The following is a 115,892-nucleotide window of genomic DNA, read 5'->3' as shown; positions in this document are numbered from 1 at the left end:
TGTCGTTGGAAGAGCGAAACAAGTCACTGGGTATCTCAAAAACCTGCACCATTTAATCTTCCTACACTTCATGTGTGACACACTGGATCATCTCGCTCTTTTGAGCAAAGAGTTCCAGAAAGACAACAACACGGCGTGTCAAGCGGTTGAAAGCCTGGAGACATGTTACTGGAACCTGACAGCACTCAAGACAGAAATGGGTCCACAGATGGCCAAAGTCTACGAGGCAGTGAAGACTAATGGAGAACACAGAGGAGTGCAGTTCCAGGTTCGAAATACAGTTCCAAGCTTGGAAGCAGAACGAGCTGCAGTGATTGGTAAGGAGAAATGTAGTGTTAGTTACATTATAGATTGGTGCTGTGTAATTTACTGTATTGGCAAAATAATGTAACTCAAATTATTATGTTTTGATCAAAATAGATGCCATCATTGTTCACTTAGAGGAGAAGCTGAGGGACCTACAAAGGGGCAGTCCAGTCAGTAAATTGAAGGCCTCTGATCCCCCTTGCTGGCCCAAATGGGATAGGTCAGACGGCAGTGCTCAATTCAGCGAGAGTGGTCAGGAGGATCTGAGGGCACTGACTAGGCACTTCAGTGTCCTCCTGTGTAGGGAGGGCATAAGCACAGAAGATGTCATGTCCAACTTTCAAGACTACAAGGTCTTTGCCCAGGGGAGAACAGCTGTTCCAATGAGGGACACATTCTTAAATATTCTGAAATCAGGTGTGTGTACTTCTGTAAGAATTTGACACAAAAACTGTAGGGGTTCATTCTCAATAGCCTTTTCCATATCTAACACGTCCTGGTGTCAGGGCAGTGTCAACAGTAAGTAAGACAAGGAAAACGTAGTGCCATTCAGTATGGTTGCTGTCATCAGAATGAGAGACCGATAAAATATAACCTTATATTTTCCTATCTTTTCACATGAGACATGTGAACGGTTCAGGAGCTTGGTGACACTCCTGAAAATGTACTTGGTCCTGCCAGTCAGCACAGCTGTGTGTGAGAGAGGGTTCTCAACCATGAAACGGATCAAGTCCAACTGGAGGACTAGCCTCAGCTCAGTCCAGTTTCATAGGCTGCTATTTCTGTCAGTAGAGGGCCCAAAGTTGCAAGACTTTGGCTGCAGGTCCACCACCAATCCAGCATCAAAGGCAGCGGCGCCCAGGATTTAACCCCTGGGAATCAAGGCGTCTGTCCAAAGATACAGAGGATGAATAGTGTTCCAGTTATGTTGCCGTTGTTCTTTTCTACTTCTACTTATACGTTCCTTTCTACTGTTTCAGCTGAATTGTATTAATATTGATAGTGTTTGGATGCTTTCAATGGTTTGTTCGAATTCTGCATTAGCAAAACACACAAAAATAAATGATATTATAAATCTTTACCCGGACAAGTGACTTTTGTGCATGGACAAGTGAAACATAAATTTCCTCAAAAAGTTAATGTCAAGCCCTGCATTATATATATGCTTATATATTTATAGAATAGCAAAGTAGGCCTACTCAATATACACGACTGAACCACATAGATGTGAAATATAAAGGCTATCATGATCATTTTGCCAACAATGAACCATGGATTTGTTTAGTTTATAATACGTTTTATTTTTAACTTAAACAAATACAACATATAACATTCAAAACTCATCGGCTTAGACTACATTTGAAGAAAAATAAACACAACAGTTTTCTGTAGCCTTGTGTGAACTTCTTCAATAGAATTAGACTTCTAGAATGTACTTTCCAGTGCAAAAAAATATTTTTATTTAATTAGACAACATTTTAAGGAAGTGTAGTGCAAATAGCTTTATATAAGTATACTTCTTTCTAGTGCAAAACAGTAATACATTAAAAAAAACAGCTAATAAAGAAAATATAAAATATTGCACTCAAATACTGCATTCAAGCAATATGTATGTATGCACATGCAAACCTGTATGTATGCACATGGAAAATCTCAAAGAAACAAATAAACCTCCAGACTAAGCACATTGTGTAGCTATTTTTTCCATGTGTACTTTTTTTTTTTTCTTGCAGCAGCCGAGTAGTTGTTTATCCTGTAGAACTGCACTGTAAAACTCTGTACAAGACGTCTCATATTTCAGAGTGATGATCAGCTCACTTTTTATTAGTCCAACGGAACATTTGTTTCTTACATCTGACCATTTATTTTTCATTGCCGAGAACACCCTCTCCACATACCCAGTGGAAGATGGGATGCTGAGGACAAAAGACACCACAGCAAGGATGATTGGGTGATCAGCTGCCTGTAGAACTGCCATCCACTTCTCTGCTGTTCCCTTGGACACCCAGTGTAAGGGTTCTTCCATAAAATTCTCAGGAGACATTCATGGAGTCAACAAAGTGTCATTTTATTGACTGCGACACTCAAGTACTGACCACACATTGTGCAGAAAAAGATAAATAAAGGGGGGAAAAAACCCACTGACTAATAAATGGGACATCAGCACATTACTGAGATCTGAATCTCAGATGTTTCTCAGGAATCTCTCACCAGAACTAACTCAACCACAGAAAATTAAGCCCTTTCAACAAAACTAGACCAAACCATTTTTATAATTAAAGGGGTCTCACAAAATTATCCTCAAACTTAAAAAGAAAAACATATATATATATACACACATCTCAAATGAACATAGAAATCACATTTACCCTACAGCAATAATGAAAATACACGTAAACATGCGCACACATAACAATAAACATCCTTTAAACACATTCGAATTAACACACAACCCCAACACATATTCTCCCAAAACTACATTTCCCATAATTCCCAAAAGGCGATATAAAGGACATCAGGAAAGGCCGCACCCCTTTAATTCCAAACCTTTGGTCCATCCTGCAGTCATGGATCCCGGCAGAACAACGGGTAAGATGTACATATTCAAACAAACTTAAATACAATGTTAAACCCATATATGAAGAAAAAAAAACAGGCCAAATAATTTTTATGTGGTAGTGAGTTTTTATTTAAGTCGCCTAATCATTTTCCTTTCACAAACTCACTTAACCATAAATGTAATGGCGACATCCATCATTATCCAATTATTTCCTGTCTCCATCTGAGAAAGGTGAGGACTTCCCAAAAGTCTGTGGCTGCATTCCAAACCGCATACTTCCCTACTATATAGTATGGAAAAAGAGTAGGCGAGCGAAAAAGTATGTATGAATCCAAAAGAGTAGGCGAGAATTACCTGGGTGACGTACTAATTATCGCGAGATTCGGACTTAAGTGCGTTCCAATATGCCTACTTTCCTACTATATAGTAGGCGAAAACATTACGTGAAGGAAGCAGTACGTTCGAAACATCAGTATTCATAAAAGAGTAGGCGAGAAGTTCCCGGATGGCTTACTGCTTCCAGACAGATTTTTGAGTGCTCAACCGGTGGATACTCTTCTAGCCCAGGAGGCCACGCGAGGGGATACGTCATTATCAAACATCACGGAGATCAGCGACGTGGGGGGTTTCAACTGTGAGTAAACACGGTTCCTTGTGTTAAAACTGCATGTGTTAAACTACTATAGAGTAAACGTTTTAACTGTTGAAGGTGTAAAGGAGTTAGACAGTATAGTATGATTGTGATTTTGCTGTAAAAACACGTTTTATTATGTATAACGTTAGCTCTAGCTGACAGGAGCTCCAGTAAGGACACGTAAGTTACGTCTCTAACGTGGATTTACATAAACCATAAACATCTTAAAGACGCTTATTTTAAACTTCTATTTACATCTGACAGGAAAATCTTTTATAAGTATTGCAGAAGAGCACATCACAACATGAAATATACATCTGAGTGATATGTGTGCTATTATGTAGAACATATCTATAAAGTAACTAAACATAAGTTATCTATTTTATTTGTCCATTAGTACTGTTGATAAATTGAGGAACATCTATGTTGGATAAAAAGTTAAAACAACCTCAACATGTAAATGTAGTGTTGAGCTCATAAATCACAGAGGTTATGGGAGTCTTGTCTGGATGTTACAGGGACAGATGAACAGATGTGGGTTTAGAGAGGCTCATGAAGCTGATGCTGTCATCAAAGGCTTTGAGTGAGTATACTACAGAAATGAATAATAATTTAAATATTAAGTATGTTAAGTTTAGTTTTCAGTTTGATTATTTTAATTATTGTAATTTCAAGGAAAAGATGCAAGGAAAGATGATGGCGGCATTTGTGGAAAAAAGCGTTCTTGTCTTCTAAATAATACAGAAATCAAATGACATTGTGCTGTTAAAACTACTGCTTTTGTGTTATGTTTGTGCATTTTTGTAGGATCTGAAATGTCAGCAGACTGGTGTGAGCACTGAGGATGAAGAGCACAGAGCTGAATCCTGGAGATCGTGCCATGGACGAGACCCTCCATCACTCCACCGGCCCTTATGAGACCCTCCATCACTCCACCGGCCCTTATGAGTCCCTCCATCACTCCACCGGCCCTTATGAGTCCATCACTCCACCGGCCCTTATGAGTCCCTCCATCACTCCACCGGCCCTTATGAGTCCCTCCATCACTCCACCGGCCCTTATGAGTCCCTCCATCACTCCACCGGCCCTTATGAGTCCCTCCATCACTCCACCGGCCCTTATTGCCTCAGATTGTGAAGCACAACACATCATGCAACAACCTCCGGCATGGCTCACCTCTGGCGGTCCGCTGGTTCATCAGAATAAAGCCGCAGAATGGGAACCGCTGTGTTGAGATGGCAGTAGATGTGGTTCAGTGCCTGTAGTCTACATACATGATTGTAGTTTGAATAAAGCTTTCTTTCATGTGTTGTCTTGTACCGGTATATGCATTTGTTTATTGTGTGATGGTGACTTTCATTCATTAATTTACTCATTTATTAATATTTATCATTGTTGTCAGTAAATAAAATATCATTAATATCATTAATTGTTCGAATGAAAATGTAGATATGTTCACAATATACACATCTAGAGTGTATTCATGCATAGCTATGTCATATGACATACATTACATTTTGTTTGTTTTATTGATTTTTTTCAGTAAAAAGTAATATAATTAAGTATTGGTCAGTATTTGTCGTTGTTATTATTGTATGGTTTGGGGTGGGATAGCAATGCAATTCATTCTGGGGTAATATTGATTTTTAATATTAATGATACGTATAAAATCAACAGTTTTCTCCAAAGGCTAATCTTCACACAGCTGCCCAACGTCTCCTTTGCAACCCGTTACAGACGCTGAGGAAAACCGTTCTGTAGGGCTGTCGAGTTATGAGGTGTATATATATATATATCATGGGTTTGCATACATAATATGAGATTTTATACACAGGAAAAAGGTTGAATATCTTAATATATATTTTCTTAAATAATGAATTATAATACATTCAAAAAAATGCATTTTTTGTTATTTATAGGTCTGTCTGAGGGATGAAACGACAGAAAAAGAGGAAAACAGCAGTAAGCCACTTTTGCTTGTGGATGAAAATGTTTGGATATAAAATAAAGAAATTAACAACATATTCAAGAGATGAAAAATTTTGGGATTTCGTAATAAAAATAAATAATATTGTTAAGGATAAAACGGTGGGTCACATAAGTAGGGTTAAATATAAAAACTTAAATCAACCCTAAATGTATTCTCAAAATAAATGGGCAGCAGTTTCTTCAAAAAGACCATAAAATGAGCAAGTTTAATCAATATCAAGATATTTACAGATAGATGAATTAAACGTGTCATTCAAATCTTTTAAGTTGTTGCACAATTGTGATAACGCGTCGTAGGTCACATGATAACGTCAACATGGCAGATGTCCGGTTCGCATTCATACTTAACGAGATTTGGCTATAAAGTACCTACTCTTTTAGCGCTCGTTAAGTAAAATTAAGTACCTACTCATTGAGTATGCGGTTTGGAATGCAGCCAAAGTTCTTCTCCGAGCTTGATGTTCACTCTGCAAACCTGATGAAGGCTTCAGAGTTCAAGGGAGAAAAATCAAGGCCATCATGGCACCCAGGTATGATACCAATGTAAAAGTGACAAAAAAATCACTTAACCCTCTGGGGTCTGAGGTGTTTTCTGGGTCCTGGAGGTGTTCTGACATGCTCTAACATTTGTGCTTATTTCTGTTACTTGTGATATTTTCATGGCTAAAATCTTATTACACTGCATTCAGCACAAACTCTGCTACAATAATATGTCAGCAGCATGTATGTAAAAGTTTGTCATTTTGAGATAATAACATTTATGCGTGGTTTGTGAAAATGACAAAAAAAAAGTCACTGAAATGAGGTCATGAAACCCAAACTGATTATTTCTACACAAGACTTTTGAAAATTGTATCACGTAGCCTAAAATATTTGCTCCAAAACTATGTGAAAATCACCCTGACTACTCATTCAGATCAGACAATATATTGATTTAAAATTTGTAAGACATGTCTTGTGTAAGAAAGCTTTATGCGAGTAGGCGTTAACCACCATGCATATTGAGTGTTTCACACCTGAGAGAGACAAAGAGCCTCCCATAATGGCCCTATTAGGAGCTCTCAGGGCCTATGAGGAACTTTGAACAAAGAATGAGGAGATTTTAAAAAGAACGGCTTTTTGATTGTTTGGATTTATTTACAACACAACAATCCAAAGATACACAACAAATGGCAAAAAAGCACATTATTTAACACACTGAGCTAAAGACAGAGACTTAACCAGTCACACAAATTTGTGCCATTCCTGAAACATAGTGCATACCTGTCATTTCCCAGGTGTTTGATTTTCACTTTACCATGTTCTGCTCATGTTGAAGTCAGCAGGACTATACCTAAAAAAAAAAAAAAAAAAAGCTGTGAACATGCTGATATCTAGAGAAACTAGGGCTGCACGATTTTGGGAATAGATTTTAGATTTGTTCTGGTTAGAATTGCTTTAAAAAATGTATAAAATACACACACACATATTATATATATATATAATATATATATATATGCCTATATATAAAATTAACACCAGGTTTGTTGTGCCTTGTAGGCATACGTGCAGGGCTGCATAAAATAATAACAATAGTAGGCTATAGCAGGCATCGTTAAAAAGGAACACTTCAGTAACACTACACTAGAGAAAAATATATTTATTATCATATGTTACTTCAAATGTTTACATCGATATGATGCGTTTCGTTGTCACGGCTACATAAACAAATTTCCGCACACAGGAAGACAGATGTTATGGTAATATTTTACATGTATTTTAATCACAAAAACGAACGTTTGCATCAAGTGAAAGCATCAGGCACATTGGCTACCTACATAATAAGCTGTTTTAAAAGTAAAATGTTCAATGCCGCGCTGATGTGGGCTCGGGTATATCCATCTTCTATTTCAAACACAGCGCGACTGAACATTCACTGAAGCATCGAGCAACAGTTCGACTGCAATGTGAAGTGTAGGCCTATGCAATAACACTAACTAATATAATTCAGAATTATTTCTTACCTTAAAATCTTTCTTGTCTTCAAATCGCGTTCTTCTTCTTATGATGTAAATCCATCTCACAGCGTGTCTTCCAAACTCGACGAACAGCAGAGGACTGATGAAGTTTGGCGGCGCTTTGTTGTTGAAGTAATGAGCGCATGGACGATTTGCATCTCTATATGTTTTGCGTGTGTGGGTGTGGTCACATTAAAACTAATGAGCAAGGGTTTGAGAACCTGGATATCTTGTTGGTTTTATACAAATTACTTAAACAGAGAATATTTGTTTTCGTTTTCAATCAGATAATTTAAAACTACACACTTAAATGATTATAAATATATAGAGCTCATAAATGTGTGACAAGTATTCGCTGAGTTTTGTTTATGTTTAGAGACGTGCTCAAGAAAAAAAAAGTTCACAAGACGGAGAGGCAGAAAGCACACCCTGTTTAATTTCTTTATTTTACAAAAGCACAACGTTTTGTTTTGATTGTAAGTGGACACATACAAAAGTAGACATCAAAAAATTGCGCAAATCACGCCGGCGTGATTGCCGACCCCAGAGGGTTAAACATGGATGTGTAGTTACCAGAGCTTCTGCTACCTCATCAAACTCCCTGTCAGAGAGGTACACCAGGTTGCCACCAGGCTGGGCAGGTGCAACCGAGTTAAAGATTACCTTGATGGAGCTTTTGTCCTGGATGTCTGACATTGAGATCAAGTTGGTGAATTAATTTCCAAACTCAACATCCATGAATTGAAGCCTGAAGTCCCCATCTACTCCACATTGTCTCTTAATTTCCTGTATGAGTTCGATGAGAGTCTCTGGCATACCATCTGGAAGGATCAATCACTAGGAATCGTTTTCTCCAAGAATGATTCTGAGTTTCACTGGAGCAGCCATTTCATGATTGCCTGAATGAGGATAGAGAAAATTAAGTTTAAACAAGGGTAATCTGATTTTAAAACACCAATGAGCCTACATTGGAACCAACTATAATAACATCTTAGTTGATGACTTTATTTTTGACAAAACATAATATATATATTTAACATATATATATATTTTTTTATATTTAACATATATATATATATTGCTTTTAGATGGATGAAAACAGATTTTATCTTACCTTTTCCAAATGAACTCCAGGCACGCCAAGCAAGTTCTTCATGTGATAATCTCGTTATTTTCCTGGGCACACGGTTTGTCATCTCGCGTGATCTCGCTAGTCCATCTTCGGTGCAAGATCAGCCTGACTATATTAAATCACGTTATCTCAACATGACTGAATTTAACAAATGTTAATTTGTTGAATTTCATGCTTATCCTACATGATTTTATCACGTTCACCTTTGAAACATGAAATTATTTAGTAAAATTGCTTATTTTTTATGTAATAACCAGCTGATTTCCTTTTAATGAGTGCAAAAGTAAGCCAAGTCTCAGGGAAAGATGCAGAGGTTGTTTGATCGCAAAGTCAAGTCCAGACATTTTCAAGCAGGTGATCAAGTCCTGGCGTTGTTACCTGTTTTGACTTCTCCTTTCCAGGCTAGGTTTGCTGGACCTTATACGATTGTGAAGTGTTTCCCGAATAACAACTATTTATTAAATACACCCGATCGTCGAAAGAAAATACAGCTGTGTCATGTTAATTTACTAAAATCTTATGTGACTTCCTTCTCTGTTGATGTTGTGACAGCTACTGAAACTGCAAATCCAAGTGTTTCGGAAACATCTGTAGAGATGGATGATAATCCAGAAGAGATGAAAGGTCCTTCTCGAGGAGAAGTAGAAGGGCGGTTGAATAATTCCGAAGTTCTTGTTAACTTGGCTCACCATTTGTCTCACCTGTCTGAGTCAGAGAAGGCTGATATAATTGAGTTGGTAAGCTCATTTCACTCTCTCTTTTCTGATGTTCCTACTCGAACTTCCGTCGTTGAGCATGATATTGATGTTGGTACAGCTCAGCCAATGAAACAACATGCATATCGTGTCAACCCTATAAAAAGGAAGTTACTTCAGAGAGAGGTGGATTATTTACTTGATCATAACTTGGTGGAAACCAGTTTTAGTTCTTGGAGCTCCCCGTGTATTTTAGTGAGTAAACCTGATAATTCGTATCGTTTTTGCACCGATTACAGGAAGCTCAATTCTCTGACAAAACCCAATTGTTACCCTCTACCAAGAATCGACGACTGTGTGGACCGTGTTGGCTCTGCACAGTTTGTTAGCAAATTTGACCTCTTGAAAGCTTATTGGCAAGTGCCATTGACATCCCGTGCTAAAGAACTATCTATTTTTGTTACACCTGATAGGTTTCTGCAGTACACAGTTATCCCTTTTGGCGTCCGAAATGCTCCCGCTACTTTCCAGCGGCTGATAAATCACGTGTTGTCTGGGATGACCGGTTGTGAGGCTTACCTGGACGATGTTGTTCTGTATAGTTCTTCTTGGTCTGAACATCTTGATCAAATTAGAGAGCTCTTTGTGCGTCTAGCCAAAGCCAACTTAACTGCGAATTTGGAGAGGCCACTGTGACATACTTAGGAAAGGTGGTTGGCAGGGGTTGTGTGAAGCCGATTCACGCTGAAGTGAATGCAATCTGTAGTTATCCCAAACCAGCTACCCGTCGACGATTTCTTGGGATAGTGGGTTACTACAGAGGTTTTAGTCATAATTTTGCAAGTGTAGTTGCCCCTCTGACCGATTTGTTAAGCCCTAAGAGACCCTTTCAATGGTCAGAGCAATGTCAGTGTTCCTTTGAGAATGGCAAATATTTATTGGCAAATGCTCCGGTGTTGGCTACTCCAAATTTTGAGCGCTTATGGTGCTGGCGCTGTTCTTTTACAAGAGGATTCTAAGGGAATCGAACACCCAGTCAGTTACTTTTCACAAAAAATTAAATCGTCACCAGCAAGTGTATTCTACAATGGAAAAAGAGGCCTTAGCCCTTATTTTAGCCGTTCAACATTTCGAGGTCTATTTGAGCTCGATATGTGGTCCTATTACGGTATATATATATTACGGGTATATATACACAAGTGCTAAACGAGGTGACGAGAAACAGCTGAACACAATGAACAATCAGTGACAGACAGGATGATGGGAATTGTAGTGAGAATGCCTAGACACCGTGAAAACTGAGGACCTCTAATGTTTAACCCAGGGAACCACCAGACACTGTGACATAACCCCCCCCTCCATGGAGCGGCTACCAGACGCTCCACGACAGAAAACAAAACTCGATAAAAGTCCAGGAGGGAGGTGGATCCAGGAAAAGTCCAGGAACTGTGGAGGATCAGGGGGAGGGATGGTGGGCCAGGTCCATGAAGGGGAACAGGAACAAGGGGTGATGGTTTAGCCGGCGGCCAGGGCGGAGACGACCCCTCGGGCGGCCAGGGCGGAGACGACCCCTCGGGCAGCCACGGCGGAGAGTCTCTCTCGGGCGGCCATGGAACAGGAACAGACACCGGCTCAGGAACCGGAACAGGAACAGACACCGGCTCAGGAACCGGAACAGGAACAGACACCGGCTCGGGCACCGGAACAGGAACAGACACCGGCTCGGGCACCGGCTCAGGAACAGACACGGGCACCGGCTCAGGAATCGCAGGCGTGGCGTGAAGCTCGGGCTCGGCAGGCGTGACGTGAAGCTCAGGCTCGGCAGGCGTGACATGAAGCTTAGGCTCGGCAGGCGTGACATGAAGCTTAGGCTCGGCAGGCGTGACGTGAAGCTCAGGCTCGGCAGGGGTGACGTGAAGCTCAGGCTCGGCAGGGGTGACGTGAAGCTCAGGCTCGGCAGGCGTGACGTGAATGGTCTCTGGATCGGCAGTACTCGCGTGTCTCCTCCATGCATGCAGTACAACCACTGCATAAAAAAGGAAGACAATCCTATTGGCCGTGGCAGGACTGATGGTGGACAGCCCCGGGGCAACCTCCAGGACGACAGCGGGCTGTTTGAGGATGGCCTCCGGGACAATAGCGGGCTGTTCGGGGACGACCTCTGGTACTGGAACGGTCTCTGGATCGGCAGTGCTCACATGTCTCCTCCATGCCTGCAGTACAACCACCACATAAAAAAGGAAGACAGCCCTCTTGGCTGTGGCAGGACTGATGGTGGATGACAACAGCGGGCTGCACAGGGACGACCTCCGGGACGACAGAGGGCTGCACGGGGAGGACGGCCTCCGGAATGACAGCGGGCTGCTCGGAGGGGATGGCCTCCGGGCCATTGGGGAGGCAGGAAGTCTTCCTCCTCCACCGTTTTCGATGGTGAGATGCAGGCTCTTGGCTGGACACCACTTGTCCAGAGTCGAAGAGTGGCCGAAGCGGTGAATGGTGTCGGGGTCCATCTCGACCACCTCCTCCCCTGCGGCCTCCACGGGTTCCACGAAACCTGGCCAGACGGGTTCCCTCAAAAGAACCTCTCTGGGAAAAGGTGTTGGCTGACCAGGCCTCTGTGGAACCAGCGTAAAAGGACTCAGTGGAAGCGACCGCCATGGTCTCCTCAGTCCTCCCAGCCCACAGCGCAAAGCATTCGAACAGCGTCATCTGAAGTTCTGACTCCCCAGATGACGGTTCTCGCCTATGCTGTCTCTTCTCCCTCTTCATAGCGGGGGGAAGGATACGGGAACCCATACTGCTGGATCTTTCGGGACGGAGTCCTTCTGTCACGACACACACACACACAAGACACGTAGATCCAAGTGCAGTATACTTTAATGGGTAATCCGTACTCACAATCAGTCCAGGCAAAGGTCAAAATCCATACAAAGGCAATCCGAGGAACAAGATACAGAAACCAACATCCAAAGTGTGGGACATAAAACAAGGACTCCGTGACAAACACTGAAACTGACAGGGTATATATACACAAGTGCTAAACGAGGTGACGAGAAACAGCTGAACACAATGAACAATCAGTGACAGACAGGATGATGGGAATTGTAGTGAGAATGCCTAGACACCGTGAAAACTGAGTTTTAAGGGATAAAATGGTTAACTACAGGGGGACTTTTAGATTTCTGTCTGTGAACCTCTTTCCACACTGATGACTCCATAAACGCTACTGTAAATCTGAAACTATCCACACAGAACACATACAAACGGAGGCTTCTCTCCAGTGAATTCTCATGTGTCTCTCATATGTTTTAGGAGCGTAGGGGTGTCCTGCCATTTATTTTGACTGTTTGTGATTTGTTTATTTATAGGGATTTAGGGAAGTGTCTTTGTAATTTAGTTTTTTTCCTGATTTCCCTAGGTAATTCAATACATGTTTTATTTATAAGTCTATTTTGTTTATTATTTTGGCGTTGGGGCATCCTGAATCCTGCATCCTGATCCTTTTTCACCTTAATAAATAATATTTTTTTGTGGAACTTATGTTTTGTGTCTTTGGTGATCTGTCGACTGGGGCTGGATTTCTTTTTACCAACTGGAAAAGTTCACGTCAAGCCCTTTCTTTATTGAACGGGTCGTAACAAATGAGGTCTCGTCCTATCGTAATGGATTGTGACACCTTATGGTAATAAGTCCTATTGTATGTATACGTCTTTTTTTCTCTTTTTGCTGGTGCAGACGTTTTATTGGCAGTTTTTTCTTGAGTATTGGGGAAAGGGATATAGACTACCATTTTGACAAAAGCCTTCGTATAAAGCATTAGAATTGTGTCGTAAAGCGGCTTTTACTTTGTCCTAATCGATACTGTCGTTAAGCACTGAGAGCAGCGGGACGATCAAATGACAGATATAGAAAACGCTGACATTATTCCCCACAACAATCTTACATGACACTACATGATGAATTCAGAGCATGGTATTACCACAGTTCATGTAGAAAGATGGTTTTATCATGTCAGGAAGGATACATTCTAGATGTATCCTTCAGCGCGAACACTGCATGTTCAGTCTGTGTTCACAGCGGTGTTTAAAATCTCCTGCATTCACAGTCAGAGAATGTGTCAGTGGTTAAGTGTGTCCAGCATTAGTCTGCTATCAGCTACAGTTTACCTGTATTATCTGGAAGTTGAAATATAAGGCTTTGGCTTATTGTGGTAATTAACAAATTAAGTAACACTATTAGTTAATAAAATAAGTGATTATGGAATTAATACACACTTACATATTTAATTAATAACAATTCATATATGAACTAATATATTAACCAGACAGACTCTTCATTAGTTGCTAATGAGGCAATCATTAATGAATAGCTTAGATAATCATTAGTAATACATTAATTCAGTATTATCTGTGCATTAGTTAAGCATGAATTAATGCTTATTAGTGCACCCTTATTGTAAAGTGTTACCGGATTTTTTTTTTTTTTTTTAAGTAAACCTATTATTGTGACGCCCTTGTTGTGGCAAACAATTTTACATCACTGAATAAGAGACAAACATGTACCAACTGTCTCACATGTACACGTACATGGGACTCCACATGCAATCCTTGTGCATTTATCTACCTTAACCATCATTACAGAAAATTAAAACATATCAAACATATTAAATTGCTTCCACACCCTTTTAACAGGAGTTTCTAAATCGACACCAAATAAGATCCAATATGTACAGAATTCGGCCGTAAGGATCTTAACTGTGTTCAGGATATGCAGTTGTAAAGGATTTTTTCCCTAAACCTAACATTCTAGCGTCTACAAATCGACACTTAATAAACATCTAGCGTCTACAAATCGACACTCATAGCGTCTTCCAATCGACACTTAATAACCTTTATACTCTAGCTCTTCACGTCTCCTGTCGACAACTGGCAGAGTCTCTTACTCTAACTTACTTGCTTCCCTAAACTGACCTGCTGCGCAGCAGAAATATTAGACAGACTTTCAACAAATGTCCCTTCATTAACGGCCGGGAGAGTCTTCGAGCAGTTCTCAGAGAAACTCTCCCAAGAAGAATCAAGGCCGGAGGATCTCAGACAAATTCCATTGAGAATCCCACCAGTAAAACACAAATACAACAGTTTTATAGAATAAGGAGGTATGGCAAAATGACATGAAACATTACTTAATTTGATTGGTTCTTCATAGACGAGCCCTCTTTTTACCAGGTAACCAAACTCTGTTTTTGGTTTCAAATTTAGACATCTTTCTAGTTTCATTTCCCATAGTCGTTATTTATACACACACACACTCAGTCACAAGTTTTCCATTGGTTTTGTACCTCCTGTTCATATGCTAGAGGTTAAATAAGGTTAGATGTTAGAAACATGGTTAGTTTAATATACAGTTTAAAATGTATACGACAGTCATATATTACTCCAGTTTAGGAATCCTTGCATTGGCTCCCAGTCAGATCCCGAGTTGATTTTAAGATTATGATGCTCACATATAAAGCATTGCACGGCCTGGTACCACATTATTTACCAGAACTGTTACACCCCTATACTCATTATCGCAGGGCTTTCTCTTCCTATGCTTCTACCTGTTGAACTTCAAGACCTATGACATTTTTTTTTTAACTTTGCATTTGCTTGTTGATGTTAATTTATTTATTTATAAATTGTATTGCTTGTTTTATTTAATTCTAATTTTAATTCTTAACTTCTGGATAATTACTTTTTGTAATTTAAGTACTTAACTCCATTAATGATAGTGGAATATTTAATCTAAATGTGTATATTAAAATGAAAAGCTGCTTTTAAAGGTGCTTAATAAAATAAAGCATATTATTCTGAAAGTAAACTGGATTAGATTAGAATAATTGTGCTCATACTTTTACTGATGAAGGGTTTACAGTATGAACAGATTATTTGGGTCCATATGTTTTACATCTATTAATAACCTGACATTCATCAATTTTACATGGCAATTTCTTTTATTGAATAACACATTTTTAATGAATCCTGTCTGTGATAATTTCAGTTAAAACGTATGTCACAGGTGGGGGGTAGGTGCTAGCGAGCCGCCACCCCTAGCTTGCGTACCACCCTGAGGAGCAGGACCGTATTCCCATAAAGTCAGAACGAGACAGAATAACTTCAAAAGGTTTTGTGTTTATTATATTATTTTAAAAGTCTTTAAAGTGAGCAATTGCTCCCAGGAGGATTCGACCAGCAGAGCTTCACAGTGGAGCAACAAGGGCTAGGTAGATGGCAGGTAGCGTATAACGATTCCTCTTCGGTGGACGCTGGACTCTGGACAGAGAAGAGGTTACGTATCTCACCAGCGCAGCTGTACACTCACAGGGCTCAGGCAGAGAAGCGGTGACGTATCTCACTCACCAGTGCAGCTGTACACTCACAGGGCTCAGGCAGAGAAGCAGTGACGTATCTCACTCACCAGTGCAGCTGTACACTCACAGGGCTCAGGCAGAGAAGCAGTGACGTATCTCACTCACCAGTGCAGCTGTACACTCACAGGGCTCAGGCAGAGAAGCAGTGACGTATCTCACTCACCAGTGCAGCTGTACACTCACAGGGCTTAGGCAGAGAAGCGGTGACATATCTTACCAGCGCAGCTGTACACTCGCAGGACTCAGGAAGAGAGGATGACAGGTATCTCACCGATGCAGCTGTACACTCACAGGGCTCAGGCAGAGAAGAGGTTACGTAGTCACCAGCGTAGTCTCTAGACGGTGTCAGTCTCTTTATAACGCCTCTTCGATAGACATGGAGTCATTTAAACAACATAGCTCAGCAGTGCTTATAATACTCAGGATTAGCTCAAGTTATCAGCATAACACACCCGGGTCACAGGAGGCTGTTTATCTGGAACTGTAGATGCAGACCAAACAATCTGAAAACCGTCAAAGCACTCGTGCACACACTTCAAACAGCAAAAGGTTTCCCCATGTGAACACTTTAAGAACAGGACACTTCAAAACAGTAAACTCACTGTGACCAAGGCAAATGAACAGTGTCCAGGCAAACGTCTCCTTGAAGTTGGGCTGGGCTGGGTAGCTGGGCTGGTTAGCTGTGGTGTTGAGAGCCGAAGAGCAGTAAAACAGTAGAGCGGTAAAGCAGTCAGGCCGAGTCAGGGAATCCCTTAGAAAGTATTTTTCAACTGGCAGAGGAAACAGGATATGAGCAATGCTCACCATACCGTACAGATCAAAGGAGTCACTGGCAGTCACACATCCCATCGCATTGAACCACGAAGCAGGCACACACGCCTCTCAACCCGACAATCGGGGCAGTGTCCACGCGACGGCGGCAGCCGTAGTGATCGCGAATTCCAGTTCCGTCAGAATGCCGGTTTCGTTTCAGATCCTCGTCTGCCTCGCGCTCGATCAAATCGTCGGCCGAGCACCCCTTCCTGGGCGCCGGCTTCTCCCCCGCGTTCTCCCCCACGTCTGCTGCCCCCCGAACTGTCGGCAACACTGAACATATAAAGCACTCCCGCCCAACATATGTGCCAATTGCCAGCCTAGATTCTTCCCGCCGAACACCTGAAGCTGATTTATCTAACAGATCGCTAGGTTGTCACTTGTCACTGTTTACATGGGCACAGGAAGCAGACATTTTGCTGGGTGTCACATTAAAAACATTCCCCAAGAGAAACCCATTCCCTGGCGTGTGCGTTCCTCCCCCACAGAATATAGTCGCCCCGTGACACGTACGTTTGATAGTAATGATAAAAATGATTTGTGACACTACAATAAGAACTGAATGACTGATTTCCATCAACAGAAATATAGTTTGAGAAAAGCACAGACACACACTATCACTCATCGTGACTCACAAACACACACTGATCTTATTGTCTATATGAGGATTTATTACACACATTTATTCTGACATGTTAATTCACTCACAGAAGTTCAGCTGTAGTATTAATGTAATGAAGAGAAAATAAGAGACTTTAAAACATCTCACTGTTACTTATTTACCATGCAGCTCAAAGCATTATGGGTAGAATCTCTCTACAGTCTGTTCTCATTCATCAACACAGTTTCACTGATGATGTATTAAAAAGAGATCCAGGCCAATAAACCCAAAACCCAGGATAGATCGGTTGAGTGAATGTGGTCTGGACTGTGTGGATGAGGCTCATTGTGTCAGAGACGCTGTAGAAGGACAGAGTTCCTGCTCTGTGATCCACATACACTCCGATTCTCCTGTGATCCACACACACTCCTGTTCTACTGTGATCCACACACACTCCTGTTCTACTGCTGATGGGGTTTACAGGGAGAACAGTCTCTATGTTATTGTGTCTGAATGAGGAACTGGAGGAAGAGCAGTACAAACACCAGGACTGATCATTACGTCCAAACACACACTCATCACCCGATCCCTTCCTGCCGATGCTCTTATATGACACTGATATAGACACATACCCACACCACTCAATCTCCCAGTAACAGCGTCCACACACACTCTCTCTACACAACACCTGACGCACATATTCAAATCTCTCTGGACGATCAGGATACGACTGGACTGTGTTAGTGTCAGTAATCACTCTGTTCTCCTCTGACAGACGGAGGTTTTTATTCACAGTGTTCGGATCCAGAGTGAACTGATGAGAATCTGATGAAGATAAAACACATCAGAATCAGGAATTATGATTCTTTTATACCCCCTAATCTTGGATGAATGTTTTTAATTGGCTTTCAGTGAAAAATAATCACATTTATCCCTTTAGTTTTAGAAGATATCCTGTTTTTGAAGAATATATTGAATCCTCCGTTTAATTCAGTCCTTATTTACATCCATGTACATGTTTAAAAAAGCCAGTAAAGACATTATGTTGATAAACATTTCTATTTTAACTGACAAAAGGCAAATAGATGAAACGTTTGTACCTTTTTGCATTTTCATATTTTAAATAATTTAAAATAACCCACAGAATGACTTCCGGCTGACATGTGTGGGGAGTAGCAGCATTTCGCCCGTGCTCCCACAGTTTTCATTTTAAAGTTTATTTTTTGGCCCATCAACGACTATATTATCCAATTAATCAGTCAGCTTACTACTTTGAAACTTTCTGGGCGAAAATGGCTTCGAAATCTAGACAAACCGCCAAGAAAGACGAAGCTAAGAAAGACGAAACACAGGCTAGCGGGAACTTGGCAGATATTGCTACTCTGACGGCGCTGCTGGAAGAACACAGGGCGGCATTGTCTTCGGAATTTAAATCAGCATTCTCCACCTTGGAATCGAGACTGGACATTTTACATACAACTGTAAACGACCACGAGCAGAGACTTTGTTCACTTGAAGCAAATGCGGACACGAGCGGCCTGAGCGTCGGAACCCTAGAGTCGAAGTTTGCGGCTTTAACTGACGAACACGCTAAACTCAAAGCCAAGGTTATGGATCTAGAAGGGAGGAGCCGCAGAAATAACATACGAATCTTTGGCTTATCTGAGACGATTGAGGGCCCTCGTCCGACCACTTTCTTTTCGGAGCTTTTAGTGGAAATTTTTGGTGTGAGCCTGTTTACCTCTCCTCCTGATTTGGATCGTGCCCATCGCGCCCTCACAGCGAAACCAAAGTCGGGGGAGAGACCTAGGTCTGTGATAATTCGTTTCCACAAATTCCAGACCAAGGATTTGGTGGTACGCGAAGCCCGCAAACTAAGAGGAAAGCTTCAATATCGCGGTAATCCGGTCTTCATTAATGAGGACTACAGTCCCGAAGTTTTGGAGATGCGTGCCGAATACCGAGCGGTGATGAAGGAGCTGTACCAGCTTGGTCTGAGACCATCTCTTCATTACCCATCTAAACTTTTCATCACGACATCGGATGGTAAGAAGAGGCGGTTGTCGTCAGCTCATGAGGCTGGTGAGTTTATCAAAACCCACCGGCGCGAGTCGACAGAAGCTACGTGAGCAGTTGACTTTTTTCTTTTTCTTCTCTTTTTCGGACTAATGCTACTCGCGTCTATTCACACGATGCTGTGTTTCGGATTTCAGTTTAATTTTTTCATTTATATTTTCCAGTATACAATATCTGGACACCGGAGCTCGTAGCTATTTATTATATACAAGATACGTAGTTTTCGCTCTTTTCACTCATCTTGCTCCTGGATGGACATCATAACGCTGACAAGACCGTAATTTTTGTACATCTGTACAACTTTTGTACAACTTTTATGCAGACTGTTAAGGCTCATATACAGCGTTGCTGTGTGTTACTGGTAGTCTGATTTTGATCAGTTTTTGTTCTTTATTCATGGGCTAAAATACATATTTTGTGGAGCCGGGGTCCTTTGTGCAATTTGATAGTCAATTTTGTAATTTTGAGAAATTGAATTGAGAGGTTGGTGTTTAGCAGGTTCTCTGCGTGGTTCTGGGTTGATATGTTAGGAGTGGGAGTTAGGATCTTGGAATGGGTTTTTGTTTCCTTTTCCTTTTTGAAAGCTATGGTTTTCCAATTTGCTTTATTGTGTTTTATTTTATTTTTCTTGAAGTGTTTCTTTTCTTTTCTTTTTTTTTGCGTTTTGCTCAGATTTGAAGCTGTCATGTGGCCGATTAATAATGGCTAAGACTAAAGAGAGTTCCAGTATTCGTTTCTTATCATGGAATGTTAAAGGGGTGAAAAATAATATTAAAATTAGCCGCATTATGTCTCATCTCCAACATCTTAGGGGGGATGTGTTCTTTCTTCAAGAAACACATCTTAAGACAAGTGATATTCAACGGCTTAAAAGAGCATGGGTGGGCCATTTATATCACTCAAATTTTAGTGCTCGGGCAAGAAGTGCTGCTATTCTTATCCACAGAAATATCCCTTTCGAGTTGGCTAATGTTCTGTCCGATCCTAATGGGCGTTATATCCTAATTACTGGCAAACTCAGAGATGTGCCTATCGTTATGGCAAGTATTTATGCCCCTAACTGGGATGATGACAAGTTTATATCCAATTTCTTTTCATCCATTCCTGATATTGACAGAAGACATGTTATAATAGGGGGTGATTTTAACTTTGTTCAAGACACTGTTTTAGATCGATCCTCGAGCAGACCTTGTGTATCAACTAACTCAGCCAAAACTTTGAATACCTTTGCTGGGCGACTGGGCCTGTCCGATCCCTGGAGATCAAAATTTCCCACGAATAGTGCCTACTCCTTTTTCTCCCATGTTCATCAGTCATATTCACGAATAGATTTTTTCCTATTAGACAATAGACTACTTTCAAACCTATCGAGCTGTGAATATCACAGCATTGTCATTTCGGATCACGCACCCATCTCTGTTGACGTTAATCTTTCCCAGTTCACACATTCTCCCAGACAGTGGCGCTTCCCCTCTCACTTTTTGGCTAGAGATGATTTCAAAAAAAATTTAGCTGAGCAAATAGCCCTATTTTTTGGGATCAACGATATGCCAATTATTAGTAGAGGGACTCTTTGGGAAACGTCTAAGGCATATTTAAGAGGTATGATAATTTCTTATTTTTCTGGTAACAACAAGGCTGACAAGCTTAAATTAGATACAATCCTTAAGGACCTACAAAGTTTAGATCATCAGTATGCTGTTGATCCAAATAAAGATCTGTATAAAGAACGCCTTCGTTTACAAACGGAATTTGATCTTTTGACCACGAATAAGGCTGAAGTGCAGTTGCTTAAATCTAAGCAATGTTTTTTTGAACTAGGTGATAAGGCAGGTAAATTATTAGCTCATCAAGCCATGGTCATCGAGCATCAGCAGCATCAAGGCTGATTAATGGAATAAGGTCACCACAAGGAGAAGTGTTTCATGATCCACATAAAATTAATAACATTTTCCTAGAGTTTTACTCAAGCCTTTATACTTCTGAGCTTTCCTTAGGCTCTGAATGTGGGGAATGGCCCTTGGATAAGATCACTTTTCCCAACATTGATATTAACATGGCTAAGACCCTTGGTGACCCAATATCAGTTTCTGAGGTAGTGGAAGCTATCAAGCTTTTGCAGAACGGCAAGTCACCAGGCCCTGATGGGTTTACTACGGAGTTTTATAAAGCATTTTCTACATCCCTAGCACCTGCATTACAGAATATGTTTAACGAGTCTTTTTCTAAGGGCTATCTGCCTCCCACCCTGTCGTTAGCGTCAATCACTTTGATTGTCAAAAAAGACAAAGACCCTTTACTGTGTAGCAGCTATAGACCCATTTCACTTTTGAATGTGGACTATAAAATCTTAACTAAGATTTTAGCATTGCGTTTACAACAAGTCTTGCCCCAAATAATTTCGGATGACCAAACAGGTTTTATGGTTGGAAGACATTCTTTCTTTAATACAAGGAAACTTTTCAATATCCTCAATATGCCTGGGCCAGAAGTGGTTCTGGCACTAGATGCGGAAAAGGCGTTTGATAGAGTCGAGTGGGGATATCTATTTCGTATATTGGAAAGCTTTGGCTTTGATGATCGTTTTATTTCCTGGATCAAACTATTGTATGTCTCCCCACAGGCATCTATTTTAACTAATGGTGTGGTTTCATCACCTTTTTTGCTTCAGAGGGGCACTAGGCAGGGCTGCCCTTTGTCGCCTTTGCTTTTTGCCATTGCCATTGAACCCTTAGCTATCTGGCTTCGTGAGGATGTAAATTTTAAAGGTATAAACCGGCTAGGTAGAGAGTATAAATTATCCCTATATGCAGACGATCTTCTACTTTTTATTTCTGATCCAGAGACTTCTGTTCCCGTTATTCTGAACATTTTAGGCCATTTCGGTAAAATTTCAGGGTACAAGATAAATTTTCATAAGAGTGAGTTGTTCCCTGTAAATGCTTTGGCGAATAACCTCGCACATTCACTTTTACCATTTAGATGGGCGACTGATGAATTTAAGTATCTGGGTATTACCGCGACCAAATCTTTAACTGGAATGTATATTTCTAATTTTGTCCCCTTACTTAAAAAGGTTGAGTCTGACATGGATCGTTGGGCTAAACTCCCCCTTTCTCTTGCTGGGCGTATAAACCTAATAAAGATGACTGTTCTCCCCAAGTTTTTGTATTTATTTCAGCATATTCCAATTTTTCTTAAGAAAAAGTTTTTTATGGATTTGGACAAACAAATAATTTCCTTTTTATGGGGAAATGGACCAGCTCGACTTAAGAAGTCAGTTTTAGAGCTCCCTAAAAACAAGGGAGGTTTTGCACTCCCAAACTTTTTGCACTATTATTGGGCCTGTAATATCCAGAAAATTGTATACTGGAGGAACAATCTGAATTCTGAACCCCCTTGCTGGGCCTACCTGGAACAGTCCTCAGCACGCCTCTCTCTGCACTCAGTTATATGCTCTCAACTACCCTTGCCTACTAACATTAGTTCAAATTTAGTGGTATCTCACTCAGTTAAGATATGGACTCAATTTAGAAAACAGACTGGGTTGCACAGATCTTCCACATTTTCTCTGATAATTAAAAACCACAGTTTTGCACCCTCTAATATGGATGAGGCGTTTCGAATATGGTTTGATAAAGGCATAAGGACCATCGATGATCTCTATGAGTGTGGAGTTTTCTCATCCTTTAATAACCTTTCCAAAAGATTTGACTTACCTAATTCCCACTTATTTCGTTTCTTTCAAGTTAGACATTTTGTGCAAAAACTATTCCCTCACTTTCCGAATCGACCCCCTGAATCGCCATTGGATGACTTCTTAAAGCTTGAACCACATTCAAAACACTGTATTTCTGTCATTTATAATCTGATTCACAATAATAATCCAGCCTCTACAAGTAGGGTCAGAGAGGCATGGGAGGGAGACTTGGAACTTGAAATCTCTGATGAACATTGGGAGCGTATTCTTGCTCTCGTACACACATCATCTATAAGTGCAAGACATGGCCTGATACAGTGTAAGATTCTACATAGGGTTTACTATACGAATGCTAAACTTGCTAAAATATACCCCTCTGTCAGTGATGCATGTAAAAGGTGCAAGCAATCACCAGCAGATCTCATTCATATGTTTTGGGGATGCCCTAAATTATATGATTACTGGACTAAAATATTCAAAATTCTGAGGGAAGCCTTTGCCATAGATATTGAAATAAATCCACTTCTGGCCATCTTTGGGATGACCGTTGAAGCAAACCTTTCAGTAACGGTTCAAAAGGCTCTAGCCTTTACTACTTTGCTAGCGAGACGTCTCATACTTCTGAAATGGAAACATGCCTCACCTCCTTCCGTTGATGCATGGCTGAAGGAAGTGTTCACTTGCATTAAACTGGAAAAAATCAGACTGTCACAGACTGGATCTTTAAGGACCTTTGATAAATTGTGGCCCCCCTTTTTAGACTATCTGCTAGCTAACTTTCAAGACACTTAAGCTGAGTATCTTTTTATTTATTTTATTTTGAAAATATCTTAGGATATTAACATTGTATGTTTTTTTTTTCTTTTTTTTTTCTTTCTCTTCTTATTGGGGACTGTAGGTTGTTTGTTGGAGGGAGGGTTTTATTGGGGAATTAACAGTGTGGAACGATTATTTCATAAAACCATTGTTATTATATGTTGACTTGATGTTTCTAGCAGAAAAACCAATAAAGAAACTTTGAAAAAAAATAAAAAAATAACCCACATTTCTATTTTAACTGACAAAAGGCAAATAGCTGAAACGTTTGTACCTTTTTGCATTTTCATATTTTAAATAATTTAAAATAACCCACATTTCATTTCATATTTCAATGCTCATCAAAATTCCAAATAAAAAACACCTCCACACATTCCACATATTTATTTTACATATTAAAATATATTAAAATAGAAAATGTTTCTTTAAAATCATAGGGATATTTCACAATATTCCTGTTTTTACTGTATTCTTTGGATAAATGCCAGCCTGTCATTCAAGGTACGTTACAGTGGGCTTTGGTTCGTCTTTAAACTTCTGTCTGGATGCCTGTTTTGCTGTCTGCTTCACTTTATTTTCGCCATACGTCATCGGATCGTGTTACTGGTAAGATAGTATGATTCGCTGCGGGATTAGACCGGCAGACAAGAGATATTAACTCGTTTGTTTGCGCTTGTGTGTAGGCGTACGGTGCCTGTTCCCTTCCTAACTGTGTTTGCAGTGTTTAACATGCAGGATCATGTTAGATTCGTCGCGAGTGAGCGCTGTGTTTGTGTTTGAAGCTCCGTCGACTTGATTCATAAATCGTTGATTTTGTTCTTTACACTCATTTAGAAACGAGCATTTTCTATTTTTCCAGCGTGTGAACATATCTCCGATACTACTCTCTATAAAAAACAATCGGATTGCTTTGATATCGCTAGTTATATCCAACTTTCCGAACTTCCGTTACTATCTCTAACGATAGCCCGCTAGCATTGCTCGCGTGGCCTCGCCTATCGACCGTCTTATTTACACTCGAATCACTGAAATCGCTCTGTTTGTGTTGGAGTTTGTGTTTGTGCTTGTGCTTCGAATCGCTTGTTTGTGTTTGAAGTTTGTGTTGTGCTTGTGCTTCGAATCGCTTGTTTGTGTTTGAAGTTTGTGTCTGTGGTCGAACCGCTTTGGTTGTGTTTGGAGTTTGTGTTTCAAATCGCTTGTTTGTGTTTGTGTTTCGAATCGCTTAACTGTTAACGTTAGTTTGTGAGCGTGTGAACATATCTCCGATACTACTCTCTATAAAAAACAATCGGATTGCTTTGATATCGCTAGTTATATCCAACTTTCCGAACTTCCGTTACTATCTCTAACGATAGCCCGCTAGCATTGCTCGCGTGGCCTCGCCTATCGACCGTCTTATTTACACTCGAATCACTGAAATCGCTCTGTTTGTGTTGGAGTTTGTGTTTGTGCTTGTGCTTCGAATCGCTTGTTTGTGTTTGAAGTTTGTGTCTGTGTTCGAACCGCTTTGGTTGTGTTTGGAGTTTGTGTTTCGAATCGCTTAACTGTTAGTGTGTGAACATATCTCCGATACTGACGTTACTCTCTATAAAAAACAATCGGATTGCTTTGATATCGCTGGTTATATCCAACTTTCCGAACATCCGTTACTATCTCTAACGTTAAGTTAGCCCGCTAGCATTTGCACGCGTGGTCTCGCCTATCGACCGTCTTATTTACACTCGAATCACTGGAAGGATACGGGTTCTATCCATGATTTCAGTCCTAAATTAGTAGTGATATTGGTAGCATCACTGCTAATTTATTGTTCATCTGTCATAATGGCGAATATATCGGATGTGTGTCTAACGTTACCTCTGAGTGCAGGTGAGGACACGTTTGAGCTGCATTCGGTGCGGTTGGAGCTGGAGTCCGTGGAGAAGCAGATCCGTGATCTGCTGGGGAGGCAGGCCGAGCTGCGAGACCGACGATCAGCGCTTGAAGCATCACGCGTTGATGCTCACAAGTCAGTGGTTAGTAACTTTTCGACTCCGGCCTCCTCTACTCCGTGTATTTCTCTGCACAGGACCCGAGCACCCCTGGTTTCGTTTACCCCGACACCGACACAGCACCATGGACCCTGGGTGATGCCACAGCGGAAGACACGAGCCAGGACCAGAGCAAGGACCTCTCCGCCCCTCCCGGTCTTCGAGATCTCCACCCGGAACCGCTTCTCCCCTCTTCGCGAGACGGAACGCGACGACGCTGTGATCATCGGCAGTTCCATGGTCCGGCATGTCCGCGCTACCTCAGGTAAAGGTATGGTGCGCACTTACTGCTTCCTGGTGCTCGTGTTCTCGATGTCGCTGCGCAGGTCCCCGAGATCCTGAACGGTGACGAGCGTGTCGTAGCTGTCGTGCTGCACGGCACGCGGGGGTGAACGACATCAGGCTGCGGCAGACGGAGGTTCTGAAGAGGGACTACAGGAGCCTGATCGAGACGGTACGCAGAACATCGCCTGAAGCAAAGATCGTCGTGTCTGGACCGCTTCCCACGTACCGACAAGGACAAGAAAGGTTCAGTAGATTGTTTGCACTAAATTAATGGTTGATGTCATGGTGTAATGAACAGAGACTGCTCTTTGTAAATAATTGGAATCTGTTTTGGGAGCGACCTAGGCTCTACCGTGCTGATGGCCTGCACCCCAGCAGAATCGGAGCGGCTGTTCTGTCGGACAACATCTCCAAGACGTTACACACCATATGACTAGTAAGTCAAAGTCCAAATCACATTCTTTGCTGTCCCAAAATAATTGATATAAGTACCAGTGTAGAACACTATATAGAAACTGTGTCTATTCCTCGTTTAGTGAGGCCAAACAATAAATCTACTGTAGGATCTAAGAAAAATCTAATTGTGATTAAACCAGAAAATCTCAATATTAGTGAACAAAAACAATTTCTAAAGCTAGGTCTTCTAAACATTAGATCGCTTACACCTAAGGCGGTTATTGTAAATGAAATGGTCACTGATAATAGCTTCGATGTACTCTGCCTTACTGAAACCTGGCTTAAACCAAATGATTATTTCGGTCTTAATGAGTCCACTCCACCAGAATACGGTTATAAGCATGAGCCCCGTCTGATTGGTCGTGGCGGCGGTGTTGCAACAATCTATAGAGATATTCTTAATGTTACTCAGAAAACAGGCCACAGGTTTAATTCGTTTGAAGTACTTGTTCTAATTGTTACGCTCCTAGATGTAAGAAAGAAATCCCTATTATCTCTAGCCTTGGCTACCGTATATAGACCGCCAGGGCCTTACGCTGATTTCCTAAAAGAGTTTGCAGATTTTCTCTCAGATCTATTGGTCAATGTCGATAAGGCAATAATTGTTGGAGATTTCAACATACACGTTGATAACACAAATGATGCGTTAGGAGCTGCGTTTACAGATTTATTAAACTCCTTTGGGGTCAAGCAAAACGTCACCGGACCAACTCATCGTCTTAATCATACTCTAGATTTAATTATATCATATGGAACCGATCCAACCGATATAGATATTATACCGCAAAGTGATGATGTCACTGATCATTACATGGTAACTTGCATACTACGTACGGCTGAAATGTGCCATGTTGCGCCACGTTATCGACCAGGCAGAACAATCCTTCCAACCACTATAGATAGATTCTTGAATAGCTTACCTGATCTATCTCCGCTCCTCAGTGAACCCAAACAAACAGATGAGCTAGAGGAAATGACTAGCAGTATGAGCAACATTTTCTCTAGTACATTAGAAACTGTTGCACCAATTAGATTAAAAAAGGTTAGAGAGAAAACTAAAGCACCATGGTACAACAGTGCTACGCATGTTATCAAAAGAGAAACTCGTAACTTAGAGCGCAAATGGAAACAAACTAATTTAGAGGTCTTTAGAATCGCGTGGAAAGACAGTATGTCACGTTATAAAAAGGCTCTAAAAGCAGCCAGGGCTGAGCATCTCCGCAAACTAATAGAAAATAACCAAAACAATCCAAGGTTTTTATTTAACACCGTGGCTAGATTAACAAATAAACAGACATCACCTGAACAAAATATTCCGTTACATTTTAATAGTAATGATTTCATGAATTTCTTCACTGAGAAAATAGAAAGCATCAGAAACACAATTGTAAATGTACAATCTTTGACAGCGTCTTATGATTCAGCCTCAATTATCGCCCCTCAAGAACAACTACAGCGCTTTACAACTATAGGACAGGAAGAGCTAAATAAACTTATCACTGCATCTAAACCAACAACATGTTTATTAGATCCAATACCCACTAAACTACTGAAAGAAGTGTTACCTGTAGTGGAAGAGCCTCTTCTCAATATTATTAACTCGTCTCTATCTTTAGGACATGTTCCAAAAACATTCAAGCTGGCAGTTATAAAACCTCTTATTAAGAAACCACAATTAGATCCAAATAACCTAGCAAATTACAGACCCATTTCAAATCTTCCATTTATGTCTAAAATACTAGAAAAAGTTGTGTCCGCTCAATTGTGCTCTTTCTTGCAAGAAAACGATATCTATGAAAAGTTTCAGTCAGGATTCAGGCCACATCATAGCACAGAAACTGCGCTGGTTAAAATTACAAATGATTTACTTTTAGCTTCTGACCAAGGCTGTATCTCAATACTAGTTTTACTCGATCTTAGTGCTGCGTTTGACACTATAGATCATAAAATACTCTTAGATCGACTTCAAAATTACACTGGTGTTCAGGGACAGGCATTAAGCTGGTTTAGATCGTACCTATCAGACCGTTACCATTTTGTCCATTTAAATGGGGAAAAATCAAAGATAACGTCAGTAAATTATGGAGTGCCGCAGGGATCTGTATTAGGCCCCCTGCTATTCTCAATTTATATGCTGCCACTTGGTAATATTATAAGAAAACATGGAATAAGTTTCCACTGTTATGCTGATGACACTCAATTATATATTTCATCTAGACCAGATGATAACACTAAATTATCTAAAATGACAGAGTGTGTTAAAGATATAAAATATTGGATGACGTGTAATTTTCTTATATTAAATTCAGATAAAACGGAGGTATTACTGATTGGTCCAAAAAACTGCCCACAAAACCTCTTACAATACAACCTTAATCTAAAAGGATGTCCTGTTACTTTATCCTCTACAGTAAAAGATCTGGGTGTTATACTAGACCGCAACTTGTCTTTTGAAAATCATATTTCAAATGTCACAAGAACAGCCTTTTTCCACCTTAGAAACATTGCTAAGCTACGTAATATGCTATCAGTTTCTGATGCAGAAAAGTTAGTTCATGCATTCATGACCTCGAGACTAGATTACTGTAATGCTTTATTAGCTGGTTGTCCTGCATCCTCCGTAAACAAGCTACAGTTAGTCCAAAATGCAGCCGCTAGAGTTCTTACTAGGTCAAGAAAATATGATCATATAACACCAATTTTATCATCTCTACACTGGTTACCTATTAAGTTCCATATCAATTACAAAGTATTGTTACTGACCTATAAAGCTCTAAATGGTTTAGCTCCTGTGTATTTAAGAGATCTTCTATCGCCATATATTCCATCGCGCTCTTTAAGATCGCTAAATTCAAGGCTTCTGGTCGTACCTAGGATATCTAAGTCCACTAAAGGAGGAAGGGCGTTTTCACATCTAGCTCCTAAACTCTGGAATAGCCTTCCTGATACTGTCCGAGGCTCAGACTCGCTCTCCCAGTTTAAAACTAGATTAAAGACGCATCTCTTTAGCCAAGCATTCACATGATGCATCTCATACCTTTTATACTACAGTTAAATCAGATCAAAAGCATTCATATTATGAACAGCAGCTACGCTAATTATTTCCCATCTGCCTTTTTTGTTGTTATCTCGGGACGCCTGTCCCGAGATAACTCAAATAGAGTTCGTCAGCTCCAGTTATGTATCCAGCCTCTCATGGAGACTTCAGATGCCCCAACGCCTGTGATGAGATGACTCGACGCCTGTGAAGAGACGACCCAACGCCGGCGATATGTTATGCCCTAAATTTCATGATTAACTAACTGTATTTTTGTATGTACATTTTTGAAATGCATTTTCTGTAAAGCTGCTTTGAAACAATGTGTATTGTGAAAAGCGCTATACAAATAAACTTGAATTGAATTGAATTGAATCAGCTGGACCGTTGATTTGGGGCCTGTGGCGTGGTGCCTTCACCATCGAGTATAAATGTGTCGTGAGTAACAAACTTGAATCAAGCCTTAAGCAGCGTCCAACAGAAGATCAGCCACTTAGCTGTCACCAGTAGGTTTGCAGGCTTTTGTTGTCTTTTGTGTATTTTGTTTTTAGGTGAATTGATTTAGTTTGTTTCATATATATTTCTCGTTATTGATCTGAGTCTGTGTATTCTATTTTTGTATATATTTATTTTCTGTGATTTATAGTGATTATATTCTTTTATGGGTTTCTTTTTTGTAAACTTTTTTTTTTTTTCTACCTGTCCATCAGTCAAGAAATTTGTCGTTGCCTGACGCGGCACCTCGATCAGATGGGCTGAACTGACATTGTGAACTCATTTAATACTGTTGTAAGACGCATGTAGCCCTGGTTACTGTGTTTTAATTGGTTAAGCGTGTGTTTTTTATTTTTTTATTCTATATTTTCCTTCAGAATTGGGGGCGGCCAGCTGCAGAGGATAAGCAGTGTTGGCAGATTGGGCGGGTTCCCTCCCAATTGGGGTGGGGTTTGGGCGGGTGGACAAAATTTGGGCTGGTTTGGGGTTAGTTCGGCGGTTTTCAAACATATACATTTTAAAGTCTAATTGGTTAAAAAACTAAACTAAAGTGCATGGGAGTGTGTTGTAATGTCATGGTGACTGATTTTATGGACTACATGCACAGAGTCAGCTGGCGTTGGTGTTGACGTCACCAAGCACGCACTTTTAGCCAATCAACGAGCAATCAGCAGGAAGACGCGATTTAGCGCGATAACTTGTAGCTGTATATTCAAGTGATCGCTAATGCTGAAGTAACATTTTATCTACAGTAAGTTGTATCTACAGTAAAGAGTGAGATAGTGAGCAACTCTAAAAACGTACACATGACTCTCCTTTCCATGGTCATGTGCACACTATAGCCTAACCAGGCATCTGCAACTTTTACACCATCCAGACTGCATGCACTCTACTTGTCCCTGACAGCTGCTGAAAAAGGTTTGAATCAACGATGAATCAGTTTTGACTGCTAAATTCTGCGTTATGTTCTGCAATGTGTACTTCCGAGGGTTAAAGTCATCGGTTAATTTCTTGATTGCCATTTTGACAGTGTCCACCTGGACATTTAAAGTCATATTTGCTAATTCTCCTTAATTATTGCCCTGTTTTGATCCGTTTTCCTTGTATTTTTATTTTATTTATTTTATCATCGTTATTTTGTTTTAAGGAGATACAAATGGTGCTTATCAACTTTGAATGACATGGCCACAAAATTATATCACATTATTTTGGTAGTAAAATTTTGGGCGTTTTTTTCTTGGAGTGGGTGGGTTTTGGTGAGCTTTTGGGCTGGAAATCACCATCCCAATCTGGCAACACTGAGGATAAGTGATCTCTGTGTTGTGGTGGTGGGTTCTTTGCCTGAATGCTGTGCTCACAGTGAGGTGTGCACGTATGATTGCTGTGTCCTGTACCCAATTCTGAAGTGGTAACGTCAGTGTGTCCTATGTGTGAATCAATAATTCTGTCTACACTGGACGCGCTAATGCACTACGTTCTATTTATGACATACTGAATTGCGCTACGGACAAATGCATTTGGAATGTTCATGTTGTGTGGAATGTTGTTGGAATGTTGCAGACAGAACACCCCCTTTTGAAAACATTGCCCCCCCGATGTTCTCTGTTAAGAAACGCTAATTTACATGATCAACTCTAAATCTCTTCTGTCATGTTTTCCTTCACCTTCTACAGGAAGAACATGAACACACTCAGTGAGTTTTCTGCTTGTTTTCTTAGTGACTTACATTGTAGGAAGTCGTTCCTGGTTCTGGGAACAATGTTGGTGAAAGTGACTGTGGAAATCAACAGACATGAAGAGTGTGATTATCATGTCAAGAGAAAATTATCCCTGCATCCGTTCCTAAGACATTTGTAATATGATCTTCTACATGAGATGAGATGATGGAGGATCATTTCTGAGAGCAGAATCTCCAGGACTTTACCTCTGTCAGAGATCTTCTTCAGCTCCTCTTTGCAGAAATCCTCCAGTTTGTCTCTCAGCTGATGGACAGATTCTCTCACGCCATCAAAAGAGGAGAGAGAACTGAATGGATTGTCATTTACGTCTGTAGATTCAGGAGGAGCTGAGAGAGACTGGAAACTCTGCAGAAAACAGAAATCAGAGCTCATCACCTCCACACTTCATCAATAACCTGCACCACTGTCAGATTTGTGCGGCTCTTGTTGATCTTTAGTAAATCTCAATCCAGCACTTTCACAGCACCAGCTTCATTCTTCTCATATTCATTATATCATGCTTGTGCTATAAGTTCTAGCGTTTGATACTTACACTATATGTGAACTTTCTAGGAAAACACTTGGATGATCAAACATCTGGCAATAACATAAATGTAACAGATCAAGTGCATCAATGGCGTCACATGGCCAGAGGTGTCAAATAACGAAGAACAAATACTTCGTTACTGTACTTAAGTAGAGTTTTTAGGTATCTTTACTTTACTCTACTGTTTATTTTTTTGCCAACTTTTTACTTCTACTCCTTACATTTAAACGTAATTATCTGTACTTTCTACTCTTTACATTTTAAAAATAAGCTCGTTACTCTAGTTTCGGATTTTTTATTTTTTTCAACACCAGATAGACTGATTTCGAGCGTCATCATTGGATGAGGCACAGAAACCCATAACATTCAGAGATGTCATTGGTGTGTGGGCTGTCCCATCTTTTCTGCGCAAACGAAGTGCATCAAACCGCGGGCGCGGCAAATGTGTCAGAAAGAGATTCAGTTGGCAAGAAATGTCCGAAGCGTCTGAAAGCACAGGCGAGAACATTGGTTGTAGTTCTAGTAATGATGGCGACCAGCAAAACCTTCCACATACTTGGCCTTACCTCAAAGAATTGTTTGAAATCGTCGGGAGCAAAAACGACTCGTGGAGAATGCACTGCAAACTTTGTGAACCAAAGAACCATGTACTTTTGGCTTTCAAGAACTCTTCTTCCAATTTGAAGAAACATGTAGAGGTAAGCTGTTTTCTTTGTTATTATATTAATTCATTTTAGAGTAATGTTAGGCCTAGGCTAATATTGGTCGATTTACAATGTTTGCTTTGGCTTGGCTAGGCCATCAGTTGCCTGCTGAATAGCAGCTAGTCCCAAGTTAGCAGTTAGCCTGTATTAGTTCAGTCATGTTTGAAAATATGATGGCGTGTGTTGCTGCAAAGAGCTGCGGGAAACCCTGTAACACTAAGCTATTAATATTCAGTGTATTAGGGGTAGAACGGTACATGTATTCGTTTTGAACTGAAACGGTACGGACGCCACGGTTCGGTGCATGAATATACACGGAGAATACACGGTATAAAAATAAATAAAATGTGCGTGCAAATTAATTTATCTAATGCGAACCTACTGTTAGATATGGGGGTTTTTTAGGTACACCTAATCTGTAAGTTAGCTCAGAGAGAGTGAGAGAGGCGCGATCGAAAAGTCACAAAGTGTTTACGTGTGTGTGAGAGAGAGAGGCGCGGCCGGGATCGAACAGTGGAAACATAAGGGCCTGTACACATATCGTGTCTTTTGCGCGCTCAAGTTCGTTATTTCAAATGTAGGCGCGCGGAATGCCCGCTCATATTGGAAGCGACGCCCTCGTTTTTTCCAAGCGCGTCCGCGCCGCATCGAGATAAAAACATCTCAACTTTTCAGAATGCCGCAAGCGCACCGTAGGTCACGTGACAAGAACCATTGCTTAGCAACGACAGACGCCTCCGGAGCGCAACCGCCCTAGTGCTTTGGAAAAAGGAGAACGCGGCGCGCCTAGTGTTTTCTACGCGTTTTTAGGCGCGATATGTGAACAGGCCCTTAGAACATACTCCGTCATTTTGTTTATACAGGGCATCATTCAAACTGCAAAGTGTATGTTTGTTACTGTTAATTAATTTTAAGGAAAACAATATTAATCTGAAATGTAGCAAATTAATTTTCAATTCATCCAGGTACAAAATTACATATCTCATGTTTTTATTTTACGGACAAAATTAACTAATTATATAAAACGTCAGTGCACTACAAATAAACTCATATACAAAAAAGCCAGATATACAAAAAAGTATATCAGGTTGATGATGTGTGTGTTTATAAATGATTCAATGATGCATATTTTTCCACAGAGAAAACACCCTAATCATCTGGAGAGATACAAAACTTTCACTTCAAACGCCCTAAGAAGAAAGCCAGAAGGAACACCAGATGAAAGCCCCCCACTCAAGCAAGCTAAGTTATGGGAAACCAGAAGAGTGTCCCAGGATAGTTTGGATAAATCCGTCCTCCATTTTATTATACGAGGCCTTCACCCACCTAATGTAGTTGAGCAGCAGGGCTTCATAGATCTTGTACATCTTCTCCAGCCCAATATTAAAGTGATTTCACGCAACACTGTTGTGAACAAAGTAGAGAAGGCTTCCCTGGAAATGAAAAACAATCTGAAAACCGCTCTAAGTGAACTTCAGTTCATTGCCACTACAACTGACTGCTGGACAGCTTACAGGCGTGGATTCATAGGTGTCACAGCACATTGGATAGACCCCCAGACTATGACAAGATGTTGCGCTGCCCTAGCCTGCAGACAGCTTAAAGGTTCACATACTTTTGCTGTACTTGCCAGTGCTCTGAATGATATCCACAGTGAATTTAATATCCGTGAAAAGATTACCCGCACCACAACTGACAATGGCTCAAATTTCGTGAAAGCTTTTAGGGTTTATGGTCAGACTGATAAAAATAACAATTTAGCAGCAGAGAGTGGTAAAGGAGATGGTGGTGGTAGTGGTCTCTCTCTCTCTCTCTCTCTCTCTCTCTCTCTGTGCGCATGTGCGGAGTGAGTGTGGAAGGAGCCGGTTGTTGGGAGTGAAAGTGTCTCGTTTGTTTGAGTGAGATTTCTTAACTTTTTTTTTGTTTTTTTCTTATTTATTGCTAATAGGATTAGCTTAGTTTTCCCCTGACTTCGGTCAGAGAGGGAGGATAATGGGGACGGAAATGCCGGATCTCTCACGGTTAACCATTAAACATGGTTGTAAGTGTATGCCTGAGGCCGCGGTGTCAGTGGAGGATTGCCTGATAGCCGTGAGTGCGGCGATCGGGGGTGCAAATATCAAATCTGCCTCCTGTATGAACAAAGCAATAGTGTTCTTTCTCAGTGAAAGTCAAATGGTGGACGATTTAGTTGAAACCGGGTTGATAATCAAAGACATTTTTGTGCCCGTTTTGCCTTTATCAAGCCCAGCAAAGAAAATCATTTTATCAAACATACCCCCGTTTGTTAAAAATGAACAACTAGAGCAAATACTCCAGAGGTATGGTAAAATAGTAAGTCCAATTAAAATGATTCCTCTTGGTTGCAAAAATCCTGAGATTAGACACGTAATGTCTTTTCGGCGTCAGGCTTTAATGATTCTGAACTCGAGTGATCCATTAAATCTATCAGTGAAGTTGAGTATTGAGGGAAAGGATTATACTGTTTTTATAAGTTCAGAGTCAATGAAATGTTTTGTGTGCGGTGAATTTGGACACGTCAGACAGGCTTGTCCGAGGCGAGACAGGCCAGCTCCGGCTGCAGGTGCGGTGAACAGCGAGAGGGCGGCCGGCGCGGATGTTGCTCCGACCGCTGTGGCGTCAGAACCGCAGCCGGACGGAGCGATCTCTGCGGCCGGTGATTTGCCCGAGGGGAGACCGGTGTTAGAGGCCTCTGGAGACGGCCTGGCGGAGGCTGTTGAGGAGGAAGCCGGCCCGAGTCAGGCCCCCGCTGTAACGCAGCCGGTGTCGAGCCCGGGACAAGTGTGTTTGCAGTCTAGGCATGAGACTGATTTGGTTTGCGATGGAGGACAGGCGCAGCCTGATAAAATTGAGAGTGATAATACTACTGAGGATAAACAGAGTAAAGATGATATTTCATCTCAAGACCCTGTGGATTTAATGGGTGACTCTGAAAATGAGCATGATGATACGGAGTTTTTGAGAAATTACGCGGCGGATTCGGAGCTCATCTCTGGAGGTAAGACCAAACTGTACTCGCTTCAGCAGATTAATCACTTTTTGGATACTACTAAAGGACATCGTAAACCGAGAATTGAATCATATTTTCCGGATGTAAAATTGTTTTTATTGTCCGGCGCCACGGTGATGAGAAAATCTTCCTTTGAAGAGCTTGATAAACCAAAACGGTTTCGTCTCAAGAAACTTCTTAGTAACGTTAGAAGTTCGTTGAATTTGCAAAGTAAAAAATGAGATTAGCTTGGTTGTCAATTAACCCTTGTGGAGTAATTTTATTGTGTGGTTATCTTTTACTTTTTTTCATGGCACCTTTGAGATTTAGCTCGTTGAATATTAATGGGTGTCGTGAGGCTTTGAAAAGGACTAGCCTTTTTGATTATATTTTTATGAAAAAAAGTAGTGTGGTTTTTTTACAGGAAACTCACACGGATGTTAATAATCAAATCCACTGGCAGAGTGAATGGAATGGTCAGGTTGTCTTGAGTCATGGTTCAAGTAATAGTGCAGGAGTGGCTATTCTTCTTGGAGTTGAGTTTAAGGAACATAATGTGAACGTTTTTGATGTTTTACCAGGAAGAATGCAAAGAGTAGATGTTTCTTTACATGGGCTCAATTTTTCACTCTTCAATGTATATGCCCCTAATATAGGGACTGAACGTACAGGTTTCTTCGGAAAACTTCATACAGCTTTAAGTAGTGTCCCACAGGGTAGGATTATTGTGTTGGCTGGAGATTTTAATTGCACTTTAGATCACACAGTGGACAGGAATCACGAAGAACCTCATAGTCAGTCAGCAGATGTTTTTAGAAAATTGATAGTTTATCATGATCTTGTGGATGTTTGGAGAGAAGCTTTTCCTGATGTAAAACAGTATACGTGGATAAAAGTAAGTTCGAATAGGGTTTCTGCAGCAAGACTTGACAGAATTTATGTACAAAGAAGTGTTTGTGAAAAGTTTTTTGACAGTTGTATTATTCCTACTCCTTTCTCAGATCACCATTATATGTCTGTCAATGTCACTTCTGCACAGAGCACATTTAAATGCCCCTACTGGCGCTTTAGCAATACACTTTTGCAGGATCACAATTTTGTGCACTCTTTTACACTTTTCTGGGAGATGTGGAGAGAGAGTAAATATCAGTACAAGTCCCTAAGTCAGTGGTGGGACATCAGTAAAGTTCAAGTCAAGATGTTTTGTCAGAAGTATACGGCACATAACAAGAAAACTCTTGAATACAAAATGAGATTACTTGAACAAGATATTTTGCAGCTGAATATTGAACAATATGACGGAAGTACTGTTGAGGTGTTGGAAACAAGGAAAATTCTTCTCCACAATCTCCTGGAAGAGAAAGCCAAAGAGACTCTGATTCGTGCCAGGTTTACATCTTTTAATTGCATGGATGCTCCAACATCTTTTTTTTTCAATTTGGAGAGGAGAGTTGTTGATAAAAAACTTTTAAGTCGTCTGAAACTTCCAGAAGGAGGTGAAACAACTGATGAACATGAAATAATTGCTCAAGCACTGCTTTTTTATGAAAATCTGTATAGAGCAGAACCATGTGATGGAGAGATAACAGAAACGCTTCTCCAGGATCTTCCTCATCTGATGGAGAGTGATAAGGCTAAGCTTGATCAGCCATTGCACATGAGTGAACTGACTGCTGCTATCACAGACATTTCTTCAGGAAAGGCTCCGGGTCTGGATGGCTTAACGGCAGAATTTTTTTAACAGTTCTGGTCAGTGATTGGAGAAGACTTGTTCTCAGTTTTTTTAGAGTGCTTTGAAAAAGGCACTTTACCGCTGAGTCTACGAAGAGCGCTTATCACCTTGCTACCCAAGAAGGGGGATCTTGCGGATATAAGAAACTGGCGTCCTGTGTCTTTGCTTGGAGTGGATTACAAGATACTGTCCAAAGCGTTAACTAATAGATTAAAACTCTACATATCAACAATAATTCACGCAGACCAGTCATACTGTATTCCAAAACGTACAATATTTGATAATTTGTTTCTGCTTCGTGATTTGATCTCATTTGCCAGAGACAATAATGTTAATGTGGGGTTTTTATCGTTGGATCAGGAGAAAGCTTTTGATCGTGTGGATCATGGTTTTCTTTCTAAATGTTTTGAAGCATTCGGTTTTGGTTCTTCATTTATTTCTTATGTTAAATTACTGTATACTGATATCTATAGTCTCTTAAAAATAAGTGGTTCACTCACAAGACCTTTTTCAGTTGGCAGAGGCATACGGCAAGGATGTAGTATGTCAGGCATTTTATATGCCATGGCCATTGAACCGTTGCTAACTGCTCTGAGGCGTCAACTTTGCGGAATTTCAACGGCGGGCCATTTTACATCAGAGGTGGCAACTGTTAAACTCAGTGCTTATGCTGACGATGTCACTGTAATAATAAGATCAAATGAAGATGTGTGCAGTCTGGAAGCGGCGCTTGAGATGTATCAGAAAGCCTCCTCAGCGCGAGTCAACTGGGAGAAAAGTGCATCTTTGTTATTAGGCCGATGGGAGGAAGAAGGTAGGCCTGTCCCCAAACTTCCTCAGCGCTGCCCCTGGAGTGCAGAGGGGTTTAAAGTGCTGGGGGTTTTTCTTGGAACAGAGCAATACATGCAGAAAAATTGGGAAGGATTTTATGAAAAGGTGGCTGGGCGCTTACAGAAATGGAGATGGATTCTCCCCCAATTGTCGTACAGAGGGAGGGTTCTTGTTGTTAACAATCTAGCAGCATCTATGCTGTGGCATCGCTTGACTGTTATTGACCCACCAAAAGAACTACTACAAAAACTACAGAAGGACTTTGTTGATTTTTTTTGGGATGGTTTCCACTGGCTTCCTTCTGGAATTTTATATTTGCCAGTAAATGAAGGAGGACAAGGACTGATTGAACTGTCTGCTAAAGTCAGAGCCATGAGACTAAAATCTGCCCAGAGACTGCTTTTTTCTACAGAATTTATCCCTTGGGTGTCTTTAGGTCTAACTTTACTGAGATCCCTTTGTGGAAGTGATCTTGATAAGCAACTGTTTTTGATGTCACCTTTTATTGAAAATGTCACATGTGGTGCTAATTTATATGCATCTGTTTTGAAATCTTGGGAAGTGTTTAGGTTGAATCGGTCTGAAAATGATCATTATGGCTTGAATGAACCACTGTTTCTTAATCCTTTTTTAGGAAATGTTTGCGTGTCTAATTGCATGTTTAAGTTATGTATGAAGAAAGGTTTTACAAAAGTGGGACACTTGATTAATTTAGACTCAAAAGAGTGGAGATCAGCAGAAGATGTTGCCAGGCAGGTTGATTTGAGGTCTGTGAGGGTGGTGGAGCAGTTGATTTCAGGCTTGAAAGCTGCTCTTCCTTCTCCTCTTTTGCAGTTTGTAGAGCATTCTCTAGAGGGAGAGCCTACACATCTGGCTTTTCCAAATTTAGGTGTGTGCCCTGGAGTTTGCCCTGAAACCAGTCAGGTGGGGAGTTTGTTAAATTTTGAGAGATTAAAAGGGCTACTTTTTCATACAGTGGGGAAAAAAGATATGTATCAGGTCTGTGTAAAAACTGCTTATTTTAAGGATCTTAATGGCAGAAATGATACAAAATGGAGAGAAAAGCTCACAGTTGTTGATGATACTTCTCCTTCTTGGAGGCTTTTTTATAAAAGTCCCCTTCCAAAACGTTCAGGTGATCTACAATGGAGAATAGTACATTGTGTGCTAGCCACTAATGTTTTTGTGTCCAAATTCAACTTGAATGTTCTGCCCTCATGTCATGCCTGCAATAGTCTTGAAACAGTCTTTCATGTTTTCATTGAATGTCCAAGGTTGGTGCCGCTTTTTGCTTTGCTGGGAAGAATTATTGATGGGTTGGGTTTTGATTTTAACAACCTATTTTTTATTTTTGGCTGCAGGTATTCTAAAGTGAACAAGGATCGTTGTACTGTTGCTAATTTTATAGTTGGGCAAGCAAAACTAGCTATTTGGAAGACTTGCAGACTTGCTCTTGAAGGGCGAATTGTTAAAGTTTTAAGTTTGTTTACAGCGCTGGTTGAATCAAGAATAAGGGCAGAACATTTATTCTTTAAAACTACAGGAAATATGGTCGAATTTATGAACAAATGGTGTGTAAATAATGGTTTGTTTGTGTTTTGTGAAGATGACTCTTTATCTTTTGTTTGGTGAATACGTTTGGAAAATTATTGTATTAATGTTAAATGTGTAATGTAATTTTTGATTGAGTAAAGAATTTTAAACGTCTCTCTCTCTCTCATTTATTAGTTGTTGCATTAGTTGCATTTATTTATTGTTTCATTTATTAGAACAGTGGTGTTTGAGTTGGGGAGAATTTTTTTCTTGTCCTTTGTTTATTTTTGGACCAATGTATTCAGCAAAGAAAAAACAAACACATGTTTTGATGAATTATGTGTTTGGAGTGGCTAAACTTTCCATATGGCTTTCAAGGAAACATATGATTCAGAAAGAAGGGTCAAAAGAAGTGATTGGGGTGTTTTTAGGATTATTAGCAGCTCGTCTTAGAATTGAATATGCTTATTATAAATTGACAAACAATTTACAGTCTTTTGCTGAAAAATGGTCTGTTGCAAATGTTCTTTGTGTTGTTGATGATGATGGAGACATGGTTTTATCTTTTTAAAATTACAAAGTGTGTGTAGGATTAATGTAACAATGTTGAATTGAATGTTAAATTATGAATTAAACGATATTTTTCAATCTCTCTCTCTCTCTCACACACACACACACACACACACACACACACACACACACACACACACACACACACACACACACACACACACACACACACACACACACACACACACACACACACACACACACACACACGTCACAGGTCGAGGTGGGCCAAGCCAGACTGCACCCACCCCTAGACCAGGATCACCCCGAGGAGCGTGTCAAAGGAGGAGGCAGGAGACAGGAATAAAAAGAATGACAGGCTTTATTAAATATAAAAACAATTTGAAAATCCTAATCTAAAATTCCTCTTCCTTCCTCTTCCCAGGAATCCAAGGCAAGTGGGGGGTCAGGCTCACTTCCTTCTGGCGCTGGTGCCAACTCGCAGTGGTAGGTACTGAACAGGTGGGTATCACAGGTAAGTAAATGAGTCAGGCTTACTTCCTTCTGGCGCTGGTGCCAACTCACAGTGGTAGGTACTGCACGGGTGGGTATCGCAGGTAAGTAAATGAGTCAGGCTTACTTCCTTCTGGCGCTGGTGCCAACTCACAGTGGTAGGTACTGGACAGGTGGGTATCACAGGTGAGTGGGGGGTCAGACTTACTTCCTTCTGGCGCTGGTGCCAACTCACTGAACAGGTGAGTATCACAGGTGAGTATCGCAGGTGAGTAGGTGGATCAGGGCTCACAGGAGTTGTAAAGGGCGGGCACTTCGCACCATACAGGTGGGTTTCAGGGCTACAGCAGACTCAAGTCGCAAGCGGAGCGGGGCTTTGGCTGGCCCAGACAGAATCAATACTTCAAATAGAGGTGAACAGCTCTCACGTTGGTGGCAGGAGACAGAGTCATAAGCTGAACAGGGCTTTCACTGGGGCAGACAGCACACAGACTTCAAGCAGAGGTAAACAGTTCTCACGTGTGTTGCAGGGGACAAAGTCACAAGCTGAGCGGCGTTCGCTGGAACAGACGGAATCAACACTTCGAATAGAGGTGAACAGCTCTCACATTGGTGGTAGGAGACAAAGTCATAAGCTGAGCAGGGCTCTCACTGGGACAGACAGCATAAACTTCAAGCAGAGGTGAACAGCTCTCACATGGGTGGCAGGAGACAAAGTCATAAGCTGAGCAGGGCTCTCACTGGGACAGACAGCATAAACTTCAAGCAGAGGTAAACAGTTCTCACGTGTGTTGCAGGGGACAGAGTCACAAGCTGAGCCGGGCTTTCACTGGGACAGACAGCATACAAACTTCAAGCAGAGGTAACCAGTTCTCACGTGTAGTGTGCACACGGGGGCTTTTCCTTCTGACATCCAACAGGTGACTGCAATCGATCTTGCTAGACTCTTATGATGGACGGTAGACCAGCATAACACATGGGGAGTGCCCGGCGATAAAAGGTAAATCTTCCACACACACACGACAGTCCAATTCCAAACATGCAACGTGATGGGAAACGTCAATTTCAGCACTACAAATCCACTCTTCAAGTGTAAAGTAAGGCCAACACTCACCCAGAGGTCTCGATCTGAAGAGCCGATGATAGTCAGAGTTGGGACAGATGCGGTGAATAATTTCCTCACCACTACAAGCGGCTTCACTTCGCTGGTTTCAATGGCCGAGGGGGAGGCTAGAGATCGACAAGGAATCAGTCTATTTCACTCAGTGCGATGTATACCACGTGATCCAAGCACTTCAAACCAGTATCCAATTTAGTGTAGAAAACATGCGTTTATGAGATTTAATTTGTCAATCACTCATCTCACTCTTTCCCAGTCCAGACGACGAATTCCACTCTTCAAAACTGCCCTCGGATCCCACAAGCAACACTCCGCTTCTTTCACGATGGTCCTTCAGCTGCAACACTCCACAAACATTTCCCAACGGGAGAGAACCACACCAGATCGCCGGGGGAAGACAAAGAAACAACCACACAACGCGGAGAGAGAACACTCCAGATCAACGGAGAAGAAACAACAACGTTGCTATGGCCTCTGTACTTCCTTTTTATAGGGTTACCCCGCCTCCATAATCCTCTCACAGATCGCCACATCAGACCCTCCGCACCAGATGTCAATCGGCCAATCAGTGCCGTTATGGAAACATACCGCGCAACCCGGAAGTGGGCCGGTGTTACAGTAACACCGTTCCGGGCGGAACACAATTCCAGCGGGAACTCAGTTCCGCTTTGCTTTCGTCACCTCGTGACACACACACACACACACACACACACACACACACACACACACACACACACATACTGGTACGGGTGCTTTATAAGGACTTTTCCCCCTAAAAAGATCCATCCTGGTTTATGGGGACCCACCTTTCCCTTTGTCATAGAGATTAATAAAAAATATTAAACTGCTCCTTATGGCATGGGGTAAAAATCTGACTGCTCAGAATTTAATTCTAATGAAACAGTCTGGTAATATGAAGACCTGACAAACTAAAGCACTGTAAGGACAGGGCAGGAGTGGGCGTTTCCTGATTCAATTATGATTTATGAGGACTACCCTGGTTTATCTGGACATCACTCACATACACACACACATCTGACCATTAATTATGAGGACTAACCTGGTATAACCTGGACTAACTTTACCCATGAGAGTGCCACATCACTTAAGTTTGTTTCAATACCAGCATATAGAAAAACAAAACAAGAAATTATCATCAAATTGTTCACACTGGCTTAAACTTTAAGAGAGATTTCAGAAAACTAACCTGAGTTTGTAATGTGAGATTTAACAGGTGTGAAGTGAGTGAAGAGCAAAGAGAGAAGAGGGAAAGTGAAATACGGAAATATTTTAGCTTTAAAAATTAAGAAAATAAAAAACCAAAAGGAGTTTACACTATTTAACCATCACTGACAAATGCATTCACCCACAAGTATTTTTCATATTTGAACCTTGAATGTCAGTCTTAATTTATTCATTAGATTTTAAGAAGTTTTGTCTAAAGATAGTTTTGAATAAAGCTAAATATTTCCAGTTGATTGGGTTTGGGTTTTGTTAATGTGAAAAGAGAAGATTGTTCAAGACTTGGTATTAGTATCTAAATGAACATTGCTGACCATTTGGGTTTAACTGTACATCTGTAACCATATGAATCATGCATACACACACAACCCTAACTAACCCTTGATTATGAGGACATTTTGGGTTTAACTGGACCTCTCACACACACACTCTCAAACACCTGACTAACCCTTGATTATGAGGACATTTTGGGTTTAACTGGACTTCACTCACACACACACTCAAACACCTGACTAACCCTTGATTATGAGGACATTTTGGGTTTAACTGGACCTCTCACACACACACTCTCAAACACACACAAACACCTGACTAACCCTTGATTATGAGGACATTTTGGGTTTAACTGGACCGCTCACACACACACTCTCAAACACCTGACTAACCCTTGATTATGAGGACATTTTGGGTTTAACTGGACCTCTCACACACACACTCAAACACACAAACACCTGACTAACCCTTGATTATGAGGACATTTTGGGTTTAACTGGACCTCTCACACACGAACACCTAACTAACCCTTGATTATGAGGACATTTTGGATTTAACTGGACCTCTCTCTCACACACACACACACTCTCAAACACCCGACTAACCCTTGATTATGAGGACATTTTGGGTTTAACTGGACCTCACTCACACACTCTCAAACACCTGACTAACCCTTGATTATGAGGACATTTTGGATTTAACTGGACCTCTCTCACACACACACACTCTCAAACACCCGACTAACCCTTGATTATGAGGACATTTTGGGTTTAACTGGACCTCACTCACACACTCTCAAACACACACAAACACCTGACTAACCCTTGATTATGAGGACAAACTGGGTTTAAATGGACATCACAATTAACTCCACACATAGCAGGAGTACCTGTATTAGAGTTAACCATACTAAACCAAATCAACTATTCTACGTTAAAGAGTGAATTCACAAATGATTGTGCATCTTTTTGCTGCCACTAAACCTGTAAAAGTAATACGCACACCTAAGGAAATAGTGCTACAATGTGCTGTTGCTATATCAACCAACATATACACATGTGGTGCAAAATGAACCTGGTTGGAGAAAAGGATTAAAGATCAGCAAGTTTTACACTTCATAGAAGACTAGTTAAAGGACAATTAGATGAAGAAATGCAACTAGACAGCCAATAAAAACTAACAAAATTAAATTGAAAGGGCAATTTTTATTTTGCAAATGGTAAAAAAAAGGCTCAACAACTGAGGTCTAATAAGGCCATTATTAGAGATGCACCGATTGATCGGCTTGGGACCGGAATTGGACGATTTTCACGTGAACGGCCATGACCGGCGATCGGCCAGTCAGTCTGACATATACCGGTCAAACGCACTCTGGCGCCGCATGATTAACATCGCGCAACATCAGCATCACACGTGCACACGTAACGCACATGTAGAAAACCTCATGAATTACGTCAGTTTCACACCGCAAGCGTGAGAGGCGCGTATTTTTTTCGGCGTGCATGTTAATCAATGAGTGCATCACACCGGGAGCAGGACAAGCAGGAGCGTCGCGTGAGCAGCAGTGAAGCGCAGAGTCTATTTTTGCTGCGTTGCTCACACTCAATTAAAGTGAAAGCACACTTTTTTTGATGTGCAAAATAAATATGATTTCACACAAAAAGTGCCAAAAATGCACTGAATTTGCATGTCTAGTGTGTTTTAACAAGAACTGGAATAGGCTATGTCAGAAAAGAAAATGAAATGACTCAAAAATATTTATAGAAAATTCACCCATTTAAACTTGTTTTTATTATTCAGTTTGGGTAGAAGTATATGGTGTTTTATATAAAAAAAAAAACATATAGAAAATAAATGTGTGTGCTGTTCAGTGGTTAGAAAAAATGAAATCGGAATCGGCTAAAATCGGTATCGGCGGGTCAACCTCGGAAAAAATCGGAATTGGATTACAATACAAAATTGTAATCGGTACATCTCTAACCATTATGGGACTAAAGTGCATGAGGGAGTGTGCCTCAAAATGACCACAGCAACACACTGGAAATAAAACCAAATTAAATTGCCTTCCAGTAAATGCATGTATTTGTAAATTTCTTTCAAAACAGTGTTTTAATAAAAGTAAATAAAAGGATGTCTTGAACACTCTTCTGGCCCAAAAACACTTTAGAGAACAAAACCCACAGACATTAAAGGTTGTATCAGCGATTTCAGGCCCAAACATAAATGATCACATTCATCTAATCTTTCCTAACAATCCGCTAGCTGCCCGCCCCATAAGCATGCCGTCCAAAAACCGCGTCTCTGTAGGCAGCCTAGGCTCTGAGATCTGCACACAAAAACAATGGGTTTCACCAACCACCAAAACCAAAATAAACAGTGTTCCAACCAATCACCGACAGTTCCAACCAATCACCGCAAAATCTCAAACCACAACACCCCCACCTTTTGTGTGCAGATCTGAGAGCCTAGGCTGCCTACAGAGACGCGGTTTTTGGACGGCATACTTATGGGGCGGGCAGCTAGCGGATCGTTAGGAAAAATTAGATGAATGTGATCATTTATATTTGGGCCTATTTTTGGGCCTGAAATCGCTGATACAACCTTTAATGGAAGGCAACACTGATCTCTCGAAGAACTCTAAGATGATTTCTTTTTCAACATCAAACCTCGGTTCCTCACGAAATCCCTTATATTTTGGGCCGTTCTTTCTCTCAGAACAGGGTCCTCTGCAGTCTTGCACTGCTCACACTCTGCCTTTGTTGCAAGGTGTCCCTTTGAAATATGGACTCTGAAATGTTTCATGACAGCATTCACTTCATTTGGGCTCCATGGCCTTTTCACTATTCTCCTCAATTTGGTCTCTGTAAAACAAACAAACAAACAAACATACATATGTATACCTATACACCTATATGTATATACATGGAATAACTTTAATATACCCAAATGTTTAAATACCTCTGGTGTTCTCAGTTTCATCCTGATTCATTTGGCTTTTTCCTGAGGGGTAAAAAGCAACAATTAAAATGTATTCCAGCCCTACAATCTAAACAGTTTCGGACCATGTGAAATATCAGCAGATAAGCACACAGGGAAAACTAGTCTCTGGTCCTGTGTAACACGAAAAGGACCACTTTACACTGAAATGTTTTTTGGTGAACGGAGTAGTATTGGATGAGTTGATCAGAAAGATCAACACCTCCCATATTCTTGCTGTATTCAGTGACCGGGGTTGGGCATGGAATGGATTTGGTGTTCCAGCCTCCATCCTGAGTTCTTACCCTCCTCTGAACTGTGTTGCCAGAGAAGGCCGGGTGAATTGTGGAGCAGACAGAGACTTCCCGAGTGTCCATCCACTAAACGAAAACCAGAGGGCCGTCACGGATCCACCTGATGGTGCCCCTAGGATCCTTTTTGTTCATGGCATTTGTGGTTGTGCGGGGGCATCCTCGTCTCTGTTGTCCCTGTAGGTGCCACATGCTCCAAAGTTCATGCTGTAGAGATCCATGAATAGCTTTGGACTTGTGTAGAAGTTGTCTACATACACATTGTAGCCACTCCCTAGGAATGATTTGCTCATGAGGGACATAACCGAGTCGTATGCCAGTCCTACACCAGAAGCAAACACAGACTTCCCCGTGTATACAGCAAAGTCTAAAGTGTACCCAATGCTGCTGTCTGCCAGCACAAAAAGTTTGAAGCCCCACTTAGTTGGCTTCGCCTTCATATATTGCGTCATGCCAGTGTGAGCCTTTGTTGGCACCATCCTCTCGTCCACTGAAAGGTTCTGCCGTGGGCGATAAAATGCTCTGCATGCATGTTTGATGTCATCTAAAAGGGGCTTCAGACGAAACAGCCGGTCATAAGCTGGTGTCCCTCTCTTCCGGTCGTTGTGGACATCTTCATCAGGGTTGCTCATGTGGATGTTCCAGGAAATTACCTGCTACCTGTCACGTGCCATCACTGAGTGGGGAAACTGTTGGCTGAAAATGGTGTTTGTCCTCCAGTAGTCCCGGATATTTGTCAGTCTCACCAGTGCAAAAAAGAAAGTCAGTCCTAAATATTGGAAAAATTCTTCAACAGTTAATTTTTTCCAGGAATATTTTTTGCCAGTGGCAATGTTTTTTTTGCAGCGTCTGTGTATGTGTTATTACACAAAGTGGTTGCTGCACTGTCACTGACAAAAAGTTTGAAAAGGTCCAATGGTGTGTATATGGATGATGTCCTGGCTTTATTGTTGGGACGAACCTTTTGGGCACTGGAGGGATGTCTGGCTGACTCTTACTGTTCCATGATGGAGTTGGGGCTGCTGGCTGAGGTGATCTAGATCTCGACCTTGTGGATTCAGGACTCTGTCGACCCCTCAAGCTGCCGGATCTGGATCTGGATCTGGATCTTGACCTTGACCGCGCTCTCCCTCTAGACCGTGACTGCAGCCGTTCATGGCCTATTCTAGAGTGCGGATCGGGCCGAATTTTTCTGTCCGAGCCCGGCCCGCGTCCGACAGAGCAGTAAACCGAACCCGACCCGAGCCCGACAGGCATACAGATATTTATGTTCGAGCCCGACCCGAGACCGAAAGTTAAAATCCCGTTTTTTTTTATTCTCATACTAATGACACATGTACGTTTGTTTGTGTGGAAAGCCCGCTTTTATTAAGCAACTGAAAGGAAGAGATTCAGAAATGTCAATAGATGAGCGTTTCAGCGCCACGGCTACATAAACAAATTTCCGCACACAGGAAGACAGATGTTATGGTAATATTTTACATATTTTTTAATCACAAAAACGAACATTTGCATCAAGTGAAAGCATCAGGCACATTGGCTACCTACATTATAACCTGTTTTAAATTTAAAATGTTCAATGCCTTCGCGCTGATGTGACCGAGCCCGACCCGAACCCGAACATCATTTCTAAATATCTGTCCGAACCCGGCCCAGCCCGTCGGGTACCGGCGGGTCCCGTCGGGCTTGGGTCGGGTATCCATCCTCTAGCCTATTCCTGGCAGCTGCTGGGATGCTGCAGCAGAAGTGGGAGGCTGGGATGCTGCAGCAGAAGTGGGAGGCTGGGATGCTGCAGCAGAAGTGGGAGGCTGCGATGCTGCAGCAGAAGTGGGAGGCTGCGATGCTGCAGCAGAAGTGGAAGGCTGGGATGCTGCAGCAGAAGTGGAAGGCTGCGATGCTGCAGCAGAAGTGGAAGGCTGCGATGCTGCAGCAGAAGTGGAAGGCTGCGATGCTGCAGCAGAAGTGGAAGGCTGCGATGCTGCAGCAGAAGTGGAAGGCTGCGATGCTGCAGCAGAAGTGGAAGGCTGCGATGCTGCAGCAGAAGTGGAAGGCTGCGATGCTGCAGCAGAAGTGGAAGGCTGCGATGCTGCAGCAGAAGTGGAAGGCTGGGATGCTGCAGCAGAAGTGGAAGGCTGGGATGCTGCAGCAGAAGTGGAAGGCTGGGATGCTGCAGCAGAAGTGGAAGGCTGGGATGCTGCAGCAGAAGTGGAAGGCTGCGATGCTGCAGCAGAAGTGGAAGGCTGCGATGCTGCAGCAGAAGTGGAAGGCTGCGATGCTGCAGCAGAAGTGGAAGGCTGCGATGCTGCAGCAGAAGTGGAAGGCTGGGATGCTGCAGCAGAAGTGGAAGGCTGGGATGCTGCAGCAGAAGTGGAAGGCTGGGATGCTGCAGCAGAAGTGGAAGGCTGGGATGCTGCAGCAGAAGTGGAAGGCTGCGATGCTGCAGCAGAAGTGGAAGGCTGGGATGCTGCAGCAGAAGTGGAAGGCTGCGATGCTGCAGCAGAAGTGGAAGGCTGGGATGCTGCAGCAGAAGTGGAAGGCTGCGATGCTGCAGCAGAAGTGGAAGGCTGGGATGCTGCAGCAGAAGTGGAAGGCTGGGATGCTGCAGCAGAAGTGGAAGGCTGGGATGCTGCAGCAGAAGTGGAAGGCTGGGATGCTGCAGCAGAAGTGGAAGGCTGGGATGCTGCAGCAGAAGTGGAAGGCTGCGATGCTGCAGCAGAAGTGGAAGGCTGCGATGCTGCAGCAGAAGTGGAAGGCTGCGATGCTGCAGCAGAAGTGGAAGGCTGGGATGCTGCAGCAGAAGTGGAAGGCTGGGATGCTGCAGCAGAAGTGGAAGGCTGGGATGCTGCAGCAGAAGTGGAAGGCTGGGATGCTGCAGCAGAAGTGGAAGGCTGCGATGCTGCAGCAGAAGTGGAAGGCTGGGATGCTGCAGCAGAAGTGGAAGGCTGCGATGCTGCAGCAGAAGTGGAAGGCTGGGATGCTGCAGCAGAAGTGGAAGGCTGCGATGCTGCAGCAGAAGTGGAAGGCTGGGATGCTGCAGCAGAAGTGGAAGGCTGGGATGCTGCAGCAGAAGTGGAAGGCTGGGATGCTGCAGCAGAAGTGGAAGGCTGCGATGCTGCAGCAGAAGTGGAAGGCTGGGATGCTGCAGCAGAAGTGGAAGGCTGGGATGCTGCAGCAGAAGTGGAAGGCTGGGATGCTGCAGCAGAAGTGGAAGGCTGGGATGCTGCAGCAGAAGTGGAAGGCTGGGATGCTGCAGCAGAAGTGGAAGGCTGGGATGCTGCAGCAGAAGTGGAAGGCTGGGATGCTGCAGCAGAAGTGGAAGGCTGGGATGCTGCAGCAGAAGTGGAAGGCTGGGATGCTGCAGCAGAAGTGGAAGGCTGGGATGCTGCAGCAGAAGTGGAAGGCTGGGATGCTGCAGCAGAAGTGGGAGGACCCTCCTCAGCGGAAGAATGGGAGCTTTCCTGTCTGGCTCGGGTGGGTGGGCTGGTGTCTTCATTATCATGACTGTAAAACAAATAAAGCAAAATATTAGATCATACATATCAGATCAATTAGTGTTTTTGTATTTGATTTCTCACATAAGATAACAATGGCTGAGATTGCTACTGTACCCCCCAACCCACCACAGCTATAATATGAGCACTCTCTCCCCAGCCAAAAGGTGTGACCAACCCCCCACTACAACATCCTTGAGACATTCTCTCCACAGCTAAAAGGTGTGACCAACCCCCCACTATCCTTTGTTTGTCTGAGTTTACCTAGAGATACAAACAATGGCTGAGAGACAAAGTGTAATCCACAACTCTTACTACTCTGTAACAAACATAGAAAACGAAATACTACTTTTACAGAACTTATTATTACATATTTAGAAAATTTATATTTTATAATATTCGTTTTTTTTATATACTTTTACAGTAAATAAATAAATGGAACTTACTCTTCAGCAGTGTCTAGACCATCCTGGTAATCGAGTTCCTCATCAGTCAAATAGCTCTCTTCTCCAGAAAATCCATCATCCTCCATGGCATCAAAAAAGGCCAGCGCTTGATTTAGATCCATGTTTCTCAATCTCTGACGATCCATTATTCTCCGTGTATTCTTCAAAACTTGCGTCTCTCTGTGCGTCTCTCTCTCCCCTCGAAACCACTGTGCCGTGCGTCTCTCTCTCTCTCTCTCTCTCTCCACAATATCAGCCTTGGTTCATGCGTAATGACGCACACCAACGTGGACGACGGATCAGCCTGTCATTGGTCAACAACCTCACGCAAAGAATCACGTGATATCCAAAATGGCAGCTAGCATCGAGCTAGCGGCAAAAATGACAGAAAATGTATAAATTATGGACATCAAGTGGATAAAACTTGGATATAAGCGTTTGGATTTATTGCTGAAACACTCTAAAAGGACGCATAAGTTCCAGGCTGGATAGAAAAACTTCTGTAAAGGCTAGAAAGACACCAAAGACACCCCCGTGACGGCTAGCTCGTTAGCTTTCTGCTGCAAAAAAACGGTAAGAAAATCAATCAAATAATATAAATATTTATCGGAGGAGTCGTGTGGCGTCGTGGACGATGCCGTCGGGCTCAAAGGGTTAATGCAAATGGGTGGAGTGTCTGTTCCGGATGGCTCCTGGACGCCTTCCCGGGAAGGTGTTCCGGGCGCGTCCCACCGGGAGGAGACCCCGGGGAAGACCTAGGACACGCTGGAGAGACTGTCTCCCGGCTGGCCTGGGAACGCCTCGGTGTCCCCCCGGAAGAGCTAGAGGAAGTGGCTAGGGAGAGGGAAGTCTGGGCATCTCTGCTTAGACTGCTGCCCCCGCGACATGGCCCCGGATAAGCAAAAGAAGATGGATGGATGGATTTGTTTTAGACAAATATGCTTGCACTCTGTCACCAACTAGATATATTTAAATTAATGAAGGCCACTTTTCACTGGTAACAAAAGACATTTAGCATTATCAGGACCCACAAATATTCCCCCACTGCATTATATATATATAGTAGTTTAATGTAGTATTGACACTAAAACTCTGTAAACTTGATTGTTTCCCCTCAAACAGTAACTTTTATTTTTGGGTGTCCTATACACAATACATATTGTCACTATCCACAATATATATTGTTGCATTTTTGTATTGCGATACATTGCTTAATTGACAGCCAATCGGAATCAATTCTGCTATAACATGCTTCAATATATAAGCGGCAGTCAAAGATGCGATCACAATAAACAGAACGTTACCGTCTGCTGGTTGGACCCTAACACAGTTATGGTTAGTGTGAATGGGCCTTAACAGTTTACATCTCTGTGACTGAAAGTCACAAAGCATATCCAGATTGAAAAGTGTGCATATTGGGTCTACAGCTTATCCACAATAAAGAAGCAGCCGACACATACCCAAAGCAACATCTTTTCCTCAAACCCTATCCCTGACATGACGGTCCTCGTAGTGGAGAACTGTCCTTACATTTCAGGTCAGTGTCATGCCCATCCCCCAACGCACGAGTTATGAAAATGAATGAACCGAGCAAGGTACATTTTACTCGAATTTGAGACGTCACAACAGGGTCTTTAAGACGACAGTCCACGTCAACCAGTCTAGTATGGTGCCCAACCATCCTACACTTAACATTGCCTGTGTCAAAGAGAAGAAAACAATGAAGGAACATGCGCTCACTTACTTTCTGTTTCACTGATGAGGAAGGATTCACACTGCATTCAGTCACAGCCACTGATGTCTCGTCACACAATTCCTGTAATTATGAGAAAGACAGGTACAACACTGAGGCAAGGATGTTTGCCAATTGGTCACCGCAACTAATTCTAGTATCAGTCTAAATATCTAGTGTCCCTTTCATTGCTCCGTCGTGCACAAAGCAGACATGCAGAATTTAAAAAAAATAATCTGCATCATATAAAAAACTAACATTCATGAAATACAGAACATGGTTGACTTTCAGTGATAAATTATTTAAGAGACTCACCCTTAAACGCCAAGGCCAAGAGGAATCCCCATAGTTGTATGTGACCTCCTCATCTGGAAAGATATGTCTTATACTAAACAGACACAGGTGTGGCCTTCCGTCAACAATGACTGTCTTGACTTTGCAATTTGGATCATTCACCAGTCGTCCAAGTGAATGTCCACCGTACTCTTTTGTTGCATCTATGCTGTGATAAAAATAGTGCAGTAAGAAACTTAAAACATAGACACACACTGAAACATACGGTTCTAACTGAACATTTGGGTTAGGCTAACCTTGGCCTATTTAACCTATATTCAAATACACATGGTTAAAGTTAACTTGACTTCCTAAGAATTTAATAGGTCAGATGATCCACTTAAGGTAAAAAAATAATACCCCAGTTGAAAAATAACCATGTTATTGATTATCACTAACTAATAAGTTCCTCATGTTATGAGAACCATAGCAAATCTGCTATTGTAATAGTGCTGCACGATTAATCTTATCGCAATCGTAATCGCGATGTCAAGCCTGTGCGATTATATGACGCAAAATGCTGCGATTTTGTGTAAAATAAACAATGGGCTGGTACGCAATTAACGCAGCATCTGTTATTTTTTGTCATCCTTTGGCTAGTGTTACATGATAATGCTCTCATGCGATTGCTTAAAACCATTAATGCGAGACAAGTCAAAAGAGAGCGCGCTGATTCGCTGAATGTCCGACTGTGACTCATAGAAAGACATGCGCCAGAAATACAGTTCTCTTTCGCGCTTGAACGAACAATAACACACAATTATGCCAAAATGTCGTTTGTCGAGTATCTTCATAACATAAGAGCAGTCTTATGATGGACGTATAGAGTTGTGAGAGAATGAGGCGCATGTGAGATCCGCGTCTCTGTCAGCAGCGGCTGCTCTTAAAGGGCCAGCAGCCAAAGCTTCCTGTCAGTAAAGTAAATCAAAGAACAAAGGGGACAGAGAAAATTACTCACTGCTCTTGACTAAAGAACTTATGTAGCTTTAATAAGGATTAGTCTATTTATTATGTTTGATAACTTTATTAAATTTCTGTATACCTGAAAGAAAGGGAGGGCACAGGTAAATATGACATTTATTATGGGTTTATGTGAGGATTATTTGAAGTTCACTTAAATTAAAAGCTGTTATATTTAATGAAGTCTAATAAATGTTTTTTTTATTTTTTATTATAGCTTTCAATTGTAATGATGGAATCACTGTAATGTTGGATGGCTATAATTAATGTTTTTAATGGGGGTGGATTAATTTATATCCAGACATCAATGGCTTCGATGTTATCAATCATTTAGTTGTTGTTGCTAGTTTGAGTTGAGAAATACACATTTCAGAATTATCACTAATCTGTGTGTGCATTTTGCTTTAGATCCAAGCAAGTAGACTCATGAAACCATTTGTTTATTATATCGCAATTGCATATTCCAATTGCAATATTGACCTCAATCGCAATATGACATTTCCCCCAAATCGTGCAGCCCTATATTGTAATAATAATAATCATCATCATAATCATAACTGTTTTTATTAGAATGACATGCAACTAGTTTGCTCTGAATATGAACCAAAAATAAATAAATAAACCAAAAAAGAAACAGCCAGCTTACCAATAACTGGTTCCATTCCATGTGAAGTCAAACAAGTAGTTGCCTTGAACATCTTTAACATGTTTACTTTGAGAGAGAATCCCACGGTATTCAACAACAAAGGTGGATGGTTCAATGTGCTCAAGTGCAAACACACCTCTCCCTAAAAGAGCAAAATAATATATAATAATACAAATAAAACATGAATCCAAGTGCACCTATATGTTACACAGCTAACCAACCTATCCTTTTAAAGAGTTAAATCCTGTAAAACTGTGTAATGTATAAATGTAATATGAGGTGCAAGAAAAAAAAAAAATAAATAAAGAAAAAAAAAAAAAAATCAAGCATTGGTTTTCACTGTGATATAGTCTACTAGTTGAATTTGGTTGTAACCAAATTAGGTACAACAAATAAAATAAAAATAAATACTTAACTATGTATACAGAGAATAATGTTTACATTATTCTCTGTATACATAGTTAAGTATTTATTTTAAAATAATAATAATAAAAAAATTGTTTAAAGTTTTTTTTTTTCCATCTCTTAACCTTTATGAAAAAATTAGCGGCTTACCCAAGGGTAAAATGTGTGAATTTGAAAGATCATGTCCAGACTGCCAGCAATAGGCCTACTTTTCATTCTTACAAGTGCATGCCTACTTTATGATTTGATTTGCCTGCAGTCTGAACATAGTCAAATTGCCTTGTGGTGCACAATTTACCTTTGAATGTGTTGATTTGTCGTCCCTCAATGAAGGCTTTGTCTTTGCCCGACAATATGTGTTCTTTTGCATCCTGCTCAGGTTTTATTCTCTTCTTTCTTAACATGTTGACTGAAAACATTCCAGACAACATAATTAGTATGTGTGTATATATATAAATATATATATATATATATATATATTAGATAGATAGATAGATGCTTTATATACAGTACATTATTGTCAGACTGTAGTCTATATCAATAAATACAACATTTTACACATAAATAGTTGATAAGTGAGGTTTTGAGGCTTGCTACTTATGATAAGAAACAGTCTCCGATTTCAAATTCAGTCCATTTTAATACCATTTTATCACTCTTTAATGTGGCGCCTCAGATCAAACGAAGCTAACTAAACTCGTTACTTAGAAAAATTAACTATAGAGAGAAAGTTTTAGAAAATGTTACATGTATTACACCTGATTTACATTAAAATAATACATGTAAAATCAAATTGGAAATAGAATCGAAAGAATGTGAATTAAAATTGAATCATAAAATGTCTGCTAATATCCAGCCCTAAAATGAATAAACTAAATATTTTTTCAAGTCATTCTAATGACAGTAACATTACATTAATGAAAGTATACTTTTACATTAATGAAAGTATACTTTTACATTAGTTTCGTTTCTGTTTATTTAATAGATTTCTGTATCTTACTGTATTAAACTGTAAATTCATCCACTCAACTTTACCAGTCATCATGATGACATGACAACATAGATTTGATTTATTTCAAAATGTAAATTAATTCTCTCATAGCATCCATGGAGATGTATCTTTCATCAACTAATACTAATACTTGTATGTGTCTATGAACAACAAGAGAATTTCGTTTAAGTACCAAACAAAACAAAAAACGTGAATAGCATGTTCAAGTTGTTTGGAGACGCCATTTTAACTGCTTATGGACTTATATTAGCCCGATTAATGGCCACGTTTAAAGTAATGTAACTAACGTTATTCAAAACTGTCTGACTCATGACACTTAACTCCACAAAGGTAGAATATATAAATAAACGCACTTACCTTCCTCGTGATTTAAAGTGAAAATCTCCCACTATAGCTCGTCAACTTCGCTCGAATTCTGCTAATTAATCTTTCATGATGATGATTAACCTTCAGATTAATCCATAGACAGTGGATTAATCACACCGTCACACCACACGTCTGCGATAGAAGATCAGAGGCGCAGGCGCGCTGACTTTGACGGATGTGAAATGCAGCCAATCACTGACGAGGATTCCAGCAGCCAATCACTGACGAGGATTCCAGCGTTCCACCAATGAATCGCGCTTGAGCGTGGTCTGGGTGTATTAGCGTCGAATTTCACATAGACAATCACTGACGAGGATTCCAGCGTTCCACCAATGAATCGCGCTTGGGCGTGGTCTGGGTGTGTGAAATGTGTATGATACTGCAGTAGCGTCGACTTTCACATAGAGGGAGATTATACACTCTGAGCATACACTGGCACACACTGAAAAACGGGTACAACGGATTTATAAGGACATATTGAGAAAAAGCGGGAGGTGGTTAGGCGCAGCCTGATAAGCCTTTCTACACTGCTCGACTTATGAGGACATTAGTGCTGTCCTCGTAGTTACGGTATGTCCTCATAGAGTCGGTATGTATCCATGGTTTTTGTCCTCATAATCCGGTCGCACCAACGCACACACACACACACACACACCAACAGACACTCTCTTTTTATTCCACATGGACTGACATGTATGGCGTTATTTTCCTGTCAAATGTCGAGAGCGCATTATTGTAGCGCGAAAGTACATTAATATAATGCGCGAGCGCGAATCTCTCTGCTCGCGCACGAAATATGATGCGCGAGCGCGAATCTCTCTGCTCGCGCGCGGAATATAATGTACCGAGCGCGAATCCCGCGCGCGCGCTCTCAGATACACGCTGCTCTTGTAAGAATTTTCTCTGGGCTCGCTCAGAGAATATGCCTGCACTTAAAACCTGTTCAGTGCCATCGCGAATCTCTCCTCTTCGCTTAAAGTAAGCGTGTATGTGCTTAGACTGTGACCCGTGCGTTCGCGCATGCCTAAGTACTCTTCTCTTCCATTTCTTTCTCTTTGCTCTTAGCATAGAGAGCCTAAGTCCCTCCCCTTCCGGTCGACCACCATGGGACCTTATTTCGGAAAAATATTGTATGGTAGTCAATGGCGAGAGACAACAAATATTTTGATCTCGTTTGAATTGTGCCCTGAATTACACATATGATGTTTGTCAATTTAAAAGATACATTTTAAAGTCAAGAAAGTCGCAGTTTGATGTAAAACGGTTGAGGTATAAGACTATGAAAATACGTAATTACAAAGACTACAAACCCAGAAGGCGCACATGCGACGTCATACCTTTTCTCTCAATGAATGAAGCTAACTTTACTGAAGCTAACGTCTGTCATTTTTTCTATAGTCTTACATTATAATCGTAACGTTACGCCGTCATGCCTGACTCGTGTTTTGAGCCAGAATACACACATACGAGCAACGGATCTTGTGACGTAGGCTACATAGTGCGAGACGAGAGATGTAGTTCATCGAGCGATTTTCACATACAACTAAACGTTACTCTTCTGTTTTATGACAAACTGCGACTTTCTTGACTTTCATATTTACCTTTTAAATTGACAAACATCATATGTGTAGTTCAGGGGACAGTTCAGACGTAATAAAAAGATAAGTTATCTCTCCCCATTGACTTCCATACATATTTTTTCCGAAATAAGGTCCCATGAGCCGGAAGCGGAGGGGCGGGACTTAGGCTCTCTATAAACGCTGTCAAAACGGCAACAACCAATCATAAATAGGCTTCAACGGCTGACCAATGAAAACGCGACATCGTACATGGAATCTTATTGGTTGATATTGAACCGCACATGGAATAAGTTCAATCAAGACAAGCCGAGATGGATCCGCCGAATCGACGAGTTTTATTTGTTTTGATGTTAAATATGTCAAATGTATCTTAGAAACTAGGTCTGGGAAGAGGGCGATTGGATTATTTTACATATAAATGACCTAGACTGTCAACCACATTACACTACAGGTGCCATGCCCATTGAAAGTGAGATTTTTGAGCCAAATAGATTTGAAAGCCGATTCCAAAAGGCAAAAATAATATTTTACGTCTGATAATTAACACATTGTCTCGTGCAATCACACCATTTTTTAACCATTAAGTACGTAGCGAGATCAACTGCTAAATTCAAATCTGAACAAATATTTGGGGGGAATCTAAGATAAGACTCTAAAGGTATTTGAAGATACCTTTTCTAGACGTGTTCCCCGAACTATACCTTATTGTTGCTTAAAGGGAAAAATTAAAATTAAACCCAAAATTAAAATGATTAAAGTCATAATTTAGCTCCCACTCAAGTAGTTTCAAACCAGTATGAATTTCTTTGATCTGTTGAACACAAAGGAATATATTTATACATATACATATAAGAATGTAGGCTAAGTAACATGTAAGTACCCCACCACCACGTAGCTACTACTAGTAGCATAGAAAAAAATAGATATGTGTATGAAATATGACAAGAGTTGAGCGCATTTGTCTCTGGTTCAGTGCAAAAGCACATTTGAATTTAGCAGTGAATCTTTGCATAATTTATTCTTTGCCATAATCCTAATTGAACACTGGGTGTGTTAGCCTACAGCTTCAGAATTATATTCATATATAGCCTATCACAGTGATAAGGTATCCTATAGCTAAGAGTGGTCCAGACCAACCTTACTAATGAATGTTAGTAAAATGTTATAAAGTTATAATTAAATAAGAACGTTTCGGGAAACACGTATTAACGTTAGATATAGCTTTAGTTTAAGGTATAATTTAAGATAGACAGTCTAGGTCATTCATTTATATGTAAAATAATCCAATCGCCCTCTTCCCAGACATTTCTAAGATACATTTGACATATTTAAGATCAAAACAAATAAAACTCGTCGATTCCGCGGTTCCATCTCGGCTTGTCTTGATTGAACTTATTCCATGTGCGGTTCAATATCAACCAAAAAGATTCCATGTACGATGTCGCGTTTTCATTGGTCAGCCGTTGAAGCCTATTTATGATTGGTTGTTGCCGTTTTGACAGCGTTTATGCTAAGAGCAAAGAGAAAGAAATGGAAGAGAAGAGTACTTAGGCATGCGCGAACGCACGGGTCACAGTCTAAGCACATACACGCTTACTTTAAGCGAAGAGGAGAGATTCGCGATGGCACTGAACAGGTTTTAAGTGCAGGCATATTCTCTGAGCGAGCCCAGAGAAAATTCTTACAAGAGCAGCGTGTATCTGAGAGCGCGCGCGCGGGATTCGCGCTCGGTACATTATATTCCGCGCGCGAGCAGAGAGATTCGCGCTCGCGCATCATATTTCGTGCGCGAGCAGAGAGATTCGCGCTCGCGCATTATATTAATGTACTTTCGCGCTACAATAATGCGCTCTCGACATTTGACAGGAAAATAACGCCATAGACATGCACTTTTGTTCTTGCACAAAATCCCAAGTCAAGCACTTCAGGCTACAGAGACTGTTTTGACATGTACCTAGGGTACACTTTAGTAAGTTACTCCCAAGTTTTTGATGGGACTCAGGGAATAATGCACAACAAAGATGTATACCACTAACATAAATACACTCACTGCACATACAAAATGTATATTCTTTAACTCTCCTATTCTCCTAGTGCCATGTGCAAAACTTTGATTTTGTTTTTGGTAGTGTTTCTCTGTATACAGTATATGAGATACTCCATGTTTTGAAGGGGTTTCTTTTGCATAGGTTTGAAGTTTCAGTTTGAAGTATCTGTCTCTCTTTTTGTCCTCCCACACTCAAATGTATGCAGTATATTTCTCTCCTTAACACGCACTGACAATCACACTCCTTAATACACAGACACTCAAGTCAGTCATTTGCTGCTAAAATAATTTTCTGATAGTTTTGCCGGCCAGGGTATGTCTTCAATATTACTACCTCAGTTTGAAAGTCTATTTGCATTCCAATAAAGTTTGAGGAAAACATGCCCATCGAGTTTAGTGTCTTTGATAGCATTATGTTTTTGTTTGATATGTTTCACCATGTCTTGGGATCCATGTAGTTCTAATCTGTTGTTAAATTAAGCTTCTATTTCTAACAGTTGGTGTCAATGACGAGGTCCAACAGTCTAGTGTTTTTTTTTCTTCTTTTTTTCTTAGGGTTACTTTATACTTTTTTAGAGCCTGTACTTTTTCACTTTAACTTGAGTAAAGAGGTTGAGTTGATTCTTTTACTTTTACCAGAGTCTTTTTAAACACCAGTATCTATACTTCTACTTGAGTGACAAAAGTGTGTACTTTTGACACCACTGCACATGGCAGGACTGAGTAGATTTGACCAGGAAAAGCAGTTCAAAAGCAATGAGTAGATTGACCATTATTTATAACTTTTGAGCAGTTAGTGGCTCTGACTCTAAAGACACGATCCTAATATCAGGTTTTGTGGTTTAAATACGCTGAAGCATCACTAATATACATCCTCACTTCCTATTTGAGGACTTCACTGTTAAATTAATTAATGTTTTGATGAAAATAAACAAATAAATGTAAACATTACTCAAAATGTATAGTATAAGTCAAAGATTGTAAAAAGATAAGTAAAGAGATGATGGGGAATCTAGCTGGGTGAAACTGAAAGTAAAAAAGTTGAAATATTAGTGAAGTTTTGAGCTGTTGCTGTCTGGAATCCAATATATATTTTATAAAAAAAAGAGATTTCCAGAGCTGAACTGCATTTGTAAGTGCGACTCTTTCAAAAGAAGATGATTAGATGAGAGTCTGACTGAGGATTACCGTAAAACTTCAAATAATAGCCGGGCTTTTATTTTCCCAAATCGCCGAACTGCACCGGCTTGTATTGGAGACAGGCGTCTATATGAGACAGGCCTTTAATTTAGTGTTGAGACTTCACCCTGTGCTGCGATATACATTTAGTTTTACATTCATTTACAGAAAGCAGCTGGTTGAATGAAAATTGCTGATGCTATCGGATTTTCAGATGATATTCTCAATTCAGTTAACGGACGCTCTGAGATAAAGTGAATTCAAACTGCAGTGCAGACTAAGCAACGATTGTATTTAATTGTACAGTACAATAATAACATAGACATGATCTTAATTCCATAATGTCCTTAAACATAACAATATTGCTGGCCATAAACTAACAAAGTGCGTCCGGTGTGCGATACCTCGAGTTGTCATAGACGTGGCGCGGCACTTCTCGTCCGGTGTGCGATACCTCGAGTTGTCATAGACGTGGCGCGGCACTTCTCGTCAGGTGTGCGATACCTCGAGTTGTCATAGACGTGGCGCGGCACTTCTCGTCCGGTGTGCAATAACTCGAGTTGTCATAGACGTGGCGCGGTGCTTCTCATCCGGTGTGCGATACCGCGAGTTGTCATAGACGCGGCACGGTGCTTCTCGTGCGGTGTACGATACCTCGAGTTGTCATAGACGTGACGCACCGCTAACTCTCTCTGCCTACCTTGCTTGCGCTAACAGCTCCCGCCCAAATGTGCAGGGCTCTCTTGCGTGCCCAATCTACACCATAGAACTGAGTGCTGCCCTCTTCAGGTTAAACGGAATCTCCTGAAGTAGAGGTACTCTGTGACGTAGGGGTACTCTGCCACGCCCTTGGTGCGAGCTCACCACGCCCTTGGCAGCCCGTGGTATAAAGAATCTGGTTCCGTCAAAACCACTGTAGCGAGTCAGGAGTTGGAAATTGGAATTACGAGTATTGAAAACGATCAGGATAGCGTATTTTAGGATCTAGTTAGCATAGCATTTATAGTTATTTAGATTATTTTGTGTAGCCTAGGTAGTTAATTAGCATAGTTGTTAGTGTTGTTAGTATTGTTAGAAGCATAGTTAGTTAGTAGCATAGTATTGCATCAGTTAGGATAGTGTAGATTTTTAGCATTAGCTTTATCTGTGGTTAGGATGGTACGTATGTGTAGTGTTGCCGGTTGCAACAGCACTGCTGGACTGTATAACTTTCCACCAGACTTGGAAATTAGCGCCAGTGTTTACATGCACTTGTGTGCCAAACGCTGCTCTTCCTGCATGGACTCCACAACCGCCGGCACGTTTTGCTGGATTTTTTTTTTTCACATAGCGGCAAAATATGATTAACGTAGGTCAATAGTAATAATAATCCACTCAGATACTGGACCCATTCTCTCTTGCGCGGCTGCTTTGCTAGCATCGTCGGATGCCGATCGCGATGCGATGCGACAGCGCAGTTTGAGCTAGCGGCTCGAATTTATATGGTTTTGGCTCTGTGTCCACAGACAATTCCTCCACTTCAGGGGAAGGTGGGGGAGAAAAGTCCTCGACTTCAAATGACCGCTCTGTTGCAAAGCTACTTGCGTCACTCTCCATCTTAGCGAGTCTGACAGCAGCTGTCAATCACTCCGTCACTGCGGGTCTCAGGTGCCCGCCCTCAGTTCGTCCCCTGTATCTCCGCTGGGCTCTGCCCACTTTTCCAGCATTTTTCAAATATTGCCAGTGGGTGGAGTCAGGCTCTGACCAGGGGTTTAGTTACCCTTTAACAAAGATTTCTACAGTGAACAAATCGTGTTATTTTACATTTAGGCTTCATTATTCATTTCTGTACCAGAATTGACCCTTCGCAGGGAGCTTGAGTGACGGGTGATCTGACCAGGGGTTTAGTTACCCTTTAAACAGACGATCTGACGGGTTTTAGAAGATTAAATACAACCCGAAACTAAAAAACAGACCCGGCCTCTATTTGAGACCGGCCTTTATTTATCCAAACCTGTAGCCACACCAAGCGTGTAAAAGAGACAGGTGTCTATTTGGGACTCGGCTATTATTTGAAGTTTTACGGTATATAATAACCGAACACACAGATCAACACTTCAGTCAACGGCTCATTCTGCTCTCATGAAATGTTTCTCTGTGAGTCTCTTGCTCTAGTCCACCATGACCCTGTTCTTCTAGATCTCTGTTACCTGCAGGAAATGGATGTGATCCTGTGTGTGTGAAAGCTGCTCCAGCTCAGCGTCTCTCCTCCTCAGATCATTGATCTCCTGCTCCAGTCGCTCCAGTCGTCCTTCAGCTCGACTCACTGCAGTCTTTTCCTGATCTCTGATCCGCTGTGTCGCCTCAGAGCTGCATCTCTCAATGGAGCGGATGATCTCAGTGAAGATCTTCTCACTGTCCTCCACTGCTGTCTGTGCAGAGCGCTGTTAGGACACACATCACAATCACACAGTGAGCTTCAGTGAGTCCTGACTGAGACGTCTCAAACTTCTCTTCTTCTCCAGACTCACCTTATGAGACGCCACAGCCTCTCTCAGCTGCTGAAGATCTTTCTCTCTCTGCTGGATCCTCTGCTGGAACGACCTCTGCGTCTCCTTCAGCTGGTGCTAAAGGACATACCAATGACAGGAGAAACATCACACAAATCATCAGGTAAACAGATATGAATCCAATATCGGTGAAGTGTTGAGTGTGAGGGGTTAAAGATCTTGCATGGTACAGTGCTATGCATAAGTTTAGACACCCATGCTAAAGTTGACTAAAAAGAGGAATAAAAAATCATCTTTTGGAAATTGAACTTAATGCCTTAATTTAAAAAAATAGGAAAAATCCAACCTTTAAGGACACCAATTTTCTTTGTGAATGAATAATGTATCGTAAATAAATAAATGTTCTTCCTTAAAATACAGGGTGCATAAGTTTGGACACCCCTATGTTAAATTCCCATAGAGGCAGGCAGATTTTTATTTTTTAAAGGCCAGTTACTTCATGGATCCAGGATACTATGCATCCTGATAAAGTTCCCTTGGCCTCTGGAATTAAAATATCCCCACATCATCACATAGCCTTCACCATACCTGGAGATTGGCATGGTTTTATTTCAGTTAGCCTAACAGCTGGTTTGATTTGCATTGAGAGATGATCTTATGGAAAGTACTCCATGCCAATCTCTAGGTATGGTGAAGGGTATGTGATGATGTGGGGCTATTTTAATTCCAGAGGCCAAGGGAACTTTATCAGGATGCAGAGTATCCTGGATCCATATAGTAACTGGCCTTTAAAAATAAAAATCTGCCTGCCTCTATGGGAATTTAACATAGGGGTGTCCAAACTTATGCACCCTGTATTTTAAGGAAGAACATTTATTTTTTTACGATACATTATTCATTCACAAAGAAAATTGGTGTCCTTAAAGGTTGGATTTTTCCTATTTTTTTAAATTAAGGCATTAAGTTCAATTTCCAAAAGATGATTTTTTATTCCTCTTTTTAGTCAACTTTAGCATGGGTGTCTAAACTTATGCATAGCACTGTAAGTGAAGTGTACTAGAATCGAACCCCCAACCTTCGGGTTATCAGTCTGACTCTCTAAACATTAGGCCACGACTGCCCTCCTAAGGTTATTTTAAATGTATTATAGCTTCAATCATAAGTGACATCATTACTTCATCAGTTCCTTGTTTTATAAGGATAGTTCACCCAGAAATGTAAATTATTTCATTGTTTACTCATCCTCAGTCTTTCCAAACTGATTTTCTCTTGCAGAACACAAAAGAAGATATTATGAAGAATGTCTTTGTTTCTAAAGCCCAAATCAAATATGGTGACACATCAATAACATCAAACCTCACTAGCTCATGCATGTGACATGACTAAACATGTCACCATATTTGATTTTTAGGTGTGTTTGTCTTTGGCTGCGGCTGGTAGTAAGCGATCGTTGAGAGTTGCCACTTGCAGTCGGGGATGAGCTGAAAACAGACGTGAAGTCTGACACTTTCTGCTTCCCGTAGTGACGCTGTGTTTGCATACTTTATCACAGCTGAAGTGAAATAAATCCAATATTTGTCAATGTAACAAGGTTTGATGTTATGGGAAGAAGGAGGCGGGAACAGGCGAACGTTTCACAAACTTTAATTCCAAAACAAACAAAAAACAAAAGTAAAGGACTACTGCTGCAAACACATTATAAAACAAACAAAACACAACGCAAGTTCAGGCCTGGTCCTTTCTCGTCCTTCACTGTCGTCACTCCTCCTTTTTTGCTTCCAAAGCTCCTCCGTGAGAAATACGAGACCGGTGAGCTCATCATCAGTCAGCCTCACGCCGTTCTCTCACGGTTCTCAGCCCCACCCTGCTTGCCACGTACCCCCAATACCCCTCGCAGGCTTGTGGGGTACTCCCGCGATGGGGCTCTATTCTACTCAACCGTCCATGGCTCTATGGCACCACGGATTCCCCACAGCGGCGAGGGCTCTTTGACAGCGCGTTCCTCCTTCCTCCCAGGTTTGGCACAGTGTAACAAGGTAATTGTTATGGGAAGAAGGGAACGTTCACAAACTTCAATTATAAAATAAAAAAACACTAAACGAAAGTAAAGCAGCAGTCCCTCACGGATGACTACCACACACACAAACAAAACATAACGTAAAAGTCCAGGCCTGGTCCTTTCTTGTCCTCCACTGTCATCGCTCCTTTTATGGTTCTGTAGCTCCTCCGTGAGATACGAGACCGGTGCGGTGCACAGGTGGTAATTTAAATACCAATGTAGTGGGGTCTATGTTTTATATGTCAAGACACATCGTTGTCATCGTGGGACAGCTGTGTCGTCATCAGAGCTCTGGAGAAGTTTTGCAAAATGCTCTTGAATCAGTCTTGCACTACTTTGATGCCGTTGCCACTATCTCAGGTCGGACAAAATTTCTAACCGGCATTCACGGTTTCAAGTCAGTTAGCGATCGGTCTGCACAGCGCTGCATGAAATCGAGCAAGCCTTTTCTTATCGCTTTAGAACTTAAATTATTTATTTTATTCACTTTTATGCTACTTAATGTCCATTTTTTAAGATTGAAACTTTTGGACCCTTTTCACTTTCAATATATTGCCAGATGAGACAGTCCTTAAAATACATCAGAAAAAAAAGCAAGTCATACCAGTTTTGAATAACATGACTAAGCGATGAAAATGAAAAAAAAACATTTGACTACTAAAAGGGGTCATATTATGCTTTTTCATCTTTCTTTCATGTGTAATGTTGCTGTTTAAGCATGAAAAGGCTCTGCAAAGTTACAAAGTCCCTCTAGCGGGAGTTATTCTCTATATCAGTGTCACTGTTTCTGAACTCCCTGAAACACCTTCATTGTAGTCTTGAGTTTTCTTTTAAAACGACTGTTTTCTGAACAATGCAGTTTGATGCAGGTCAGATGTTATAAATTAAGTTGCAAACGTAGGTTCAGGAGGAGCCTAATCATTCAGTCCTGTCAATCATTATATAAGCAGCAGTCATTGCGCCGTCCCAGCGTCAATTCTTCCACCATCCCTCCACCTTCCCATCACTGTTTAAGTTTTCTTTATTTTAAGGCGGGTCACATTTCCGACACACCCTAAGCATTAGACCAATCTCAACAGACTGGGGCCAGCTGACCAATCAGAGGAGACTGCGATTTTCGAAAGGCGGGTTTTAAAGAAACTAAAACAGTGTTCAGTCAGAGGGTGAAAACAGACATTAAATTATGTAAATATATTCTAGTAAAAAAATTGACAATATTATGAACCTGTAAATGAGCATGATAGGACTCTTTAAGTTATACCTCATACCTGTTTCTCTGTCCTGTGTGCTGCAGCTGATACAGTGTCGTGGTTTTTATGTTCATCCATCGTACACAGCAAACATATACACTTCTGGTCAGTGCGGCAGAAAACATCGAGGAGCTTGTCGTGTTTCTGGCAGATCATCTCCTGCAGTCGTCCAATGGCATCAGTCAGATTGTGTCTCTTTGCTTTAAACAAACTCTCATGTTGTTCAAGGTGATTCTGGCAGTAAGAGTTCAGACACACCAGACAGGACTTGACGGCTTTGTGTTTTCTTCCAGTACAAGCGTCACACTGCACATCTCCAGCTCCAGCGTAACAGTCAGCAGGAAGTTTAGTCTTCCTCAGTTTCTCCACCACTTCAGCCAGCATGGTGTTTTTAGCTAAAGCAGGTCTTGGACTGAAGGTCTGTCTGCACTGAGGGCAACTGTAGACGCTCTTCTGATCCTCCTGATCCCAGCAGTCTGTAATACAGATCTTACAGTAACTGTGTCCACAGGGAATGGCCACTGGATCCTTCAGGAGATCCAGACACAATGGACACAGGAAATCATCCTGAGAAAACCTGGCTTCTGCCATTTTACTGCATGTGTACAGAGACACAAACACACAACAACTCAACTGCACTTCAGATTCACTTTCTCTGAACTCATGTGATTCCTGTTTATTGGTTCTGTGTTTGAGTGCCGTGTGCAAAACAGGCGTGTCTGGAAAGCAGTATGACGAGGCATGATGGTAATACATCAAGTATTACCTGTACAAGAAATGATGACTCAGTCACAATAGCACTTCAGTGCACTGGTGTTTATTGACAGTCCTTGTGATTCAGTAGTCCCAAAAGTGTGCACTAAATATTAACGGTGAGGATTTTTTTTTTTTTCTAAAAGAGACTTAAAGATCTGAGTAATATGATCCGAACTTCCTATCTGTCATGATTCCTGTCTTGTGTTCCCTCTTGTCTTGTGTGGACTTTTGTTATTTCCTGTTCTGTGTTTTGTAGTCCTTTGTAGTTTTTCTTATTTATTAGTCTCCCCAGGTGTTTCTGATTAGCCATGCCCCCTTGTTATCTTGTTTAGTTTGTTTGTCTTTGTATTTAAGCCCTGTGTCTAGTTCAGTCTTGGTGAGTTCTTGTTATTTGGTTGATTGGTTCCCCTGTCCTGTTTCCCTAGTCTGAGTTTGTCTTTGTCTAGTTTTGAGTTTATTTAATAAAGTGTGCTGCATCTAGGGGTGGGCAGATTAAAGTTTCGTGGAACACTGAAACAGTTGAAGCAAATGTGCCGTATTGTGTCATGGCTTCGGAACAATCCGACACCTAACTCGACTGACCATAAAAACACGCTTTTACAAATCTATTGCAAATTTTTTTATTGAAAGTAAAATCTTTCAAATGGAATTATCTAATCATCTAATGAGATTATCAAGTGTATATATGTTATTTTATAAATTGTCAGGGTTTGTTTTGTTTGTTCTATGAATGGCTCATCTAAACAGGCCAATAAGACTCTTAACTACAATTATTCATTTTAATTATACTAATGTCTAATTAAAACAACTACAAATGTATAAAACTGATCAGAGATCAGGTAAAACCCACAGACACTTGTTCATTGGTTCTCAGTCACTCCTTATGATTCGGGTGACGGAGATCATCGCCCCCAGATCATCGCCCCCAGCCGTGAACAAATTCAATTTCAAAGTGTTTCGAACAGTTATGACGTCATGAAGCCTCGTTTAGTGGATTACAGCTGGTATAACCAAAGTTCTCCCCAGTACAAATCGGGGGGGAAAAAACAAGAATATTTTCATACTGCTAAGGCGTGTTCAGACCTTTATTTTGAAATAGTGATGAACATGAAAAATCATGAAAGAATGGTAGAAACCTCAGTTTGTTTTCACGCCAAGAGTTCAAAAGATAGCATCCATTCAATTATTTTAGAAATAAAGGTCTGAAAATGTTTTGAATATAAAGAAAAAAATAATAGATTCACCATTTGTGATGTGGCAGCGAGCTATAATGCACATACAAGGCAAGGCAAGTTTATTTATATAGCACATTTCATACACAATGGTAATTCAAAGTGCTTTACATAGAAGAAATTAAAATAATCAAAAGAAATAAGAATAATTAAAACAGTTTAGAATAAAAAATAAAATACAGTGCAAACAGTCGGACGCACAGTGGCACAGTGCTCATTCAGTAAATGCTAAGCTAAACAGATGTGTTTTGAGTCTGGATTTGAATGTGGCTACTGTAGGAGCACACCTGATCTCTTCTGGAAGCTGGTTCCAGCTGCGGCTGGCATAATAGCTAAAAGCGGACTCTCCTTGCTTTGAGTGAACCCTTGGTATTTCTAGTTGATGTGATCCTAATGATCTGAGTGATCTATTGGGTTTATATTCAGTGAGCATATCTGCAATGTATTGAGGACCTAGGCCATTAAATGATTTATATACCAGTAATAATACTTTAAAATCAATCCTAAATGTGACTGGGAGCCAGTTAAAAGACCTGAGGACTGGTGTGATGTGTTCATATTTTCTGGTTCTGCTCAGGATCCTGGCGGCAGCGTTCTGTACGAGCTGCAACTGTCTTATGGTCTTTTTGGGAAGGCCAGTGAGGAGTCCATTACAATAATCCACCCTGCTGGTGATGAAAGCATGCACAAGTTTTTCTAAGTCCTGACTGGAAACAAAGTCTCTAATTCTTGCAATATTTTTCAGATGATAGTATGCTGATTTAGTTATTGATTTGACATGACTACTGAAGCTAAGGTCTGACTCTAGAGACACACCAAGATTCCTGACTTGATTTTTAGTTGTTTGACCTCTAGAGTGAAGGTATGCATTCACCTTGAGAACTTCATCTTTGTTTCCAAACGCAATGACTTCAGTTTTGTCTTTGTTTAACTGAATAAAGTTTTGGCACATCCAGCTGTTTACTTCATCAATGCATTGGAACAGGGAGTCAATGGGGCTGTAATCGTTAGGCGATAGGGCTAAGTAGATCTGTGTGTCGTCTGCATAGCTGTGGTAAGAGATTTGGTTCTTTCTCATTATTTGGCTCATTGGGAGCATGTACAGGTTGAATAGGAGTGGCGCAAGAATTGAGCCTTGAGGAACTCCGCATGTCATGGATGTCCACTCAGACTTATGGTCTCCTATACTCACATAATAACCTCTCGCTTCTAAGTATGACCTGAACCATTTTAGGACTATCCCAGAAAGCCCTACCCAGTTTTCCAGCCTGTCAAGAAGTATGTTGTGATCGACAGTGTCTAAAGCGGCACTGAGGTCGAGTAGTACCAACACTGATAATTTGCCTGTATCCGTATTTAAGCGAATATCGTTAATTATCTTTATGAGCGCTGTCTCTGTGCTGTGATGCGATCGGAAACCAGATTGAAAATTGTCAAAGTATCCATTTGAGCTTAAGAATTTGTTCAGCTGATTGAAAACAACTTTTTCAATGATCTTGCCAATGAAAGGAAGATTTGAGATTGGTCTATAATTGCTTAATATAGTCTTATCCAGATTGCTCTTTTTCAGGAGGGGTTTGACAACTGCAGTTTTCAGGGAGTTTGGAAAACTCCCAGAGAGAAGTGAGGCATTTACCGCTTCTAGGAGATCTGCTTCTAAGCTGTTTAACACACTTTTGAAGAAAGATGTGGGAAGGTGCTGTACGGTTTCTTCCAAAATGTTGCCATCAATTTCTTTGAAATCAGACATAGTAACTACTTTCTCAGGTTGTGGTCTGATCTGTCTGACCCCAGTGCAACTCAAGGATGTGCTGATCACCTTTCTGATATTATTGATTTTCTCAGAGAAGAAAGAAGCAAACTCACTGCACTTGCTGTCTGAGAGCATTTCACTGGGAATCTGGCTCGGGGGGGTTGTCAGTCTCTCTACAGTAGCAAAAAGAGTGCGTGTGTTGTTTAAGTTGCTGTTAATAATATTTGAGAAGAAAGTCTGTCTAGCTTTGCCTAATTCCATATTGAAAGCATGGATGGTGTCTTTGTAGATGTTATAATGGACTACAAGTTTTGTCTTCCGCCACATGCGCTCTGCTTTTCTGCATTGTCTTTTCATATTTTGCACTGCTGTTGAGTTTCTCCAAGGTGCCTTTTGTCTACCACTCTTCCTGACTTTCACAGGAGCAATATCATCAATTACACTTTTAACTTTTGAGTTAAAAGAATCAAGGAGAAAATCAACAGAGTCAGCAGATATGCTTGGTGTTGAAGATATAGCCTTCATAAATAGTACACTAGTGTTCTCATTTAAGCATCTTTTCTTGACAGACACAGATCTAGCTTCAATGGCAGGAGAGATCAATATATCAAAGAAAATACAGAAATGATCAGACAGTGCTACATCCTTAATAACAATCGATGAAATGTTTAGACCCTTACTGATAAGTAAATCTAGAGTGTGTCCACGATTGTGTGTCGGTCCATGTACATGCTGAGTCAGATCAAAAGTTTTTAAAACAGTTTTGATTTCTTTTGCCATATTGTTTTCTGCATTATCTATGTGAATGTTGAAATCTCCGGCAATAGCAAAACAGTCAAACTCTGAGGAAATGGTTGATAGCAGTTCTGTAAAGTCCTCAGTAAAGGCTGAAGAGTATTTTGGAGGCCTGTAAACAATGATTAGTAAAATGCATGGAGCACCTTTTAACACAATACCCAGATATTCGAAAGACGGGTAATTACCAAATGATATTTGCTTACATGGATAGACATCTTTAAAAAGAGAAGCTACTCCCCCACCTCTCCTACCCGCTCTGCAGACACTCATAAAAGTAAAGTTAGGAGGGGATGTTTCATTGAGGACAGTTGCACTGCAGTTGTCTTCTAGCCAAGTTGTTCTAGCATACATGTTCTTTTTGTGTTGAATTCAGTTGAATTCATTTCAAAATCTGCCAAACTTCCAATAATACTTCTGAATAGGATGTCTACTTCATAAATTGTATGAAAATTGTAAAAAATAATGGTTCAGATCACTCAAACAACATATGGAAATGGAGGCGCCCTTATGGGCAGTAATGTCAACTATTGAAAAAGTTTGGTACTGCGCCCAAACTAAATCTCACTGAAAGCTTATTTTTTGAGATATCAACCTAAAATTTTAAACACAACTTGTTCAGATTTTTGGCTTTGATTTTTTTGCATTTTTAGAGTCCACCAGGTTTTGAAAATTTATATTTTATATAAAATATGAATAAATAAAATTTTAACATTGTACATTTTCATAAACTCAAACTTCTATAACTTTTTTTCTGTTTAACTTTCTTAATTTATTTCTATAATCTTAATACACTGCCAAATGTCTTCTTTAAAACAAGACCAATCTTACATCTATATTCCAAAGCATTCTTGAATTACAACCATTTAAGTTCGGAATGTGCATTTTCATGTCTATTAAAAAAAGGGGGTGCCGCTTAAGGGGTTAAGCATATTTTTTCCATATGAACAATACTTCTAAAAACAGTTGAGACTAGACTTCAGTACTGCTGTACAATATGAAGTGAATTGCATGGTGTTTATTCAGTAATGTTATGCCCCTAGGTGGACTGGGGTCAGGGTGCAACATAGGGTACAATCACACAAAATCAATTAACCAAATGTCCATCCATCTTCTTCCGCTTATCCTCGGCCGGGTCGCGGGGGCAGCAGTCTAAGCAGAGATGCCCAGACTTCCCTCTCCCTAGCTACTTCCTCTAGCTCTTCCGGGGGACACCGAGGCGTTCCCAGGCCAGCCGGGAGACATAGTCCCTCCAGCAGTGTCCTAGGTCTTCCTCGGGGTCTACTCCTGGTGGGACACGCCCAGAACACCTTCCCGGGAAGGCATCCAGGAGGCATCCGGAACAGATGCCCGAGCCACCTCAGCTGACCCCTCTCGATGTGGAGGAGCAGCGGCTCTACTCTGAGCTCCTCCCGAGTGACCGAGCTCCTCACCCTATCTCTAAGGGATCGCCCAGCCACTCTGCGGAGAAAGCTCATTTCGGCCGCCTGTATCCGGGATCTTGTCCTTTCGGTCCTTTCGCCTTGCAGCTCATTTCCTTCTTCACCACGACAGACCGGTACATCGACCGCATTACTGCGGAAGCTGCACCGATCCGTATGTCAATCTCCCGTTCCATCCTTCCCTCACTCGTGAACAAGACACCAACCTGAAGTGGGCAAGCCACCCTTTTCCGACTGAGAACCAAGGCGGCCTCGAATTTGGAGGTGCTGATTCTCATCCCAGCAGCTTCACACTCGGCTGCAAACCGTCCCAGTGCATGCTGAAGGTCCTAGTCTGATGGGGCCAGCACGACAACATCATCCACAAAAAGCAGTGACGAAATCGTGTGGTCCCCAAACTGGACCCCCTCCGGCCCCTGGCTGCACCTAGAAATTCTGTCCATAAAAGTTATGAACAGAACCGGTGACAAAGTCCAACGTGCACCGGGAACAAGTCTGACTTACTGCCGGCAATGCGAACCAAGCTCCTGCTTCAGTCGTACAGAGACCGGACAGCCCTTAGCAAAGGGCCCTGGACCCCATACTCCCAGAGCGCCCTCCACAGGACGCGGTGATGGACACAGTCGAATGCCTTCTCCAAATCCACAAAGCACATGTTCATTGGAGTCAAACTCCAATGAACCCTCCAGCACCCTGGAGAGGGTATAGAGCTGGTCCAGTGTTCCACGACCGGGACGAAAACCGCACTGTTCCTCGTGAATCCGAGGTTCTACTATCGGCCGAATTCTCCTCTCCAGTACCCTGGCATAGACTTTCCCGGGGAGGCTGAGAAGTGTGATTCCCCTGTAGTTGGAACACACTCTCCGGTCCCCCTTCTTAAAAAGAAGGACCACCACCCTGGTCTCTCAGCCAAAGGTACTACTGTCCCTGACCGCCACGTGATATTGTAGAGGTGTGTCAGCCAAGACAGCCCCACAACATCCAGAGACTTGAGGTACTCAGGGCGGATCTCATCCACCACCGAGGAGCTTCTTGACTACCCCGGTGACTTCAGCTTGGGTGATGGACAAGTTCACCTCCGAGCCCTCAGCCTCTGCTTCCTCAATGGAAGACGTGTCGGTGGGATCCTCTAAGTATTCCTTTCACCGTCCGACGACATCCCCAGTTGAGGTCAACAGCTGCCCACCCTCCACTGTAAACAGCGTTAATAGGGGACTGCTTCCCTCTCCTGAGGCACCAGACAGTTTGCCAGAATCTCTTTAAGGCCAACTGGCAGTCCTTCTCTATGGCTTCACCGAACTCCTCCCAGGCCTGAGTTTTTGCCTCCACAACCACCCGGGCTTCAGTCCGCTTGGCCTACCAGTACCCGTCAGCTGCCTCAGGTGTCCCACAAGCCAGGCCCGATAGGACTCCTTCAGCTTGACGGCATCCCTTACTTCCGGTGTCTACCACCGGGTTCGGGGATTGCCGCCTCGACAACCGGAGACCTTACTGCCACAGCTCCGAGCGGCCGCTTCGACAATGGAGGTGGAGAACATGGTCCACTCGGACTCAATATTTCCAGACTCCCTCGGGATCCGGTCGAAGCTCCGCCAGAGGTGGAAGTTGAAGATCTCTCTGACAGGGTACTCCTTCCGTTTAAAAAATATATAAATTATGTTATAGGGAAGTGTAATGTTAAATAATTTAAATGGGTGGTTGATTATGATTTAACTTTTCTAACTTTAGTTATTGTGTAATGTGGCTGTTCGAGCATAAACAACATCTGCAAATGCATAAACAACATCTGCAAAATTACAACACTAAATTCAAAGCAAAGGGAGATATTTGCTTTAAAAGAAATTGCTTTTTAAGGACTACAACAAACGACTGGTAGGAACTACATGACATTCCTCCCGGGTAAATTACATCACCAACCCTAAAATTTACATAAACCTCGCCCACTGGTACACGATTTATAGATTATCAAGACATAATATGCTAATCAATGACTAGAAGATAACTTCATCAACTAACCATTGTTACGATCCCTTGGCTCAAGGAGTAGCAACATGAATGGAAAGTCCATACAACGTAATCTAAGTTACAACACATAACTACATTAAAACACAAATTACACTTATTTACAATCACAGTAACATAGACAATAAGCTACAACTAAATTTTCCTCTAAACAAGCTTTATAATATACATTTGTCTCTAAGCAGGCGGTTGAAAGACAAGTCCGAAAAAGAGACCGTCAGCAAAGTGCAAAATCCTTTTGCACATTTTATGTTATGATATTCAATAGCTTAACTGTGATACACTACTGTCACCAAATTAAATTCACACATGGGCTCTCCAGCTGGTTATACTACAATAGCCTTCTTTGTTTGATATTGTGGCGAGGTGGTGAATCGGGTAAATTACAGTTACACTTATGAAGAAAAGTATAACTAAATGAAAAGCAGACTACGCCACTCCGTTTCACTAAACTGAGAAATTTATACAAGACACGCTGGTTCGTGACCACAGATGACAAGAGACGTAGATCAGAATACAAAAATCTCTTTTATTTTATTTTAGCAACAATAATTTAATATATAAAAACTTCGAGGTAGACGAAAGTTTTGCACTGGTAAGTGTGCACCAGGCCAAAAATAGAGAAAAACAAAAGTAAAAAAAGACACAAAAAAACACTTTTGGGCTGAGGCTTACGTGCAGGGAGCTAGCTGGACAGTGAGTGTCCTAAGGTCACACCACTCATCAAATTCCACTCCACACGACACTCACACTCACTAGGTGAAAGACACACAGGTGCCAACGGCAAAACACTCCACCACCACCAAAAGGGACAGACAGCCAGCTCCCCTGCACGGGGCGGGCCTTCAGCTCCTGAAAGAAACAAAAAAACACAATATAATACACTTTCACGGTTGGCTGCAAACTTATGAAATTATAATAAACCAAATTCAACAAAGAAATCAACACTCTGCAAATTACTGAGCACAGTAGTTAACCTGGCTGGTGGCGACCTAAAAGGTTTACAATGTGGCCACGTTACAGCAGCCAAAGGCTATGAACAAAAATGAAATGAACCACACACAAACCAAAAATACAATTTAAACATTAAATCACAAAAATCGAATCCAGGATGACAAAACAGAAAAGAAGATGTTGCTCACTTTACAGTCTGTGAGGAACACACAGGGCACAGGGCTCAAGAATAACCAAACGGCTGGTGGTAAGTGGGGCTAAGTTATACCCGCACATGTACGCCATACATGGGCGAAAGGCTCGGAAGCTAGTCACACACCAGTACCACCAGCATCTACAACCATATGCAGATGTAAAGTAAGCTCACGACAACAAGTAATGAATCACAATGATCACAGTGATATAAATGGCAGCAGAAAACAACAGTGCCGTCTTAGCGACGTTATCAATAGAGCATTTTGCCTCCAGTCCACAATGATGAACCGCTCACAAGTGGTTTACCAAAGGTAGATCGCTAGACCCACAGAAGATTCAGTTACTCACACGCAGTCTCGTTCACAATAGGCAACCCGCAAGTGTACAGGGATGTTACATCTGTTCAAACACATTAACCGCACTATGATGGAAACAGGGGTTTACCAGAGATCACATCAAAACAAACGTTAGCCTGTCAGAATAAACATACCTCGGATAGGGGCAGCCTGTACCCAAAAACAACGTCGCGTTGATTCGAACCGTAACCTGGCTCCCACGGGACTGCACACGTACCCACAACAACGTCTGTGACGATGACGTATCCCCGGTTGACCTGAACTCCGCCTTAAGTAAGCCAGAGGTGGCTGCCGATAGGTTGTCATCCCCGTCACTCAACACAAATCACAGGGCGGAATCTAACCCGCCTTGCCACAATATAAAATTATGATTATTTATTATGAAGCAAAATCAATAGTGTAATGTGTAATGCCATCAAATTCATTAAGCAAATATAATGCAAAAGCTATGTTTGTAACAATGTTGGCTGCGTACCAATATAATTTGTGTAAAGAATTGGCCTACTTATTTTTTTGTGCTATTACTTGCCAAACTAAGTGTTGTATAACCAGCAGGAGAAACAGTGATGTGTAAACTGAATTTGGTGTGTTACAGTAAAGTTATTTAATATTTTTCATAATATAAAATGTGCAAAAGCTTGCAAAGTTAATACTCTTTCTGTAGTAAAGTTTTTTGGGGGGTTTGCAGATGTTCACTTTGCAGACGGTCCCTTCAGACTTATCTCTCAGCCGCCTGCTCATAGAGATCAATTTATATTATAAAACTCGTTTTTAGGCAATTTGGGTTGTAGCTTGTTGTCTATGACGTTTTTGTGATTGTAAAGTGTCAATTGTGTTTTAACAATGTTTAGCTCATGAATTATTGATCCTGGAAGTTCGAATCTGTGAATATATTGCCAACTTCACTGAACTCTTTGAGTTAAGCACTGACCGCATTTCTGTTTATAACTACAGGCTGTATGATTTCCTTGATGCAGAGGGAATCCCGGAATACAGTCATGAAAATGGAATTAACAATATATCGCAGATGACTAGTAAAATGCACAAATTGATGGATGGATGAATACATCAAAAGCAGAGCAGTACAATAAATCAAATTGCAACATTGTCTGTGAATATTAAAGCGCAAAAATACAGCTACATATATATATAATCTGCTTTTTTCTGCGTGTCACTGTGTGAATGAGCTGCGTCGTTTCGTCTACTACATACTCAAGTACCCGTGACGTTCATGGTGTTTTCAAGAAGACAAATTAATATATCCAGAGATGCTCTTGAGAGAACGCTGAATGAGCATTTCATCATTGAATTTATTTGACAATGTTTTTTCTCGAATACAAAGGTCTTCACTACAACCCCAACTTGATGAAATGATGACATAAATATATTACTATTGTACAATAGAATGTATGTTTAGTTTCCAACCACTCAGCCATCATTGGAGGACTCTGCAGCCAGTTCTGAGTAACAGCTTTTTTTGTCTGCTACCTCCAGCTGGTACGCATTCCTATACATGTCCAAGATAAAGATATATATTCACTCTTTCTGTCCAGCTCCTGTTGCTCACGTTCCAGCCGTCTTCTCTCCTCCTCTTGCCGTCTCTGTTTTTCATCTTCTTCAATTTTTCCTATTGAAAGATATCATCAGGAGGGCACGTGACTATGACTGGCTGAAGACGTGTTTTCGCTGAGCTCCCGCTCCCACACAAAATTAACTAGATTTCCTGCAACTTACTACACCCCTCTTAGCTTAAAATAGCAACTACATAAGTGACATCAAACAAGTGAACTTTGCTGGTGATTAACCATGTCGAAACAGACGAAAATTCATTTACGGAAGTTGAAGTAGCCCCGGTACTAAAAGCCGTATTAAACATGGATGTGTAGTTACCAGAGCTTCTGCTACCTCATCAAACTCCCTGTCAGAGAGGTACACCAGGTTGCCACCAGGCTGGGCAGGTGCAACCGAGTTAAAGATGACCTTGATGGAGCTTTTGTCCTGGATGTCTGACATTGAGATCAAGTTGGTGAATTAATTTCCAAACTCAACATCCATGAATTGAAGCCTGAAGTCCCCATCTACTCCACATTGTCTCTTAATTTCCTGTATGAGTTCGATGAGAGTCTCTGGCATACCATCTGGAAGGATCAATCACTAGGAATCGTTTTCTCCAAGAATGATTCTGAGTTTCACTGGAGCAGCCATTTCACGACCACCTGAATGACGATAGAGAAAATTAAGTTTAAACAAGGGTAATCTGATTTTAAAACACCAATGAGCCTACATTGGAACCAACACTATAATAACATCTTAGTTGATTCATTTATTTTTGACAAAACATAATATATATATTTAACATATATATATTTATATTTAACATTTAACATATATATATATATATATATTTAACATTTAACATATATATATATATATATATATATATATATATATATATATATATTGCATTTATATGGATGAAAACAGATTTTATCTTACCTTTTCCAAATGAACTCCAGGCACGCCAAGCAAGTTCTTCATGTGATAATCTCATTATTTTCCTGGGCAAACGGTTTGTCATCTCGCGTGATCTCGCTAGTCCATCTTCGGTGCAAGATCAGTCTGACTATATTGAATCAAGTTATCTCAACATGACTGAATTTAACAAATGTTAATTTGTTGAATTTCATGCTTATCCTACATGATTTTATCACGTTCACCTTTGAAACATGAAATTATTTAGTAAAATTGCTTATTTTTTATGTAATAACCAGCTGATTTCCTCTTAATGAGTGCAAAAGTAAGCCAAGTCTCAGGGAAAGATGCAGAGGTTGTTTGATCGCAAAGTCAAGTCCAGACATTTTCAAGCAGGTGATCAAGTCCTGGCGTTGTTACCTGTTTTGACTACTCCTTTCCAGGCTAGGTTTGCTGGACCTTATACGATTGTGAAGTGTTTCCCGAATAACAACTATTTATTAAATACAGCTGTGTCATGTTAATTTACTAAAATCTTATGTGACTCCTGTTCCTTCTCTGTTGATGTTGTGACAGCTACTGAAACTGCAGATCCAAGTGTTTCGGAAACATCCGTAGAGATGGATGATAATCCAGAAGAGATGAAAGGTCCTTCTCGAGGAGAAGTAGAAGGGCGGTTGAATAATTCCGAAGTTCTTGTTAACTTGGCTCACCATTTGTCTCACCTGTCTGAGTCAGAGAAGGCTGATATAATTGAGTTGGTAAGCTCATTTCACTCTCTCTTTTCTGATGTTCCTACTCGAACTTCCGTCGTTGAGCATGATATTGATGTTGGTACGGCTCAGCCAATGAAACAACATGCATATCGTGTCAATCCTATAAAAAGGAAGTTACTTCAGAGAAAGGTGGATTATTTACTTTATCATAACTTGGTGGAACCCAGTTTTAGTTCTTGGAGCTCCCCGTGTATTTTAGTGAGTAAACCTGATAATTCGTATCGTTTTTGCACCGATTACAGGACGCTCAATTCTCTGACAAAACCCGATTGTTACCCTCTACCAAGAATCGACGACTGTGTGGACCGTGTTGGCTCTGCACAGTTTGTTAGCAAATTTGACCTCTTGAAAGCTTATTGGCAAGTGCCATTGACATCCCGTGCTAAAAAACTATCTATTTTTGTTACACCTGATAGGTTTCTGCAGTACACAGTTATGCCTTTTGGCGTCCGAAATGCTCCCGCTACTTTTCAGCGGCCGATAAATCACGTGTTGTCTGGGATGACCGGTTGTGAGGCTTATCTGGACGATGTTGTTCTGTATAGTTCTTCTTGGTCTGAACATCTTGATCAAATTAGAGAGCTCTTTGTGCGTCTAGCCAAAGCCAACTTAACTGTCAACCTTGCCAAGTGCGAATCTGGAAAGGCCACTGTGACATACTTAGGAAAGGTGGTTGGCAGGGGTTGTGTGAAGCCGATTCACGCTAAAGTGAATGCAATCTGTAGTTTTCCCAAACCAGTTTTCGATTTCTTGGGATAGTGGGTTACTAGTGGGTTTTTGTCATAATTTTGCAAGTGTAGTTGCCCCTCTGACTGATTTGTTAAGCCCTTTCAATGGTCAGAGCAATGTCAGTGTTCCTTTGAGAATGCCCAATCTTTATTGGCAAATGCTCCGGTGTTGGCTACTCCAAATTTTGAGCGCTTATGGTGCTGGCGCTGTTCTTTTACAAGAGGATTCGAAGGGAATGGAACATCCAGTCAGTTATTTTTCACAAAAAATTAAATCGTCACCAGCAAGTGTATTCTACAGTGGAAAAAGAGGCCTTAGCCCTTATTTTAGCCGTTCAACATTTCGAGGTCTATTTGTGTTTGCCGCACGTGTTCACAACCGGTCAAACAAAGATGTTTTCTTTGAACGTTCCCTGCAGGTTATTTTGGAGTTTTATTTTATAACCATGTAAACTAATTACAACGCTGCAGATTATACCAATAGGCTACAGAGATCACCCTAATGTGGAAATGTATATTTAATTTATAAAAAAACTATATTATGCTCGGACACACTCAATCTCAGTCGCGCACTGTCGAGCGCGCTCTCGGACACATGATCTCAGTCGCGCACTGTCAAGCGCGCTCTCGGCACACAGACTGATTAGGCAAGGCTACATCTGTAGTGACAAGGCACACTATTTTATTTTCTGCTTACCTTGATTGTCATCCAAACTTTCAAACGCGCATCAGCGGCTCCGACTCCGAACCTATGCTCCGAACTCTCTCTGAACTTCTCACACGCAACTGACGTGCAAAGCATTTCAGCGAATCAACGATCAGAAAATACTGCAGTGAGAACGTTGTTGGCAGATGTTACAGCTGTGGGCTCAGCTAAACTGCTCTCCTGTCATTAATACACTGTGGTCTAGTCAATATAGTCAGTCATCAATAGAAAATTAACGGATTGAGAGGGGAGAAAAATGGATTTTGGCGTGACATTTCTTGCCTGTGCGTGAGAGCGTGAGATTGATGCTGAAAGCGTGAGAGTTGGCAACCCTGATACAAGGTCATACACAAACATGGGACTCCACATGCAATCCTTGTGGATTTAACTACCTTAACCATCATTACTATGAATATAATTACATTATAATATATTAAAACATCAAACATATTAAATTGCTTCCACACCCTTTTAACAGGAGTTTCTGAATCCACACCAAATAAGCTAATAAGGGCTAAGAATTCGGCCGTAAGGATCTTAACTGTGTTCAGGATATGCGTCATATATTACTCCAGTTTAGGAATCCTTGCATTGGCTCCCAGTCAGATCCCGAGTTGATTTTAAGATTATGATGCTCACATATAAAGCATTGCACGGCCTGGTACCACATTATTTACCAGAACTGTTACACCCCTATACTCATTATCGCAAGGCTTTCTCTTCCTATGCTTCTGCCTCTTGAACTTCAAGACCTATGACTTTTTTTTTTTTACTTTGCATTTGCTTGTTGCTGTTTATTTTGCACTTATTTTGTACTTAATATACTAAAATCTTTAGTACTTCTTAAGATAAACTTAAGATCATCTTAGTGTACTCAACTGTGCTATTTTGAGACACAATGAAGATGAACTAGTGTATTTTTAATATACTATTTCAGCTTTAAAAAAATGTATTTTGTTACCACTTTTAGTAAAACTGAAACCATCTTTAATGCATTTTAAATACAATAATACATTATTTAAATTATAATAATAATATTATAATAAATATAACCAGGCGAAAAGGAAATATTTAAATTGTACCTATTTTGATATACTTAATGTATTTTAAATGTACTGTATGTTATTTTGAGACAACTTCAAGTATACTAAATGTACTTTTATATGTATTCAAGTTAAATTTTAAGGTAATAGTAATATATTTTATTATACTTAATTGTGTTAAAATATAACTATTTTAAGTACATTTAGTGTAATTTAATAGCACTTCTTTAAATTGTATTTTTAATACATTTTAAATTTACTCTAGAAATACAGCTTAAGTATATTTTCAACTTCACATTAATTTGTTTCCCAGTATATTTTAAATATAATATCAGCTTATTAATAATGTATTAGTAGAACACTATAAGACCCACTATTAGTATATTAAAAATATATTTTTACAAAACCATTCAGTATGAAAATAATATATTTAATGTATTAAAAATACAGTTTAAATTATAATTCAGTTAAACACAGTAAAAAAATATTTGTATAAAACACACACAAACACTCTTTGAAAGATAGTAAACTTTAATGCACTACAAAATTAGTACAGCAACATATGAAAACTTAACAAAATAACATAAAATGCATTGATCTGCAGAGGTATTAAACAGAAAGAAAAAAACTAACTTAAATCAAACAAAGTGAAATACAATAGCTGCAAACAGTCCTTCATCCTTCATGTGAATTGAAATGATTGGTCTTGGAGTTTGCCTCATTGTTGCATTTTCTTCTGATCAGTGCTCGCACCTCAGACAATGTCGTGGGTCGGAAACTGTTTGATCACAGTATCTATGAAAAGGGAAAAATATTTTTTTTAATATTAAAGCAAAATTAACATCTGTTAAAAAAGTCACTTTTTCCCAAACTGAATAATTAAAACAATTATTTTAATAATAATTAAAATAATAATTATTAAAATAATAATAGGTTATTATTTTATTATAATAGGTTATAGGTTATAATAGGTTATAATAGGTTATAATATTATAATAGGTTATTATATTATGGGAGGTTGGTGACATGTGACATTTAATTTGACAACATTTTAAGGATGTGTAGTGCAAATATCTTTATATTATATAATTATACTTCCATTTTAGTTAACTTTCTTTCCAGTGCAAAACAATAGTACATAAAAAACAGCTAATATAGAAAATATAAAATATATATTTTATATATATTACCTTTTTTTTTATGTATTGTTGTTTTGCAATGGAAAGGAAATATTGCACTCAAATAATGCATTCAAGCAATACAACACCTGTATATATGCTCAAGGAAAATGGCTAATGTAGTTTTTCACCACAAATTCTGCTGTTAAACAATTAAGTTGAAATGATGCAGGTTGAAGGGTTCAAGAGAAGCAAATATTATATATATGCACAAGGAAAATCTCACAGAAACAAATAAACCTCCAGACTAAGCACATTGTGCAGCTATTTCCCATTCAATTCTATATTTTTGTGCTCTTTTTCTCCGGCTGCTTGGAAGTAACGTTAGTCATTTTTACATTTCCCGCTGTTGTCACTTGTCATCATCGTCAATTATAGTATTACTATAGTTTTTTTTACAAAAAACTTTTAAAATGCAGTGATTTATGACCTTTTCCCACCCTGTTTCTCATCCTCTGATTCAAACAGTCTGTTTTGGGGGTGTTTCTCCTTTAAGAGTTCAGTGTTAACGCCCACTGTTATGATTGGCTAACGTCAGTGCCTATGCATCAATTATTAACGCCCCCAGCCAGAACCTGTGCGTATTCAGCGTATTTAAAAAGTAGTTTAAAATGTTTTAAATACATTACTTACAATTTGCGTCGTCGTTGTTGAGCCCAGAATAGTCGGCACGGACTTATCTTTGAGCAACAGTTTTCTGGCAAAGCCAGCATCATTTTGGGATTTGTTCTCAAAACAGTCATCCTTCAAATGGACTGGGACGTCCGCAACAAAATAAAGTGCATCCACTGGATCTTTCGCAGCGTATTCAAAGATGTTGTTTGTCCACAGCCAGGAACAGCACATCTGCGTGGCAGAAATCGTAATTTCCCTGTACACAGACCCACTCGCTGTCCGTCGACTGAACACTTGTGAGGCGCGCGGCGATACGAAATGAGCGTAGTTGCCTTGCGCTTAAAGCGTAGTTGTCTTGCGCTGGAGGCGGTCATATGCAAACGCTGGTACGTCACTTCGTACCGTGACGTCACTTCTTACCATGGATCCAGAACGAGCTGTATTTAGAGCTTGATTAAATAAATGATTCGTTTATAATGGGGAGGACGTCTTAAGCTATGAAACTTGCAGGACGTTTGAATGGTACAAAGACCTCTTATATACTAAAAGAGCAAGGCAAATTTGGTTTCTCATGTCATGACCCCTTTAAACTATGTTGCAGTAGGCCTAAGTGTTTATAAAGTACATACATTTTAAACACACTAAAAGCTTAATCATTTTGCTATGTTCTTACACAAAGTACACATAAAATGTACACTGTAAAATATTTCCAGGATTTCACAACATATAACTGTAATATTTCACAATAAATTGCAGTATTACCAATTCACAGGCTTTTACTGTGATATTTCACAATATAATACCGTATTTAGACTTTTATTGTGAAAATAATGCAAGGCGGGACTATTACAAGAAACTACTGTGAATTCCGTCTTTTTCGCGCTGCAACTGGGTCATTCCACGAAATCAGTGCCTTTTCAACTTTCAAAAATTAAAATATAAAATAAGTTTAAACAATTTTTTTTAAATATCCATTAAATGAAGACAGCATAAAATAACAAGAAATCGTATTGTGCCATCTCAGGCTATGTCATTTTTTATTTTATGACTATTTATCTACCTCATGTTTTGATATTTTTGTCATGCCTGTTACAGACACATGCGTTACTATATACTATAGTTTTAATTATAAATATGTTATAGTTTTCACATATATGAGCAGTATTTTAGTCCCTCTTTTCACTTGAATTGTTTCAAAATTTAGATTTTTTTTTTCAATCTTATATTTGTCATTCAGATGACCAAGAACATACAAATTTTGGAGGGTGATCACATGTCAATTAAGAAAAATATATATTTTTACAAGAGAGATATTAAAAGAAGGGCTTTGTCAAAAATACAATATAAATAGGGTTACAATGGAAAAACTTGGAAGGCCATTTCAAATATAATTTTTATATTTTTTATGAAATTAATGACAGTAACAGGATTGACATCATAGTAACAGGACTGACCAGAGTAACAGGGATGACAGGACACACATTCTTCAGCGTACACTGCACATATTTGTTTACATAATTTTGTAAAGTTGTACCTTTTTAAATTGTATTACTTGACATAGTTGTATTAGCGAAGCACATTACATTTCTAAGAGATCTAAAGATTTAAGGGTATTGTAATTAGAGTAATTAGACCCATGCTTCCATCTGTTTGTCTGTGTGAGTATGTCCCCTCACAGTACTTAAAATATACTGATCTGGTTCAATTATTAGGCAAGGAAGAGAATCAGCCCTCCTCGTAGGAGCGCTCGTTGAAACAGGTCAAAGGTTTTCTTCCTGCTCGACGTTGCCTGAAATGTAAGCATAAACTCAAAAACTGACGCTGAAAAAGAAGTATGTCCAAATTCACAGTATAAAAGAGTAGGCAAAAGTACCCCGGATGACCTACTTCTTCCGGTGAGATTCTGAAGTGTGCATACGATGAAGTGTGTTTTACTATCCCATGAGGCCACAGGAGAAGATTTATGTATGGCAGTGAAGCGACGCAACTGACGGTGGTAGGTCACATGATAATGACAACATGGCCAATGTAGTACGTCCAGATTATATTCATACTACACACATTCATACTATATAAAACATACTTTTTTAGCGGTTATGAAGTAATTACTTATTCAAGAGAGTATGTAATTTCGGATGCAGCCTACATCTTGTGTAGTGTACTTGTTCTATGTCTATTCTAGAATGCATTGTCCCATGCTTCATTGCACTGCTTATACTGTTTGTCTGTATAGCATTTTTTTATTTATTTTTTTACTATTCTGACCTTGAAGGACCAGCTTCTTGTCGATCTGGCTGTAGTTCTGGGCTCACTGGAGGTGTGGACAGGCTGCTGAGTGCAACTGAAGCTGCCTTTTTAGCTGCCCTAAACTTTGCCTGGGCTGCTCTCCATTTTCTTCGCTGTATCCTCTGCTCCCTCTCGCTGCACTCTTGTATGTTTTTTTTCTTCTCCTGCTCTCTGTCTCTCCTCCTTTTCTGCTTCTCCCATTGAAGGTATTTTGCCCTTCTTTCAGGATCTGCATCTCGGCGAGCACGGTAGCGCCTTTGCTTTTCTGCTGCACTTAATGGCATACTACTATCATCTGTAAAAGTGTATAGTGCAAATATAAAATAAAATATAAATCAACACAATAATGTTAAAACTATTTAAATAGTTAATACAAAAAAAGTGTGGCAGGTGACACCTAATCTATGTCATCCCTGTTACCCCACATGTCAAAACCTGTTACTATACAAAAGTAACAGGCCTGACAGTAACAGGTTTGACAAATTCAAGCTAATTTGCTAATTGCTAGCTATTAGGGCAAGGCCACAAAAGCACATGTTGTACACTTTGAAAGGATATTACTTGTAGATATTGATTACATTAAGATAAATAAATAATTGTTTAAATTTATACTTTAAAAATCAGTAACAGTTTTGACATTGCATGGTGTCCCCACCTCAGTTATACCTAATAAATCATCAAAATAGAGCATTATAGAAGAGAGAGAGAAACTTACTTGTGTTTTAACTGTTGAAATAATGATTGAGAGATGATGTAACTTCCTGGAAGTGATGTCACAGGAATGTACCATTATTTTACAAGGGGTTTTTGGTGAGGGTAACAGGCATGACATGAAATCAGGGGACACCAATAAAATGGTTTATATTTTATTAAAAATAATGTATATTTATGCCAAAACATTGCTTAACAGTGACACTATACTTAGAACAATATGAAAATGTGATTTTTGTATAATTTTGCCTTCAATTTGCAAATTAAAAGTCCTGCTGAAAAAGAACAATCACAGGGAGGGACAGGCCAAAAACCATACCCTTATCAGCATAAATGCAATTTTAATTATTTAAAATAATATATAAATGACTTTAATTTAATGTAATATTGAGGAAATAATACATAGTACTATTATGTTTTTAAATCACAAATTTATTTGTTGTTATAGTAATTCTACGTCTGATTATTTCTCAGGGACACAAAGGGCACCAATTTCGTGGAATGACCCAACTGCGTCATCTCTCATCTCCTCCGTGGTCTCACTCGATGGATTCAGCGGCCGGTAAGTGTTTAAAATATCAAACTTTGTCATTTTGGTGGCTGTTTTTTTATATGATAGTGCATGTTATTTAAAAGTATGAACCAAATTAGCGTTTGTTGTAGGTGCTGTTGTCATGTTTTTGTAACTTAGCCGAAGCAGACTCGCGTCTAGGTTTGAGCGCGCAAATTTGAATGAACAGACGTTGGTTGTAGTGTTAACGTTAATTGTACCGTATTAAGTTAGTAAGGTTAACTGTGAGACACGTTAGCTAAAGTTACATCGTCGAAATTTTTACTTTTGCTTAATGCTTTTCTTAGTTTCTCTAACAGCGTTCTCTTTTCCCACAGCATTTTTCTATGGTGACCACCGGGAAATAAAGTTATAAGGTAAGCTTGTGGCCTTATATGTGGGTATGACAGTTATTATCAACTAGATCAATTATAGTGTTGTGAATTTGGGCAAATAAATGCTGAAATACAGTTCAAATTTCATAAATTCATCTCATATTAGTAACGTTAGCTGAACTTCATAATTTTCTCCCCTGCTTTGTGTGTGAAACGGAGCAGCCATTTGTCTGTCTCGTCAACAGAAAAATGAAGTGTGTTGCAAAACAACTGGATGCTTTTATTGTGAAAAAGATATAGTAAATTAAATGTTTATCACTGAATTAGTGGAGATTAGTTGTGCTATTCTACATTAAAAACAGGTCGACATCTGGAGATATTAGGAGCCATTTTGTCTGAACGGGTAATAACGTTAACTAATTCTAGGAGGAAGAGTACGTTCAGTTACAAGCAGAAACAGACATAGGGAGATGGACAGGCCAACATACTCTTAACGTTACTCCATCCTCTGCAAACAGTACGTGCACGTTGTTGTGTGCATAATGCTTGACCTGGGTAAATCACACACCTCTACTTTGTTGCCAGACTATTTTTGACTGTGTGTTTGTGATGGAAAAATGTTTTTCAGTTGCTGTTAACGTTATTTAAATGTTTGCTGTTTAACTAAATCAAAGTAATGTCAGCTTGTTAAAACTGAGCTAACTTTAGTTTAGCTTTGTACTGTAATTGCAGTGACCCACTAAAGGTGGTGACTGGGACTGACACCTTTTTCATCCCACTTGAATAAAACTAACAGCTTTCTTCTGTCTTTTTGTTTATAGGTGCTTCTTGGGCATCAACCCAGAGATGGCAGAGGCAGAGAGGACACAAACCAGCAAGTCTGCACACTGATCAGGGAGCTCTTGACTTTGAACGGATGTCAATCTAATGTAAGCAATCTAAACTTCAGAGCGGACTAACGAAACACTGTCTCTGTGTTAAGCTAGATATAGTTCTGCAGTAAGATGTTTATTGAAGCTATTAAAGGGTTAGTTCACCCACAAATGAAAATTCTGTCATTAATTACACTCCCTCATAGGGCTGGGCGATATGGCCAAAAAAAAATATCACGATATTTTTTTTTATATCAGTCGATATCGATAATTATCGATAAATGTCAAATCTTTATTTATTTCAAGTTTAAAGACAGATTTGTACTCCTAAGTGAAAGCTGTAGAAACCAGAGCGTTGTGTTTTTAAACTACTCTTGTCAGAACATATCATGACAAACACTTGCCAAACAGGGGAACATTTCACAAATCCGAGGTAGAACATTCAAACATTTGTCATTTTTCCTTAACAAAATAAATATCTTTATTTCAGTAGTATTAGCTTGAGTTAGGTTGCAGATTTACTTTATACAATTTATGTTCATTAACAAAAACAGTAACATCTGTTAAAAAAAAGTAACAACATTATTTTTATTTGGTAAAATGTAATATTCTTTAGTTTTATTAAAATTAACCATTGGTCATCCAGCATCATGCATTTAGATCATCATGATAACCACAGATAAAATGTAACTTTATGGTTTCTATGGTATTTATGAAAACCAGTAGCCTAAATACATTATTAAAAACTAATTATATTCCATTAGTCCTTTAATACATTGTCTACATTAATAATATTATACAATTCAATATATATATATATATATATATATATATATATATATATATCCCACATTTCATGATGCAGTTAATATTACTAGGCTAACGTTAACGTTAAATCCGTGGTAAATTATGGGAATGTGTCGACGGAGAAGCTTCTGACTGTATCGCTGCGCACAGTGCTTCTCCTGTTCGTCAGCACGGTCTCATCTGCCTTTAAACTGGTTTAAATCACTGAGACATTTGTGTTCCTCGCTGAATTCAAGCGCTCTCACTGGATCTCGTGACCGAGGCCGATCAGAGTAAACGCGTCTGCTCGAGTGAGCTCGCGCTCACGCTGCCGTTTGGACTTTGAGCCGAGCGGATAAACGGTCCGTGTGGCGCGCGGTTCAAATGAGATTCGTTCCGCTTTTGGCGCAAGAACATTTATCGAACTCCTGATATCGTTTTATCGAGAAAAATTATATCGCGATAATTATCGTTATCGTTTTATCGCCCAGCCCTAGCCTCGAGTGGGTTCACGTAACGCGTCTGTGTTGCACGTCACCACATAGGCTCATATTGGCCGGCGCTGGTCATGTGTGTGACGCGTGTGATGTGCAACACAGACGCACTGAGCAGTTACACTACGTGAACACACTCAGGCCCACGGAGAACATAATGAATAGTGGAATAATGTCGTTAATTTTTTTTGCGCACAAAAAGTATTCTCGTCGCTTGATAATCATATGGTTGAGCCACTGTAGTCACTTGGACTATTTTAACGATGTCTTTAATAACTTTCTGGGCCGGCAAGTTTCAATCCCTTAAGAAGCCTATGGAAGAGTGATCCAGCTCTCAGATTTCATCAAAAATATCTTCGTTTGTGTACATGAACGAAAATCTTGCGGGGTTGGAACAACATGAGGGAGAGTAATTACTGACAGAATTTAAATTTTTGGGTGAACTAACCCTTTAAATGATGCTAAAGTTAAAGCAATATATTTGTGTAAACACAATTTGTCAAATGTGGGAACAAGCTTATTTCATAAAAGTGCTTTTATGCTTTTATTACCATACTTTGCACTGTAAAATAGGGCTGCAGCTAACATTTTACTTTTCTGAGTATTTTATATGAAGCTTCAAGTGAATAATTCAAAACTGCTTTTCTTTTCTTTTTATGGAAAATGTAAAAATGCAGAAAGTTTTTGTTTTGTTTTTGTGAAACTGTTTCAGTTTTCTTATCTGCATTTCAGTTCTTCCAGAAAATTGGCGAATACATGCTGATTTAAGGTGTTTCCAGGATTCCTTAAAGGTATAGTTCAGCAAAAAAAGAAAAAATGCTGTCCTTAATTATGCACCCTCGTGCCGTTCCAAACCTGTAAGAACTGCGTTCATCTTCGGGACACAAATTAAGATATTTTTAATGAACTCCAAGAGCTTTCTGTTCCTCCATTGGGAGCCTTCACAACTAATATATTCAAGCCCCAGAAAGGTAGTAACGACACCATTAAAGTAATCCATGTGACTCCAGTAGTTTAACCTCAATTTATAATTTAAAACCATAATTTACCTCTGTTTACAAAATTATATTATCTAAAGCACATTCACGGAACAACACCCAGTCTCGAGTCAACACAATATGCGTGCGTCGTAGTGCTCCTCCTTGTTGTTGCAAAAACAAAGCACCCGCATCGCTTCATAAAATTGGTTAAACCACTGCAGTCACATGGATTACTTCAATGATGTCTTTCCAATCGTTCTGGGCCTTCAATGTGTTAGTTGCATTGCTCCCAATGGAAGGTCAGAAAGCTCTCAGAATATCATTAAAAATATCTTCATTTGTGTTCCGAAGATGAACAAAGGTCTTATAGGTGTGAATGTACATGAGGGTGAGTAATTAACAAAATAATTGTAATTTTTGTGTAAACTAACCCTTTAAGCAAAATTGTCCAATGTGTTGAAGCTGAAATACATTATAGAAGCACATTACATGGATGCCAAACGAGATGTTGCAGGATGTGTAGTTCACCCAAAAAATTAAACAGCTGATGGGGCCACATTGACTTCCATATTTTTTTTTTTTTTTTACTATGGAAGTCAATAGGGCCCATCAACTGTTTCATTTTCAATTCTCAAAATATATTTTTTGCTCAAATAAAGAAAAACTCAAACCAGTTTGGAACAACTTGAGGGCGAGTAAATGACAGAATTTTCAGTTCTAGGTGAACTATCCCTTTAAGTAAGATTTTAGCTTGTCATTGGGAGTATAAATTGAATCAATTTACTTCTCTTTTCTAATACTGATTCTTCATTTTGTTCAGGAAGAACCAGCTACATCACAACCCACTGTGCAGACTTTGGGACGTCTTGACTGGACGTGTCTTCAGTGAGAGGAGAATCTTCAGCGATGTGAAAATGGAGGGATCTGAAATTGGCGAGCAGTTGGGGTGGATTTTATTCACGCTGAAAGGCAGTCTGGATACCATAGACCAGATTTTCGCCTCATCTAGGTTCGCCTCATCTGTTGGGTCTTGGGTTGCTATGTTATTTGTTTTGTTTTGATGGTATTACTTTTTTCATTTGCTCCGGTCATTGTTTGGCTCTCCGTTTTTACTTGCCATATCGCCACTGAATATGTTGGACTGCCCTTCTGGTCAAGACCTTCACTTCTACCTATTTTTTTGTTATTTAGCTCTGGCTGTGTTTTTTGGACTGCCATCTCGTTGCCTACTCTTGCCCGCTGTTATGCAACAACTCTTGCAACGTTTGTTATATTGTTGTAACAATTTTATTGAAAATAAAATCAATTGTGGAAACTATTGTTTAATCTTTTTTTTTACTACTTTTATGTCATCATATTGCATTACTGTATTAAATTGTAAGTTTACAGTTAATTACTGGCTACTAATTGCATTACTTTTACAGCTGAAACACAATAAATTACTGTTCAAGTTACAGCTGATAACTATATTTATACAGTTATGCACTGTGAAATTACAGTAATGATGTGATATCATTAACTTTGAAATCACTGTACACAACTGTCATTTTGCTGTAATTTACATTAAATTTTCTTACTGTAAATTACTGTGAAAGTAATGCAATTAGTAGCCAGTAATTTACTGTAAAATCACAGCAGAATTTTTTACAGTGTAGGGGGGGGGTGCGAAATAAACCTAAAATTCTCGGGACAGCAGCATGTGTCCAAATTTTAATCTTAACCGTTCTATTTCATCAGATACGATCTGTAAACAGGGCTTTAAGTGTAACATACCGAACTTGTCCTTTAAGCATATATTTATTACCAATGTACTACTAGTATACTGTTTAAAGATATATTAAAAGTATGCTTGTGTTTAGCATATTTCTTAAAAGTCTAAATAAGCATATATTTATTACCAATATACTACTAGTATACTTTATAGAAATATATTAAAAGTATGCTTGTGTTTAGCATATTTCTTAAAAGTGTAAATAAGCATATATTTATTACCAATATACTACTAGTATACTTTATAGAAATATATTAAAAGTATGCTTGTGTTTAGCATATTTCTTAAAAGTGTAAATAAGCATATATTTATTACCAATATACTACTAGTATACTTTATAGAAATATATTAAAAGTATGCTTGTGTTTAGCATATTTCTTAAAAGTGTAAATAAGCATATATTTATTACCAATATACTACTAGTATACTTTATAGAAATATATTAAAAGTATGCTTGTGTTTAGCATATTTCTTAAAAGTGTAAATAAGCATATATTTATTACCAATATACTACTAGTATACTTTATAGAAATATATTAAAAGTATGCTTGTGTTTAGCATATTTCTTAAAAGTGTAATTAAGCATATATTTATTACCAATGCACTTCTAGTATATTTTTTATGAATATAATGCAATTCAATGTATTTTAAATTCACTTTAAATAATCATGTTGAAAATACAAATGTATTATAAACATACTATTTGAATTTCAAATATATTTTTAATACATTTAATACTACTTATTTTTCACCTGGGTGGGTCCATATGTTTTACATCTATTAATAACCTGACATTCATCAATTTTACATGGCAATTTCTTTTATTGAATAACACATTTTTAATGAATCCTGTCTGTGATAATTTCAGATAAAACGTACGTTTGATAGTAATGATAAAAATTATTTGTGACACTACAATAAGAACTGAATGACTGATTTCCATCAACAGAAATATAGTTTGAGAAAAGCACAGACACACACTATCACTCATCGTGACTCACAAACACACACTGATCTTATTATGAGGATTAATTACACACATTTATTCTGACATGTTAATTCAGTGACAGAAGTTCAGATGTAGTATTAATGTAATGAAGAGAAAATAAGAGACTTTAAAACATCTCACTGTCACTTATTTACCATGCAGCTCAAAGCATTATGGGTAGAATCTCTCTACAGTCTGTTCTCATTCATCAACACAGACAGTTTCACTGATCCAGCAAGATTAACCCTAAACCCAGGATAGATCGGTTGAGTGAATGTGGTCTGGACTGTGTGGATGAGGCTCATTGTGTCAGAGACGCTGTAGAAGGACAGAGTTCCTGCACTGTGATCCACACACACTCCTATTCTCCTGTGATCCACACACACTCCTATTCTCCTGTGATCCACACACACTCCTATTCTCTTGCTGATGGGGTTTACAGGGAGATCAGTCTCTATGTTATTGGGTCTGAATGAGGAACTGGAGTAAGAGCAGATTAAACTCCAGGACTGATCATTACGTCCAAACACACACTCATCACCCGCTCCCTTCCTGCTGATGCTCTTATATGACACTGATATACACACATACCCACGCCACTCAATCTCCCAGTAACAGCGTCCACACACACTGGCCCTCATTTATCAATCTTGCGTCGAAACGGGCGTATATGTTGGCGTAAGATTATGCTTACACTCCTCTCACCGTCTGATTTATGAAGCTGTGCGTACCTTTGAAATTCAGGTGTACGCAACACCTGCCCTTGATAAATGCCACGGCTGAAAACGATCGTCATTAGATTAACACGCCCCCATATATTCACGTCTCCGCCTCCCCCACGCCCTCATTTTACGCCATGGACACACGGAAGACGGCAAAGAGGAGAAACTTCTCCGGTGGAAATCCAGTTTAAATCGCTGGTTGGTTGAGCAAATTACCTATCACAATGCATTATTTTACAGCACGTGTTTTGAAACTATTTGCGTTGAATTTCGCATGACGTCACATGTAATGGGGTGTACAATAGTGATGATGATGTGAATAATTGCATGACAATTTGTAATATTCTTCTTCTTAGTATTATGATTTTGATTATTAATGACGCTTATTGTTATTTATAAGAAGAATGTCTTTGTTATTATTATTATTATTTGTATCATTGTTATTATTTAAAAGAAGAAGAAGAACGTAATTTTAATTATTTTGTCAGTCTGAATAATTTTTTGGTCATTGAAAGCCTTTCATTACTGAACCCAGTCCGTGCGCACCTGCCGGGCTTAACTCACAAAAATAAACACTGAACTTTATAATTTCTATGTTGTTGTTTTTTTACAGGGTCATAATATATCATATCTTTAGTTTGTCAGTGCGTTTTGTGGTGTTAGGAATTGTTTTTCTGCGAATTTCAGCACTAACTCAAAACGTGCGTACATGTACACCACCTCCTGGCGTAGGATTTGAGCGTGCCGTACGCCAACGTCCATATTGATAAATCGCAAAGTCACCGTGGTTTTGGGTGTACGCCAGGTGTACGCACTTTTCATAAATGAGGGCCACTCTCTCTACACAACACCTGACGCACATATTTAAATCTCTCTGGACGATCAGGCTGGACTGTGTCAGTGTCAGTAATCACTCTGTTCTCCTCTGACAGAAGGAGGTGTTTATTCACGGTGTTCGGATCCAGAATGAGCTGATGAGAATCTGATGGAGATAAAACACATCAGAATCAGGAATTATGATTCTTTTATCCCCCCAAATCTTGGATGAATGTTTTTAATTGGCTTTCAGTGAAAAATAATCACATTTATCCCTTTAGTTTTAGAAGATATCCTGTTTTTGAATAATATATTGAATCCTCAGTTTAATTCAGTCCTTATTTACATCCATGTACATTTTTAAAAAAGCCAGTAAAGACATTATGTTGATAAACATTTCTATTTTAACTGACAAAAGGCAAATAGCTGAAACGTTTGTACCTTTTTGCATTTTCACATTTTAAATAATTTAAAATAATCCACATTTCATTTCATATTTCAATGCTCATCAAAATTCCAAATAAAAAACACCTCCACACATTCCAAATATTTATTTTACATTTTAAAATATATTCAAATAGAAAATGTTTCTTTAAAATCATAGGGATATTTCACAATATTCCTGTTTTACTGTATTTTTTAGATAAATGCCAGCCTGTCACTCTTCACCAGGGAATTTCATATTTCATATTAAATAAAAAATGTTTCTTTAAAATCATAGGGATATTTCACAATATTCCTGTTTTTACTGTAGTTTTTGGATAAATGCAGCCTTGGTGAGCAGAAGAGACTTCTTTCGAAAACATTAAAAACCTTTGTTACGTACGCTATATGGAGGAATGCATGTGTATATGTGTATGTGTGGTTAGGCTGTTTTGTGTGTTTCAGATTTCATTGGAGCCACAGCCTGTCATTCTTCACCAGGGAAGATGATGCCCGGTTCACGCTGCCAGTCTCCTCACGTCCCCCTGTTTAAACACCCGCATCTCCTCCGTGCCGCCAGCTTTTTGCTCACTCTGCTGTTTGCTCGACTGCTGCTGCTTGTTGCTCTGTTTTGTGATTATCACTGTTATTAGAGTCCTTGTATACTGTGTGTTAGATATTTGACTGAAACCTTTGTTATCATTGTGGTTGTAAAGTATATAGGTGCAATTGAACTGTTCTGTCTTCTCAAGTCGTTACTTTACGTGTGAGGCTGGTAAGGAGCGATATGCGCTTAATACGCAACAGTTTCGGTGCCATGTGAGTCGCATTACAGGTATGTTTTGACTGAGCTTATAACCATATGATCGTTAGCAGCCTGGTTGGCTAAATTCATATCTTATGTGTGTGCTGTATTTTATGTTTAGGGTGTGGGCCAACGTGCAAGGTACGTTACAGTGGGCTTTGGTTCGTCTCTAAACTTCTGTCTGGATGCCTGTTTTGCTGTCTGCTTAACTTTATTTTCGCCATACGTCATCGGATCTTGTTACTGTGACTGTGGTCCTGTTCCCGTGAGTTGCGGGAGACTGGATAGTACGATTCGCTGCGGGATTAGACCGGCAGACAAACGATATTAACTCGTTTGTTTTCGCTTGTGTATAGCCGTACGGTGCCTGTTCCCTTCCTAACTGTGTTTGCAGTGTTTAACATGCAGGATCAGCTGGACCGTTGCATGCACTCTACTTGTCCCTGACAGCTGCTGAAAAAGATTTGAATCAACGATGAATCAGTTTTGACTGCTAAATTCTGCAATGTGTACTTCCGAGGGTTAAAGTCATCGGTTAATTTCTTGATTGCCATTTTGACAGTGTCCACCTGGACATTTAAAGTCATATTTGCTAATTCTCCTTAATTATTGCCCTGTTTTGATCCGTTTTCCTGGGATTTTTATTTTTTATTTTATTTATTTTATCATCGTTATTTTGTTTTAAGGAGATACAAATTGTGTTTATCAACTTTGAATGACATGGCCACAAAATTATATCACATTATTTTGGTAGTAAAATTTTGGGCGTTTTTTTCTTGAAGTTTTGGTGAGCTTTTGGGCTGGAAATCACCGTCCCAATCTGACAACACTGAGGATAAGTGATCTTTGTGTTGTGGTGGTGGGTTCTTTGCCTGAATGCTGTGCTCACAGTGAGGTGTGCCGTGGTGCGAGTGTGCACGTATGATTGCTGTGTCCTGTACCCAATTCTGAAGTGGTAACGTCAGTGTGTCCTATGTGTGAATCAATAATTCTGTCTACACTGGACGCGCAAATGCACTACGTTCTATTTATGACATACTGAACTGCGCTACGGACAAATGCATTTGGAATGTTCATGTTGTGTGGAATGTTGTTGGAATGTTGCAGACCATTTTCTTTTGTTGTTAGAACACCCCCTTTTGAAAACATCGCTCCCCCGATGTTCTCTGTTGAGAAACGCTAATTTACATGATCAACTCTAAATCTCTTCTGTCATGTTTTCCTTCACCTTCTACAGGAAGAACATGAACACACTCAGTGAGTTTTCTGCTTGTTTTCTTAGTGACATACATTGTAGGAAGTCGTTCCTGGTTCTGGGAACAATGTTGGTGAAAGTGACTGTGGAAATCAACAGGCATGAAGAGTGTGATGATCATGTCAAGAGAAAATTATCCCTTCATCCGTTCCTAAGACATTTGTAATATGATCTTCTACATGATATGAGATGATGGAGGATCACTTCTGAGAGCAGAATCTTCAGGACTTTACCTCTGTCAGAGATCTTCTTCAGCTCCTCTTTGCAGAAATCCTCCAGTTTGTCTTTCAGCCGAAGGACAGATTCTCTCACGCCATCAAAAGAGGAGAGAGGACTGAAGGGATTGTCATTTACGTCTGTAGATTGAGGAGGAGCTGAGAGAGACTGGAAACTCTACAAAAAAAACAGAAATCAGAGCTCATCACCTCCACACTTCATCAATAACCTGCACCACTGTCAAATTTGTGCGGCTCTTGTTGATCTTTAGTAACTCTCAATCCAGCACTTTCACAGCACCAGCTTCATTCTTCTCATATTCATTACATCATGCTTGTGCTATAAGTTCTAGCGTTTGATACTTACACTAAATGTGTACTTTCTAGGAAAACACTTGGATGATCAAACATCTGGCAATAACATACATGTAACAGATCAAGTGCATCAATGGCGTCACATGGCAGGACTGAGTAGATTTGACCAGGAAAAGCAGTTCAAAAGCAATGAGTAGATTGACCATTATTTATAACTTTTGAGCAGTTAGTGGCTCTGACTCTAAAGACACGATCCCAATGTCAGGTTTTGTGGTTTAAATACGCTGAAGCATCACTAATATACATCCTTACTTCCTATTTGAGGACTTCACTGTTAAATTAATTAATGTTTTGATGAAAATAAACGAATAAATGTAAACTTTACTCAAAATGTATAGTATAAGTCAAAGATTGTAAAAAGATAAGTAAAGAGATTATGGGGAATCTAGCTGGGTGAAACTGAAAGTAAAAAAGTTGAAATATTAGTGAAGTTTTGAGCTGTTGCTTTCTGGAATCCAATATATCTTTTATAAAAAAAAGTTTCCTAAGAGATTTCCAGAGCTGAACTGCATTTGTAAGTGCGACTCTTTCAAAAGAAGATGATTAGATGAGAGTCTGACTGAGGATTACCGTAAAACTTCAAATAATAGCCCGGGCTTTTTTTCCCCAAAATCGCTGAACTGCACCGGCTTGTATTGGAGACAGGCGTCTATATGAGACAGGCCTTTAATTTAGTGTTGAGACTTCACCCTGTGCTGCAATATACATTTAGTTTTACATTCATTTACAGAAATCAGCTGGTTGAATGAAAATTGCTGATGCTATCGGATTTTCAGATGATATTCTCAATTCAGTTAACGGACGCTCTGAGATAAAGTGAATTCAGACTGCAGTGCAGACTAAGCAACGATTGTGTTTAATTGTACAACACAATCATAACATAGACATGATCTTAATTCCATAATGTCCTTAAACATAACAATAGGCTATTGCTGGCCATAAACTGACAAAGTGTGCGTCCGGTGTGCGATAACTCGAGTTGTCATAGACGTGGCGCGGCGCTTCTCATCCGGTGTGCGATACCTCGAGTTGTCATAGATGCGGCGCTTCTCGTGCGGTGTGCGATACCTCGAGTTGTCATAGACGTGGCGCGGCGCTTCTCATCCGGTGTGCGATACCTCGAGTTGTCATAGATGTGGCGCTTCTCGTGCGGTGTGCGATACCTCGTGTTGTCATAGATGCGGTGCGGCACTTCTCGTGCGGTGTGCGATACCTCAGGTTGTCATGGACGTGGCGCGGCGCTTCTCATCCGGTGTGCGATACCTCGAGTTGTCATAGATGCGGCGCTTCTCGTGCGGTGTGCGATACCTCGTGTTGTCATAGACGTGGCGCGGCGCTTCTCATCCGGTGTGCGATACCTCGAGTTGTCATAGATGTGGCGCTTCTCGTGCGGTGTGCGATACCTCGTGTTGTCATAGATGCGGTGCGGCACTTCTCGTGCGGTGTGTGATACCTCAGGTTGTCACACTGCATGAAAAGAGGTGTATTCGTACTAGGAAACTCCTGTATACACCACTGATTTTCGGAAGTATCTACTAGTTCCACTGAGGGTAAACTTCTAATTCCACCAAGTTAGGATACTCCCGTAATGATACCATTTCGGATGTATCTTGCTGAAGGGATATCCCCGTGGTATATGCAGCCATTTGTTGCCATGGCAAGTAATCCCCTGAAGAATGTTGTCAGGAGACATTTTCACACCTCAAGAGGCCTTTCACTTCACACCTTGACACACCTCTGCTGTCCTTATTGGTGTTTTTTCTCAACATTGATTGGTTGTTTTAAAAAAACACACCCCAAACCCTAAAAACTATTGGGACAGTGACCTGTCAATTTCCTGATACTAGTATTTGATTGGTCACGGTTTTCATTTAGCCCAACCCAAGCCCTCATAGCATAGTGACTTGATTGGTTTTGGCCAGCTATGTTAATAAACTATAACCACCCCACCCACTATACAACCCAACCCCCTCAAAAATGGAAAACAGAATGGATTCAGAATTTCTTTTTATTAAAATTAAACCAAAACACTTAAAGCATTAAATATATAAATACAACTATAGGAACTGTACAGGGGAAAAAGTACTTTTATAAAATTTAACCAAACACAAGCAATATTATAACAGTTAGAGAATATAGGTCCATCATGTCCATTTCCATCAGCCTTAACATGCTGATGATGCAAAATAGTGTAGCATATGTCTGCCTCCAATCTGCGCTGAAGCTCCTCCACTGTTGCAGTCTGCCAAAGCTCTCTCTCTGCATCGGTTTGAACAACCTTGGACCTGGAATCCAGCAACTGCAAAACACACAATGTGTTAACCACTAAAAACACCCAGAAATGTATCAAACTTAAAGGAATAGTTCACTCAAAAATGAAAATTCTGTCAATGTACTCACTCTCATGTTGTTACAAACCTGTAAATGTCTTTGTTCTGATAACCACAAAAGATGGAATGTTTATAATCCAACCAATCATGAGCCCCATTGACTTTAAAGTAGAAAAAAAATACTATGGAAGTGATTGGAGCTCATGATCAGTTTGATTTCAAACATTCCTAAAAATATTTTCTTTTTGTGGTTATCAGAAGAAAATAACAGAATTTTCAATTTGGGGTGAACTATCCCTTTAAAGACAAGTTGATGAATTTCTACACTTACCCGTCTTTTCCTTTGTCGGTTTTTAGCTCCTGTTTTAATGGCATCTCTTAGCTGGGACTTTTCTGGCTGAGACAAATTGTACTTTCTCCGAAATATTTCAAAGTATGTCTTGCAACACGCTGAATAAAAGACAATTCAGATAAGTGACAGCAACTACACTATTGAAATCATAAGATGGACAAAATATAAGAGGCTAAAATTATGGACATTAAAATTGTTAAACAAACATTTTAAAATTACCTTGTATACACTCAGGGTCTGCATCTGCAAAAGTTGTTTTCAATTCCTCTAGCAGATAAGTCATGACTGCTTGGTTACGAGGCGAACTTATTCTGTGTGGAAAGAGAGAAGTGTGTCATTAAATACATTTAAAAGGAATATGTAAAACCCCATAAACAGCATGGCCCACAAAGGCCAAATAAACATAGCAGAAAAACAGCAGTCTTACCCAGTTTGTGGATCATATTTATGTGGGTTGTTTTCCGAATTGTGAAGGCGCCTTCACTGAACATTGAATGAAAAACGCTTTAATACATACACACATAACGTTACATTGGCTGGAAACAAAAGTTTTCAAACGACGTTGTGTAACTTACAGATGAAATAAAACACTTACCGCAATGCCCACGTTGTGCGCCCTCTTTATCCTTTTATGTAATGGCTCTTCCCGCGGTCTTTGTTCCTCTTGCGGTCTTTGCTCGTCAAACTTTCGCTCAAGAGCATAAAGACGCTGGATAGCATCTTCGAGAAGAACAGTGTTTGCAGCTTGCTTCTCCATCAAACCCTCAAGCAAACCTCCATAATACTGTATGTGCTGTCTTTACGAGACATTGTCCCCCACCCAGCTCTGAAAACAGAGAAGGCACCTCTACCTGGGGGTCATTAACATATAAAAAGCCCTTCACACCTCACACCTCCCACCCACCCACCCCTCCTTACAACCAGCTGTAAGGATTCCTGGAAACTTCCACCAGTTCCTATATACATCCACATACGTAAGGTTTCTGGATGTTTCACGAGTTTACTTCTGTGTATTACCTTTCCAAGCACTCTGCCTTATTTATCTGGCAAACCTACAGTTTAGCAGAGATTTCCCATCCCGTATTTGTCCGTATACAGCTCTTTTCATGCAGTGTCATGGACGTGGCGCGGCGCTTCTCATCCGGTGTGCGATACCTCGAGTTGTCATAGATGCGGCGCTTCTCGTGCGGTGTGCGATACCTCGTGTTGTCATAGACGTGGCGCGGCGCTTCTCATCCGGTGTGCGATACCTCGAGTTGTCATAGATGCGGCGCTTCTCGTGCGGTGTGCGATACCTCGAGTTGTCATAGACGTGGCGCGGCGCTTCTCATCCGGTGTGCGATACCTCGAGTTGTCATAGATGTGGCGCTTCTCGTGCGGTGTGCGATACCTCGTGTTGTCATAGATGCGGTGCGGCACTTCTCGTGCGGTGTGCGATACCTCGAGTTGTCATAGACGCGGCGCGGCGCTTCTCGTGCGGTGTGCGATACCTCGAGTTGTCATGGACGTGGCGCGACGCTTCTCATCCGGTGTGCGATACCTCGAGTTGTCATAGATGCGGCGCTTCTCGTGCGGTGTGCGATACCTCGAGTTGTCATAGATGCGGTGCGGCACTTCTCGTGCGGTGTGCGATACCTCGAGTTGTCATAGATGCGGTGCGGCACTTCTCGTGCGGTGTGCGATACCTCGTGTTGTCATAGATGTGGCGCTTCTTGTGCGGTGTGTGATACCTCGAGTTGTCATAGACGCGGTGCGGCACTTCTCGTGCGGTGTGCGATACCTCGTGTTGTCGTAGATGCGGTGCTTCTCGTCCGGTGTGCGATACCTCGAGTTGTCATAGATGCGGCGCTTCTCGTGCGGTGTGCGATACCTCGAGTTTGTCACGATCACACACAAGACGAGAAGATCCAAGTGCAGTATTTTATTAAAAGGTAATCCGTACTCACAACTAGTCCAGGCAGGGGTCAAATACCATGTAAGCAATCCAAAAACACAAGACATGAACAGTAACAGGCAGGAACAGAAGTGTGGGGACATTAAACAAGGACTCCGTGACAAACACTAAGACAGACAGGGTATATATACACAAGTGCAAACAAGGTGACGAGAAACAGCTGAAGGAAATGAACAATCAGTGACAGACAGGATTATGGGAAATGTAGTGAAAATGCCTAGACACCATGAAAACTGAGACCTCTAGTGTTAAACCCAGGGAACCACCAGACACTGTGACATAACCTTCCCTCTACGGAGCGGCTACCAGACGCTCCAAGACCACAAGAAACAAACAAAACAAGAGTCCAGGCGGGAGGAGGAAAGGTGGAGGGTCAGGGGGTGGGATGGGGGACCAGGTCCATGGAGGGGAACAGGAACAAGGGGGAACAGCTTAAGCACCGGCCAGGGCGAAACAGACAATCCATTGGGCGCCCAGGGCGAAGCAGACAGTCCATCGGGTGGCCAGGGCGGAGACGACCCCTCGGGCGGCCACGGCGGTGAGACCAAGGCGGAACAGAGACAGACCCTGGCTCAGGAACAGTCACAGACACCACCGGCTCAGGAACAGTCACAGACACCACCGGCTCAGGAACAGTCACAGACACCACCGGCTCAGGAACTGGAACAGACACCACCGGCTCAGGAACAGTCACAGACACCACCGGCTCAGGAACTGTCACAGACACCACCGGCTCAGGAACTGGAACAGACACCACCGGCTCAGGAACTACAACAGCAACAGACACCACCGGCTCAGGAACTACAACAGCAACAGACACCACCGGCTCAGGAACTAGGAACTGCAACAGACACCACCGGCTCAGGAACTGCAACAGACACCACCGGCTCAGGAACTGCAACAGACACCACCGGCTCAGGAACTGCAACAGACACCACCGGCTCAGGAACTGCAACAGACACCACCGGCTCAGGAACTGCAACAGACACCACCGGCTCAGGAACTGCAACAGACACCACCGGCTCAGGAACTGCAACAGACACCACCGGCTCAGGAACTGCAACAGACACGGGCACCGGCTCAGGAACAGGCTCGGCAGGCGTGACGTGAAGCTCAGGCTCGGCGGGCGTGACGTGAAGCTCAGGCTCGGCAGGCGTGACGTGAAGCTCAGGTTTGGCAGACGTGTGCTTCCTCCATCCATGCAGAACCGCTACTGCGTAAAAGAGGAACACCGCCCTCTTGGCTGTGGCCGGACTGATGGTGGGCAGTTCCGAGACGACAGCGGGCTGCACGGGAACGACCTCCGGGACGACAGCGGACTGCACGGGGACGACAGCGGGCTGCACAGGCACGGCCTCCTGGATGACAGCGGACTGCACGGGGACGACAGCGGGCTGCACGGACACGGCCTCTGGGACGACAGCGGGCTGCACAGGAACGGCCTCTGGGACGACAGCGGGCTGTATGGGCACGGCTCTCAGGTACACAGCGGCCTGCTCGAGAATGGTCTCCGTAACAACAGCGGGCTGCACGGGCACGGCCTCCGGGAAGACAGCGGCCTGCTCGGGCACGGCCTCTGGGTCTTTGGAGAGGCTGGAGGTCCTCCTCCTCCTCCTCCTCTTCTGATGGCGAGGAGTAGGCTCCGGGCGGGACAGGAACCACGGTGAAGGGAGCTCTGGGTCGAGCATCACTGGTCCAGGATGGAGGAGAGACTGAGGCGTGGAGTGGTGCTGGAAGTCGCCTCTAGTACCACCTCCCCTGCGGCCTCCACGGGTCCCAGAAAACTTGGCCAGGTGGGTTCCCTCAAATGAGTGTCCGTGCCTGATGGAAGTGGGCTCAGGGGAATTGACCGCCATAGTCTCCTCAGTGATCCGAGCCCATAACTCAAACCACTGAAAAATGTTCATAAGAGGCGGAACCTCTCCAGCTTGCGAATTCCCCCTCTGCTGCCTCCTCTCTGACCTTGTGGTTGAGGAAAACCCACAAAAATCCATACTGCTGGATCTTGTTGTGACGGAGTCCTTCTGTCACGATCACACACAAGACGAGAAGATCCAAGTGCAGTATTTTATTAAAGGGTAATCCGAACTCACAACTAGTCCAGGCAGGGGTCAAATACCATGTAAGCATTCCAAAAACACAAGACATGAACAGTAACAGGCAGGAACAGAAGTGTGGGGACATTAACCCCCTGGGGTCGGCAATCACGCCGGCGTGATTTGCGTGTTTTTTTCCACATAGCAGCTGAATAAACTTAAAATACTCTGTCATTTGTGGTCATACAGACTTAATAAAAATAAAAAAAGAATCTGTGAGATGTCTACTTTTGTATGTGTCCACTTACAATCAAAACAAAACGTTGTGCTTTGTAAAATAAAGAAATTAAACAGGGTGTGCTTTCTGCCTCTCCGTCTCGTGAACTTTTTTTTCTTGAGCACGTCTCTAAACATAAAAAAAACTCAGCGAATACTTGTCACACATTTGTGAGCTCTATATATTTATAATCATTTAAGTGTGTAGTTTTAAATTATCTGATTCAAAACGAAAACAAATATTATAATATTATAATATTATAATATAATAGTTTAAGTAATTTGTATAAAACCAACAAGATATTCAGTTTCTCTAACCCTTCCTCATTAGTTTTAATGTGACCACACCCACACGCGCAAAACATATAGAGATGCAAATCGTCCATGTGTCGCGCGAACGCCCCCATTACCTCAACAACAAAGCGGCAAACTTTATCAGTCCTCTTCAGTCGTCGAGTTTGAAGGACATGCTGTGAGATTATTGGGTTTACATCTGAAGAAGAAGATCGCGATTTGAAGACAAGAACGATTTTAAGGTAAGAAATAATCCTGAATTATATTAGTTAGTGTTATTGTTGCATAAACTTCATATTGCCATTGAACTGTTGCTCGATGCTTCAGTGAATGTTCCCTGCACGCGCTGTGAGAGTTTGAAAACGCAGTCGCGCGACGTGCGTTTGAAAAGCAAAACGCACCATGATTTTACTCCAATCTCATTTCATAACGTCATATCAATGTAAACATTTGAAGTAACATATGATAATCAATATGTTTTTCTCAAGTGTAGTGTTACTGAAGTGTTCCTTTTTAACTATGCCTGCTATACTATTGTTCTTATTATTTGATTCAGCCCTGCAGGTATATGCCTACAAGGCACAACAAATATATATATATGTATATATATATATATATATATGTGTGTGTGTGTGTATTTTGTAAATTTTAAAAAGGAATTTTCACCAGAAATCTAAAATGTCTTCCCACAATCATGCAGCCCTGGTTTCTTCTTGATATCAGCATGTTCACAGCTTTTTTATATATATATATATATTTTTTAGGTAGCTACCCGTCCTGCTGACTTCAACATGAGCATGAGGAGGTAAAGTGAAAAATCAAACACCTTGGAAATGACAGGTAGGCTATGCACTATGTTTCAGGAAAGGAAAGGTGTGTGACTGGTTAAGTCTCTGTCTTTAGTTTAGTGTGTTAAATAATGTGCTTTTTTGCCATTTGTTGTGTATCTTTGGATGATGTTGTGTTGTAAATAAATTCAAACAATCAAAAAGCCGTTCTTTTTAAAATCTCCTCATTCTTTGTGCAAGGTAATGTAATGATAGTGCCTGAGAGCTCATAATAGGGCCATTATGGGAGGCTCTTTGTCTCTCTCAGGTGTGAAACACTCAATATTCATGGTGGTTAACGCCTCCTCGCATAAAGCTTTCTTACACAAAACATGTCATACAAATTTTAAATCAATATATTGTCTTATCTGAATGAGTATTCAGGATGATTTTCACATAGTTTTGGAGCAAATATTCTAGGCTACGTGATACAATTTTCAAAAGCCTTGCGAATAAATAATTAGTTTGTGTTTCATGACATTATTTCAGTGACTTTTTTTTGGTCATTTTCACAAACCACACATAAATGTTATTATCTCAAAACTACAAACTTTTACATACATGCTGCTGACATATTATTGTAGCAGAGTTTGTGATGAATGCAGTGTAATAATACTTTAGTCATGAAAATGTCACAAGTAACAGAAATAAGCACAAATGTTAGAGCATGTCAGAACACCTCCAGGACCCAGAAAACACCTCAGACCCCAGAGGGTTAAACAAGGACTCCGTGACAAACACTGAAACAGACAGGGTATATATACACAAGTGCAAACAAGGTGACGAGAAACAGCTGAAGGAAATGAACAATCAGTGACAGACAGGATTATGGGAAATGTAGTGAAAATGCCTAGACACCATGAAAACTGAGACCTCTAGTGTTAAACCCAGGGAACCACCAGACACTGTGACAGAGTTGTCATAGACGCGGTGCGGCACTTCTCGTGCGGTGTGCGATACCTCGAGTTGTCATAGACGCGGCGCTTCTCGTGCGGTGTGCGATACCTCGAGTTGTCATAGACGCGACGCTTCTCGTGCGGTGTGCGATACCTCGAGTTGTCATAGACGCGATGCTTCTCGTGCGGTGTGCGATACCTTGAGTTGTCATAGACGCGGTGCACTTCTCGTGCGGTGTGCGATACCTCGAATTTTCATAGACGCAACGCTTCTCGTGCGGTGTGCGATACCTTGAGTTGTCATAGACGCGACGCACCGCTAACTCTCTCTGCCTACCTTGCTTGCGCTAACAGCTCCCGCCCAAATGCGCAGGGCTCTCTTGCGTGCCCAATCTACACCATAGAACTGGTTTAAACAGACGATCTGACGGGTTTTAGAAGATTTAATACAACCCAAAACTAAAAAACAGACCCGGCCTCTATTTGAGACCAGCCTTTATTTATCCAAACCTGTAGCCACACCAGGCGTGTAAAAGAGACAGGCGTCTATTTGGGACTCGGCTATTATTTGAAGTTTTACGGTATATAATAACAGAACACACAGATCAACACTTCAGTCAACGGCTCATTCTGCTCTCATGAAATGTTTCTCTGTGAGTCTCTTGCTCTAGTCCACTATGATCCTGTTCTTCTAGATCTCTGTTACCTGCAGGAAATGGATGTGATCCTGTGTGTGTGAAAGCTGCTCCAGCTCAGCGTCTCTCCTCCTCAGATCATTGATCTCCTGCTCCAGTTCCTCCAGTCGTCCTTCAGCTCGACTCACTGCAGTCTTTTCCTGATCTCTGATCCGCTGTGTCGCCTCAGAGTGGCTTCTCTCAATGGAGTGGATGAACTCAGTGAAGATCTTCTCACTGTCCTCCACTGCTGTCTGTGCAGAGCGCTGTTAGGACACACATCACAATCACACAGTGAGCTTCAGTGAGTCCTGACTGAGACGTCTCACACTTCTCTTCTTCTCCAGACTCACCTTATGAGACGCCACAGCCTCTCTCAGCTGCTGAAGATCTTTCTCTCTCTGCTGGATCCTCTGCTGGAACGACCTCTGCGTCTCCTTCAGCTGGTGCTAAAGGACAAACCAATGACAGGAGAAACATCACATACATCGTAATAAGATGAATCCAATAACGGTGAAGTATTGAGACTGAAGGGTTAAAGATCTTGCATGGTAAGGTTATTTTCATCAATTTATTTAAAGGGCACCTATTATGGAATTTTGAAATTTACCTTTCATGTAGTGTGTAACATAGATCTAAGTGAACAAAAACATCCTGCAAAGTTTGAAATATGAAAGTGCACCGTATATAAAGTTATTGTCTTTCAAAAGTGAGAGTCGACTCTGAGTCATTTTTATGAATCGTTAGAAGACCGAAGCTTTTTCTCTGACTAGATGACGTCAACTTGTCAAGTTATTTGAATACGATACGCCCACTTATTGCGCTCCAAGGCCAGCAGGGAAAACATCAGGGCGACGAGACGCTGTGTTCTGAAGTGCGGCTCAAAAGCAAACCTTTTTCATCTGCCCAAGGAGGAGCATTTGAAGACTAAGTGGCTACAATTCACTATACCACAGAAGTATAGTCCGAGCCTTGTGCTTTGCTCGCGCCATTTTCAAGACGATTGCTTTTTAAATGCAATCAAACTTGGATTCGCGAGTCGGCTGATATTGAAGGAAGGTTCAGTTCCAAGTGTATTTGCATCAGCTTCCTCCTCCGCATCACAACCTGAAAGTGTTATTAATAATTTTTGCTTTTATATTTTATGTAGCATGCTTAATAATTATTTTGTTTGTTGTGTAAGCACCGTTTAGCTTCTAGGTCTTCAATGACAATTGTATTGAGAGATGTGAAGTGTTTGTCGTTGTTTTCGGAGTTGTCTAAACATACCAATGACAGGAGAAACATCACACAAATCATCAGGTAAACAGGCTGGTAGTAAGCAACCGTTGAGAGTTGCCACTTGCAGTCGGGGATGAGCTGAAAACAGACGTGAAGTCTGACACTTTCTGCTTCCCATAGTGATGCTGTGTTTGCATACTTTATCACAGCTGAAGTGAAATTAATCCAATATTGTCAATGTAACAAGGTTTGAAAGAAGGAGGCGGGAACAGGCGAACGTTTAATTCCAAAACAAACACAAAACAAAAGTAAAAGACTACTGCTGCACACACATTATAAAACAAACAAAACACAACGTAAGTTCAGGCCTGGTCCTTTCTCGTCCTTCACTGTCGTCACTCCTTCTTTATATGCTTCCAAAGCTCCTCCGTGAGAAATACGAGACCGGTGAGCTCATCATCAGTCAGCCTCACGCCGTTCTCTCACGGCTCTCAGCCCCGCCCTGCTTGCCACGTACCCCCATCACCCCTAGCAGGCCTGTGGGGTACTCCCGCGATGGTGCTCTACTAGGTGGTAATTTAAATACCAATGTAGTGGGGTCTATGTTTTTTAATACATTTTATTTTGATAAACATGTGACAATATATGTTTGCCGGCAGTAAGTCAGACTTCTTCCCGGTGCATGTTGGACTCCGGCAGGGCTGCCCTTTGTCGCCGGTTCTGTTCATAATTTTTATGGACAGAATTTCTAGGCGCAGCCAGGGTCCGGAGGTCGTCTGGTTTGGGAACAACACGATTTCGTCTCTGCTCTTTGCAGATGGTGTTGTCGTGTTGGCCCCTTCAGACCAGGAACTTCAGCATGCACTAGGACGGTTTGCAGCCGAGTGTGAAGCGGCTGGGATGAGAATCAGCACATCCAAATCCGAGGCCATGGTCCTCAGTCGGAAAAAGGTGGCTTGCCTACTTCAGGTTGGTGGAGAGTTCCTGCCTCAAGTGGAGGAGTTCAAGTATCTTGGGGTCTTGTTCACGAGTGAGGGAAGGATGGAACGGGAGATTGACAGACGGATCGGTGCAGCTTCCGCAGTAATGCGGTCGATGTACCGGTCTGTCGTGGTGAAGAAAGAGCTGAGCCGCAAGGCGAAGCTCTCGATTTACCGGTCAATCTACGTTCCTACTCTCACCTATGGTCATGAGCTTTTGGTCATGAGCGAAAGGACAAGATCCCGGATACAGGCGGCCGAAATGAGCTTTCTCCGCAGGGTGGCTGGGCGATCCCTTAGAGATAGGGTGAGGAGCTCGGTCACTCGGGAGGAGCTCAGAGTAGAGCCGCTGCTCCTCCACATCGAGAGGGGCCAGCTGAGGTGGCTTGGGCATCTGTTCCGGATGCCTCGTGGACGCCTTCCCGGGAAGGTGTTCCGGGCGCATCCCACCGGGAGGAGATCCCGGGGAAGACCTAGGACATGCTGGAGAGACTATGTCTCCCGGCTGGCCTGGGAACGCCTCGGTCTCCCCCCGGAAGAGCTGGAAGAAGTGGCTAGGGAGAGGGAACTCTGGGCATCTCTGCTTAGACTGCTGCCCCCGCGACCCGGCCCCGGATAAGCGGAAGAAGATGGATGGATGGATGGATGTGACAATATAACGATTTTACGATTACATGAAAAGAGCTTTTACTGTTATAAAAAACAGATTTGTGAGCATTAGTGGGTGTGAGAATGACCAAGAAACATCGTTGTCATCGTGGGACAGCTGTGTCGTCATTAGAGCTCTGGAGAAGCTTTGCAAAATGCTCTTGAATTAGTCTTGCGCTACTTTGATGCCGTTGCCACTATCTCAGGTCGGACAAAATTTCTAACCGGCATTCACTGTTTCAAGTCAGTTAGCGATCGGTCTGCACAGCGCTGCATGAAATCGAGCAAGCCTATTCTTATCGCTTTAGAACTTTAATTATTTTATTCACTTTTATGCTACTTAATGTCCATTTTTTAAGATTGAAACTTTTGGACCCTTTTCACTTTCACTTATTGCCAAATGAGACAGTCCTTAAAATACCTTTTTCTGTGTTCATCAGAAAAAAAGCAAGTCATACCAGTTTTGAATAACATGACTAAGCGATGAAAATGAAAAAACATTTGACTACTAAAAGGGGTCATATTATGCTTTTTCATCTTTCTTTCATGTGTAATGTTGCTGTTTAAGCATGAAAAGGCTCTGCAAAGTTACAAAGTCCCTCTAGCGGGAGTTATTCTCTATATCAGTGTCACTGTTTCTGAACTCCCTGAAACGCTTTCATTGTAGTCTTGAGTTTTCTTCTATAACAACTGTTTTCTGAACAATGCAGTTTGATGCAGGTCAGATGTTATAAATTAAGTTGCAAACGTAGGTTCAGGAGGAGCCTAATCATTCAGTCCTGTCAATCATTATTATTGCGCCGTCCCAGCGTCAATTCTTCCGGCATCCCTCCACCTCCCCATCGCTGTTTAAGTTTTCTTTATTTTAAGGCGCGTCACATTTCCGACACACTCTAAGCATTAGACCAATCTCAACAGACTGGGGCAAGCTGACCAATCAGAGGAGACTGCGATTTTCGAAAGGCGGGTTTTAAAGAAACTAAAACAGTGTTCAGACAGAGGGTGAAAACAGACATTAAATTATGTAAATATATTCTAGTAAAAAAATAGACAATATTATGAGCCTGTAAATGAGCATGACGGGACTCTTTAAGTTCATACCTGTTTCTCTGTCCTCTGTGCTGCAGCTGATACGGTGTCGTGGTTTTTATGTTCATCCATCGTACACAGCAGACATATACACTTCAGATCAGTGCGGCAGAAAACCTCGAGGAGCTTGTCGTGTTTCTGGCAGATCATCTCCTGCAGTCGTCCAATGGCATCAGTCAGATTGTGTCTCTTTCTTTTAAAGAAACTCTCATGTTGTTCAAGGTGACTCTGGCAGTAAGAGTTCAGACACCACAGACAGGACTTGACGGCTTTGTGTTTTCTTCCAGTACAGACGTCACACTGCACATCTCCAGCTCCAGCGTAACAGTCAGCAGGAAGTTTACGCTTCCTCAGTTTCTCCACCACTTCAGCCAGCATGGTGTTTTTAGCTAAAGCAGGTCTTGGCCTGAAGGTCTGTCTGCACTGAGGGCAGCTGTAGACTCTCTTCTGATCCTCCTGATCCCAGCGGCCTGTAATACAGATCTTACAGAAACTGTGTCCACAGGAAGTGGTCACTGGATCCTTCAGGAGATCCAGACACACTGAACACAGGAACTCATCATGAGAAAACCTGGCTTCTGCCATTTTACTGCATAAATACAGAGATACAATCACACAACAGCTCAACTTCACTTCAGTTTCAGTTTCCTTGAACTGAAACTGTTTCCTGTTTCCTGGTTCTATGTTTGAGTGCTGTGTACAGCGTGTCTGTGTAGTGGGTAGGGTGGTTGAGACAGGAAGTGTACCTTTAAGGCCTGCTCACTGGCACTGATTATTTGGATCAGGTTGCATAAGTTCCTTTAAATGTGTCGCTAGACATGGACAGGAAAACATTAGTGCGGTGTGAGTTGAAGAGTGAGCCTCTATGTGTATCGGCTGTGCAAACGGGAGAATGTGAGTCTTTTTGAAAGGTTATGCCTATTTGTCTTTAACACTAAACTCATTGAGAAGCGCCTAACACGGCCCATTGTTTGTTTGTAGCTCGGTCTGGCATCTGTGTGTATGGTGACCAGTAAATGGTACACGCAGTTACGAGTCTACAGAAACTTGCAGGGAATGGCCACTGGATCCTTCAGGAGATCCAGACACACTGAACACATGAACTCATCCTGAGAAATTCTGGCTTCTGCCATTTTACTGCATGTATACAGAGACACAAACACACAGCTCAATTTTACTTCAGTTTCAGTTTCCCTGAACTCATGTGATTCCTGTTTCCTGGTTCTGTGTTTGAGTGCCGTATGCAAAACAGGCGTGTCTGGAAAGCAGTGTGACGAGGCATGATGGTAATACATCAAGTATTACCTGTACAAGAAATTATGACTCAGTCACAATAGCATTTCAGTGCACTGGTGTTTATTGACCGTCCTTGTGATTCAGTAGTCCCAAAAGTGTGCACTTAATATTAAATTATAATACTAAATATTGTATCTATTTTTTTTCTAAAAGAGACTTAAAGATCTGAGTGAGTAATATGATCCGAACATCCTATCTTTCATGATTCCTGTCTTGTGTTCCCCCTTGTCTTGTGTGGACTTTTGTTATTTCCTGTTCTGTGCCATGTTTTGTAGTCCTTTGTAGTGTTTCTTTTTTATTAGTCTCCCCAGGTGTTTCTGATTAGCCATGGCCCCTTGTTATCTTGTTTAGTTAGTTTGTCTTTGTATTTAAGCCCTGTGTCTAGTTCAGTTCAGTCTTGGTGAGTCCCTGTCCTGTTTCCCTAGTCTGAGTTTGTCTTTGTCTAGTTTTGAGTTTATTTAATAAAGTGTGCTGCATGTAGGGGTGGGCAGATTGAAGTTTCGTGGAACACTGAAACAAATGTACATTTGCACATAGCAAATGTGCCGTATTGTGTCATGGCTTCGGAACAATCCGACACCTAACTCGACTGTGACCTCTAGTGGTCAGAACAGTGCCAAACATGCATAAAAACACGCTTTTACAAATCTATTGCAATTTTTTTTATTGAAAGTAAAATCTTTCAAATGGAATTATCTAATAATCTAATGAGATTATCAAGTGTATATATGTTATTTTATCAATTGTCAGGGTTTGTTTTGTTTGTTCTATGAATGGTTCATCTAAACAGGCCAATAAGACTCTTAACTACCATTATTTATTTTAATTATACTAATGTCTAATTAAAACATCTACAAATGTATAAAACTGATCAGAGATCAGGTAAAACCCACAGACACTTGTTCATTGGATCTCAGTCACTCCTTATGATTCGGGTGACAGAGATCATCGCCCCCAGTGGTGAACCAATTCAATTTCAAAGTGTTTCGAACAGTTATGACGTCATGAAGCCTCGTTTACTGAAATCACGTGACTCTGGCAGTTTGATACATGCTCCGAACCATTGATTCGGAACTAAATGTTCGTAAAGGCTTAATGAAGCAGTGTTATGAAATTGCCATTACTAGCTGCAGGTGGATCCTGCTTCCTCCTTTGATTCAACCACAACGTTACACTATCACCCTGAATTTCAAAAGATTTCAAAAGATGTATAATAGGCCAGGAGCCAGGTCCACTCCTCAGGATGTTTTTTGCTACCTTTTTTTTCACTATTATTTCCTATTATCTTATACCTTGGGCCATCACAAGTTGATAATGACCACACCCAACTCAGCCCCGTTTGGTCTCAGGGGCCAAAAAACTCCCTTTTTGGGAAAAGCTTTTGAAATAATTATGTAGTTGTGAATATTAAGGTAGTGCAGCTACATAAATGGTCATATAACCCTAAAATATTGCATGGTGTATCATGACACATAGGGGAAACTAGCAGAATAAAATTCTGGGGATTGCTGCCTTTTTGCTGTCAAATATCACCCTCAAAATACCCCAAAAGACCAAAAAATGTCTATCCGCCTGACAAATTGTCATCAAAAGTTATAATTTTCAAACATTTTATTATACATATCACTGCCTCAAATGTACATGAAAAACTTCCCAGGTTTATAAGCTTCAATTTAAGACCAAGATGACCTTTCTGTCTAGTGGATTACAGCTGGTATAACCAAAGTTCTCCCCAGTACAAATCGGGGGGAAAACAGAACTTTCAAGCATTACCATTCCAGATATGGGATTAACCCCTTATATTGGCATCAGCCATTACATATTTAAAACAGTAATATCCTGTTTAATAAATATCCAGTAATAAATTAGCAATCCAGTTGAATTCATTTCAAAATCTGCCAAACTTCCAATAATACTTCTGAATAGGATGTCTACTTCATAAATTGTATGAAAATTGTAAAAATAATGGTTCAGATCACTCAAACAACATATGGAAATGGAGGCGCCCTTATATGGGCAGTAATGTCAACCATTTAAAAAGTTTGGTACTGCGCCCAAACAAAATCTCACTGAAAGCTTATTTTTTGAGATATCAACCTAAAATTTTAAACACAACTTGTTCAGATTTTTGGCTTTGATTTTTTTGCATTTTTAGAGTCCACCAGGTTTTGAAAATTTATATTTTATATAAAATATGAATAATTAAAAACTTTACATTGTACATTTTCATAAACTCAAACTTCTATAACTTTTTTCTGTTTATATTTCTTAATTTATTTCTATAATCTTAATACACTGCCAAATGTCTTCTTTAAAACAAGACCAATCTTACATCTATATTCCAAAGCATTCTTGAATTACAACCATTTAAGTTCGGAATGCGCATTTTCATGTCTATTAAAAAAAAGGGGGTGCTTAAGGGGTTAAGCATATTTTTTATGGGGTTTTAACATATTCGGCGCACTAAAGCGTTTTTTTTGTTTAAATAGTTCAAAGTTACTATCAGATTTAATATTATTAACTTGACAAACTATACATCATTAAAAAGATATAAGACTCAAGTTTAAGT

The 115,892-nt window shown here is 40.7% G+C and overlaps 3 protein-coding genes and 1 long non-coding RNA gene across 7 annotated transcripts; 1 reads left to right on the top strand and 3 right to left on the bottom strand.

The window, feature by feature from the left end:
* Window positions 1–13,807: 13,807 nt before the first annotated feature.
* LOC307004703 (tripartite motif-containing protein 16-like) lies at window positions 13,808–67,743 on the bottom strand. Its single transcript, XM_079624113.1, has 6 exons — window positions 67,062–67,743; window positions 63,756–63,851; window positions 63,435–63,668; window positions 31,953–32,112; window positions 31,755–31,802; window positions 13,808–17,961 (listed from the first exon to the last, which is right to left on the bottom strand). Exons 1-6 carry the CDS (start codon window positions 67,632–67,634, stop codon window positions 17,372–17,374), a joined length of 1,701 nt encoding a protein of 566 aa, XP_079480239.1. The 5' UTR covers window positions 67,635–67,743; the 3' UTR covers window positions 13,808–17,371.
* On the bottom strand, window positions 46,304–55,466 carry LOC307004722 (histone-lysine N-methyltransferase set-1-like). Of its 2 annotated transcripts, XM_079624138.1 has the most exons (6): window positions 55,360–55,466; window positions 54,657–54,798; window positions 53,033–53,219; window positions 52,730–52,801; window positions 46,720–46,761; window positions 46,304–46,622 (listed from the first exon to the last, which is right to left on the bottom strand). In XM_079624138.1, the coding sequence occupies exons 1-5, from the start codon at window positions 55,463–55,465 to the stop codon at window positions 46,747–46,749; spliced, it is 522 nt and encodes a 173-aa protein (XP_079480264.1). In that variant the 5' UTR covers window position 55,466; the 3' UTR covers window positions 46,304–46,622; window positions 46,720–46,746. The 2 variants fall into 2 exon arrangements, with proteins under 2 accessions (XP_079480264.1, XP_079480263.1); XM_079624137.1 differs by lacking the exons at window positions 46,304–46,622; window positions 46,720–46,761 and having other exon boundaries at window positions 51,984–52,801.
* A 19,834-nt stretch (window positions 67,744–87,577) lies between the features above and the next one.
* Window positions 87,578–92,496, top strand: LOC307004730. 2 transcript variants are annotated; one of them, XR_013799119.1, is made up of 5 exons: window positions 87,578–87,625; window positions 87,952–87,990; window positions 88,770–88,877; window positions 90,833–90,891; window positions 91,901–92,496. It is a non-coding gene; the product is annotated as an uncharacterized lncRNA (long non-coding RNA). The 2 variants fall into 2 exon arrangements; XR_013799120.1 differs by having other exon boundaries at window positions 87,584–87,990; window positions 91,901–92,495.
* A 1,160-nt stretch (window positions 92,497–93,656) lies between these two features.
* On the bottom strand, window positions 93,657–112,683 carry LOC307004710 (E3 ubiquitin/ISG15 ligase TRIM25-like). Of its 2 annotated transcripts, none has more exons than XM_079624118.1 (5): window positions 112,040–112,683; window positions 108,443–108,538; window positions 108,122–108,355; window positions 98,094–98,253; window positions 93,657–95,543 (listed from the first exon to the last, which is right to left on the bottom strand). In XM_079624118.1, exons 1-5 carry the CDS (start codon window positions 112,610–112,612, stop codon window positions 95,380–95,382), a joined length of 1,227 nt encoding a protein of 408 aa, XP_079480244.1. In that variant the 5' UTR covers window positions 112,613–112,683; the 3' UTR covers window positions 93,657–95,379. The 2 variants fall into 2 exon arrangements, with proteins under 2 accessions (XP_079480244.1, XP_079480245.1); XM_079624119.1 differs by lacking the exon at window positions 93,657–95,543 and adding an exon at window positions 97,146–97,943 and having other exon boundaries at window positions 112,040–112,677.
* Between the last annotated feature and the right edge of the window lie 3,209 nt (window positions 112,684–115,892).

This window comes from Phoxinus phoxinus (assembly GCF_949152265.1).
Source record: "Phoxinus phoxinus genome assembly, chromosome: 9".
Taxonomy (NCBI): domain Eukaryota; kingdom Metazoa; phylum Chordata; class Actinopteri; order Cypriniformes; family Leuciscidae; genus Phoxinus; species Phoxinus phoxinus.
Note: the sequence above shows the minus strand (reverse complement) of the source record. Positions and strands in the feature narration are given on the sequence as shown.

Bases quoted from the DNA above. Each gene is read 5' to 3' on its own strand.
- LOC307004722 (XM_079624137.1), bottom strand. From the start codon at position 55,465: ATGTTAAGAAAGAAGAGAATAAAACCTGAGCAGGATGCAAAAGAACAC. The intron at 54,799-55,359 runs GTAAATTGTGCA...TTGCTCTTTTAG, and splicing joins ACAAATCAACACATTCAAAG to GGAGAGGTGTGTTTGCACTT. The intron at 53,220-54,656 runs GTAAGCTGGCTG...TTTTTATCACAG, and splicing joins TGGAATGGAACCAGTTATTG to CATAGATGCAACAAAAGAGT.
- LOC307004703 (XM_079624113.1), bottom strand. From the start codon at position 67,634: ATGGCAGAAGCCAGGTTTTCTCAGGATGATTTCCTGTGTCCATTGTGT. The intron at 32,113-63,434 runs GTAACAGAGATC...TGTTTTCTGCAG, and splicing joins ATCACATCCATTTCCTGCAG to AGTTTCCAGTCTCTCTCAGC. The intron at 17,962-31,754 runs GTAAGTCACTAA...TATCTTCATCAG, and splicing joins CAGGAACGACTTCCTACAAT to ATTCTCATCAGTTCACTCTG.
- LOC307004710 (XM_079624118.1), bottom strand. From the start codon at position 112,612: ATGGCAGAAGCCAGGTTTTCTCATGATGAGTTCCTGTGTTCAGTGTGT. The intron at 108,539-112,039 runs GTATGAACTTAA...TTTGTCCTTTAG, and splicing joins CACAGAGGACAGAGAAACAG to CACCAGCTGAAGGAGACGCA. The intron at 108,356-108,442 runs GTGAGTCTGGAG...GTGTCCTAACAG, and splicing joins AGGCTGTGGCGTCTCATAAG to CGCTCTGCACAGACAGCAGT.